The 143346-nt window shown below is 45.7% G+C and overlaps 7 protein-coding genes and 6 non-coding genes across 13 annotated transcripts in view; 10 read left to right on the top strand and 3 right to left on the bottom strand.

Annotated features, from left to right (window-relative positions):
- LOC132394643 (nuclear factor 7, brain-like) overlaps positions 1 to 1549 on the top strand; it is an 8143-nt gene extending 6594 nt beyond the window's left edge. Inside the window, exon 6 of the mRNA XM_059970999.1 lies at positions 934 to 1549. Coding sequence (XP_059826982.1) covers positions 934 to 1466 — 533 coding nt within the window. The 3' untranslated portion in view covers positions 1467 to 1549. The remainder of the gene's footprint in view (positions 1 to 933) is intronic.
- A 13242-nt stretch (positions 1550 to 14791) lies between these two features.
- On the top strand, positions 14792 to 14955 carry LOC132394870 (U1 spliceosomal RNA). Its single transcript, XR_009512416.1, has one exon. It is a non-coding gene; the product is annotated as a U1 spliceosomal RNA (small nuclear RNA).
- A 3360-nt stretch (positions 14956 to 18315) lies between these two features.
- LOC132394639 (heat shock cognate 71 kDa protein-like) lies at positions 18316 to 20583 on the bottom strand. Its single transcript, XM_059970993.1, has one exon. It carries the CDS (start codon positions 20519 to 20521, stop codon positions 18599 to 18601), a length of 1923 nt encoding a protein of 640 aa, XP_059826976.1. The 5' UTR covers positions 20522 to 20583; the 3' UTR covers positions 18316 to 18598.
- Positions 20584 to 24613: 4030 nt separating this feature from the next.
- LOC132394900 (U1 spliceosomal RNA) lies at positions 24614 to 24774 on the top strand. Its single transcript, XR_009512446.1, has one exon. It is a non-coding gene; the product is annotated as a U1 spliceosomal RNA (small nuclear RNA).
- A 1634-nt stretch (positions 24775 to 26408) lies between these two features.
- On the top strand, positions 26409 to 26572 carry LOC132394888 (U1 spliceosomal RNA). Its single transcript, XR_009512434.1, has one exon. It is a non-coding gene; the product is annotated as a U1 spliceosomal RNA (small nuclear RNA).
- A 1634-nt stretch (positions 26573 to 28206) lies between these two features.
- Positions 28207 to 28370, top strand: LOC132394871 (U1 spliceosomal RNA). Its single transcript, XR_009512417.1, has one exon. It is a non-coding gene; the product is annotated as a U1 spliceosomal RNA (small nuclear RNA).
- Positions 28371 to 34548: 6178 nt separating this feature from the next.
- LOC132394647 (heat shock cognate 71 kDa protein-like) lies at positions 34549 to 36801 on the bottom strand. The gene has a single exon (XM_059971002.1). The coding sequence runs from the start codon at positions 36775 to 36777 to the stop codon at positions 34855 to 34857; it is 1923 nt and encodes a 640-aa protein (XP_059826985.1). The 5' UTR covers positions 36778 to 36801; the 3' UTR covers positions 34549 to 34854.
- A 5669-nt stretch (positions 36802 to 42470) lies between these two features.
- LOC132394899 (U1 spliceosomal RNA) lies at positions 42471 to 42631 on the top strand. Its single transcript, XR_009512445.1, has one exon. It is a non-coding gene; the product is annotated as a U1 spliceosomal RNA (small nuclear RNA).
- A 7849-nt stretch (positions 42632 to 50480) lies between these two features.
- On the top strand, positions 50481 to 50644 carry LOC132394872 (U1 spliceosomal RNA). The gene has a single exon (XR_009512418.1). It is a non-coding gene; the product is annotated as a U1 spliceosomal RNA (small nuclear RNA).
- An 8294-nt stretch (positions 50645 to 58938) lies between these two features.
- Positions 58939 to 76110, bottom strand: LOC132394644 (nuclear factor 7, ovary-like). The gene is made up of 6 exons (XM_059971000.1): positions 75680 to 76110; positions 75501 to 75596; positions 75186 to 75419; positions 69061 to 69083; positions 61107 to 61219; positions 58939 to 59519 (listed from the first exon to the last, which is right to left on the bottom strand). The coding sequence occupies exons 1-6, from the start codon at positions 76088 to 76090 to the stop codon at positions 58990 to 58992; spliced, it is 1407 nt and encodes a 468-aa protein (XP_059826983.1). The 5' UTR covers positions 76091 to 76110; the 3' UTR covers positions 58939 to 58989.
- Positions 76111 to 79398: 3288 nt separating this feature from the next.
- LOC132394649 (E3 ubiquitin-protein ligase TRIM39-like) lies at positions 79399 to 82843 on the top strand (the record flags this gene model as incomplete). Its single annotated transcript, XM_059971005.1, has 2 exons — positions 79399 to 79423; positions 82242 to 82843. Coding segments are annotated over 2 exons (558 nt in total), but the record flags the coding sequence as incomplete, so codon positions are not given.
- Positions 82844 to 94997: 12154 nt separating this feature from the next.
- On the top strand, positions 94998 to 132821 carry LOC132394833 (uncharacterized). The gene is made up of 12 exons (XM_059971237.1): positions 94998 to 95408; positions 95491 to 95586; positions 96203 to 96436; positions 98529 to 98551; positions 98766 to 98878; positions 108463 to 109028; positions 114843 to 115259; positions 115351 to 115446; positions 115536 to 115769; positions 129711 to 129733; positions 129799 to 129938; positions 132101 to 132821. The coding sequence occupies exons 1-12, from the start codon at positions 94998 to 95000 to the stop codon at positions 132631 to 132633; spliced, it is 2886 nt and encodes a 961-aa protein (XP_059827220.1). The 3' UTR covers positions 132634 to 132821.
- A 5402-nt stretch (positions 132822 to 138223) lies between these two features.
- The window catches only part of LOC132394638 (zinc-binding protein A33-like), a 20530-nt gene continuing 15407 nt past the window's right edge, over positions 138224 to 143346 (top strand). Inside the window, exon 1 of the mRNA XM_059970992.1 lies at positions 138224 to 139254. Coding sequence (XP_059826975.1) covers positions 139163 to 139254 — 92 coding nt within the window. The 5' untranslated portion in view covers positions 138224 to 139162. The remainder of the gene's footprint in view (positions 139255 to 143346) is intronic.

A 143346-nucleotide genomic window follows, 5' to 3' on the forward strand; every position in this document is an offset into this window, starting at 1 on the left:
TGGTAAGAATACTGAGTACAGGATCTGGGACGTCACGTTATGAGTGTACAAGACATTGGGAAGGCCACATCTGGAGCAGAGTAACACACACAGACTGCTGGAGGAACTCAGCAGGTCAGGCAGCATCAATGGATATCAATAAACAGTTGATGATTTGGGCCGAGGTTTTGTGTGTGTTGCAGATTTTCTTGTTTTTATGATTTGGATCACACTGTCCAGTGCTGGTAATCTTTCTACAGGAAGGATGTCATTAAACTGAGAGGGTATAAAACAGATTTACAAGGATGTTTCTGGGACTGGAGGGTTTGGTTTATAAGGAGAGGCTGGATATTCTGGGACTTTTTCCTGGAGCTCAGGAGGCTGCCAAAGGAAACCATAGAGGTGAATACAGTTACAATGATTGAAAAGACATCTGGACAGGTACGTGGGTGGGAAAGGGTTAAAGGGATAATGGGCAAATACAGGAAAATGGAACTAGTTCATTAAAGTGAGTTGGTTGGCGCGAATGAATTCTGCCTCTTTAAATGCCTCCAGTGTTTACTCACCCCATCCTCATCTGGATCCAGTTGTTGCTCCACCTCTCCTTTATACCCGTTTCCACACCTATTTCCCATCTTTCTTTCCATTCTGAGGTAAGGTCTCGGCTCGAAACATCGACTGTACATCTCTCTTAACACATACTGCTTGACCTGCTGAGATCCTCCAGAGTTTTGTGCACATTGATCAGGAAAAATCCGCTCTTCATGTCGAGTAAATTCTCGGGAAGATGCTAGTTGTCCATCCATAGTAATTGGGTAAAACCCTGGGAAAGGGCCCTTTTGGTCACCTGACTGTGCCTGAGGCCCAGCGGCCTCTCCCCCAGTCCTGGGGCCGCGCTGCCGGAGTCTCCCCCCGATCCCCGGGGACTCTCTAATTCTCTGCTTCTCCCCCCAGTCTCTGTCACCCTGGATGTGGAAACGGCGAGTCCGTGGCTCAATGTGACTGAGGATCGGAAGAGTGTGAGAAGGACCAGGAGGCCAAAGAAGCTCCCTGACACCTGGAAGAGGTTCAGAAACTGGGAATGTGTGCTTGGGTCGGAGGGATTCACATCGGGGAGACATTACTGGGAGGTGGAGGTGACGGGGAATCGGTACTGGAATCTGGGAGTCGTCGCAGAGTCTGTGGAGAGGAAGGAACGGGTTGGAGAGAGTCCAGAGACCGGATCCTGGGTCATGGGGCGGAGTGATGACGAGGTGTTGGTTCACGACTCCCCTAAATCCCGTCTCCTTGCTGGTCCCATCCCCGGGAGGGTGGGAGTTTATCTCAGTTACGAGTCCGGGACAGTTTCATTTTACAACGCGGAGACCAAGTCCCATCTCCACACCTTCACTGGGAGTAATTTCATGGAGATACTTTATCCTTTCTTCCACACTGGATATAAAAACGAGTGGCTGACAGTCTGCTCCAGTTCCGCTCCAGGTCTGTAAACGGGCCGGGTCCGGGACCGGAGTCAGGAGTAATTCAGTGTAAATATAAATGTGCGGAGAGTGAAATAAACACGATATGAGAATTACCGATCCATTAATTTTAACTCGTTCACCGCATCCGTCAACGGAACAGAAACACTGCGGATTCAGCAGCAGCCGCGGGCGGCGGGTCCTGAGCTCCCCGGCTCCCCCGGGTGCTAAATCCACCGGGACTGACAGGGTAACTGGGGCAAGTGGTGGTGGTGCTGACTGGAAGGGGGAGGTCAGGGTGAATCTTGGTAACACGGGACGTAGTGGTGGTAACACATAAAGCGCCGGAGACACCCAGCGTGTCCGGTAACATCTGCGGAGGGAAATGGACAGGTGATGTTTTGGCTCGAGGCCCTCATCTGGACTGAAAGTCAGAGTGAAGATGAGCTGTTCAGGATGGTGGAGAGAGGGATGGAGACAGAGCTGGCAGGTGATGGGTGGATCCAGATAGACGAGGGAGGGGTGGAGTGTGGAAATGAGTCAGAAACTGGGAGGTGAGAGGTGGGAGAGACAAAGAACTGAAGATTTTGGAATCTGACAGGAGGGGAAAGTGGAGCCTGGAATAAAGGGAGGGAGGTGGGGAGGAGTGTGTGGGTGATGGGCAGATGGAGAGGGTGGGGAGGAGTGTGTGGGTGATGGGCAGATGGAGAGGGTGGGGAGGAGTGTGTGGGTGATGGGCAGATGGAAAGGGTGGAGAGGAGTGTGTGGGTGATGGGCAGATGGAGAGGGTGGGGAGGAGTGTGTGGGTGATGGCCAGAGGGAGCGGGTGGGGAGGAGTGTGTGGGTGATGGGCAGATGGAGAGGGTGGGGAGGATTGTGTGGGTGATGGGCAGGTGGAGAGGGTGGGGAGGAGTGTGTGAGTAATGGGCAGATGGAGAGGGTGGGGGAGCAATGTGTGGGTGATGGGCAGATGGAGAGGGTGGGGAGGAGTGTGTGGGTGATGGTCAGATGGAGATGGTGGGGAGGAGTGTGTGGGTGATGGGCAGATGGAGAGGGTGGGGTGGAGTGTGTGGGTGATGGGCAGATGGAGAGGGTGGGGAGGAGTGTGTGAGTGGGGCAGATGGAGAGGGTGGGGAGGAGTGTGTGGGTGATGGGCAGTTGGAGAGGGTGGGGAGGAGTATGTGGGAGATGGGCAGATGGAGAGGGTGGGGAGGAGTGTGTGGGTGATGGGCAGTTGGAGAGGGTGGGGAGGAGTATGTGGGTGATGGGCAGATGGAGAGGGTGGGGAGGAGTGTGTGGGTGATGGGCAGATGGAGAGGGTGGGGAGGAGTGTGTGAGTGGGGCAGATGGAGAGGGTGGGGAGGAGTGTGTGGTGATGGGCAGTTGGAGAGGGTGGGGAGGAGTGTGTGGGAGATGGGCAGATGGAGAGGGTGGGGAGGAGTGTGTGGGTGATGGGCAGTTGGAGAGGGTGGGGAGGAGTATGTGGGTGATGGGCAGATGGAGAGGGTGGGGAGGAGTGTGTGAGTGATGGGCAGATGGAGAGGGTGGGGAGGAGTGTGTGGGTGATGGGCAGATGGAGAGGGTGGGGAGGAGTGTGTGAGTGGGGCAGATGGAGAGGGTGGGGAGGAGTGTGTGAGTGATGGGCAGATGGAGAGGGTGGGGAGGAGTGTGTGGGTGATGGGCAGATGGTGGGGAGGAGTGTGTGGGGGATGGGCAGATGGAGAGGGTGGGGAGGAGTGTGGGTGATGGGCAGATGGAGAGGTGGGGAGGTGTGGGTGATGGGCAGTTGGAGAGGGTGGGGAGGAGTGTGTGAGTGGGGCAGATGGAGAGGGTGGGGAGGAGTGTGTGAGTGGGGCAGATGGAGAGGGTGGGGAGGAGTGTGTGGGTGATGGGCAGATGGAGAGGGTGGGGAGGAGTGTGTGAGTGGGGCAGATGGAGAGGGTGGGGAGGAGTGTGTGGGTGATGGGCAGTTGGAGAGGGTGGGGAGGAGTATGTGGGAGATGGGCAGATGGAGAGGGTGGGGAGGAGTGTGTGGGTGATGGGCAGTTGGAGAGGGTGGGGAGGAGTGTGTGGGTGATGGGCAGATGGAGAGGGTGGGGAGGAGTGTGTGGGGATGGACAGATGGAGAGGGTGGGGGAGGAGTGTGTGGGTGATGGTCAGATGGAGAGGGTGGGGAGGAGTGTGTGGGTGATGGACAGATGGAGAGGGTGGGGAGGAGTGTGTGGGTGATGGGCAGATGGAGAGGGTGGGGAGGAGTGTGTGGGTGATGGGCAGATGGAGAGGGTGGGGAGGAGTGTGTGGGTGATGGGCAGATGGAGAGGGTGGGGAGGAGTGTGTGGGGATGGACAGATGGAGAGGGTGGGGAGGAGTGTGTGGGTGATGGGCAGATGGAGACGGTGGGGAGGAGTGTGTGGGTGATGGGCAGATGGAGAGGTTGGGGAGGAGTGTGTGGGGATGGACAGATGGAGAGGGTGGGGAGGAGTGTGTGGGTGATGGGCAGATGGAGACGGTGGGGAGGAGTGTGTGGGTGATGGACAGATGGAGAGAGTGGGGGAGGTGTGTGGGTGATGGGCTGATGGAGAGGGTGGGGAGGAGTGTGTGGGTGATGGGCAGATGGAGAGGGTGGGGAGGAGTGTGTGGGTGATGGGCAGATGGAGAGGGTGGGGAGGAGTGTGTGGGTGATGGGCAGATGGAGAGGGTGGGGAGGAGTGTGTGGGTGATGGGCAGATGGAGAGGGTGGGGAGGAGTGTGTGGGAGTTGGGCAGATGGAGAGCGTGGGGAGGAGTGTGTGGGTGATGGTCAGATGGAGAGGGTGGTTCAGGAGTGTGTGGGGGATGGGCAGAATGAGAGGGTGGGGGAGGAGCTGAAAGAGGTAGGGTGATGGGGCTGGTGGATCAGGACGAGAGAGACGATTAAACAGGAAAAGTGACAGAGGGAGCGACTACCAGAAGTTTGAGAAATCGATGTTGATGCCGTCAGGTTGCCGGCCACCCTGGTGGAACATGAGGAGCCGATCCTCTAAGTTACGAGATAAATGGAGCCGGGATCTCTACATTGAATCAGATATTCAGTTCAAGACCAAGTTATAGAAGCAGAAGTAGGCCATTCGCCCCATCGAGTTTGCTCAGACATTCGACCATGGGCTGATCGGGTTCTTCCAGTCATCCCCATCCCCTGCCTTCTCCCGATACCCTTTGATGCCCGGATCAATCAAGAACCTATCTCTCTCTGCCTTAAATACACCCAGTGACTTGGCATCCACAGCCACTCGTGGCAACAAATTCCACAGATTTACAACCCTCCAACTAAAGTCATTTCTACACATCTCAGTTCTAAATGGACGTCCTTCAATCCTGAAGTCATGCCCTTTTGTCCTAGACTCCCCTACCATGGGAAACAACTTTGCCATATCTAAACTGTTCAGGCCTTTTAACATTTGGAATGTTTCTATGAGATCCCCCCCCTCATTCTCCTGAACTCCAGGGAATACAGCCCAAGAGCTGCCAGACGTTCCTCATATGGTAACCCTTTCATTCCTGGAATCATTCTCATGAATCTTTTATGAATTCTCCAATGTCAGTATATCCTTTCTAAAATACGGAGCCCAAAACTGCACACGATATGCCAATACGAGCGCCTTATAGAACCTCAACATCACATCCCTGCTCTTATATTCTATAGAAGTGAATGCCAACATTGCATTTACCTTCTTCATCACCGACTCAACCTGGAGGTTAACCTTTAGGATATCCTGCACAAGCCCCTTTGCATCTCTGCATTTTGAATTCTCTCCCCATCTAAATAATACTCTACACGAGGAAATTTACAGATGCTGGAAATTCAAGCAACACACACAAAATGCTGGTGGAACACAGCAGGCCAGGCAGCTTTGATTGGAAGAAGCTCTGTGGATGTTTCGGGCTCCCTCCAACGGGATCACACTACCAAGCTCATCTTTCCCTCCCCCTCTTTCTGCTTTCCACAGGGATCGCTCCCTATGCGACTCCCTTGTCCATTCGTTCCCCCTCCCCTTCCCACCGAACTCCCTCCTGGCACTTATCCCTGTAAGTGGAACAATTGCTACACCTGCCCTTACACTTCCTCCCTCACCACCATTCAGGGCCCCAGACAGTCCTTCCAGGTGAGGCGACACTTCACCTGAGAGTCAGCTGGTGTGGTATACTGTGTCCGGTGCTCCCTGTGTGGCCTTTTATATATTGGTGAGACCCAACGCAGACTGGGAGACCATTTCGCTGAACACCTACGCTCAGTCTGCCAGAGAAAGCAGGATCTCCCAGTGGCCATACATTTTAATTCCACGTCCCATTCCCATTCCGATATGTCTATTCATGGCTTCCTCTACTGTCAAGATGAAGCCACACTCAGGATGGAGGAACAACACCTTATATACCGGCTGGGTAGCCTCCAACCTGATGGCATGAACATTGACTTCTCTAACTTCCGTTAATGCCCCTCCTCCCCTTCTTACCCCATCCCTGACATATTTAGTTTTTTTTTCTCCCTCTGCCCATCACTCTGCCTGTTCTCCATCTCCCTCTGGTGCTCCCCCCACTTTCTTTCTCCCTCGGCCTCCCGTCCCATGATCTTTTCCCTTCTCTATCTCTGTATCACTTTTGCCAATCACCTTTCCAGCTCTCAGCTTCACCCCACCCCCTCCGGTCTTCTCCTATCATTTTGCATTTTCCCTTCCCCCTCGTAATTTCAAATCTCTTACTATCTTTCCTTTCAGTTAGTCCTGGCGAAGGGTCTCGGCCCGAAACGTTGACAGTACTTCTTCCTATAGATGCTGCCTGGGCTGCTGCGTACCACCAGTATTTTGTGTGTGTTGCTTGAATAACAGTCTGCCTGGTTATTTCTTCCACCGAAGTGCATGACCATGCACTTTCCAACATTGCATTTCATTTGCCACTTCTTTGCCCATTCCCCTAAACTATAAGCCTCTCTGCAGGCTCTCTGTTTCCTCAACACTACTCATCCACCACCTATCTTTGTATCATTGGCAAATTTAGCCACATATCCATTAATCCCATAGTCCAAATCATTGACATGCATCATAAAAAGCAGTGGTCCCAACATCGACCCCTGTGGAACTCCACTTGTAACAGGCAAGCAGCCAAAATAGGATCCCTTTATTCCCTCTCTCTGTTTTCTGACTGATAACTCGGACCCGGAGGGAGAGTGCCGTAGGAAACTCCTTTATTTCTCACATGATACCAAAGGGAGTCCAAGCACTTAAAAGCGAGGTCCTGGAACTCCACTTAATAATAAAATTATTTATACCCCAAGCGTACGTGACAAGAAGCACCTAGCCATTTGGAGGAACTTAGACTATAGTTCTACAGAATAATGAAGTTACACAGTATGTCCTTGAACAGTTATAGTTACACATTTGCTTAAGTGTCAGTTCCAGACAAGTATATCAGGCTTGCTCAATTGCAGACATGTGATAATCACATAACAAAGAAGCACAGACATAACTATTCCCACATCCCATCTACAGGCACATTTCAATCACGCAGTGTACCTAAACCACAGATAGTTGACTGCAGCTTTGAATTCACGCTCTTATTTTGTTAAAAAAGATCATTAACCCCTTAACATCCATCACGTTCTTAGTATTTTTCTTCCACAGTTCCTTCCTTGTTAATCTTCTAGATTAACTTTTCTCACTGGGCGACTTCTTCCTCCTCCTCCTCATAAGGGGGTTCATGACCATAGGGGAAAGGTTTTTCCTTCCCTGGGTGCACCTCTTTGCCCCACCAGTGTTCCCTGCTAACCTTATCCCTCACCATCTGGGATACCATCGGGATGCCCTTGGGACTGGACAAGGTCCGCTTTATCAACTGATAACAGCACAGCCTCAGTGCTCCACATACACAACACCTTAAAACACATATCATGGCAACTATTATAATTCTATGTGTGATCCAGCTTTCCCATCTGGAAAACCATCCCTTCCCACCAAGATCCTCCACTGTTAAAATTTTCCAGTTGTTCTCCCACCTTCCTAATCTCCTTAACCTTCTCCATAATGTGCTGGCCTAAGTCCGTTATGTTTCCTATGGCATTGGGAATATAAGTACAACATTCCTCTTCATCGTAACTCTTCTGTGATGTGAGATTGTGCTTAGTGTAATGCTACTGTCTCCCCTGACTTTGACTTTGTGCGGGTACAGACCCAGGGAACGCATAGTTGTATGACACAATGAACTACCACCGCTGAGCAGACCAGGGTAATGAGGCCGGAAAAGAGGGGCTGCAACCCAGAAAATATTCCCTCTCCTAACACAGATTTAACCCACCTAAAGAAATCCCAGCCTTCTGGAGGGGCCTGAGAGTTCAGTCTATGCATTCCATCTCGCAACTGGGTCATGTATTCTAACACATGGGTCATGTTTTCTGAAGCATCGGGTATGTAGGTGCAACATTCTTTCCCCACTAACGCACAGACCCCTCCTTCCCAGGCCAATACATCTTCTCCACTTTCCTGTTTCATTGTAATTGGCCTCAAAGGCTGTTAGGTAATCAATCAGTCCCAACCCCAATATGATTATTACCACTACTTCCTTCCTTTTAGTCCTCTATTCAGTGTATATTTTGTTAATAATCAGTCACTTTGTATATAACACGGGGTGCAGGTTAGAACAGATTTCATTTCCAGTCTCTCAGTAACACTTGGTGTTTAGTTCTCAGCACAGTTCCTCTCTCTCGGGGAAGATGTCGCTTGTTCAGCCTTTATTTTGTCCTTGCCGTGGTGCAACTTGCACCTGGTGGCATGTATTCAGTCAGGTTTCTCCTTCACCTTAACGGCTGTATGGGTCCTCGGCAGCCTGGGAGAGAAAGAATCTTTGTTCATTGATCTCACATATATTCTATCAGCCGGCTTAACGGATGCACGTTACCTTCGGTTAAAGGTGCCTGGGCTTGCCGGAACCTCTCATACAATTTCCCTGCCTCCTGACACAATACTTGTGCATATTTCAGTGTCTTCTCAACACATCATGTTAGAGTTACCTTTCCTGGGGTCATGGGTGCCTTAGTTCCTGTTGTCATAGGCCGTCCCATCAAAATTTCATGAGGTGTAACTGTTGTATTTCCATTCTTCTGATTTTGCAGAGTGTACATTACTAAGGGCATTGCCTCTGGCTGTCCAAGACCGTTTTGCTGACAAACTTTTGTCAAAGCCACTTTTATTTCCCCATTTACTTTTCCCACCATACCTGAGGACTGAGGCGAGGTGCTGGTAAAGAGATAAGGCAAGGAAAAGAGATAAGGTGAGAGAGGAAAATGGGAATGGGGAATGATGAAGGGGGAGGGTCACTATTGGAATTTCGAGAAATTAATGTTCATGCCATGAGGATGGAGGCTACCCAGATGGAATAAAATGTGTTGTTCCTCCAACTTATGAGTGGCCTCATCACAACAGCAGAGGAGGCCATGGCTAGACGTGTCGGAATGGGAATGTGAAATGGAATTAAAATGGGTGGGTGGCCACTGGGAGATCCCACTGTTTATGGTGGCTGGGGCATTGTTGCTCGATGAAGCGGACTCCCAATCTATGTCGGGTCTCACCGATACACAGAAAGCCACACCAGGAGCACCGGACACAGTAGGTGTCCCCAACAGGCTCACAGGTGAAATGACGCCTCACCGGGAAGGACTGTTTGGGGTCCTGAATGGTAGTGAGGGAGGAGGTGTAGGGGCAGGTGTGGCACTTGTTCAGCTTGCAAGAATAACTGTTCGGAAGGAGAGCAGTGGGGAGGGAGGAATGGGCAAGAAGTTGGTAGGGAGTGATCCCTGCAGAAAGCAGAAAGTGAGGGGAGGGGTGGCAAAGATGAGCTTAGAAGTGAGATCCTGTTGCAGATGGCGGATGTTACGGAGAATTATGTACACGGGCTGGTGGGGTGATAGGAGACCCTCTGGCATTCTCTCTCCCTACCTGCAATGGCTCTGCTCTACACGTTCTCTGACTTTCAATCGTCGGTTCTTTGCCTTTTTCGTGCCCTGTAAAGATTGGAAGGAAGATCACCCGGCTTCAGACTACAGAAACATGCCGTCTCCGATGCCGGCAGGCCCTGATGTCTCCAGACTGCGATCCCTGCTGCCAACCTCAACGGTTCTGACGATCCCGAGTAGATACAGAACCCGGGCTCCACCGTGGTCAGTGTGGGTTCCAAGGACCTTGGACACCTTCAAAGTGCCGATTGAACAACCCCCAACCCCAACTCCAGCCTGGACACTGATCGACAGCACCTCCAGGCCGGGACTTTACCCACTGTCCCAGTCTCCCCTTCGCCCACCACCGCACTGCAGTCCTGTGTCCCTCAGATCCTACCGCCATCCTGAGAGACCCCATCTTCATCTCACCACACCTTCCCTCTCCTCAGACACTGTCAATCCCCTTGCCCCCGCTGATCCCAGCCCTCATCCGTGCCGGGTCTCCACAATTCCCTCTGACTTTCCCCTCTCTCAGGAAGAACCTTCTGAGGTCAGTAAGGGCCTCTCCTTTGTAACCCTGAGCGCACACCTCAGTGAGTTCCTCGCCCACCCTGACGCAGAACCCTTCTTCCACCGCATCCGTCTCCGTGCCTGCTTCTTTGGCAAGGACTCCCCACCCCGCACCGATGACCCCATCTCCCGTCTTCAACCCTCATCCTCTTCCTGGACGTCCCAGTCTAGTCTCCTGCCAGCTCTGGATCTTTTCATTGCTGACAGCTGACGAGACATCAACCGTCTCGACTCCTCTCTCCAATCTTAATCTCACTCCTGCCCAACGCACAGCTCTCCACTCTCACTGTACTAATCCTAACCTCGCCATCTAACCCGCAGATGAGGGTGGGGGTGCTGTAGTAGTCTGGCGGACTGACCTCTACCTTGTTAAGGAAAGGCGACAATTCTCAGACACCTCCTCTTACATACCCCTCGAACAGGACCCTGCTAAGGAGCACCAGGCTACTGTCTTTCACAACATCAGTAATCTTATTAACTCTAGGGATTGCCCATCCACTGCCACCAACCTCATAGTTCCTTCACCCCACATCTCCCCTTTCAACCTCCTACCCAAGGAACAAAAACCTGCTTCTTCCTGCCTCACCAAACTTATATTTTCATACCATGCCTCAGGTTTATCCCACCTGCTTCAGTCCCTTCCTATCTACATCCTGGTCTATTTCTGACACTTTCCTCCCCTTTCTTGATCTTTCTGTCTCCATCTCTGGACTCAGCTCAGCTACTGAAATCTTCTAGTCATAACCAACCTCTCAAAGCTTTTCATCACTGTCAATGTGAGTGCTACCAGGTCATAGCCATCTCTCACCTTCTTAACCTAACCTCATCATTTTTCTCCTGTCCTGATGAAGGATCCCGGCCCGAAATGTTGACTGTTTACTCTTTTCCTGGGCCAGATCCAAACAGAAGCTGACATATGTAAGTTAGTCAGATAATCCTGACCTGAGGCAACGAAACTGATGCATCAGATTCCATCTGTTAAGAATGGAGGGTCTCAGATGTGGAAACAGCAAGAACCTCGGAGTTGAAGCATTGCAGAGGTGAGGGAATGTGGCGATTACATCGGGAACGAGAAGGCCTGTTTAGGGAGGGTCAGAGGTTTGTTCTGGATGATTTGCACATTTGCTTCAATTGAACCAATAAAGGTATTTGTTTACTGATACAAATTCTCTTTGTGCCAATTCTTATTGTCTCGGGTGAAAACTGACAAGAGACGCTTCTTCAGTCATCAACACGAGAAATTCTGCATGTGTTGGAAATCCGAAGCAACACACACAGACACAAAATGCTGTAGGACCTCGGCAGGTCAGGCAGCATATATGCAAACGGTCAGGCCGAGGGCCAAGACCCTTCTTCAGACCTGAGAAAGAAAGAGGAAAAGGCCAGAATAAAGAAAAGTGGGGAGAAGGAAAGGAGGATAGCCAGCAGGTGAAGCCAGGTATTTAACATGGGTAAAGGGCTGGAGAGGAAGGAATCTGACAGGTGAGGGGATTGCACTGTAGCAGAAAAGGAAGGAGGAGATAACCTGGGGAAGTTACAGGCAGCTGGGAAGTGTAAAGGGCCAGGGTAGGGAAAGGAAGAACAGGGGAGGGGTGGGGGGGGGGGTGTTAGTTGGATACCCTGACGGAATATAAGGTTTTTCTGTTCCACTCTGTTTGGTTTCCTCTCAGGTAATTAGATAAAGCAGTAGATAAAAACAAGACAGTAATAGAAAAACAGAATTAAATAGATAAGTAGCAGAAAATAAGTTACAGCAGCACCAGAATGTCACAGTAATGCACAAAGTGCCGTTAGTGCAAGTATTTGAATCCTTGTGTGTGCTCACGGTTTCAGTCATTGTTCTGTGGGAGTGGTGTGATGGAGGCCACATCTCTGGGGTAGAAGCTGTTCCTCCGTCTATTTGTTCTGGTTTTTAGAGTCCTGAGCCTTTTGCTGGACGGCAGCAGGTCAAACAGGAAGTGGCCGGGGTGAGTGGCTCCCGTCATGTTTTGTCACCCTGCAACCTTAACCTTCAATCTCTTTGAATTATGGAGGACAGCACGTGTATGAATGTCTCTCCCCAGCAGACTTCATCACGATCATCATGTCTCCAGTATTTCTATTATTTTTAATGTTTCCTCATTGTACATATGATTTTTCTATGTTCTATTACTGAGCAGCAGTGAACCATCTAATTGGCCTATCAGAGTTCACTTTAGGAACTAGTTGACATGATCAGCATTTCTGATCTGGCTATTGTTCACGATCACATTTAATAAAAAAATAGCTGATTGATGCACCATCAATAACTCTCTCTGAGATGTGAAGGCGATAACGGCTTTTATTGACTGGAAGAAGGAACAAGCAGTGAGTGACCATCATACTACATCCTGGAGACTGAGAGACCGGGCTCAGGCCTCAATCACCTTTATATCGGGGTCTGTGGGAGGAGCCACAGGAGCAGTCAGCAGGGGGCTTGTCCAGACAGGCACATAGTTCACCACACTGATCAGACCCTTTCTAATGTTAGCATGTTTCAGGACATTATTTTTCCCTTCCGTGAATTCCCCAGCTTCCATCACCTTCTCCGCAGTAAATACAGATCAGGCAGGATATATGAGCATTTGGAGAGACATAATCTGATTCGGGATAGTCATGGCTTTGTCAAGGGCAGGTCTTGCTTTACAAGTCTGACTGAGTTCTTTGAAGATGTAACAAAACACATTGATGATGGTAGAGCAGTGGATGTAGTGTGTATGGATTTCAGTAAAGGATGATGGAGCTGGCTGAGTTTACAACTATCTGCAGCTTTGTGTGCCTGGACCTGTGAACAGCCTCAACCAAACAACCTTCACGTTCTTGTCTGATCCCATCAGCATTCACCTCGATCCAATTCAGGATGAGTTCACAGGTATTTCCATAACTATTTAATATCTAACAGAATGATGGTCACCGGTCCTAACGTGCCCTCCACCCCCCCCCCCCACACCACTGACACGTCAGACACTTGCCCAGACTCATTTCCTGAGAGGAGATCAATGTGACCCCTTCTCTAGTTGGGCATCTACAAGTTCCTTGTGAAACCATTCCAGAACACACTCTCAAATTCTATCCTGTCAAATCCCTCGGCACTATGTCTGTCCCAGTCAATGTTAGGGAACCTGAAGTCTCTGACTATTACAACCCTGATATTCCAACAGTTCTTACTCGCTAACCCTTGCACCTAAATGAATGAATGAATGATCTTTATTGTCCTTATACAGAGATACAATGAAACTCTGTTCGGTTTCTGCTCAGGTAATTAAATAAAGCAGTAGATAAAAACAAGACAGTAATAGAAAAACAGAATTAAATAGATAAGTAGCAGAAAAAAAGTTACAGCAGCACCAGAATGTCACAGTAATGCACAAAGTGCCATTAGTGCAAGTATTTGAATCCATGTGTGTGCTCACTGTTTCAGTCATTGTTCTGTGGGAGTGGTGTGATGGAAGCCACCTCTCTGGGGTAGAAGCTGTTCCTCCGTCTATTTGTTCACCTCTCTGGGGTAGAAGCTGTTCCTCTGTCTATTTGTTCACATCTCTGGGGTAGAAGCTGTTCCCCAGTCTATTTGTTCACATCTCTGGGGTAGAAGCTGTTCCTCTGTCTATTTGTTCACATCTCTGGGGTAGAAGCTGTTCCTCTGTCTATTTGTTCACATCTCTGGGGTAGAAGCTGTTCCTCCGTCTATTTGTTCACATCTCTGGGGTAGAAGCTGTTCCTCCGTCTATTTGTTCACATCTCTGGGGTAGAAGCTGTTCCTCTGTCTATTTGTTCTGGTTTTTAGAGTCCTGAACCTTTTGCTGGACGGCAGCAGGTCAAACAGGGAGTGGCCGGGGTGAGTGGTGTCTCCTGATTACTTTCCTCCTGAGTCTGCTGGAATAGATGGTGTCCAGTCCTCAGGCCCCCTGGTTTGAGCTCGCCCGGCCATGGGGTAAAAGTTCTTGTTTTCAGCCCACCCGGGGCCTCTCTCTCCCATTTACGCTCACCCTTCTCCTCCACTAAGAAAACTTATCTAACCCTCTGGATTTCCCTCGAGTGTCAAGAATAGAGGCAAAACTTGAAAACTGTTGAGAAACACTTATAGAAGAGGTTTTTGGAATCTTTTCCGCAGAAGAGAAAATTCAAATACATCCATTTTTATGATGGGGGTTAGCTTAAAGGAGATTTTTTTTACACACACATTGATGTTTGCTGCCGGAACAGGTTTGCAGGTATGGTGGTGGAAGCGGATACGGTGCAGCTTAAGAGGGTTTTAAACTAGAACATGCGGGATATGAAGGGATACAGACCATGCGCAGACAGAAGGAGTTTCATTTAATTTAGCTGAACAGGCATTTTGGGCCGAAAGATCTGCTCGTGTGCTGTTCTGTGCTCAGACTCCCTTCATAAGTGAAAAGCTGACACCCCTGCAACATGCTGACTAATCACCCCTTCACCCTTTCCAGCGCAATCACGGACTGCGGGGCAGGGGTCGCCTGTTCATTTACCCTGTGAGCCTCAGGCAGCTCCCTGTATTTCCTCAATGAAAACACTGCCACCGTGCGGTCGGGTTCGGTAACGGGCAGTCGCTGCAAAACCAATCGTGGCGCAGATTTCCTTTTTTGGAAAAGATGCAGATTAAGGGTCTGGAAATTGTCACCAGTGAACTACAGCAGCTAATCAACTAATCTAGATTTGTAGTCTTTGTGGTAACGGTACTCTAGGGGGATGGTGTGTAAAAGTAGGAAGTAGGTATTTAAAATATTTGTTTGCCTTAACTCTGAGGGGTATGGCATAAGCCTGGATGTGGCTGGCGGAGAGAGAAAAGCATACTTACCTGGCAGGGGAGAGACCGTGATCATGAAGGCGGTTCTCCCAGGACGAGGCTATCCCATTGCACTTCGGGTGTGCTGACGCCTGCGATGTCCCCAAATGCGGGATACTCGACTGCAAAATTTGTGGTAGTGGGGGACTGCGTTCGCGCTCTCCCCTGATTTTCAATGTAAAGACAGAATTAGAAATTTACTTGCTCAGTGCTTCGTTTTGGGAGTCAAATGTTTTGTTATAGACTTCCTTAGTTTGTGTAGGAACGGAGTTAACAAAAGTTGAGAGCGTTCGTATTAGGACACAGCTATCTCAAATGTCATTAGAACAACCGGAGAACGAGATGAAGTCGCGCTCATGCAGTGGTGGAGTCTGATGTTGAGCGGCTTCAAACCTTCTCCGCCCTCTCCGACGACAGTGGGGAATTGCGTGGCTGCAGAGCAGAGCGATGAAAAGGAAGGTGGATTAGACCTCCGCTGAGACTCGCTGGGCAGGAATCAACAACGCTACGTACACAACTTTGGAAGAACCCAGCAGGTCAGGCACCGTCCGTGAGAAAAGCGTAGCCAACGTTTTGGGCCGAGAACCTTCATCAGGAATGGGGGGGGGGGGGGGGGAGAGGGCCGAAGCCCAGTAATAGAGATAGGGGAAGGGGTAGGGCCGAGAGGCGCCAGCTGGAAAACCAATCAGAGGAAAGATAAAAGGGGAACAACAACACACACAAAATGCTGGTAGAACACAGCAGGCTAGGCAGCATCTATAGGGAGAAGCGATGTCGACGTTTCGGGCCGAGACTCTTCGTCAGGGTCAAAATAAAGGGGGAGGGGATAAGCATGAAAGAACTGTAGAGATAAAGGAGCAGAAAGTTGAAAGGGCAGAGAGGGACCTGGGATAGGGGGAGGGGGAGGGAATTACCGGAAATTGGAGAATTCTATGCTGGAGGCTACCCAGACGGTCGATGAGGTGTTGCTCCTCCAACCTGAGTTTAGCCTCATCATGGCAGTAGAGGAGGCCATGTACGGACATATCTAGATGGGAATGAGAGACTGAGTTGAAGTGGGTGGCAACCGGGATATGCTGTCTATTGTGACGGACGGAGCGGAGGTGTTCGACGAAGCTGTCCCCCAATCTGTGTCGGGTCTCGCCGATGTAGAGGAGACCGCATCGGGAGCACCGGATGCAATAGACAACTCCAGCAGACTCACACTGAAGTGTTGCCTCACCTGGAAGGACTGTCTGGGGCCCAGAATGGTGGTAAGGGGGGAGGTGTGGGGACAGGTGTAGCATTTGTGAATGATCCCTGCGAAAAGCTGAGAGGGGTAGGGAGGGAAAGATGTGCTGGGTGGTGGGGTCCTGTTGAAGGTGGCGGAAGTTGCGGAGCATAAAGTGTTGGATCCGGAGGCCGGTGGGGTGGTAGGTGAGGACAAGGGGAACACGGTCCCTGTTGTGGTGACGGGAGGATGGGTTAAGGGCTGAAGTGCGGGAAGTGGAGGAGATGCGGGTGAGGGCGTCTTTGATGACGCCAGAAGGGAAACCATGATCCTGAAAGAAAGAGGATATATGAGAAGTCCTGGAACGGAAAGCCTCATCCTGGGAGCAGATGCGGCGGAGACGGAGGAACTGGGAATAGGGAATGGCATTTTTGCATCGGGCAGGGTGGGAAGAGGTATAGTCAAGATAGTTACAGAAGAAGCTTATTTTGTGGAGAAACGACTCGGGGCTGTTTCTGACCGACAAAGATACTTTATTGATCCCGAAGGAAATTGGGTTTCGTTACAGTCGCACCAACTAAGAATACAGAAGAAATATCGCAAAATAAAACCACAAATAATTAAATTATGCCGTGGAAATTAGCCAGCACCAGCCTATTGGCTCAGGGTGTCTGACACTCCGAGGGAGGAGTTGGAAAGTTTGATGGCCGCAGGCAGGAATGACTTATGACGCTCAGTGTTGCATCTCGGTGCAATGAGTCTGGCTGAATGTACTCCTGTGCCTAACCAGTACATTATTGAGTGGATGACTCCAAGATGGCATGCAACTTGGACAGCATCCTCTTTTCAGACACCACCATCAGAGAGTCCAGTTCCACCCCCACAAAATCACTGGCCTTTTTTTGCTGATTCTGTTGGTGTCTGCTACCCTCAGCCTGCTGCCCCAGCACACAACAGCAAACATGATAGCACTGGCCACCACACTCGTAGAACATCCTCAGCATCATTCGGCGGATGTTAAAGGACCTCAGTCTCCTCAGGAAATAGGGACAGCTCTCACCCTTCTTGTAGGCCGTTTTCAATGCTTCCTTTCAAAAAAAAAATCCCTCAGCTTCAGGAATTTGCTCAAGTCTGTGTGTTGATCCAGTATTGCTGATGATATCATTCCAATGACTTGACGGCCCACTATAGGTTGTCCTCGTCTGGGGACAGAGTGGTGGGGTGGCTCTGTCGTGTGAGGATCCGAATTTAACAGGTTTCAATTGTACTTTTCTCCTTCTTAGTAATGCCACCAACATCACGGATATTACCCCAGTATCTCTTCAGTAACAAACAGGAGAAAATTCCTATCCTCAGGAATACTTCCATTCCATTAAACCTCCTGTAAGCAACTGCCCTGGGTGTCAGTGTCCTCGAGAGAAATGGCGTCTTGTATACACGTACTGTGAACACAAATTAGGAGGAACTTCCTTAGTCAAAGTGTGAATCTGCCGAGGCCCCAAGTCATTGGATATATTTAGGAGATTGGTACTTCCTTCATTAGTGAGGGTATCAAAGAGGGAGAGAAAGAGAGAGAGAGAGGGAGAGAGCAGGAGAATGGGATTGAGGAGGGAAATAAATAAGCAATAATCCTATACTGAATCAGTATCGATCAGCTCAATGGACTCATTCTGTTCCTCTGTTAATGGGCTTATCGACGGGGTGAGATTTCAGTCAAGGAGTCTATGTACAGCCTACAGAAATGCCTGCAAGGCTTGAAATGATTAGTACGTAAAAATTCTTTGTAAACTCAACTCAGAAAATGCACACACATTCACTCATAATCATACGTTCCCTCCCCCCCCATCTACCTGTCCAGACCCACACTCTTCACCACAGAGCCGACTGCAACAACCAGTCCTCATTCCCAGCATGTGGGTGTGGAATCCTCCCCCAAGGCAGCTAATTATACTTTGTCGGGGGGCAATGTTGGAGCTGCTGGCCAAGGCCAACATCACTGGATCTGTCCACGTTGAGGGTTAGTCACCTTCCTGAAGGACCACAGGCCTTCTGGTAAAGTAATGCCACACGGAACCTGTGAGAGTGGGGAAGTGTTAACAACCAGATCCAGAAACAAGGAACAGTGTGATGGGATCTGGGAGGAAGATATCCCTGGGAAAGGGAGCCTGGGGAAGGGTCACCCGATTATATGCAGCAGTATTTTAACACCCATAAATTGGGGACATTCGATTTTTTAAATCAAAAGGAAAACCTTCCTTCCCAGCTACACTGGTATTTAAATAAAATTACAGACAATTGAAAAATTAAACAATTTATTCAAAGCATATATAACAAGATATTCAATACTGTACAAAATTTACATTCCAAAAGAGGTGACATTAAAAAAAAATACCCCCGATACAGAGAACCTGATCAAAGGAATTGAATAGTCCAGTTACCAGTGTTTACAATTAGAACATCACAGCCAGACTCAGGACATTGACATGACCCAGTGGTGTTACAGTGGAGACTATTCCCAAGAGCCAACATCAGCATCAGACCCACTGAAGTGTCCAGAGAGCTCAAACCGAGCAAGCCCCATACTGTCACATTTACAGTCCTTTAATCCACCTCCTCAATAGTTGGTCCAGAGGAACTGGCATTCCCAGCCTGTGCCCTGCATGATTCCCCTGCGCCTGCTCCTTGGTACAGTTTGGCAATGATGGGGTTGCAGACTTTTTCCAGCTCTTTCTGCTTGTGCTCAAACTCTTCCTTCTCTGCCATCTGATTCTTCTCCAGCCATGATATTGCCTCGTTGCACAGGTCAATAACTTTCCTCTTGTCTTCTGCACTGATCTTTCCAGCCATCTTCTCATCCTCCACAGAGCCCTTCATGTTGAAGGCATAGGACTCCAGGGAGTTCTTGGCTGCAATCTTCTGCCGCTGCATTTCATCCTCATTCTTGTACATCTCGGCCTCCTGCACCATCCTGTCAATTTCCTCCTTACTCAGCCTGCCCTTGTCGTTGGTGATGGTGATCTTGTTTGTTTTCCCAGTGCTCTTGTCGACAGCAGAGACATTGAGGATGCCATTGGCGTCAATATCGAAGGTCACCTCAATATGGGGTACGCCACGAGGAGCGGGAGGGATGCCACTCAACTCAAACTTGCCCAGAAGGTTGTTGTCCTTGGTCATGGCTCTCTCGCCTTCATACACCTGAATAAGGACACCAGGCTGGTTATCGGAGTAGGTGCTGAAGATCTGGGTCTGCTTGGTGGGGATGGTGGTGTTCCGCTTGATAAGGGTGGTCATGACTCCACCTGCCGTCTCCAGCCCTAACGACAGAGCAGCAACATCCAGGAGTAGCAGATCCTGAACATTCTCCGACTTGTCCCCCATCAGAATGGCCGCCTGGACAGCTGCCCCATAGGCCACGGCCTCATCGGGGTTGATGCTCTTGTTCAGCTCCCTACCGTTGAAGAAGTCTTGCAGCAGCTTCTGGATCTTGGGGATGCGGGTGGAGCCTCCGACCAGGACAATCTCATGGATCTGGGATTTGTCCAGCTTGGCATCCCTCAGGGCTTTCTCCACTGGCTCCAGAGTGCCCCTGAACAGGTCAGAGTTCAGCTCCTCAAACCGAGCCCTGGTGATTGAGGTGTAGAAATCAACGCCCTCAAACAGAGAGTCAATCTCAATACTGGCTTGGGTGCTGGAAGACAGGGTTCTCTTTGCTCTCTCGCAGGCCGTCCGCAGCCTCCTCACCGCTCTCTTGTTCTGGCTGATGTCCTTCTTGTATTTCCGCTTGAACTCCTCAATGAAGTGATTGACCATGCGGTTGTCAAAGTCCTCTCCTCCCAGGTGGGTATCACCGGCTGTCGATTTCACTTCAAAGATCCCGTCATCAATGGAGAGAATGGAGACGTCGAAGGTGCCACCACCCAGGTCAAAGATGAGAACATTACGCTCCCCTTTGCCTTTCTTGTCCAGGCCATAGGCAATGGCAGCTGCTGTCGGTTCATTGATGACACGCAGGACATTGAGACCCGCTATCACACCAGCATCTTTGGTTGCCTGGCGCTGGGAGTCATTGAAGTAGGCAGGAACGGTAACGACAGCATTGGTGACATTGTAGCCGAGGTAAGCCTCAGCAATCTCCTTCATCTTGGTCAGCACCATGGAGGAGATTTCCTCTGGGTAAAAGGTCTTGTTCTCCCCCTTGTACTCCACCTTCACCTTGGGCTTCCCTCCGTCACTCACCACCTGGAAGGGCCAGTGCTTCATGTCAGACTGCACCGTCGGGTCATCAAACCTCCTCCCGATGAGCCGCTTGGCATCAAAGATGGTGTTGGCGGGGTTCATTGCCACTTGGTTCTTGGCCGCATCGCCGATGAGCCTCTCGATGTCGTTGAAGGCTACATAGCTGGGGGTGGTGCGGTTGCCCTGGTCGTTGGCGATGATCTCCACCTTGCCATGCTGGAAGACCCCCACACAGGAGTAGGTGGTGCCCAGATCGATCCCGATGGCTGTCCCCTTGGATGCAGGCATCTGTGTTTCTGATGAAAGCTCCGACGTTCCTTATTGAAATACCAGAAGGACTTCCTTGTTTCTCCAAGCCGATCGTTACTGCATGGCTTGTGGCTCCGTCCCTTAATATAGTCCCAGCGCGGCTATGTGGGCGGTGCTTCGTTCTTGAGGGACGTCTAGGTAAACCAATGAAAACGTGGGCGAGTGACTCACCGCCGAAGGTTGGAGAAGGTTCCGAGGCGGCGGCCAATGACAGCGCTGCTAGTCCGAGACTTTCCGGGGCTTCGCGAAAATTCTGGAAATAGCGAGGAAGATCTGGGGCAGTCAGGGAGGTTCCGGCAGAAACCGAGTCATTCAGGAACCCTTTGAAACACTTGTTAAACTGTACGAAACAAGCAATATTGCACCTCTTCCAAAAGTTCCCTCTGCGCAAGAAAAAGTCTCAAGCACCTTCTGGGGAGGGAATTCTCCGGCCTTAAGGGACAAAGCGAGTAAACAAGGAACGACAGCTCTGGGTAATACCTGCAGGACCAAATTAGCAACAGAACAAACACTTAAAAGAGAAAGTCAGAGTTTGTGACATTTAATTTTGACGAAAGGAATTTGCCGGTGATGGCCCTGTTCTGGGCGGGACATGGAGTTTAAAAAAGAATTTTTAGGCTGACAGAAGTGATGAAATTTGCGCGAGTTCTTTCGTTTCGGTATAAATATACAGGTACACTCACAGACGTACACTCAATGGGCACTTTACTAGGTACAGGACAGTTGTGTGTCTGCTGGTTAATGTAAAAGAACTGATCAGCCAATCATGTGGCAGCAGCTCAATGCATAAAAGCATTCAGACATTGTTGGGTTGTTGTCCAGACCAAACATTGGAATGGGGAAGAAATGTGACTTTTTAGGTGACTTTTACTGTGGAATGACTGTTGGTGCCAGACAGGGTGGTTTGAGTATCTCAAAATCTACTGATCTCTCGGATTTTTGTTCACAACATTCACTAAAGCTTACAGAGAATGGTGTGTAAAACAAAACCATGCAGAGAGTGAAAATGCCTTGTTATTGAGAAGGTCAGAGAAGAATGGCCTGTCTGGTTCTGGATGACAGGAAGGTGACAGTAACTGAAGAATCCACGTGGTACCACACTGGTGTGCAGAAGAGCCTCTCTGAATGAACAACACATAGAACATTGAAATGGACGTGTTAGAGCACAGACGCACACTAAGACAGAATTTATTATGTGTGGGATGTACCGAATAACGTGGTCACTGAGTGTAAATCTCCCCCAGTGTGTGGGCGATTGATTGGTGTAAGTGTGTGTTTGTAGGTCAGTGCAGAATGATGGGGATTGGTTCATACAGAATGATGCCATGACTTTACTGTCCTTCCATACCCACAAACAGGTCAAAATTGGGCTCGCTTGGAGCTCTCTGGACACTTCAGTGGGTCTGATGCTGATGTTGGCTCTTGGGAATAGTCTCCACTGTAACACCACTGGGTCATGTCAATGTCCTGAGTCTGGCTGTGATGTTCTAATTGTAAACACTGGTAACTGGACTATTCAATTCCTTTGATCGGGTTCTCTGTATTGGGGGTATTTTTTTTAATGTCACCTCTTTTGGAATGTAAATTTTGTACAGTTTTAAATATCTTGTTATATATGCTTTGAATAAATTGTTTAATTTTTCAATTGTTTGTAATTTTATTTAAATACCAGCCTAGCTGGGAAGGAAGGATTTTTCTTTTGATTTAAAAAAATCAAAGATCCGTACCGGTCTGTAGGGAGAAAAGGCCACAGACTCCACAGCCTCCCGCAGCTTCCTGTCGACTGTCACGCAGGTCTTAGACGACGGCAAGCGTGGGAGTCTGGAGCAGCCACTGACACTGGACGGGCTGACTGGCTCCGTCCGTTCCTTTGAGTCGGGTAGGACTCCCGGAAGCGACGGCTTACCGGTCGCGTTGTATTCGGCTCTGTGGAACCGGATGGGCCCCGACCTGCTGGAAGTGTACAATGCTACGCTCCTGGCGGGCAGCATGTCCGAATCCATGAGGAAGGGCACCTTCACCCTCATCTAGAAGCAGAAGGGGGAGAGGGAAGACATTAGGAATTGGAGGCCCATCTCACTCCTGAATGTGGACTACAAGATCCTGTCCAAGACTATCGCCAACAGGGTCAAGTCTGCACTGGAGCAGGTGATCCGCCCGGACCAAACCTGTGCTGTACCGGGCAGGAAGATCTCAGACAGCCTCGGGCTGCTGAGGGACACCATCGCCTCCGTGCAGGACAGGGGGGTGGACGCCTGCCTGGTCAGCTTGGACCAGGAGAAAGCCTTCGACAGGATATCGCACACGTACATGGCGGATGTACTCTCCAAAAGGGAATTTGGGGAGGGAATCCGGAGCTGGATCAAACTGCTCTACACGGACATCTGTAGCACAGTCCAGGTCAACGGGTGGGAAACAGACAGCTTCCCCGTCAGGTCTGGAGTCAGGCAGGGCTGCCCTCTCTCCCCGTCTTGTTCGTGTGCTGCATAGAACCCTTTGCCAAGGCCATCAGGAGGGATGAGGGCATAAGAAGGGTGACGCTGCCAGGCACTGGAGGGACCCAAATCAAAACCTCCCTATACATGGACGACGTCACCGTCTTCTGCTCCGATCCGAGGTCAGTTCGCAGGCTGATCGGCATCTGCGAACAGTTTGAGCAGGCGTCAGGGGCCAGGGTCAACCGCACGAAGAGCGAAGCCTTGCTGGCCCGACCGATCCAGCGTCCCCTTCCCCCTCAGGGCTGATCCCCTGGAGGTGTTGGGGATCTGGTTCGGGGGGGCCGAGCCGTGCAACAGGAACTGGCAGGAGCGGACTGCCAAGATGAAACAGAAACTGGGGCTGTGGGGAGGGCGCTCCCTATTGATAGCGGGCAAGAACCTGGTCATCAGGTGTGAGGTGCTCTCAGGGCTGCTGTACTTGGCGCAGGTGTGGCCAGTCCCCCGCTCCTTCAGCTCGGAAATCACCCGAGCCGTCTTCAGATTCGTCTGGGGATCCAAGATGGAGCGGGTCAGACGGACCACCATGCACAAGTCCCTGGACAACGGGAGAAAAAACGTCCCCAATGTCACCCTCACCCTGATGGCCAGCTTCGTGTGTGGCTGCATCAGGTTGTGTGTGGATCCCAGGTACGAGGGCAACAAGTACCACTACGTGCCCAGGTTCTACCTGTCGCCCTGGCTACGAAGGATGGGTCTGGCCCCTTTCCCACGCAACACCCCTGTCAGCTGGTCGTTGCCGCCATACCTGTCCTTTGTAGAGAAGTTCTTTCAGGTCAACACCTTTGACCACAGGGCCATCAGGCAGTGGTCAGCACGTAAGGTCCTGCAGGCACTGCAGGAGAAGGACGAGATGGACACAGTGGGGTGGTTCCCTGAGCAGACCGTCCAGTTCATCTGGCAAAATGCCTCATCGCCAGACCTCACCAACAGGCACCAAGACCTCGCCTGGCTGGCGGTGAGAGGGGCCCTCCCAGTCTGATCCCTCCTGTACGCCCGGAACGTCGTCTCCACACCCCTCTGCCCATGGGAGGACTGCAGAGAGGATGAGTAGGTGCACACTGCACACTGTGGGTTCGCGGAGAAGGTGTGGGGGAGGATGGAAGGGACGGTGTCGAGGTTCATCCCCAGCAGCTGCGTATCATTGGACTCCCTGATCTACGGGCTGTTCCCGGGGACGACACCGAGACCAACATCCGGTGCTGCTGGCAGATCATCAACTCGGTGAAAGACGCTCTTTGGTCGGCCCGAAACTTGATGGTCTACCAGTACATGGAGATGTCCGTGGGGGAATGCTGCCGACTGGCACATTCTCGGCTGCAAGAGTCCGTGCTGAGGGACACACTCAAACTCGGTGCAGCCACCACAAGGGCCCGGTGGGGAAGGACCACAGTCTAGGGTTCTTCTCTCATGGGAGTTGAGGGGTAGGGGGGCGGGGTGTATACCCCTGAACAAGTGTATGTAAATATGAAGTAACAGAGTGCCACCTGGGTGGCAAAAGTGTGGGAATGTAAAGACTGTAATGCAAACATTTGTAAAGGACTGAGAGTCATGGAATGGTTTATTGACCATAATTTTATTTTTGAATAAAGTATATTTTGATTAAAAAAAAGGTTCTCCCAGGACGAGGCTATCCCATTGCACTCCGGGTGTGCTGACGCCTGCGATGTCCCCAAATGCGGGATACTCGACTGCAAAATTTGTGGTAGTGGGGGACTGCGTTCGCGCTCTACCCTGATTTTCAACTTTAAAAACAGAACCAAAAATTCACGTACACAATGCTTTATTTTGTTGTAAATGCTTCTTTAATCCTTTTCTAAATTTTGAGAGTCAATGTTTTATTGTAGACTACTTTAATTTGAGTAGGAACAGCGTTAACAAAAGTTAAGAGCGTTCGTATTAGGACACAGCTATCTCAAATGTCATTAGAACAGCCGGAGGAGGCGATGAAGTCGCGCTCATGCAGTGGTGGAGTTTGATGTTGAGCGGCTTCAAACCTTCTCCGCCCTCTTCGACGACAGTGGGGAATTGCGTGGCTGTAGAGCAGAGCGATGAAAAGGAAGGTGGATTAGACCTCCGCTGAGACTCGCTGGGCAGGAATCAACAACGCTACGTACACAACTTTGGAAGAACTCAGCAGGTCAGGCACCGTCCGTGAGAAAAGAGTAGCCAACGTTTTGTGCTGAGACCCTTGATCAGGAATGGGCGGGGGGGGGGGGGGAGAGAGGGCCGAAGCCCAGTAATAGCGATAGGGGAAGGGGTAGGGCCGAGAGGCGCCAGCTGGAAAACCAATCAGGGGAAACAACAACACACACAAAATGCTGGTAGAACACAGCAGGCTAGGCAGCATCTATAGGGAGAAGCGATGTCGACGTTTTGGGCCGAGACCCTTCGTCAGGGTCAAAATAAAGGGGGTGGGGATAAGCATGAAAGAACTGTAGAGATAAAGGAGCAGAAAGCTGAAAGGGGAGAGAGGCAGAGAGGGAATTGGGATAGGGGGATGGGGAGGGAATTACCGGAAATTGGAGAATTCAACGTTCATACCTCCAGGCTGGAGGCTACCCAGTCGGTAGATGAGGTGTTGCTCCTCCAACCTGAGTTTGCCCTCACCATGGCAGTAGAGGAGGCCATGTATGGACATAACTAAATGGGAATGTGAAGCAGAGTTGAAGTGGGTGGCAACCGGGAGATCCTGTCTATTGGTGTTCGACGAAGCTGTCCCCCAATCTGTGTCGGGTCTTGCCGATGTAGAGGCGGCTGCACCGGGAGCACCGGATGCAATAGACAACTCCAGCAGACTCACACTGAAGTGTTGCCTCACCTGGAAGGACTGTCTGGGGCCCTGAGTGGTGGTAAGGGGGGAGGTGTGGGGACAGGTGTAGCATTTGCGCTTGCAGGGATAAATGCCAGGTGGGAGTTCCGTGGGGAGAGACGTGTGGACCAGGTAGTCGAGGAGAGAAAGATCCCCGCGAAAAGCTGAGAGGGGTAGGGAGGGAAAGATGTGCTGTAAGTGCCTGGTGGGAGATCTGTGGGGAGCGATGTTCATTCAGCCTGTGAGCCTCAGGCAGCAACCTGCATTTCCTCAATGAAAACACTGCCACCGTGCGGTCGGGTTCGGTAACGGGCAGTCGCTGCAAAACCAATCGTGGCGCAGATTTCCTTTTTTGGAAAAGATGCAGATTAAGGGTCTGGAACTCGTCACCAGTGAACTACAGCAGCTAATCAACTAATCTAGATTTGTAGTCTTTGTGGTAACGGTACTCTAGGGGGATGGTGTGTAAAAGTAGGAAGTAGGTATTTAAAATATTTGTTTGCCTTAATTCTGAGGGGTATGGCATAAGCCTGGATGTGGCTGGCGGAGAGAGGAAAGCATACTTACCTGGCAGGGGAGAGACCGTGATCATGAAGGCGGTTCTCCCAGGACGAGGCTATCCCATTGCACTCCGGGTGTGCTGACGCCTGCGATGTCCCCAAATGCGGGATACTCGACTGCAAAATTTGTGGTAGTGGGGGACTGCGTTCGCGCTCTACCCTGATTTTCAACTTTAAAAACAGAACCAAAAATTCACGTACACAATGCTTTATTTTGTTGTAAATGCTTCTTTAATCCTTTTCTAAATTTTGAGAGTCAATGTTTTATTGTAGACTACTTTAATTTGAGTAGGAACAGCGTTAACAAAAGTTAAGAGCGTTCGTATTAGGACACAGCTATCTCAAATGTCATTAGAACAGCCGGAGGAGGCGATGAAGTCGCGCTCATGCAGTGGTGGAGTTTGATGTTGAGCGGCTTCAAACCTTCTCCGCCCTCTTCGACGACAGTGGGGAATTGCGTGGCTGTAGAGCAGAGCGATGAAAAGGAAGGTGGATTAGACCTCCGCTGAGACTCGCTGGGCAGGAATCAACAACGCTACGTACACAACTTTGGAAGAACTCAGCAGGTCAGGCACCGTCCGTGAGAAAAGAGTAGCCAACGTTTTGTGCTGAGACCCTTGATCAGGAATGGGCGGGGGGGGGGGGGGAGAGAGGGCCGAAGCCCAGTAATAGCGATAGGGGAAGGGGTAGGGCCGAGAGGCGCCAGCTGGAAAACCAATCAGGGGAAACAACAACACACACAAAATGCTGGTAGAACACAGCAGGCTAGGCAGCATCTATAGGGAGAAGCGATGTCGACGTTTTGGGCCGAGACCCTTCGTCAGGGTCAAAATAAAGGGGGTGGGGATAAGCATGAAAGAACTGTAGAGATAAAGGAGCAGAAAGCTGAAAGGGGAGAGAGGCAGAGAGGGAATTGGGATAGGGGGATGGGGAGGGAATTACCGGAAATTGGAGAATTCAACGTTCATACCTCCAGGCTGGAGGCTACCCAGTCGGTAGATGAGGTGTTGCTCCTCCAACCTGAGTTTGCCCTCACCATGGCAGTAGAGGAGGCCATGTATGGACATAACTAAATGGGAATGTGAAGCAGAGTTGAAGTGGGTGGCAACCGGGAGATCCTGTCTATTGGTGTTCGACGAAGCTGTCCCCCAATCTGTGTCGGGTCTTGCCGATGTAGAGGCGGCTGCACCGGGAGCACCGGATGCAATAGACAACTCCAGCAGACTCACACTGAAGTGTTGCCTCACCTGGAAGGACTGTCTGGGGCCCTGAGTGGTGGTAAGGGGGGAGGTGTGGGGACAGGTGTAGCATTTGCGCTTGCAGGGATAAATGCCAGGTGGGAGTTCCGTGGGGAGAGACGTGTGGACCAGGTAGTCGAGGAGAGAAAGATCCCCGCGAAAAGCTGAGAGGGGTAGGGAGGGAAAGATGTGCTGTAAGTGCCTGGTGGGAGATCTGTGGGGAGCGATGTTCATTCAGCCTGTGAGCCTCAGGCAGCAACCTGCATTTCCTCAATGAAAACACTGCCACCGTGCGGTCGGGTTCGGTAACGGGCAGTCGCTGCAAAACCAATCGTGGCGCAGATTTCCTTTTTTGGAAAAGATGCAGATTAAGGGTCTGGAACTCGTCACCAGTGAACTACAGCAGCTAATCAACTAATCTAGATTTGTAGTCTTTGTGGTAACGGTACTCTAGGGGGATGGTGTGTAAAAGTAGGAAGTAGGTATTTAAAATATTTGTTTGCCTTAATTCTGAGGGGTATGGCATAAGCCTGGATGTGGCTGGCGGAGAGAGGAAAGCATACTTACCTGGCAGGGGAGAGACCGTGATCATGAAGGCGGTTCTCCCAGGACGAGGCTATCCCATTGCACTTCGGGTGTGCTGACGCCTGCGATGTCCCCAAATGCGGGATACTCGACTGCAAAATTTGTGGTAGTGGGGGACTGCGTTCGCGCTCTCCCCTGATTTTCAATGTAAAAACAGAACTACTAGATAATGGTTTTCTGCAACCGTTGTTTGGCTTCGTGGTTGGTCTGTCTTCTTTCGGCTTCGAAGCATGTTGGTTTGGTTTAAACCCTGCAAGAATACATCAACGCAGTTTTAAGAGCTTGTGGCGGCTCATTTCCTAGCGTATCCGAACCGACTCACAATTAGATAGCCTACGGGGGTTTGCGAGCACAGAGCTTTGGAGCCTCTTCGCCATGGGGGGCCGGTTGACAGAGGCTTAAAAGTGAGGCTGAAGTTTTCGAATAAAGTTTTTTCCTTCGACTGCAGTTACCGACTCCGTGTCGTAATTTTAGCGCTGTTTATAGCACACCGCTACAATTGGTGACCCCGACGGTCCAAACGATTTTTGGACCAGAAATGACCGACGCCGCCTCTGTTCATGCGGTTTCGTTGACACTGCCGGGTTTCTGGACACAGCGCCCGGACCTATGGTTCCAGCAAGCCGAAGCCCAATTCCACGTTCGCCGGATCACCTCAGAAGACACCCGCTACTACTACGTGGTGGGCTCCCTCGACCAGGACACAGCTGCCCAGGTCGCGGAGTTCGTACAGTCGCCCCCGGCAGACGGCAAGTACACGGAATTCAAAGCCCTGCTCCTCAGGATTTTCGGACTCTCACGGCGCGAGCGGGCTGCCCGTTTACTGCACCTGGATGGCTTGGGCGACAGACCTCCATCGGCTTTAATGAACGAGATGTTGTCTCTGGCCGAGGGACACACAGGCCTCATGTTTGAGCAGGCATTCCTGGAGCAGCTGCCCGAGGACATACGCCTGCTGCTGTCCGACGCGGATTTCAGTGACCCCCGGAAGGTGGCAGCCCGGGCGGACTTGCTGTGGAACGCCAAAAAGGTGAGCGGGGCGTCCATCGCACAGATCACCCAGCCACGCTCCCGGCAGCAAACCAGTCCAGGCCCGGCCGCAGAGCCCACTAACCCCCGGCCCAATGACCACTGGTGCTTCTACCACCAGCGGTGGGGCGCAGAAGCCCGCCGTTGCCGCCCTGCAAGTTCCCGGGAAACGCCAGGGCCAGCCGCCGCTGATGGCTACGGCGGCTGGCCATCGGGATAGCCTCCTGTATGTGTGGGATAGCAGGTCGGGACGCCGCTTTTTGGTCGATACTGGGGCTGAGGTCAGCGTTTTACCTCCGACAAGTTACGACACTCGCAGCAGGGCACCGGGTCCCCCCCTGAGGGCCGTGAATGGCAGCACAGTAAGGACCTATGGCACCCGTCAGGTGCAGCTACAGTTCGGCCCCAGCCAGTTCACGTGGGACTTCACACTGGCCGCCGTAGCCCAACCGCTTCTGGGTGCGGATTTTTTGCGAGCTCACAGCCTGCTGGTTGACCTGCCCAGGAAGAGACTGGTACACGCCGAGACCTTTCAGACGTTCTCCCTGGGCGCGGCCCAGTTGCCAGCCCCTCACCTCGGCTCCATCACGCTGTCCGACAACGACTTCACCAGGGTCCTGGCGGAGTTCCCATCGGTTCTGGCACCGCAGTTCACAGCAGCCATGCCCAGGCACGGCGTACAGCACCACATCCCGACACAGGGACCACCCCTCCATGCCCGTGCTCGGCGGCTTCCCCCGGACAAGCTCCGACTGGCGAAGGAGGAGTTCCAGAGAATGGAGGAATTGGGGATCATCCGGCGGTCCGACAGCCCCTGGGCTTCCCCCCTGCACATGGTGCCCAAAGCGACGGGGGGCTGGAGACCGTGCGGCGACTACCGCAGGCTGAACGAGGCTACCACACCGGACCGCTACCCTGTGCCGCACATTCAGGACTTTGCGGCAAACCTGCACGGCGCCCGGATCTTCTCCAAGGTCGACCTTGTCCGAGGGTACCATCAAATCCCGATGCATCCTGACGACGTCCCCAAGACGGCTCTCATCACCCCGTTTGGCCTCTTCGAGTTCCTCCGCATGCCGTTCGGCCTGAAGAATGCCGCACAGACGTTCCAGCGGTTAATGGACGCGGTGGGACGGGACCTGGACTTCGCGTTCATCTATTTGGATGACATCCTCATAGCCAGCGGCAGTCGTCAGGAGCATCTGTCCCACCTCCGTCAACTCTGCGCCCGACTGAGTGAGTACGGTCTTACAATCAACCCTGCCAAATGCCAGTTCGGACTTGATACCATTGACTTCCTGGGCCACAGGATTACTAAAGACGGGGCAACCCCTCTGCCCGCTAAGGTAGATGCGGTCCGCCACTTCCCCCGACCCACCACGGTCAAAGGCCTTCAGGAATTCGTAGGTATGGTCAATTTCTACCGCCGCTTCCTCCCTTCAGCTGCCCGGATCATGCGCCCCCTGTTCGCCCTGATGTCGGGTCCGAGCAAGGACATTACCTGGGACGAGGAGTCCGCCGCCGCTTTCGTTCAAACGAAGGAAGCTTTGGCTGACGCCGCAATGCTAGTACATCCCAGAATGGACACCCCTACCGCCCTCACAGTGGACGCATCAAACACGGCAGTCGGTGGGGTGCTGGAGCAGCTCATCGCAGGTCGCTGGCAACCCCTGGCGTTTTTCAGCAAACACCTGCGGCCACCCGAGCTCAAGTACAGTGCTTTTGACCGGGAACTGTTGGCGCTCTACCTGGCAATCCGGCATTTCAGGTACTTCCTAGAAGGTCGGCCCTTCACTGCGTTCACGGACCACAAACCACTTACCTTTGCGTTTACGAAAGCGTCCGACCCCTGGTCGTCCCGCCAGCAACGCCACCTGTCCTACATCTCTGAATACACAACGGATGTCCGGCACGTCTCGGGTAAGGACAATGTCGTGGCGGATGCGCTCTCTCGCCCTACCGTTCATGCCCTTTCCCAAGGGGTAGACTTTGAGGCACTGGCAGAGGCACAGCAGGTAGATGAGGAGATTCCGAGTTACAGGACTGCAGTCTCTGGTTTGCAGCTCCAGGACCTCCCCATAGGCCCAGGTGAGAGGACCCTACTCTGTGACGTCGCCACCAACCAGCCCCGTCCGGTCGTCCCCGCAGCCTGGCGGCGACGTGTTTTCGACTCCATTCATAACTTGGCGCATCCCTCCATCCGGACAACTGTCCGGATGGTTTCCAGCAGGTTCGTTTGGCACGGACTCCGCAAACAGGTCAGTGAATGGGCCAGGACGTGCATGCACTGCCAGACGGCCAAGGTTCAGCGGCACACCAAAGCCCCACCGCAGCAGTTCCATCCCGCCCACCGGCGTTTCGACCACATTCATGTGGATATCGTGGGCCCCCTGCCAGTGTCGCGCGGAGCGCGTTACCTCCTGACTATCGTGGACCGGTTCACAAGATGGCCAGAGGCGGTCCCGCTCACCGACACCACCTCCGAATCTTGCGCCCGAGCCCTGATCGCCACCTGGATATCCCGCTTTGGTGTACCAGCCCACATTACCTCCGACAGAGGCGCCCAGTTCACCTCCAGCCTGTGGTCAGCTATGGCCAGCCTTTTGGGGACTCAGCTGCACCACACCACTGCCTACCACCCACAGTCGAACGGGCTAGTGGAGCGTTTCCACCGTCACCTGAAGTCGGCCCTCATGGCCCGCCTGCGAGGAGCCAACTGGGCGGACGAGCTTCCCTGGGTCCTTCTCGGCATCCGCACAGCGCCCAAGGACGACCTGCACGCCTCGTCGGCCGAGTTGGTATACGGCGCGCCCCTGGCCGTCCCCGGGGAGTTCCTACCAGCCCCGAGGGGGCAAGAGGAAGAACCCGCTGCAGTCCTGGGCAGACTTCGCGAGAAGCTCGGTAACCTGGCCCCCATACCCACTTCACAGCATGGGCGGCACCCGACCTGCGTACCCAAAGACCTACGGAACTGTAAGTTTGTGTTTGTACGAAGGGGCGGGCATCGGCCACCGCTGCAGCGGCCATACGAGGGGCCGTTTACGGTGCTCCGGAACAACGGGTCCACGTTCGTGCTGGACGTTGGGGGGAAGGAGGAGGTTTTCACGGTGGACCGCCTCAAGCCGGCCCATGTGGACCTGGCGCAACCGGCCGAGTTTCCGGCGCCTCGGCGCAGAGGCCGACCTCCCAAGCAGGTTCTGGCCCAGGCTGTGGACATTGGGGGGTGTATCGCCGGTTCTGGGGGGGGGTTATGTGGCGGCTCATTTCCTAGCGTATGCGAACCGACTCACAATTAGATAGCCTACGGGGGTTTGCGAGCACAGAGCTTTGGAGCCTCTTCGCCATGGGGGGCCGGTTGACAGAGGCTTAAAAGTGAGGCTGAAGTTTTCGAATAAAGTTTTTCCTTCGACTGCAGTTACCGACTCCGTGTCGTAATTTTAGCGCTGTTTGTAGCACACCGCTACAAGCTTATTTTGTGGAGAAACGACTCGGGGCTGTTTCTGACCGACAAAGATAATTTATTGATCCCGAAGGAAATTGGGTTTCGTTACAGTCGCACCAACTAAGAATACAGAAGAAATATCGCAAAATAAAACCACAAATAATTAAATTATGCCAAGTGGAAATTAGCCAGCACCAGCCTAATTGGCTCAGGGTGTCTGACACTCCGAGGGAGGAGTTGGAAAGTTTGATGGCCGCAGGCAGGAATGACTTATGACGCTCAGTGTTGCATCTCGGTGCAATGAGTCTGGCTGAATGTACTCCTGTGCCTAACCAGTACATTATTGAGTGGATGACTCCAAGATGGCATGCAACTTGGACAGCATCCTCTTTTCAGACACCACCATCAGAGAGTCCAGTTCCACCCCCACAACATCACTGGCCTTTTTTTGCTGATTCTGTTGGTGTCTGCTACCCTCAGCCTGCTGCCCCAGCACACAACAGCAAACATGATAGCACTGGCCACCACACTCGTAGAACATCCTCAGCATCGTTCGGCGGATGTTAAAGGACCTCAGCCTCCTCAGGAAATAGGGACAGCTCTAACCCTTCTTGTAGGCCGTTTTCAAAGCTTCCTTTCAAAAAAAAAATCCCTCAGCTTCAGGAATTTACTCAAGTCTGTGTGTTGATCCAGTATTGCTGGTGATATCATTCCAATGACTTGACGGCCCACTATAGGTTGTCCTCGTCTGGGGACAGAGTGGTGGGGTGGCTCTGTCGTGTGAGGATCCGAATTTAACAGGTTTCAATTGTACTTTTCTCCTTCTTAGTAATGCCACCAACATCGCGGATATTACCCCAGTATCTCTTCAGTAACAAACAGGAGAGAATTCCTATCCTCAGGAATACTTCCATTCCATTAAACCTCCTGTAAGCAACTGCCCTGGGTGTCAGTGTCCTCGAGAGAAATGGCGTCTTGTATACACGTACTGTGAACACAAATTAGGAGGAACTTCCTTAGTCAAAGTGTGAATCTGCCGAGGCCCCAAGTCATTGGATATATTTAGGAGATTGGTACTTCCTTCATTAGTGAGGGTATCAAAGAGGGAGAGAAAGAGAGAGAGAGAGGGGGAGAAAGCAGGAGAATGGGATTGAGGAGGGAAATAAATAAGCAATAATCCTATACTGAATCAGTATCGATCAGCTTAATGGACTCATTCTGTTCCTCTGTTAATGGGCTTATCGACGGGGTGAGATTTCAGTCAAGGAGTCTATGTACAGCCTACAGAAATGCCTGCAAGGCTTGAAATGATTAGTACGTAAAAATTCTTTGTAAACTCAACTCAGAAAATGCACACACATTCACTCATAATCATACGTTCCCCCCCCCCCCTCATCTACCTGTCCAGACCCACACTCCTCACCACAGAGCCGACTGCAACAACCAGTCCTCATTCCCAGCATGTGGGTGTGGAATCCTCCCCCAAGGCAGCTAATTATACTTTGTCGGGGGGCAATGTTGGAGCTGCTGGCCAAGGCCAACATCACTGGATCTGTCCACGTTGAGGGTTAGTCACCTTCCTGAAGGACCACAGGCCTTCTGGTAAAGTAATGCCACACGGAACTTGTGAGAGTGGGGAAGTGTTAACAACCAGATCCAGAAACAAGGAACAGTGTGATGGGATCTGGGAGGAAGATATCCCTGGGAAAGGGAGCCTGGGGAAGGGTCACCCGATTATATGCAGCAGTATTTTAACACCCATAAATTGGGGACATTCGATTTTTTAAATCAAAAGAAAAACCTTCCTTCCCAGCTACACTGGTATTTAAATAAAATTACAGACAATTGAAAAATTAAACAATTTATTCAAAGCATATATAACAAGATATTCAATACTGTACAAAATTTACATTCCAAAAGAAGTGACATTAAAAAAAAATACCCCCGATACAGAGAACCCGATCAAAGGAATTGAATAGTCCAGTTACCAGTGTTTACAATTAGAACATCACAGCCAGACTCAGGACATTGACATGACCCAGTGGTGTTACAGTGGAGACTATTCCCAAGAGCCAACATCAGCATCAGACCCACTGAAGTGTCCAGAGAGCTCAAACCGAGCAAGCCCCATACTGTCACATTTACAGTCCTTTAATCCACCTCCTCAATAGTTGGTCCAGAGGAACTGGCATTCCCAGCCTGTGCCCTGCATGATTCCCCTGCGCCTGCTCCTTGGTACAGTTTGGCAATGATGGGGTTGCAGACTTTTTCCAGCTCTTTCTGCTTGTGCTCAAACTCTTCCTTCTCTGCCATCTGATTCTTCTCCAGCCATGATATTGCCTCGTTGCACAGGTCAATAACTTTCCTCTTGTCTTCTGCACTGATCTTCCCAGCCATCTTCTCATCCTCCACAGAGCCCTTCATGTTGAAGGCATAGGACTCCAGGGAGTTCTTGGCTGCAATCTTCTGCCGCTGCATTTCATCCTCATTCTTGTACTTCTCGGCCTCCTGCACCATCCTGTCAATTTCCTCCTTACTCAGCCTGCCCTTGTCGTTGGTGATGGTGATCTTGTTTGTTTTCCCAGTGCTCTTGTCGACAGCAGAGACATTGAGGATGCCATTGGCGTCAATATCGAAGGTCACCTCAATCTGGGGTACGCCACGAGGAGCGGGAGGGATGCCACTCAACTCAAACTTGCCCAGAAGGTTGTTGTCCTTGGTCATGGCTCTCTCGCCTTCATACACCTGAATAAGGACACCAGGCTGGTTATCGGAGTAGGTGCTGAAGATCTGGGTCTGCTTGGTGGGGATGGTGGTGTTCCGCTTGATAAGGGTGGTCATGACTCCACCTGCCGTCTCCAGCCCCAACGACAGAGCAGCAACATCCAGGAGTAGCAGATCCTGAACATTCTCCGACTTGTCCCCCATCAGAATGGCCGCCTGGACAGCTGCCCCATAGGCCACGGCCTCATCGGGGTTGATGCTCTTGTTCAGCTCCCTACCGTTGAAGAAATCTTGCAGCAGCTTCTGGATCTTGGGGATGCGGGTGGAGCCTCCGACCAGGACAATCTCATGGATCTGGGATTTGTCCAGCTTGGCATCCCTCAGGGCTTTCTCCACTGGCTCCAGAGTGCCCCTGAACAGGTCAGAGTTCAGCTCCTCAAACCGAGCCCTGGTGATTGAGGTGTAGAAATCAACACCCTCAAACAGAGAGTCAATCTCAATACTGGCTTGGGTGCTGGAAGACAGGGTTCTCTTTGCTCTCTCGCAGGCCGTCCGCAGCCTCCTCACCGCTCTCTTGTTCTGGCTGATGTCCTTCTTGTATTTCCGCTTGAACTCCTCAATGAAGTGATTGACCATGCGGTTGTCAAAGTCCTCTCCTCCCAGGTGGGTATCACCGGCTGTCGATTTCACTTCAAAGATCCCGTCATCAATGGAGAGAATGGAGACGTCGAAGGTGCCACCACCCAGGTCAAAGATGAGGACATTACGCTCCCCTTTCCCTTTCTTGTCCAGGCCATAGGCAATGGCAGCTGCTGTCGGTTCATTGATGACACGCAGGACATTGAGACCCGCTATCACACCAGCATCTTTGGTTGCCTGGCGCTGGGAGTCATTGAAATAGGCAGGAACGGTAACGACAGCGTTGGTGACATTGTGGCCGAGGTAAGCCTCAGCAATCTCCTTCATCTTGGTCAGCACCATGGAGGAGATTTCCTCTGGGGAAAAGGTCTTGTTCTCCCCCTTGTACTCCACCTTCACCTTGGGTTTCCCTCCGTCACTCACCACCTGGAAGGGCCAGTGCTTCATGTCAGACTGCACCGTCGGGTCATCAAACCTCCTCCCGATGAGCCGCTTGGCATCAAAGATGGTGTTGGCGGGGTTCATTGCCACTTGGTTCTTGGCCGCATCGCCGATGAGCCTCTCGGTGTCGTTGAAGGCCACATAGCTGGGGGTGGTGCGGTTGCCCTGGTCATTGGCGATGATCTCCACCTTGCCATGCTGGAAGACCCCCACACAGGAGTAGGTGGTGCCCAGATCGATCCCGATGGCTGTCCCCTTGGATGCAAGCATCTGTGTTTCTGATGAAAGCTCCGACGTTCCTTATTGAAATACCAGAAGGACTTCCTTGCTTCTCCAAGCCGATCGTTACTGCATGGCTTGCTGCTCCGTCCCTTAATATAGTCCCAGCGCGGCTATGTGGGCGGTGCTTCGTTCTTGAGGGACGTCTAGGTAAACCAATGAAAACGTGGGCGAGTGACTCACCGCCGAAGGTTGGAGAAGGTTCCGAGGCGGCGGCCAATGACAGCGCTGCTAGTCCGAGACTTTCCGGGGCTTCGCGAAAATTCTGGAAATAGCGAGGAAGATCTGGGGCAGTCAGGGAGGTTCCGGCAGAAACCGAGTCATTCAGGAACCCTTTGAAACACTTGTTAAACTGTACGAAACAAGCAATATTGCACCTCTTCCAAAAGTTCCCTCTGCGCAAGAAAAAGTCTCAAGCACCTTCTGGGGAGAGAATTCTCCGGCCTTAAGGGACGAAGCGAGTAAACAAGGAACGACAGCTCTGGGTAATACCTGCAGGACCAAATTAGCAACAGAACAAACACTTAAAAGAGAAAGTCAGAGTTTGTGACATTTAATTTTGACAAAAGGAATTTTGTGGTGTTGGCGACCAGAACAGGGCGGGACACGGAGTTTAAAAAAGAATTTTTAGGCTGACAGAAGTGATGAAGTTTGCGCGGGTTCTTTTGTTTCGGTATAAATATACAGGTTCAAATGTCAGAAATACTCCTTTTGCAGCCCAGTACAGTACACTGCAAGGAGAGTTGACTTAAACAGGTTTAAATAAATTATCCGTAACGGAGCGATGTTAGTGTTATGATAATAACGTTAGTGGATGAACAGCTCTGATGGGCAGAAGGGTAAAGAGTTGCCCATATTCCCCCCCCCCCCCGGGAGAATCACAAACTGTTACTGTTACCATGCTGCTAATGAGAGAGAAAGAGAGACAAAGGGAAAACATACTGGGACTGGAATATCTGCTTCAGACAAGGGAGAGAGAACACCGGGAGAGAGATTTATTGACCCACCATATTATGACTCCTGTAAGACTTATGGCTCCGGAGATGGCTGTTTACTTGGTACCATTCTGTTCATTAAAATTCCTCAGTGGACAGCCGGAGTGGGCTGGTTTGATGGACTAAGCCATTCAAAACTTATTGAGACCTGAGACCCCGTGAGTAGGGATAAAAATGAGGTCTGGGGAGACACCCCTCAGACACACCAGGAGACACACCAGTGAGCACTGCTTGAGTGTTGGAACCCACGGGAAGGTGTGGGGTATCAGGGACCGAACAAAGGATCGGTCAGTTTAACTCAGTGTTTATAGCAGGGCCGGTGGGGGCTTGTGTGTGTGTGTCCACCCTTGCCTGGGTGACGAGTCCACCACAGAAGAATGGTCTAGCTGAAGGACAGAGGGGTCATAGCTGAATGGCCACAACACATCGACGGATCAAGAACGTAAAGGAAGGTTTGGCTAACTTTAGCTGTCACGGTTCGCTCTCTCTCTCTCTTTCTCTCTCTCTCTCTCTCTCTCTCTCTCTCTTTCTCTCCAATGATTAAAACACAAGAACCAACAACTACCTCAGCACGTATGAACTGAACTGAACTTTGTATTCACATATGACAATTCATTAACCCCTAGACATCAATGGAGCTTGTTTATTATTGATTATTATTATACCCACACTTTTAGGGTTAGTATTGCTAACGTGTATTATCTATACATTTGCATTGTTGATATTAATGTGTATATTTTACTAATAAACACTGTTTGAAAATAGTCCCACCAGACTCCTAATGGATTCTTTCATCTTTGCTGGTAAGACACCCAGTTACGGGGTATGTAACAACAATAACAGTTATCAGATCCTCCCAGAGTCTTCACGAGATCTATCTCGCCACCTCCAGAGTTTTCGCGAAGCCCCGTCGGCTCCCAGCGCTACTACCCATGTAGTGTCGGTTATGAAACCAACATCGAGTGTCTGCATGGTGTGGGGATAATATTGTTGTTCAGATTTATATAATGACAAATTAATGACAAGTCTCCCCCTCCTACTTTCAAATCCCTTACTATCTTTTCTTTCAGTTAGTCCTGACGAAGGGTCTCGGCCCGAAACGCCGACTGTACTTCTTCCAAAAGTTGCTGCCTGGCCTGCTGCTTTCCACCAGCATTTTGTGTGTGTTGTATATAATTTGTTTATGGGATTGTAAGTTCCCCGATGACTTTTTAGTGATATTGCCCTAATGCGTTGACTCGCTGCTGGAGGTTCCCTTGGCCCAGAGGTCTAAGGTGCTCGGTTCAGCTCCGGATGAGAATCGCGTCTGTCACAGACGTACACTCAATGGGCACTTTACTAGGTACAGGACAGTTGTGTGTCTGCTGGTTAATGTAAAAGAACTGATCAGCCAATCATGTGGCAGCAGCTCAATGCATAAAAGCATTCAGACATTGTTGAGTTGTTGTCCAGACCAAACATTGGAATGGGGAAGAAATGTGACTTTTTAGGTGACTTTTACTGTGGAATGACTGTTGGTGCCAGACAGGGTGGTTTGAGTATCTCAAAATCTACTGATCTCTCGGATTTTTGTTCACAACATTCACTAAAGCTTACAGAGAATGGTGTGTAAAGCAAAAACATGCAGAGAGTGAAAATGCCTTGTTATTGAGAAGGTCAGAGAAGAATGGCCTGTCTGGTTCTGGATGACAGGAAGGTGACAGTAACTGAAGAATCCACGTGGTACCACACTGGTGTGCAGAAGAGCCTCTCTGAATGAACAACACATAGAACATTGAAATGGACGTGTTAGAGCACAGACGCACACTAAGACAGAATTTATTATGTGTGGGATGTACCGAATAACGTGGCCACTGAGTGTAAATCTCCCCCAGTGTGTGGGTGATTGATTGGTGTAAGTGTGTGTTTGTAGGTCAGTGCAGAATGATGGGGATTGGTTCATACAGAATGATGCCATGACTTTACTGTCCTTCCATACCCACAAACAGGTCAAAATTGGGCTCGGTTTGAGCTCTCTAGACACTTCAGTGGGTCTGATGCTGATGTTGGCTCTTGGGAATAGTCTCCACTGTAACACCACTGGGTCATGTCAATGTCCTGAGTCTGGCTGTGATGTTCTAATTGTAAACACTGGTAACTGGACTATTCAATTCCTTTGATCGGGTTCTCTGTATTGGGGGTATTTTTTTTAATGTCACCTCTTTTGGAATGTAAATTTTGTACAGTTTTAAATATCTTGTTATATATGCTTTGAATAAATTGTTTAATTTTTCAATTGTTTGTAATTTTATTTAAATACCAGCCTAGCTGGGAAGGAAGGATTTTTCTTTTGATTTAAAAAAATCAAAGATCCGTACCGGTCTGTAGGGAGAAAAGGCCACAGACTCCACAGCCTCCCGCAGCTTCCTGTCGACTGTCACGCAGGTCTTAGACGACGGCAAGCGTGGGAGTCTGGAGCAGCCACTGACACTGGACGGGCTGACTGGCTCCGTCCGTTCCTTTGAGTCGGGTAGGACTCCCGGAAGCGACGGCTTACCGGTCGGGTTGTATCCGGCTCTGTGGAACCGGATGGGCCCCGACCTGCTGGAAGTGTACAATGCTACGCTCCTGGCAGGCAGCATGTCCGAATCCATGAGGAAGGGCACCTTCACCCTCATCTAGAAGCAGAAGGGGGAGAGGGAAGACATTAGGAATTGGAGGCCCATCTCACTCCTGAATGTGGACTACAAGATCCTTTCCAAGACTATCGCCAACAGGGTCAAGTCTGCACTGGAGCGGGTGATCCACCCGGACCAAACCTGTGCTGTACCGGGCAGGAAGATCTCAGACAGCCTCGGGCTGCTGAGGGACACCATCTCCTCCGTGCAGGACAGGGGGGTGGACACCTGCCTGGTCAGCTTGGACCAGGAGAAAGCCTTCGACAGGATATTGCACACGTACATGGCGGATGTACTCTCCGAAACGGAATTTGGGGAGGGAATCCGGAGCTGGATCAAACTGCTCTACACGGACATCTGTAGCACAGTCCAGGTCAACGGGTGGGAAACAGACAGCTTCCCCATCAGGTCTGGAGTCAGGCAGGGCTGCCCTCTCTCCCCTGTCTTGTTCAGGTGCTGCATAGAACCCTTTGCCAAGGCCATCAGGAGGGATGAGGGCATAAGAAGGGTGACGCTGCCAGGCACTGGAGGGACCCAAATCAAAACCTCCCTATACGTGGACGACGTCACCGTCTTCTGCTCCGATCCGAGGTCAGTTCGCAGGCTGATCGGCATCTGCGAACAGTTCGAGCAGGCGTCGGGAGCCAGGGTCAACCGCACGAAGAGCGAAGCCATGCTCTTCGGCAACTGGCCCGACCGATCCAGCGTCCCCTTCCCCCTCAGGGCTGATCACCTGGAGGTGTTGGGGATCTGGTTCGGGGGGGCCGAGGCGTGCAACAGGAACTGTCAGGAGCGGACTGCCAAGATGAAACAGAAACTGGGACTGTGGGGAGGGCGCTCCCTATCGATAGCGGGCAAGAACCTGGTCATCAGGTGTGCGGTGCTCTCAGGGCTGCTGTACTTGGCGCAGGTGTGGCCAGTCCCCCGCTCCTTCAGCTCGGAAATCACCCGAGCCGTCTTCAGATACGTCAGGGGATCTAAGATGGAGCGGGTCAGACGGACCACCATGCATAAGTCCCCGGACAACGGGAGAAAAAACGTCCCCAATGTCACCCTCACCCTGATGGCCAGCTTCGTGTGTGGCTGCATCAGGTACGTGGACACCAAGTACCACTACGTGCCCAGGTTCTACCTGTCGCCCTGGCTACGAAGGATGGGTCTGGCCCCTTTCCCACGCAACACCCCTGTCAGCTGGTCGTTGCCGCCATACCTGTCCTTCGTAGAGAAGTTCTTTCAGGTCAACACCTTTGACCACAGGGCCATCAGGCAGTGGTCAGCACGTAAGGTCCTGCAGGCACTGCAGGAGAAGGACGAGATGGACACAGTGGGGTGGTTACCTGAGCAGACTGTCCAGTTCATCTGGCAAAATGCCTCATCGCCAGACCTCACCAAGACCTCGCCTGGCTGGCGGTGAGAGGGGCCCTCCCAGTCCGATCCCTCCTGTACGCCCGGAACGTCATCTCCACACCCCTCTGCCCATGGGAGGACTGCAGAGAGGATGAGTAGGTGACCCACCTCTTTTCACACTGTGGGTTCGCGGAGAAGGTGTGGGGGAGGATGGAAGGGACGGTGTCGAGGTTCATCCCCAGCAGCTGCGTAACATTGGACTCCCTGATCTACGGGCTGTTCCTGGGGACGACACCGAGACCAACATCCGGTGCTGCTGGCAGATCATCATCAACTCAGTGAAAGACGCTCTTTGGTCGGCCCGAAACTTGATGGTCTACCAGCACACGGAGATGTCCGTGGGGGAATGCTACCGACTGGCACATTCTCAGCTGCAGGAGTACGTGCTGAGGGACGCACTCAAACTCGGTGCAGCCACCGCAAGGGCCCGGTGGGGAAGGACCACAGTCTAGGGTTCTTCTCCTGTGGGAGTTGAGGGGTGGGGGGGTGTATAACCCTAAACAAGAGTATGTAAATATGAAGTAACAGAGTGCCACCTGGGTGGTAAAAGTGTGGGAATGGAAAGACTGTAATGGAAACATTTGTAAAGGACTGAGAGTCATGGCATGGTTTATTGTACCTAATTTTATTTTTGAATAAAGTATATTTTGATTAAAAAAAAGGTTCTCCCAGGACGAGGCTATCCCATTGCACTTCGGGTGTGCTGACGCCTGCGATGTCCCCAAATGCGGGATACTCGACTGCAAAATTTGTGGTAGTGGGGGACTGCGTTCGCGCTCTCCCCTGATTTTCAATGTAAAAACAGAACGGAAAATTTGTCGCGGACTGGTTTCTAACTCTCGGGAAGTGTATGTGCTTGGTTGTTTCTTTCAAACGATGTGTGGAGTTCCGCTGCGTTCAGGATCTCTTAAGGTACAGCAGAAGTTTATTGTGTAGAGAAAAGACTCGGGCCTGATTTTCAATGTTTCCTTTCAAAGAAGAATCCCTCATCTTCAGGGTTTTGCTCGAGTGTGTGTGCTGATCCAGTATTGCTGCCGATATCATTCCAATGTCTTGACGGCCCACTAGAGCTTCTGGCCTGTGTGGGCCGAGTGGTGGGGTGGCTATGTTGTGTGAGGATCCGAATGTAACATGTGTCGATTGTACCTTTCTCCTTCTTAGTAATGCCACCAACATCGCGGATATTACCCCAGTATCTCTTCAGTAACAAACAGGAGAGAATCCCTATCCTCAGGAATACTTCCATTCTATTGAACCTCCTGTAAGTAACTGCCCTGGGTGTCAGTGTCCTCGAGAGAAATGGCATCTTGTTACATGTACTGTGAATGTTCTCCTTGGTGGCTTCCCACCAGTGAACCGGGGAATCGAAGAAGGCTTTCAAGGTTCTCCAACCTCTGTACTCCTTCTCCAGTTCCTCGATGTTCTCTGGGGTCAGCAGCTTAACATTAACGCTAATATGATTTTTAAAAATCAAAATATACTTTATTCAAAAATAAAATTATGGACAATAAACCATTCAATGACTCTCAGTCCTTTACAAATGTTTGCATTACAGTCTTTACATTCCCACACTTTTGCCACCTGCGTGGCACTCTGTTACTTCATGTTTACATACACTTGTTTAGGGTTATACACCCCCCCCCCACCCCGAAGAACCCTAGACTGTGGTCCTTCCCCACCAGGCCCTTGTGGTGGCTGCACCGAGTTTGAGTGCGTCCCTCTGCACGGACTCCTGCAGCCGAGAATGTGCCAGTCGGCAGCATTCCCCCACGGACATCTCCGTGGGCTGGTAGACCACCAAGTTTCGGGCCAACCAAAGAGCGTCTTTCACCGAGTTGATGATCTGCCAGCAGCACCGGATGTTGGTCTCGGTGTCGTCCCCGGGAACAGCCCGTAGATCAGAGAGTCCTCTGTAACGCAGCTGCTGGGGATGAACCTCGACACCGTCCCTTCCATCCTCCTCCACACCTTCTCCGCGAACCCACAGTGTGAAAAGAGGTGGGTCACCTACTCATCCTCACTGCAGTCCTCCCATGGGCAGAGGGGTGTGGAGACGACGTTCCGGGCGTAGAGGAGGGATCGGACTGGGAGGGCCCCTCTCACCACCAGCCAGGCGAGGTCTTGGTGCCTGTTGGTGAGGTCTGATTTCATTTTTCAATCTTTTTATTGATTTCCAGTAAAAAATATACAAATCAGAGGAGAAGTTTCGCAAACAAATAATGCACAGGACATATAAGCAACAATAAAGAAAAGTATATATTGTCACAATCAAATAAGTGTAACTTGGTCAAAGACGCTCTTTGGTTGGCCCGAAACTTGATGGTCTACCAGCACACGGAGATGTCCGTGGGGGAATGCTGCCGACTTGCACATTCTCGGCTGCAGGAGTCCGTGCTGAGGGACACACTCAAACTCGGTGCAGCCACCGCAGGGGCCCGGTGGGGAAGGACCACAGTCTAGGGTCCTTCTCCCATGGGAGTTGATGGGTAGGGAGGCGGGGTGTATACCCTGAACAAGTGTATGTAAATATGGAATAACAGAGTGTCACGTGGGTGGCGAAAAGTGTGGAAATGTAAAGATTGTAATGGAAATAGTTGTAAAGGATTGAGAGTCATTGAGTGGTTTATTGTATATAATTTTATTTTTGAATAAAGTGTATTTTGTTTAAATTAAAAAATCATTTAGGATTACTTTTCCTGGGGTCATGGGTGTCTTAGTTCCTGTTGTCATAGGCCGCCCCATCAAAATTTCATGGGGGTAACTCCTTTATTTGTATTCTTCTGATTTCGCAGAGTGTACATTACTAAGGGCATTGCCTCTGGCCATCCGAGACCGTTTTGCTGACAAACTTTTGTCAAAGCCGATTTTATTTCTCCGTTTGCTCTTCCCACCGTGCCTGAGGACTAAGGCTGGTAGGGGATATGTAATTTCTACTGGAATCCCAAGGCTTCCTTCAGTCCCTGCACTAATTTATTTGTAAAATGGGTTCCCCTGTCACTATTTATCCCTCGGGGAATTCCAAACCGAGGTATAATTCCTCTCATCAATATGTTCACCACAGTTTCTGAACCCTTCCTCCTAGTTGGATAGGCCTCCGCCCATCTGGAAAACATGTCTACTATTACCAATTTATACTGAAACTCCTTTCAGCAGGCATATGTACAAAGTCAATTTGCAGATGCGTGCCATTGTTGAGTGATGGCATGCTGCATCCCTCCTTTGCCCATGTGAGCCTGGCCATGTGCCAGGCGAGCAAAAATGAACTATGCAGGCACATTTCCCTTGCTGTGAGGCAAGATTTTGGGCTTTCAGCAACTGCTGAACATCAATACACCCAGGGAGCTCCTTCTGCTGCCTCGAGGGGAGTTACTGTAGCAAACTCTGCCAGTAACAGATCATCTCTTGTGCCGTGCAAAGAGCCGTCTGTGAAAAGAATTAAATCAGGTTTATCAATAGGGTCGCTTCTCCGATCTGGTCGGGGAGTAGTCGTGGCTTCCACTGCGAGGGGAGAGTCATGGTCATTCCCATCCTGCTGTGCAGATGGTAACGGAACAGAAGTAGCTGGATTAATAGCCGGAGATCTTTTGTACGTACAGTTGAATCGAGAGAGAAGAATCACCTCATAACCTGTCCTTCTAGCCGTGGTAAAATGCCGAGTAGCAGCTGAATTCAACAGTAGCATTACAACATTGGGTACTATCACAGTACACGGGTGATCCAATAGGAACAGATTTTTCTCCCATTACATCTAGGTCATGGTAGGCTTTCTCCCTTTCGGGTGTTATTCCACGAAGAGGGGCTCCATTTTCAATGTAGCAGAAGGCATTACTACATCTCTCTCCCAGTATTCAGGAATCCACTGTCAGCAGTGCCCTACCATGCCCAGGAAAGAAAGAAAGTCTTTTTTTTTGTTTTTGGGACTGGGATCCTCTTTATTGTTTTTATTTGATCCCTTCCCAAACTTCGCCAGCCTTTACTAAGAAAAATGCTGAACACAGATCGACCACAGTGTCACTGGTACGAACGTGTACCAAGACTTCTGGCTAGTCACCCTCTCCCTTCAGAATCCTCTGCACCCGATCCGAGACATCCCGTACCCCGGCACCTGGGAGGCAACACACCATGTGGGTATCTCTGTCAGGCTGACAGAGCCTCCTGTCTGTTCCCCTCACTATGGAATCCCCCTGACTACCGCATTCCTCATCTTCTTCTCTCCCTTCTGCACCACGGAACCAGGCTCAGTGCCAGAGACCCGATCACTGTGGTCATCCTCTGTCAGGGTCACCCCAGTAAAACGGACCCAGTATATAACCAGGAAATGCGGGAAAAACACAGCATGTTGGTCAGGATCTGTGGAGAGAGGAACAGGCTTCACGTTCCATGTCGGTCACCTCTCCTGGAATTGATTCAAACACTGCCTGCTCTGTTGCGAGTTTCAAGTAATTTCTGTTTTGTTTTAGTTCTTCCAGCATCTGATTGAAAAATGGGAGTGCAGTGTAATTTCCTCCGGAAGGGGGATAAAGAAGGAGGAATGTGATAGGAGAGGGGAGTGGACCATTAGAGAAACCGATGCTCAGGTTGTAACGACCCAGAGAGGTACGGTGAAGGTGAGAGAGACGTGGACATGATATTTTGGAGCTGGAAGTGTGGCAACACAAGCAGGCTGATCGCAGCACAATCCTCGGGCAGACTGTGTTGGTCATTGACGCAATGGAGAAATATAAATGCTGTATATTTGTGTATGGCGGAGACAGAGAGAGAGTCTGAGATTTACTCCAGGCTCCCCAGGTAGATGCAGGGATGATGTTTCTGGTAACGGGAGTGTCAGGATGAGGAGACACAGCGAGAGGACGACCATTCAGAGGGGAATAAATGTATTTACACAGCTCACAATCTAACAGGGCTCTGCACATTTACACATCAACTATGTTGAGGAGAGACGTGGATAGAGTTTTGGATACAAAGTGAATCAGTAGAAACAGCATGAGCATAGGGAAGTGGTATGGATCATGTCTAATGGGAGAGCAGGTGTGAGGGGCTGAATGGCCTCCCTGCTTCTGTTTCTGATGTTCTTCAGAGCAGTGTACAGACTGACCAGAGGGAGGATAGAAGGGTCTGAGGAATAAATACAGGTGTAAAGCAGGAGGGTGGAAAGGTGATTAAATATCAATTATTTAAATTGTCAGAAAAATATCTTTGACACTGAAATGGGGGATCTTGATGCAACTGAAGATTGTGAGGTGTTGGATACACTGGGATTCCTCAAACACGGATGCAGGAAAACTTACTGAATTCACCCCTGTACAGCCCTGCTCTGATGTGAGGTTCCACTCTTCCGAATGAGACTAATGGAGGTGACAGCACACACACCGGCCCTTCGATGTAACATGTCCCTGACAACCAAGGTGGCTTCCTCAGCACGTCCCATTTGACGGCATTTGGCCAGCATTCCCCTAAACGTTTTCAATCAAGTACTCATCTAAAAGTCTTAAAATTGTTTCCATTCTATCTGCCTCTACCATTTCCTCCGGCAGCTCATCCCATTTACCGACCACCGACTGTGTGTAAAATTTGCCACTCAGGTCCCCTGCTAATCTTTACCCTCTGAGCGTAAATCTATATCCTCCAGTTTAGACTCTCCTCCCCGGGGAAAGACTGTGACCATCGACCTCATCACTGCCCTGCAGGATTTCATCAATCACAGTAATGACCACCCTCAGTCTCCTTTGCTTCAGGGAAACAGTCCAGGTCGATCCAGATTCTCCTGAAGCCCTTGAGCCCCGGTAACATTCCTGTGAATCTTGTCTGCACACATTCCAGCTGAATGTCATCCTTTCTACAGCTCGGTGACCAGAACTGCACCCAGTACTCTGAGTGTGGTATCCCCAACGTCTTGTACAGCTGTAACACGACAAACCATCTCATGTACTTAATCCCCGATCGATGAAGACCAGCATACCAGACCCCTTCTTCACTACACTGTCTACCTGTGTCTCTACTCTCAGGAACTATGTACTTGTTCCCCTGGGTATTTTGTATTCTACCACACTCCATACCCTCCATTCCCTACCTGTTCATTTCCCTGTTTAAATGCCTGTTTGAACTGAAGAATTTCAGAGTTGTAAACTTTGATAATAAAATGAACCTTTGAACCTCTTAAACATCACGATTACGTCTGTTTCCATCACTCCCTATCCCGGCCGTCATTCTAGGAATAAACCACTCATTGTGTCAGGAAACATTCCTTCAACATCCCGATTCCACTTTGAAACTTTACCCTTCACATGGTGTCCTCAGAGAGATGACACTGACTGGGCCGGTCTCAGAATTAGAAGAACAGTACAGGTTGGGCAGAATGGCCTGTTCCTGTGCTGTACTATTCTATGTAGTGTTCGAAATATCACAGACAGGGACACAGCAATTTCCTCCCTGGATTCCCACCATGTCAGACGATACACTGGGTCAGATCCCCAGATTTGTTCAGCTTTCTGTGTTTAAGCTGAATAAACAGAACAAGTGCCGCTTTCTCCCGTTAGGGGTTAGTTTTTAGTTCCAAGTGCTCCCATCATGTTTTGTCACCCTGCAACCTTAACCTTCAATCTTTTTGAATTATGGAGGACAGCACGTGTATGAATGTCTCTCCCCAGCAGACTTCATCACGATCATCATGTCTCCAGTATTTCTATTATTTTTAATGTTTCCTCATTGTACATATGATTTTTCTATGTTCTATTGCTGAGCAGCAGTGAACCATCTGATTGGCCTATCAGAGTTCACTTTAGGAATTAGTTGACATGATCAGCATTTCTGATCTGGCTATTGTTCACGATCACATTTAATAAAAAAATAGCTGATTGATGCACCATCAATAACTCTCTCAATGTAACAGTAATGCACAAAGTGCCGTTAGTACGAGTATTTGAATCCTTGTGTGCGCTCACAGTTTCAGTCATTGTTCTGTGGGAGTGGTGTGATAGCTTCTGGGGTAGAAGCTGTTCCTCTGTCTATTTGTTCACATCTCTGGGGTAGAAGCTGTTCCCCAGTCTATTTGTTCACATCTCTGGGGTAGAAGCTGTTCCTCTGTCTATTTGTTCACATTTCTGGGGTAGAAGCTGTTCCTCTGTCTATTTGTTCACATCTCTGGGGTAGAAGCTGTTCCTCAGTCTATTTGTTCACATCTCTGGGGTAGAAGCTGTTCCCCAGTCTATTTGTTCACATCTCTGGGGTAGAAGCTGTTCCCCAGTCTATTTGTTCACATCTCTGGGGTAGAAGCTGTTCCTCTGTCTATTTGTTCACATCTCTGGGGTAGAAGCTGTTCCTCTGTCTATTTGTTCACATCTCTGGGGTAGAAGCTGTTCCTCCGTCTATTTGTTCTGGTTTCTAGAGTCCTGAACCTTTTGCTGGACGGCAGCAGGTCAAACAGGGAGTGGCCGGGGTGAGTGGTGTCTCCTGATTACTTTCCTCCTGAGTCTGCTGGAATAGATGGTGTCCAGTCCTCAGGCCCCCTGGTTTGAGCTCGCCCGGCCATGGGGTAAAAGTTCTTGTTTTCAGCCCACCCGTGGGCTCTCTCTCCCATTTCTGCTCAACTTTCTCTTCCACCGAGAAAACTTATCTAACCCTCTGGATTTCTCTCGAGTGTCAAGAATAGAGGCAAAACTTGAAAACTGCTGAGAAACACTTATAGAAGAGGTTTTTGGAATCTTTTCCGCAGAAGAGAAAATTCAAATACATCCACTTTTATGATGGGGGTTAGCTTAAAGGAGATTTTTTTTTACACACACGTTGATGTTTGCTGCCGGAACAGGTTTGCAGGTATGGTGGTGGAAGTGGATACGGTGCAGCTTAATTGGGTTTTAAACTAGAACATGTGGGATATGAAGGGATACGGACCGTGCGCAGACAGAAGGAGTTTCATTTAATTTAGCATAACAGGCATTTTGGGCCAAAAGATCTGCTCTTGTGCTGTTCTGTGCTCAGTCTCTGATGCACCATCAATAACTCACACTGAGACGTAAGGCGAGATATCGGCTTTTATTGACTGGAAGAAGGAACCAGGAGTGAGTGTCCATCATACTATGTCCTGGAGACTGAGGCCGAGAGTCAGGCCTCAGATCGCCTTTATACAGGGGCCTGTGGGAGGAGCCACAGGAGCAGTCAGCAGGGGGCGTGTCCAGACAGGCACACGTAGTTCACCACAGTCTCCCTTCATAAGTGAAAAGCTGACACCCCTGCAACATGCTGACTAATCACCCCTTCACCCTTTCCACTGCAATCACGGTCTGCGGGGCAGGGGAAGGGGTCGCCTGTTCATTTACCCTGTGAGCCTCAGGCAGCTCCCTGTATTTCCTGAATGAAAACACTGCCATCATGCGGTCGGGTTCGGTAACGGGCAGTCGCTGCAAAACCAATCGTGGCGCAGATTTCCTTTTTTGGAAAAGATGCAGATTAAGGTCTGGAAATTGTCACCAGTGAACTACAGCAGCTAATCAACTAATCTAGATTTGTAGCATTTGCAGTAACGGTACTCTAGGGGGATGGTGTGTAAAAGTAGGAAGTAGGTATTTAAAATATTTGTTTGCCTTAACTCTGAGGGGTATGGCATAAGCCTGGATGTGGCTGGCGGAGAGAGGAAAGCATACTTACCTGGCAGGGGAGAGACCGTGATCATGAAGGCGGTTCTCCCAGGACGAGGCTATCCCATTGCACTTCGGGTGTGCTGACGCCTGCGATGTCCCCAAATGCGGGATACTCGACTGCAAAATTTGTGGTAGTGGGGGACTGCGTTCGCGCTCTCCCCTGGTTTTCAATGTAAAAACAGAACGGAAAGTTTGTCGCGGACTGGTTACTAACTCTCGGGAAGTATGATCAATGGTTATTTATTTCAAACGATGTGGACCGTGAAAATCATCTTCAGGGTTTTTGCTCGAGTGTGTGTGCTGATCCAGTATTGCTGCCGATATCATTCCAATGTCTTGACGACCCACTGGCCTGTGTGGGCCGAGTGGTGGGGTGGCTATGTTGTGTGAGGATCCGAATGTAACACGTGTCGATTGTACCTTTCTCCTTCTTAGTAATGCCACCAACATCGCGGAAATTACCACAGTATCTCTTCAGTAACAAACAGGAGAGAATCCCTATCCTCAGGAATACTTCCATTCTATTGAACCTCCTGTAAGTAACTGCCCTGGGTGTCAGTGTCCTCGAGAGAAATGGCGTCTTGTTACATGTACTGTGAATGTTCTCCTTGGTGGCTTCCCACCAGTGAACCGGGGAATCAAAGAAGGTTTTCATGGTTCTCCAACCTCTGTACTCCTCCAGTTCCTCGATGTTTTCTGGGGTCAGCAGCTTAACATTAACGCTAATATGATTTTTTAAAAATCAAAATATACTTTATTCAAAAATAAAATTATGGACAATAAACCATTCAATGAATCTCAGTCCTTTACAAATGTTTGCATTACAGTCTTTACATTCCCACACTTTTGCCACCCGCGTGGCACTCTTACTTCATGTTTACAGACACTTGTTCAGGGGTATACACCCCCCCACCCCTCAACTCCCGTGGGTGAAGGACCCTGGACTGTGGTCCTTCCCCACCGGGCCCTTGCGGTGGCTGCACCGAGTTTGAGTGCGTCCCTCAGCACGGACTCCTGCAGCCAAGTGCAAGTCGGCAGCATTCCCCCACGGACATCTCCGTGTGCTGGTAGACCATCAAGTTTCGGGCCGACCAAAGAGCGTCTTTGTCCGAGTTGATGATCTGCCAGCAGCACCGGATGTTTGTCTCAGTGCGCGTTCCCAGGAACAGCCCGTAGATCAGAGAGTCCTCTGTAACGCAGCTGCTGGGAAGAACCTCAACACTGTCCCTTCCATCCTCCTCCACACCTTCTCCGCGAACCCACAGTGTGCAAAGAGGTGGGTCACTGACTCCTCCTCACTCCTCATGGGCAGAGGGGTGTGGAGACGATGTTCCGGGCGTACAGGAGGGATCGGACTGGGAGGGGTCGGACTGGGAGGGCCCCTCTCACCGCCAGCCAGGCGAGGTCTGATTTCATTTTTCAATCTTTTTATTGATTTCCAGTAAAAAAATGTATAAATCAGAGGAGAAGTTTAGCAAACAAATAATGCACAGGACATATAAAGAAAAGTATATATTGTCACAATCAAATAAGTGTAATGTTACACTGTTATATACACAGTATAATCAAAAAGCCACAACTCTTCTTAACAGACCGTTAAATAAAAAGATTGGAAAATTTTATTTATATAAAAGAAAAAGCTCTGCTAAATTCTGTCAGAACAAAAAAAAAGAGAAAAAAGGAAAGATTGTCAGTCCATTTGAGGAAAAAATTTAAAAAAGGAAGAAGAAAAAACATCCTTCCAATCACCTCTGAACCTTCACGGAAAAGGATTTTCCCCAAAGAGAATAAAGAAAAATAAATAAATTAAATCTTATGAAAATATTGAATAAAGGATCGCCAGACTTGCTCAAAATTAAAAGATGTGTCAAACATCTAGCTTCTAATTTTCTCCAAGCTTAAACATGACATAATGGAGGAGAGCCAATAAAACACAGCAGGTGGGTTAGATTCTTTCCAGGATAACAAGATAGCTCTCCTGGCCAGTAAAATTGAAAAGGCTGTCACATGTTGAGTGGAAGCAGATACTCTACCTACTTCCTCTGGAATAATCCCAAAAATTGCCGTAAGTGAATTGGGTTGAACATCCAGATCTACAACTTACACAGGACCAAAACATACGAGTTAGAGTAGCCACCTCTGCGTTACATCTGTCACAAATAGGGCTTGTATTAGGAAATATTTGCGCCAATTTATCTTTAGACATATGGGCCCAATGTACTATCTTAAACTGAATTAAGGAATGGCGTGCACAGATAGATGAATAATTAACTAGATAATAAATGTTACTCCATTGATCGTCTGAAAGTGAATGTTGCAAGTTCTTTGGTCGGCCTGAAACTTGATGGTCTACCAGCACACGGAGATGTCCGTGGGGGAATGCTGCCGACTGGCACATTCTCGGCTGCAGGGTACGTGCTGAGGGACGCACTCAAACTCGGTGCAGCCACCGCAAGGGCCCGGTGGGGAAGGACCACAGTCTAGGGTTCTTCTCTCATGGGAGTTGAGGGGTAGGGAGGCGGGGTGTATACCCTGAACAAGTGTATGTAAATATGGAATAACAGAGTGTCACGTGGGTGGCGAAAAGTGTGGAAATGTAAAGACTGTAATGGAAATAGTTGTAAAGGATTGAGAGTCATTGAGTGGTTTATTGTATATAATTTTATTTTTGAATAAAGTGTATTTTGTTTAAATTTAAAAAATCATTTAGGGTTACCTTTCCTGGGGTCATGGGTGTCTTAGTTCCTGTTGTCATAGGCCGCCCCATCAAAATTTCATGGGGGTAACTCCTTTATTTGTATTCTTCTGATTTCGCAGAGTGTACATTACTAAGGGCATTGCCTCTGGCCATCCGAGACCATTTTGCTGACAAACTTCTGTCAAAGCCGATTTTATTTCTCCGTTTGCTCTTCCCACCGTGCCTGAGGACTAAGGCTGGTAGGGGATATGTAATTTCTACTGGAATCCCAAGGCTTCCTTCAGTCCCTGCACTAATTTATTTGTAAAATGGGTTCCCCTGTCACTACTTATCCCTCGGGGAATTCCAAACCGAGGTATAATTCCTTTCATCAATATGTTCACCACAGTTTCTGAACCCTTCCTCCTAGTTGGATAGGCCTCCGCCCATCTGGAAAACATGTCTACTATTACCAATTTATACTGAAACTCCTTTCAGCAGGCATATGTACAAAGTCAATTTGCAGATGCGTGCCATTGTTGAGTGATGGCATGCTGCATCCCTCCTTTGCCCATGTGAGCCTGGCCATGTGCCAGGCGAGCAAAAATGAACTATGCAGGCACATTTCCCTTGCTGTGAGGCAAGATTTTGGGCTTCTGGCAACTGCTGAACATCAATGCACCCATGGAGCTCCTTCTGCTGCCTCGTGGGGAGTTACTGTAGCAAACTCTGCCAGTAACAGATCATCTCTTGTGCCGTGCAAAGAGCCGTCTGTGAAAAGAATTAAATCAGGTTTATCAATAGGGTCGCTTCTCCGATCTGGTCGGGGAGTAGTCGTGGCTTCCACTGCGAGGGGAGAGTCATGGTCATTCCCATCCTGCTGTGCAGATGGTAACGGAACAGAAGTAGCTGGATTAATAGCCGGAGATCTTTTGTACGTACAGTTGAATCGAGAGAGAAGAATTACCTCATAACCTGTCCTTCTAGCCGTGGTAAAATGCCGAGTAGCAGCTGAATTCAACAATAGCATTACAACATGGGGTACTATCACAGTACACGGGTGATCCGATACATCTGAAGTCTCTGACTATTACAACCGTGATATTCCAACAGTTATCCGCATTCTCCCTACGCATGGGCTCTTCTAATTCTCACTGACATTTGGGATCCTATTTAGAATCCCAGCATAGTGACCATCTCCATATTTCTAACTCCTACTAATATACTCTCACTGGCTGTTCCCGATAAGGATCTCTCGAAGTGCTTCGTAATCAACATCACAACTCCCCCTCCTCTCTGACCCCCACTTCTGTCATGTCCTTTGCATCTGTAGTTCAGTGAGGTGGTTTTGATCATATTCAATGGGAGAGCAGGTGTGACGGGCTGAACAGCCTCCTCTTGCTGCTATTTCTGATGTTCAGAGCAGTGAACAGACTGAGGGAGGAGAGAAGGGGTCGAGGAGGGCGGTCCCAAGTAAATAGACATCTGGCAAGTGAGTGGCTTCAAATCTGAGTTTGGATGGGTTCAGGTTCAGCCTGTCCTGGTTAGAGTGAATGGCACGATTGACTGGATAAGGGAACCCTGGCTGATGAGGGTTATTGAGGCTCTGATCAAAATGGGGTCGTGTGTCAGGGGAAAGCAGCTGGGATCAGGTATATCCCTCGAGGAGTAGAAAGGGTGTAGGAGAAGGGTGAAGAGGGAAAATCAGAAGGATATAAAGGGGACATGAGATAGCTTTAGCAGTTAAGATATGGTGATTCCAAAAACATTCTGTGAGTCATGTGGTAAACAAAAGGGTAACTGGTGAGGGAATATGTCCCTTGAAGGATCAGTGTGGTCATCTATGTGTGGAGACACAGCAGATGGGTGAGGTCTGAAATAAATACTTCTCATCTGTATTTACTGTGGAGAAGGTGATGGAAGCTGGGGAATTCCGGGAGAAGAATACGGATGTCCTGAAATATGCCGACATTACAAAGGAGGCTGGCCAGAAACACAGAAATCCCGGGGTCTTTGTCCAAGTGTATTGTCTGAAATGGTGGGAATCCAGGGAGGAAACTGCTGGGTCCCTGTCTGTGATATTTCAAACACTGAACATAGAACAGTACCGCACAGGAACAGGCCATTCTGCCCATGCTGTCTATGCTGACCATGATGTAATCACGTTTGCCTGCAAATGATCCATATCTTCCATTCCCTGTCTGTTCATCTCCCTGTTTAAATGCATGTTATTCATCACAATAATATCTGCTTCCATCACTCCCCATCCCAGCCGCACATTCCAGGAAGATACCACTCATTGTGTCCAAAAAGGATGCCTTGAACATCCCAGTTCAACTTTGACCCTCTTACTTTAAAGATTTACCCTTCACATGGTGTCCTCAGGGAGATTACTATTTCATAATGAGAAGAATAAGAGGTGTTCTCACTGGTACAGACACAGTCTCTCTGGGTATTGACAGAGTAGAGGCAGGAATGAGGTTTCACCTGGCTGGGGTGTGGAACCAGGGAGTCACAGACTCAAAGTCAGAGGTCGCCTCAGCAGGACCAAGATTAGGAAAAATTCCTCTCCCAGTGTGTGGTGAATCTTTGGAATTCTCTACAAATGATTTCTGGATTGAAGAGGAAAAGCAATGATGGGATGGTGCAGGAAATTGGCACTGAGGTCAATGATCAGCCATGTTCTGAGTGAAGGGCAGAGCAGGAGCAAGGGGCCGAATGGCCACAACTGCTCCTGTTTCTCATTTTCTTGAAACACAAATCGATCTTTGTGTCCATTAATTATTTGATCTTCAGTCTGTTGGGTTACACAGGGGAGCGGTAACCAATGCACTCTGTGTAGAGCATCCTCTGTACTCCGTGTTGACTGTATTCACTCCACTGTCTCCAATGCATGTAACAGTATGCAGAGTTTGTTGTGTTCATTGTTTTTGTATCCAGTGAGAAACACGGCTGTGTAAGCACCCGGGACACTTTACTGCATTTACACAGCGACTGTACCTAAAGACCAGTTGATGTTGTTGACTGCTGAACACAGAACATTGAACAATACAGCGCAGGAACAGGCCAATCAGCCCACAACTCTGTGCTGAACATTGTGCTAATTCAATCTCATTCCATCTGCCTGTACGTGGTCCACAACCCTCCAGTCCCTGACTGTTCATGAGTCTGTCTGAATGTCACTGAAATGTTGTTGTTGTGTCTGTTTCCACCTCCTCCAGCCAACATAGGCACCTACCATTCTCCGTTTAAAACAAACCTGCCTTCTCTAACTCCTTTAAACCTTCTGCCCTCACCTTCTATTTGCTCCCTGTAGGATTTGACATTCCCACACTGAGATTAAAGAGACTCCGATTGTCTGTCATATCTGTGTCAGTTGTTGACTGTTTCCTCGACAGCTGCTGAATCACTGTGTTCCCAGACTTCTGCACCTTGTGATCCCCTCACTCTGTGATGCTCCCTCTGTGGTAAGAAGACGGGTGGGGTGTACCAGAGTAATTCCCCACAACCCCTGCTGGACAGTGGGAAGCGACAAGTGTGCACTTGGCATCTGTTGACACACTCCGTCCTGACTGGGTGAAAGCAGAGTGAGAGAGCGAATAACTGGAGCAATACCCCCACCTGCTGGCCACACAGAGAAATGCACCTTCTCCAGCATTCTCACAGAGTTGCCTGCAAAGAGTAAAGGTCAGTCATAAAGTAGTTCAGAACTATATTCAGATCAAAAGTATAACTGAGGAGATAAAAGGTCCCCTAAATTATCAGTGTCTGTGTGGAACCATGGGAGATTGGTGAAGCCTGATGACTTGCCAATGATTAAAATGATGGGTTGGAAGTTAGGGAATTTGTTGAATTTTCCAACATCTACATTTCCGTCCGATCTGACGGTCTGCTGTTCCGTAAAACCTTAGTTAATGGTTGATAATTTGTAAGGAGCCTGGAATGCATGGGTTTCCTCCTACAGTCCAAAGAAAGTCTGGTCAGTAGCTTAATTGATCATTGTAAATTGTCCTCTTATTAAGGGTTAAATTGGGGGTTGCTGGAAGAGATCAAACTGTATCTCTGAATGAAAATAAATTTCTACTCAATAGCCTTTCTTCTGAACTGTGAAATGTTAGAACTGAGTCAGGGTTTATTTCGTGGAGAAATGGAGCTGGGGAGAGCCTGTGACTGGATGAATGGCACAATGGCAGAATGATTATTCTGATTTGATAAGCTTCAAGCTTCTGTGTCTATCCTCATGTAGGCGGGATTAGTTCCCTTTTCGCCTTTTCGTCATTCGAGATCCATTATTTACGTCCCTATTCTCAAAGGCATGTGAGTGAATGAATGGTAGAAACTTTACAAAATGGGAGACCACTCGGCCCATCATCAAAGTCGGTACAATTCCGTAATGAGTCCACTTCACGGGTCAAGTGCACATCAAGTACATTTCAAATGCTATGAGCCTCAAGTCAAGTTGAGTTTGTTGTCATGTGCTCGAGTACGATGAGGTACAGGTATGTTGAGAAACTAGTCTGCAGCAGAATTAGAAGCACATAGGCACAGACAGAGAGACCATAAAAGACAGTGAAGAAGGAGAGAAATTAAGACCGCAAAAACAAGACCTTGGTGAAAAAGAGACAAAGCTACACACACAAAATGCCGGAAAATTCAGCAGGCCGAGCAGCATCTATGGAACTGAATAAACAGTTGGTGCTTTGGGCCAAGACCCTTCTTCAGGACTGGAGAGGAAGGGGAGAAGTCAGAGTATGCCCAGACACACTGATTCCAGTCTGGAAGGTCTGATAAAAGCAAGACATATACCATTACCATTTCTTTATGCTAATTAGTTAGTTCTTGTACCTCACATTCCAGGATATTTGGTTTTCATTCTGACTTGCATGACGATTTCTAATTCAATTCCTCCTTCCCGTTTGCACCTCCGCCAAGTTCACCTTCCTCGTGCTCTTTCAACACCGATACGCACTATGTGTCATTCACACTTCCCCAGGATTTGTCCTACCATAGACTATCCTCTTTGTCCCCTCCATCCCTTCCCTATTTCTCTGCAGCAAAACAGAAAATGGGTTCTCCTGGGATTCATCCTATCACAGAGCTTCCCCTCTTTCCCTCCACCTTTTCCCTATTACCCTCCAATAAAATAGAAGATGGGGTTCATTTCCAATTATTTCCAGTTCACTGAACTGAAATGTTAATTTCATCTCTCTCTCTTTCTCTAAGGTCCGATCTACTGGATATTTCCATCGTGATTTTAATGGAAGAAATCAGGTGCTTTACAATGTGGACAAAATATAAACTGTTGGGAAAACTCATTGGATCAAGCAGTATTTGTAGAGGCAAAGGGATGGTGGACGTTTTGAATCAAGAACCAACCAGGTGCAATATCTCAACCCAAAATGCTGAGAGTCCAGTGGATGCGGCCACTTTTTATTAAAACTCCAGAAAAAAAGTTTTCTAAAACTTCATTTAAACTTCATCATCTGCATCTTGAGTCTTCAGGAATTTAGGACTACCTGAGTCAGTGGATTTTAGGACCCAGTTTAGGGGGAAGATGACCCAGAGGCTCAGATCCCACTAACTTGGCTGCAGCTGAATACATGGACCCCGCAATTGTTTCAATCTTTATACGTTCAAGGAGTATTCCTCTTCTGTACAGAATGCAAGTTACAGATTAAAGTTAATAATAGTCACGATTTATTTTGATTCCTTACATTTCCACTGGTTTTAAATCCTGCCTCTTTGGGAATGCAGAATCTAGGAACAAAATGGAACCAGTTTGTCAAAGTAGTTTTTGCTTGCCAACTCCTGAACCCTGCAACCCTACACTATTATGGGTCCAGAATAGAACTGGAGCAGACTCTCAGCCAGTCTCCATCCCCAGTGCCAAAGAAAGGATAAAGTGTCTCCGTGAATTTATTCCCAGTGAAGGTGTGGAGATGGGACTTGGTCTCCACATTGTAAAATGAAACTGTGCCGGATTCGTAACTGAGATAAACTCCCACCCTCCCGGGGATGGGACCGGGAAGGAGATGGGAATCAGAGAAGGTGGGAACATAAAACTTGAAACCTTCCCGCCCAATACTCCACACTCCAGTCTCTGGGATCACGTCTTCCTCTCCCTCCCTCTCCATAGACTCTGTGGCGACTCCCAGACTCCAGCGCTGATTCCCAGCCACCTCCACCTCCCAGTAATGTCTTCCCGATGTGAATCCCTCCGATCCCAGCACACAATGCGCAAATGTGAACCTCTTCCTGGTGTCAGAGAGAGTCTTCAGCCTCTCGGTCCATCTCACACTCTTCCGATCTTGAGACACCTCAAGCCCTGGGCCTGCTGTTTCCACATCCAAGGTCACAGAATCTGGTGGGGGGCAGAAGCAGAGAATTAGGGAGTCCCCGGCCATCAGAGAGGGGTGAGACTCGTTCAGCGCAGCTTTGGGTCCGGGAGAGAAATTATTCATGCAGCTATCTTCATAGGAAGGTTGAAACCAGGGAAGGGAATGTTCGGGCCGAGTGATCAACTGAGAAGGAGAGTGGGTCAAGTGCGTTGGTTTTCGCAAAACAACAATAAACTAATGACTTCTAAGTATTAGATTCATAGGCTCATATGGCAGGGAAACAGGCTATTCGCCCCAACCATGCCATGCTGACCAGGTTGACTGCCTGATCTAGTCCCAGTGGCCCTTTTCCAACTAAACCTTTCTTATCCAAATTTATTTCTCAGCATTGTACTTCTACCCAACTCTAACACTTCCCCCAGCAACTTGTTCCACAAACACACCTCACATCCCCTTTGAATCTTTCCTGTCTCACCGCAGGAAAGAAGACATTCACGTTACTTACAACTCTCCTGATTTTATACACCTCCATCACATCACCCCTCAGCCTCCTACCCTCCAGGGCAGAAAGCAATTTAGTGAAAGTCAGCAGCTCCTGTAACTGTCCTAAGCATTGAGGGGTTGCCATTAAAAAAAATCTAGAGACATCTCACAGCTGACTGACTTCACTGTGGGTAGCTCAGGGCACCGGAGATTCACATTGGAATTTGTCATACTGTGATGAAAAACTTCCTTACAGCAACAGCAGCACAGACACACAACATTATATAAGCAGCAATCACAAGGAAAACAAATTAAACACAAGCTTAACCAAAAAAAAAAAGAACCTTGGGGCCTGTCTGTTCTTTAAATAATGCAGAGATTTTTATTCCAGCAACCTGGACAGCGTTTCCTGTTTATGAACTCAACTTTCTTAGTAAAACTCAGGGCCAAACCCGGACGAAGAAATACAGATAAAGAGGAGACAGGGAGAAAATCTTTGGATCTGGAACAGACCTTCTGGGAGTTTTCGAGAGATGTTCTCACCCCAAAGCCAAGTGCTGGGGCTTCCAATGGATCAGTCAAAACATAAGTCATAGGGAACATAATATTAAGTGGACAGACAGATCACTGCAACACATGCAGAATGCTGGAGGACTCAGTGTCTTGGGTTGAGATTGAACAGTGACTTTGATGTCACTGCAATTTGGACTAGGTGGCGTGAGAAGACTGGGAAAGAAAGGTCATTTGGGTGTTTATTTTTTATCCGCTGGATATAAGACCATTAGGAGCATAACTAGGCCATTTGGTCCATCGAGTCTGCTCCATTGATTTATTATCCCTCAAAATCCCATTCTCCAGCCTTTCTCTCTGCATCCTTTGGCACCCTTGCTAATCAAGAACCCAGAAATCTCCACGTTATATATACCCAATGAACTTGGAGAAATATTTGCAGAAATGGGAACTTCCACTTTGTAAACTGAGGGGGAGGAAAATAGTTACAGGAGTAAAATATTCATGCCAGTTAGAGTTGACTTATTTTCTTTAACAACTTAATGCATGAACATTCAATATGATAATTTAAATTAAAATGAAATGTATACTGCTATATACAAATATACAATATTTACCAGGCTGAATGTCATCAAGTATTTCCCACAAAGCAGTGAATGATGAAGAACCACTGGATTTTTCCATTGACAGGGCCCCACCCGTGGCTGAATCTGAAAGGTCATCTCTGATCCTGCAAGTATTAAACAGATGGTTATAGAACATGGAACATAAAAGAACACAGCACAGTACAGGCACTTCAACCATCGAGGTTGTGCCGACCCTTTAACCTACTCCAAAATCAATCCAACCCCTCTCTCCTTCACAGGCTTTCACTTCTCTTTCATCCATATGCCTGCCCAAGCATCCTCGCTCTGCAACTAGATTCTTCCTTTTCAATCTTTTTATTAGTTTTTTTAAAAAAAACATAACATAATATTATATTACAAATGTTATGAATACAATAGATTTGAAATTAAGTTGATAACAAGATAACAATATCTTATTAAACTATCAGCGAAAAAGGATCATACAATATCAATCTAATCTATATTGATTATACATGAAAAGATTAAAAATAATCATCAAAAGAAAAAGAAAAACATGTAAAATATAAAAAAAATGTATATTTAAAGAAATAATAAAAAAAATAAACCTAAACTAACATGGGCAATAATAATAGTTTATATGTATATGATAGTGTCAAAAACTCCGGAACTCCATACCAGAACAAGAATAATAAGAGTAAAGGTCTGGAAGAAGTCAAATTAATTCATGTGAAAGTGTCGAATAAACGGTCTCCAAGTTTCTTCAAATTTAATTGATGAATCAAAAATAGTACTTCTAATTTTTTCTAAACTTAAGCAAGAAATAGTTTGAGAAAACCATTGAAATGTGGTAGGAGGATTTACTTCTTTCCAATTTTGTAATATAGATCTCCTGGCCATTAATGTTACAAAGGCAATCATTCGTCTAATTGAAGGAGAGAATCGACTATCATCTTCATTTGGAATACCAAAAATCGCAGTGATAAAATGAGGTTTTAAATCAATATTCCAAATTGAGGAAATGGTAGCAAATATGTCCTTCCAATAATTATGTAAAGTGACCAAAACATGTGGGTCAATGAAGCCACATCTAAATGACATCTGTCACATTGAGGATTAACATGAGAATAAAACCGAGCAAGCTTATCTTTAGACATATGAGCTCTATGTACAACCTTAAATTGTATTAAAGCATGGTTAGCACATAAAGAAGAAGAATTAACCATTTGTAAAATTTTTTCCCATTTTTCCGTTGAAATATTGTATTGAAGTTCTTTTTCCCATTCCTGTTTAATTCTACTTGATATCTCTGGTTGTATCTTCATAATCATATTATAAATAAGAGCCACTAATCTCTTCTGACAGGGATTTAAAGTAAAAATCATATCTAAAAAATCTATCAAAGTTGAATTAGGGAAGGATGGTAAAACTTTATACAAAAAGTTTCTAATTTGTAAGTATCTAAAAAAATTAGATTTAGGTAATTTAAATTTGTTAGAAAGTTGATCAAAAGACATCAAACTACCTTCAGAAAAAAGATCGCGAAAACATATACCTTTCCTTTTCCATATACTAAAAGCTTGATCTGTTAAAGAGGGTTTAAAGAAAAAATTAAGTAAGATAGGGCTATCAAGAACGAAGTTTTTTAGAGTAAAAAATTTACGAAATTGAAACCAAATTCATAATGTATGTTTGACAATAGGGTTTGATATCTGTTTATTAAGTTTAGCTAAGTCAACAGGGAGAGAAGAGCCAAAAACAGAAAATAAAGAATATCCTTGTGTAGCGTTACATTCTAAATTTATCCACTGTGGGCACAATGGTAAATCTAAATCTAATTTCCAGTATAATAAATTCCGAATATTATTCGTCCAAAAGTAAAATCTAAAATTGGGTAAAGCTAAACCACCATCTTTTTTAGATTTCTGTAACTGTCTTTTACTTAATCTGGGGTTTTTATTTTGCCACCCAAATGAGGAAATTTTTGAATTAATGCTATCAAAAAAAGACTTAGGAATAAAAATTGGTAAGGCTTGAAATAAATATAAAAATTTCGGTAAAATCATCATTTTAACAGCATTGATCCGACCAACCAATGATAAGGATAAAGGAGACCATCTAGTAGTAAGTTGTTGAATTTGATGAAGCATAGGTAAAAAATTCAATCTGAATAAATCTTTATATTTCTTAGTAATTTTTATACCTAAATAAATAAAATTATCAGTAACAGTTTTAAATGGTATCCTGTCATTCAATAAAGTTTGTGCATTTAAAGGGAAAAGTTCACTCTTATCCAAATTTAATTTGTAACCAGAAAAACTACCAAATTGAGCCAACAAGGATAGAATAGCGGGAATAGAATTATCAGGATCAGAAATATATAACAACAAGTCATCAGCATAGAGCGATAACTTGTATAATTTCTCATTACAGGTAATACCAGAAATATTAGGGGATTCATGAATAGCAATGGCTAAAGGTTCTAATGCAATATTAAATAATAAAGGACTTAAGGGACAACCTTGTCTCGTACCACGAGATAATTGAAAAAAAGAGGATCTATAATTATTCGTAAGAACAGAAGCAACAGGTTTATAATATATTAATTTAATCCATGATATAAAATTAGAACTAAAATTAAAATTCTTCAGGGCATTAAATAAGTATGTCCATTCAACTCTATCAAAAGCTTTTTCAGCATCTAATGAAATAACACACTCTGGGGTTGTGGGTGAGGAAGTGTAAATTATATTAATTAATTTTCTCACATTAAAAAAGGAGTATCGGTTCCTAATGAAACCAGTTTGATCTCCTGAAATAATCTGTGATAGTACCTTTTCTAACCTAATCGCTAAAATTTTTGTAAGCATCTTAGAGTCTACATTTAATAATGATATAGGGCGATAAGATGCACATAAAGTAGGTTCTTTATCTTTTTTAAGAATTAAAGAGATAGTAGCTTCATAAAAGGACTGGGGTAGTCTCTTCTTAATAAATGCATCATTAAAGATTTCACATAACCAAGGGGAAAGCAAAGAAGAAAAAGTTTTTAAAAATTCTATAATATAACCATCAGGGCCAGGAGCTTTCCCTGAATTCATCGATGAAATAGCCTCTCCTGCCTCAGCCATAGAAATAGGAGCATCAAATAAACTTCGATCTTCATCTGTCAATTTGGGAATATTCAAATTGTTAAAAAAATTATCCATCATAGACAGATCACTATCAAATTCTGATTGATATAAAGATTTATAAAAATCTTGGAACGTATTATTAATTTCTTTATGATCCATAGTCAGATTACCATCTTGTTTACAAATTTTAATAATTTGTCGCTTAGTCGAAATAGCTTTTAATTGATTAGCTAACAATTTACCAGTTCGATCACTATGGATATAAAATTGAACCCTGGTCCTAATTAATTGATTCTCAATTGAAGAAGATAACAGTAAGCTATGTTCCATTTGCAGTTCAACTCTCTTCTTATAAAGTTCCTTGGTAGGAGTAACGGAATAAATCTTATCAATTTCTTTAATTTTATCCACCAATAAAGCTATATCTAAATATCTTTGTGTTATTTTACCAGCAGAATATGAGATAATTTGTCCACGAATAAAAGCCTTAAAAGAGTCCCAAAGTATTCCTCTGTTAATCTCTTCAGTATAGTTTGTTGAAAAAAATAAGTCAATTTGCTGTTTTATGAAGGTAATAAATTCTGGATCTTGAAACAAAGTAGCGTTGAGTCTCCAAGATCTAGTATTAATGAAAGAGTCCGAAATCTTGATAGATAACTTCAAAGGTGCATGATCCGAAATAGCAATAGAATCATATTTACAGTCAATAACACCTGCTAATAAACGATGATCAATAAGAAAATAATCAATTCTAGAATAACTATGATATACATGTGAAAAAAACGAAAATTCTTTATCTTTAGGGTTCAAAAACCGCCATATTTCAGTAATTCCCAAATCGACCATAAAAGAGTTAATAAGTAAGGCTGATCTATTCAGAAGAGTTCGAATAGGTTTAGATCTATCCATCAAAGGATTCAAACAACAATTGAAATCTCCACCCATTATCAACATATATTCATTTAGATTAGGAAGGGTAGTAAATAAACGTTTAAAAAATTCAGGGCAGTCAAAATTTGGAGCGTAAATATTAACTAAAGCCACTTTTCGGTTAAAAAGTGAACCAGTAATCAACAAAAATCTGCCCTGTGGATCAGATATAATTTCATGATGTATAAACGAGATTGAGGGGTCTATAAAAATAGACACACCCCTAATTTTAGCAGTACAATTCGAATGAAATTGTTGACCCTTCCAGAACCTAAAAAAGCGTTGATTATCCTCCCTCCTAATATGGGTCTCCTGTACAAAGATAATATTAGCATTTAGTCTATGGAATACTTTAAATATATTTTTACGTTTAATCGGATGATTTAAACCATTAGTATTCCAAGAAATAAAATTAATAGACTTATCCATCATGCTAATATTAATTGTATATACCATGAAAGGTTGAAAAAAACACATAACCCATAATTCGGGAAGAAGGAAAAATGGTACAGGAGCAACCGGAGAACATGACACTTCAACAATATTAATAATTTAAAGTCGGCCCATAAACTAAAAGCAAAAAAAATAAAAAGCAAAAGCGTGAAAAAAGATCCCTCCCCCCTCCCCCCACCCCTCGAAAAAAAGCCAAGCGGCAGGCTCATAAACTAACACTAATATTAACCCCATTTCAAGATGGCAGCTCCATGAAAAGATTAAAAAAAAACTATATAACACCCAGATTTAAATATAGGGTTGCAAAGAGAAAATGTATATCAATCAGAATAAAAAAAATAATATAATAAAACAAACGACCATTAATTAAAAAAAGTATAAACATTAAAATTTGAAAGTGTAATATACCTTTAAAAAAAATTCCATGTTCAAATACAAGAAAAATGACGTTTCAAAAGCAAAGACTTCTGGGAAGAAGAAACGACATTTTGAAAAAGCCATATTACAAAATATAAACGTAAGTTCAACGATCTATTAAAAAATTTAATAAAAAAAGTTATCAAAATAGGATTAAAAAAAAAGATTTAATAGACACTACAATATATAATAAAAAAAAGACCAAAAATTCCAAAACATTCGTCCCATTTCCAAGTGCAGGCAAACAGATAAATGTTTACAGAAAGTAAAGTCTTATGGGAAGAAGAAACGACATCTTAAAAAAAAGTAAATCCTTATTACAAAATATAAACGTGTATATCCAAAACAGAAAAAAGAATAATAAAAAAAAAGAGATATTATAAAAAGTTAAAAGAGCATCTATAAACGATGGTAATAGTAAAAAAAAAGAAACCAGACCCGTAGATCAGGATAAGAAGTTATAGCCCAGCTTCATAGGTTAAAACTTAAAATGAAATGGCATCTTCTCTCCAAAAAATTTTCAGCATAACACATAGTTCAACTTGCACTAGAAGATCGATATTCTTCAACGAATTTCTTCGCTTCTTCCGGAGTTTTAAAAAATTGCTGACTGTTGTCGTTCAACGTAATTCTAAGATTCGCTGGAAATCTTAAAGCTTGTTTAAGTCCAATCGAATGAATCTCTGCCATCACTGGCTTAAAAGCGATTCTCGCTCTCATTACTTCGAATGAATAATCCTCAACAATTCGAAATGTGTTGCTGTTGTGAGAAATCATTCCTTTTTTACGAGCTAATTGAATTAAAAGTTCTTTCTCCCGAGGATAATGAAGGCGAACAATCACCGCTCGTGGTTTACCAGTCACAGCCGAAAACCTCGCAACTCTGTGAGCGCGGTCGATAACAGGTTTAGTATGCAAGCATTCAGCACCGAAAATTTCCCACAATAATTTAGAGAAAAATTCAGTTAAATCACTGGACTCAACTTTTTCGGGGAACCCGATAATTCGCAAATTCTGTCTGCGAGATCGATTTTCAAGATCAGTGATTTTAAACTTATACTGATCTAATGTTTTAACAGTCGCGTGTACCTTCTTCTCCAGCGCTTCAATTGTACGTACTTTTTCGCAAATTAATTTTTCAAGAGTCATGATCTTATCTTCATGCCGCTGAATATCTGATGCCTGCGATTGAAGCTTAGTATCAAGCGATCTAACAACTCCTTCAAGTTCAGATATTTTCGTGGTAAGCTTATTTTCCAAACTTGCCAGCTTACTTTCCAATTTACTTTCTAGCCTGCTTTCCAGAGTTGCAAGTTTAGCGTCCAGAAGATGAGAAATAGCGTCGATGGATAGAGGATCCTTAGATAATTTCTTGCTTGTAGCCATTTTAAGTTTAACAAAATTAAATCAAATATTGTTTTAGAAAAAAAAAGTTAATCAAAAGTATCAACTCATATGATTAGGTTCGAAAAGATTTGATTAAAGGGTGATTATAGTTGAAAAAGTGAAGAGCGCCTAAAAGGCAGATGCTTACGTCGCCATCTTGAAACTCCACCCCTCTCTGCAACTAGATTCTTGACTTCCTAACCAGAAGACCGCAATCTCTGTGGATTAGAAATAACACCTCCTCTTCGCTGACTATCAATGCTGGCATACCTCAGGGACGTGTGCTTACCCACTGCTCTACTCTCTCTACACCCATGGCTCTATAGCTAGGGACTGCTCAAACGCCATCTATAAATTTGACAAAATCTACAGCCATTGTTGACAGAATTTCAGATGGTGGTGAGAGAGCATACAGTAGCGAGATTTATCAGCTAGTTGAGTGGTGTCGCAGCAACAACCTTGCACGCAATGTCAGTGAGACCAAAGAACTTATTGTGGACTTCAGAAGGGGTAAGACGAGAGAACACACACCAGTCCTCATCGACAGATCAGAAGTGGAAAAAGCAAGCAGTTTCAAGTTGCTGGGTGTTAACATTTCTGAGGCTCTAACTTGGTCCCAACATATCGATGCAGATACAAAGAAGGCATGACTGTGCTACACTTCATTGGGACTTGAAGAGATTTGATATGTCAACAAATACCCTCACAAATTCTACAGGTGTACCATGGAGACCATTCTAACTAGCTGTATAACTGCCCGCTATGGGATGGGATGGGCGGGGGGGGGGGGGGGGGTGCTGCTGCACAAGATCAATGTAAGCTGCAGAAATTTGTAAATTTAGTCAGCTCCTTCATGGGCACTAACCTTCATAGTATCAAGGACATCTTCAAGGAGCAAGGAGCAATTCCTCAAAAAGGTGGCATCCATCGTTAAGGCCCCCCCATCACCCAGGTTATGTCCTCTTCTGATTGCTACCATTACAGTTTTTTTCCTATTATTATGTACAGCATTCTACTGCTGCTGCAAGGTTAACAAACTTCACGACAGATGCCGGTGATTTTAAACTTGATTCTGATTTTAAATAATAGTAAAAAATAATAATTTATAAATATAAATGTAATAACATTATAAATTAAATATTATTTTCTCTGTTGCTTTTTACAAAATTCTACATTTGCAAAGGATACATGCCATTAAAGCAGCATCCATCACCAAGGACCCCCACCATAGAGGCCACGGTTTCTTCTCACTGCTGCCGTTGTGAAGGAGGTACAGGTTCCTTAGGTCCTATACTACCTGGTTCAGGAACAATTATTCCCCTTCACCACCAGTCTCCTGAACTGGTGTGGATAACATCACTCACCTCAACTCCTGTTCACTTTTTAGACTCTGCAACTTGTGTTCTCAATCTTATTTACATATTAGTTTATTTTTTATCATTTACATTTTTTTATTCACAGTTTGTCTTTGTTGCACATTGGTTATGCATTAATTTTTGTTTGTGTGTAGTTTTTCATTGATTCTGTTCTATTTCTTTGTTCTACAAGAATGTCCACAAGAAAATGAATCTCAGGGCAGTACATGGTGTATATATGCGCTGCCTACTTTGATAATAAATTTACTTTGAACTTTCAAGTTGCACAAAGTATAAAAAAACCTGTCTTACCTACTCTTCTGATTAGCTTCTCCCTGGAAGAAATAAAACACAAGCTGGAATAAGTGTGTATCGACTGCTCACATCCAGGCAGTAGGATTTGCATTACACTTTCTGTAAATTGCTGATAATCCCAAATTCTCCCCACCAGCAATAGATGGAATGGGAATAGTGCAGAAGGAGTACAGAAGTACAGGCGAAAGTGTAAAGAAGATTTACAAGAATGATGTTGCAGGTTAGAGAATAAAACTAACAGGAAATACTGTGCAAATTTAAGGGAGGAAAGACTTGTCTTATCAAAGGATTGATTGAAGACTTCAAAGTTATGAATGGATTTGATAGCATAGACTTTCAGAAGCAGGGCCCCGGTGAGTGTTGCAGAACAGAGGGACCTTGGAGCTCATTGCATGGGTTCCCTGAAAGTGGCATGGCTGGTAGACAAGGTGACAAAGGTTTAGCAACCTTCAACAGTCAAGGGACTGAGTATAGGAGTTGAAGGTCATGACACAGTTACAAGATGCTGCTGAAACTACACTTGGAGTATTGTTTTCGGTCTTGGTCACTGTACTATAGGAAAGACGTTATGAAACTGGAAAAAGTGCAGAAAAGGTTTATAAGGATGTTGGTAGAATTTGAAGGACAACTGAGTTAAAGGGAGCAATTGACCAGGCCAGGACTTTATTCCTTGGAGTGCAGGTGACTTTAAAGAGGCGTATAAAGTCATGAGGGACAGAGATAGGGTGAAAGCAATCAATCTTTTCCCCACTGTTGGGAAAACCAGAAACTGGGGGTATAGGTTTCAGTTGAGAGAGGAAAGATTTAATTGCTTGAAGGGGTACTTTTTTAACCCCAAAAAAGGGTGGTATGTATGTGGAATAAGTTGCCTGATGAAGTGGTTGAGGCACATACAATACCAAGTTATAAAAGGCTCTCAGACACAAGGATTGAGAATGTTATGAGCCAAATTCTGGGAAATGGGACTAGCTTAGATGGGCATCTTGGTTGCATGGACTAGTTGGGCCAGAGGGCCTGTTTCTGTGCTGTGATTTTTGACTCCATGACTCCATGTGGACATTTGCATGCCTCAGAGGGTATAAATTGCAGGCAGAGTAAAGATTTCTAAAGGTTACCTCTATTTGTTACTTATACTTTGAAACATACAGTCCAATGCATCAGCAACCAAAACATGGCAGCCCGCAAGTGTAGCCACACTTATGGCATGAACATAGCATGCCCACAACTTACTAGCCCTAACCCACACATCTTTCAAAAGTGGGAAACAGGAGCCCCCAGAGGAAACACACATGGTCACAGGGAGAATGCACAATGTCCCAGCAGTGAAGAACATTGTCTGGAATTGAACTGCGAATGCTGTTGGTTGATGCTGTAATCATGTTACACTGACCACTACGCCACTATGCCTCCCCCACCACTGAATGGTAACCTAGCAACCTGAAGTAATGGTTTGGTGATGTATGCTCAAGTCCCACCACAAGAGCTGAGGAATGTGAAGTCTGTGCATTGAATAAATGTGCAATTTGTTAGGTATAATATATCTGCAAGAAGAATGATGAAACTGGACCCACAATAATAAGGCTGGAAGACTGTGCTGACATTATGCAGTGAAACTGGCTTGTGATCACAGTCTAGAAACTAAGAAAAATAATTACTCTGCATCATGCCTTGAGAGAAGCCAACTTTTAGAAGGCTCTGAGCAGGGATGTGGCCTGCTGGAAATGGAGCAGCAATGTGGCACTTGGTTAGCCAGCTGGGGAGTTTGCCTATCAAAGTGTTAGGCTTTGTAGTTAAGTTTATAAAATACATACTCTAAGTTTGAATTTTGTCCAGGACAGACTTGCACAAAGTTTTGTCTCCAGATGATATGAGTTCAGCTTGTTTCAACAATAGGTTCAGAGAAGTTTAAGAGCTTTTCTTTCCTCACTTACAATGTGCCCCCATTGTGCACATTAAAATTTTGTCAATCAGCTGACAGTCCTGATAAAGGGTCCTGGCCCAAAATGTTGACTCTATTCCTTTCCAGAAATGTTTCGTGGCCTGCTGAGTTTCTCCAGCATTTTGTGTGTGTTACTCTGGATTTCCAGCAGCTGCAGAATCTCTTATGTTTAAAAACAATGGCTCAGAACGGTTTGTTCAGGTCAACAAGAAAAGGGGAATCTCACAGACTAAAGGAATCAACAGGAACTACGTTGTTTTTACTGGCTGTGAGGGTGGGAATTTACCTTTAAAATAACCCCAGGGTCAAACCTCCAGTGGATAGATGAGATAAAAGGGGGAAGTATTTCAGACTTCAGATTATTTTGGATTTTGGAAGATAGCTTAGGATTGCCATCATTTCCACGACTGAGTTTATGTGCTGCTGGTAATCAGTCTTTGTCTTACACTTGTTCATCACATATATGTACTGATGCAGCTATTCATTGAGTTCGATTTCATCAGCGATGATCTTGGCAAATTCATCAATGAACTTCTCTGCTGCTTCATGATCAGCAGATGCTTTATCACCACAAATCTTTAAAAATTTAATGCTATGCCTTTTCTTAAATTTCTGCAACCATCCAACTGAATGTTCAGAATTAACCTCAATTTTCAGTTTGTCATGATAGGTATTTGCATGTTTCACAATGAGCAGACTAACTGGATCTTTCCAAGCACCATGTTGGAATGCTTTGATGCCGGGGTGTGTGGGGGGGGGTGGTTAGTGCATGCGATGGGCGATGGAGCTGGCTGAGTTTGCAGCCCTCTGTAGCCACCCATCATTTTCACCCAGACTCGACCACATGGTTGCATCAGAGGCAATTTACAGCAGCCAATTAACCTACCATTCTGCATGTCTTTGGGACGAGGGAGGAAACTGGAGTACATGGCAGAAGCCCACGTGATAATAGGTAGAGTTTGAAAACTCCACCCACACAGACTGGAGGTAAGAACTGAATTGGAGGATTTGCTGGAGTGGTGAGAGCTCATTTTATGTCAGTCATGGCTCTGTGCCACTTAGGGATGGTGAGTCACCAGCTGATGTCAAGGTTCAACAATTCATAGCTCAAACTAAATTTATTATCAAATGATGTACCTGTCAGAATATACTATCCTGAGATTAATTTTCTTCCAGGCATTCAGAGTGGAACAATGAAATACAGTAGAATGAATGAAAAAGTACACACAAGGACTGACAAACAATGTGTAAAAGAAGAGAAGCTGCACAAATAAGAAATAGATAGACTGGTTAAATAGATAAGTAAATAAACAGATGCATGGCTGAGAGATAGATAGGCAAATAAATAAATAGTGTTGAGTACAATTTGTGAAGTCCGTGAAAGTGAGTCAGTTGTGGAATCAGTTCTGAGTGGAGTTACCTACGCTGGTTCAGGTGCCTGATGGTTGAAGGGCAATTACTGTTCCTAAACCTGTTGGTGTGGGACCTAAGGTGCTTGTACCTCCTTCCCAGTGGCAGCAGTGAGAAGAGAGTGTGGCCTGGGTGGTGGGGATGATGGATACTGTTTCCTTCTGGCAGTGCTCTTTGTGGAGGTGCTCGATAGTGGGGAGGGCTCCTTGTGTGATGGACTGGGCTGTATCCACTGCAGCACAGCAGCTAGACCAGTGAGACAGTGCCTATAGTTAGGGAGTTGAACTGCTCATTCATCCTGTCAATGGAGGCTTTATTGGCCCTGGTTAGCCACTAGTATAAATAGTTGAAAGTGACAGATAGAGAACTGAGAATAAGTGAGACAGAAATGAAGATTACAGTAATCTCTTAAAATCATATAGAATAAGGAATTCTGGATTCTATAGGCAATGAAGCTACAAATAAAAGATGTTCTCCTGCCACACAGCCAACCTTCCCTGAATGGGACATGTGGCACATAGCGATGAGCACGTGAATGGCTGGAAGAGATAATCATTCAGAATGTTGCAATACATGAAAATTTAAAATAAAAAGGTACTGGAAACCTAAAATAAAGATTTTCCAACTGAAACTTTTCTTTTCCACTTAAAAAGAATCCCTGATAAGGATTTTTGAGACAGCTGGCACACATTATACTACTGACCCATTCTAAACAGAAAGTGGTGGGAGAATCCAGCCCTATGCCAATGTCCTCTAAACTGCTAGACTGTTGTCAAATTGCTCAGGGAAAGAAACCTGCTCTTCCAAAGCAGCATTGAGAAGGTAAAGCTCCTGGTGCAGTTTCATGAAAATTGTTATACATCCCAGTCATATTTACTGTAAAAAAAAATATAGAGCAGCATGTTTTCTTTTGAAAAAATAATCAGTCCTCATGTTCTTTGATCACTGGTTGACTGATCATCAAAACCACTCTTTGAAATTGCCAAACCAGTCACTCAACACAAGTGCAATAAAGGGCCTTGTTACAACTTCCCCGCCAGAAAAATGAGTAAAATACATCAGTGCCCACTTTACTAGCTACCTAATAAAGGGGCCACTGAGTGTTTGGTTGTGGTCATCTGCTGCTGTAGCCCATCCACTTCAAGGTTCAACACGTTATGCATTCAGAGGTACTCTTTTGCAGACAACTGTTGAAATGCCTGGTTATATGAGTTACCAATGACTTCCTGTCAACTTCAACCACTCTGGACATTCTCCTCTGACCTGACTAATTCAAAAGGTGTTTTTGCTCATGGAGCTGCCCTGGATGTTTTTGTTTCTTCTCACAACCATTCTCTGCAAATTCTAGAGACAGTTGAGCATGAAGAAGGTCAGCAGTTTCTGAGACACTGCTTGGCGCCAACAAGTCTTTCCTGGGCAGAATCACTTGGGTCACATTTTGTTCCCATTCTGATGTTTGGTTTGACCAACAACTGGGTCCACACAGTAGGTTTATTCAGAAAGTCAGAAGGCATGGGATCCAGGGAAGTTAGGCCAGGTGGATTCAGAATTGGCTTGCCTGCAGAAGGCAGAGGGTCGTGGTGGAGGGAGTACATTCAGATTGGAGGGTTGTGACTAGTGGTGTCCCACAAGGATCAGTTCTGGGACCTCTACTTTTTGTGATTTTTATTAATGACCTGTATGTGGGAATAGAAAGGTGGGTTGGCAAGTTTGCAGATGAGAGGAAGGTTGGTGGTGTTGTGGATAGTGTAGAGGATTGTTGAAGATTGCAGAGAGACATTGATAGAATGCAGAAGTGGGCTGAGAAGTGGCAGATGGAGTTCAACCGAGAGAAGTATGAGGTGGTATGATTTGGAAGGACAAACTCCAAGGCAGAGTACAAAGTAACTGGCAGTATACTTGGAAGTGTGGAGGAGCAGAGGGATCTGGGGGTACATGTCCACAGATCCCTGAAAGTTGCCTCACAGGTAGATAGGGTAGTTAAGAAATCTTATGGGGTGTTAGCTTTCTTAAGTCGAGGGATAGAGTTTAAGAGACGCGATGTAATGATGCAGCTCTATAAAACTCTGGTTAGGCCACACTTGGAGTACTGTGTCCAGTTCTGATCACCTCACTATGGAAAGGATGTGGAAGCATTGGAAAGGTTACAAGAGGAGATTTACCAGGATGCTGCCTGGTTTAGAAAGTATGCATTATGATCAGAGATTAAGGGAGCTAGGGCTTTACTCTTTGGAGAGAAGGAGGATGAGAGGAGACATGATAGAGGTATATAAGATATTAAGAGGAATAGATAGAGTGGACAGCCAGTGCCTCTTCCCCAGGGCACCACTGCTCAATACAACAGGACATGTCTTTAAAGTAACGGGTGGGAAATTCAAGGGGGATATTAGAGGATGTTTTTTTACTTAGAGAGTGGTTGGTGCATGGAATGCACTGGCTGAGTCAGTGGTGGAGGCAGATACACGAGTGAAATTTAAGAGAGTACTAGACAGGTATATGGAGGAATTTAAGGTGGGGGGGTTATATGGGAGGCATGGTTTAAGGGTCAGCACAACATTGTGGGCCAAAGGGCCTCTACTGTGCTGTACTGTTCTATGAACATCTTGACCAAGTCTGCATGCTTTTATGCATTGAAATACTGCCTCATGATTGGCTGATTAGATATTTGTATTAATGAGCAGGTGCACAGGTGGACCTCATAACATGACCTATTTCTGTGCTCTCGCCCATAATAGTGCAGCTTTGTCCACTAAACTGAAATGCAACCCCTCACCTTCAGAGATCCAAATCCATCTGTTTGCTCCATTTGCTCCTGCAACAACGAGAGTTCCCCCTGAATAGAATTCAACTTTTCCTGAATTTCCAGAAGATTTTTCTCCATTTTATCTATGATCTTTTCCTCTTGTGTCCTGAGGTCTCTGATCAAAAGCTGTTCTTTCTCAGCGAGTTTCTTGCGTATTACAGCAAAGACTGCTGCGACGTGGGATTGTAAACAGCGCGACTGGCCCTATTAAATAAAATGCAAACATGTTTATGCAGAGCCGTGAATGAAACACCCAACCGAACTCTCAGAGAAGCAGAAGTTTACCTTAATCTCAGAAATCTTAATTCTCTGTTGCTTCTCCATTTTTAGAATTCCCAGTATTTGCTGTGTAAGTGCTTTCAGGGAAGATTCCGCCGGGTCCTGGAGAGTGAAAGAAAATTATCGAAAGAAAGATTTCAAGAATAAGTTTGACCGCGTTTGCAGGTGATGAAACTCCATTTTACCTTGTAAGTTTCGAAAGCTTCTTTAATCGGTAGGAAGCGGTGCTCTCTGTGTTCCCGCGCATCTCTGCAGATCAGGCAGAGCAGTTTCTTGTCAGTTTCACAAAACAGCTTCAGTTCTTCCTCGTGTTCCTCGCAGTGAAGTTTATTTCCCTTCTCTTTCGGGTTCAGGTTTAAATTCCGAGCTTTCTCTGCCAGTCTCACTAAGGCCCGATTCACTCTGAGGATTGTTTCCTGAAACTGCTCTCTACATTCCGGGCAGGAGTTGTTTTCCTCACCTTCCCAACACTGTGTGATACAGGAGCGGCAGAAGTTGTGTCCGCACTCCAGTGACACCGGATCGGTGAAGAAATCCAGGCAGATCGGACAAATTAATTCCTCGATCCAACTCTCGACCTGTCCTTTCGAAGCCATGTTAATTTCCGGCACGTCGGGAACTGCTGAACCCCTGCAGTACCGCGATTTTCCACTAAACATGCTGTAATACTGAGATAATGAGCACCAAATACATCAATTTGCAAAACTGCATGTTTCCATGTACATGTAATGAATAAACCCTTCATTCCTTCTTTCTTTCCTTCCTCCCTCCCACCCTTCCTTCCTTTCTCCCTTCCTCTTTTCCTTACTTCCTTCCCTGTGTTCTGCTTGGTTGCAAAACCAGGACACCAATGGGATGTCCGGTTCATCTGATGAGATATTGGACCTGTTCGACACTGGAATCCTGTCATCTGGTTCTGTGTTTGGAAACTGGGATGAGAAGGTTTGACTGGTCCAAAGTTTTCCCTAGTCTTTTCTTCGGTCCCTGAATTCCTCCCCCCCCCCCACCTCCACGCCGCATTTTGCATACCTTCACTTGCATTTATTGCTGTAGAGTTTCTTCAAAGTTAAAGTAAAGTTATTATCTTAAGTACATGCAAAACTAAGATTCATTTTCTTGCGGGCATACTCAATAAATCCATAACGACCATGACAAAATCAATAAAGACCGCACTAACGTGTCGTTCTCCCAGTGTGCAAAAGACAACTATGTAAATACAAAAACAAAGAAAGAATAATAACAAATAAATGAACAGTAAATCAAAGGTCCAATTTAATGTCAGAGAAATGCATACAATATACACCGTGACACGAGGAAATCTGCAGATGCTGGAAATTCAAGCAACACACACAAAATGCTGGTGGAACACAGCAGGCCAGGCAGCAACTATAGGAAGAAGTACAGTCGACGTTGCGGGCCGAGACCCTTTGTTAGGACTAACTGAAAGAAAAGATAGTAAGAGATATGAAAGTGGGAGGGAGAGGGGAAATCCGAAATGATAGGAGAAGACAGCAGGGGAAGGGGTGAAGCTAAGAGGTGGAAAGCTGATTGGCAAAAGGGATACAGAGCTGGAGAAGGGAAAGGATCCTGGGACAGGAGGCCTCGGGAGAAAGAAAGGGGGAGGGGTGAAAGGGAAAGGGGGAGATGGATAGTAGGCAAGGAGTGATTGTGAGAAAGGCAGAGAGAGAAAAAAGACGGAAAAAAGGGGAAATAATAAATAAATAAGTAAATAGATAAATAAATAAGGGATGGGGTAAGAAGGGGAGGAGGGGCATTAACAGAAGTTAGAGAAGTCAATGTTCATGCCATCAGGTTGGAGGCTACCCAGCCAGTATATAAGGTGTTGTTCCTCCAACCTGAGTGTGGCTTCATCTTGACAGTAGAGGCCATGGATAGACATATCAGAATGGGAATGGGACGTGGAATTAAAATGTGTAGCCACCGGGAGATCCTGCTTTTTCTGGCGGACCGAGCGTAGGTGTTCAGTGAAACGGTCTCCCAGTCTGTGTCGGGTCTCACCAATATATAAAAGGCCACACCGGGAGCACCGGATGCAGTATATCACACCAGCCGACTCACAGGTGAAGTGTCGCCTCTCCTGGAAGGACTGTCTGGGGCCCTAAATGGTGGCGAGGGAGGAAGTGTAAGGGCAGGTGTAGCACTTGTTCCGTTTACAAGGATAAGTGCCAGGAGGGAGATCAGTGGGAAGGGATGGGGGGGGGGGGGGAATGAGTGGACAAGGGAGTCGTGATCCCTGCAAAAAGCAGAAAAGGGTGGGGAAAGTTGTGTTTGGTAGTGGGATCCCATTGGAGGTGGCAGTAGTTACGGAGAATTATATGTTAGACCCGGAGGCTGGTGGGGTGGTAGGTAAGGACAAGGGGAACCCTAGAACGAGTCAGGTGGTGGGTGGATGGGGTGAGAGCAGATGTGAGGGAAATGGGAGAGATGTGTTTGAGAGCAGAATTGATGGTGGAGGAAGGGAAGCCCCTTTCTTTAAAAAAGGAAGACATCTCCTTCGTCCTGGAATGAAAAGCCTCATCCTGAGAGCAGATGCAGCGGAAATGGAAGAATTGCGAGAAGGGGCTGGCATTTTTGCAAGAGACAGGGTGGGAAGAGGAATAGTCCAGGTAGCTGTGAGAGTCCATAGATTTATAGTAGATATCAGTAGATAAGCCGTCTTCAGAGATGGAGACAAAAAGATCAAGAGAGGGGAGGGAGGTGTTGGAAATGGGCCAGGTAAATTTGAGGGCAGAGTGAAAATTGGAGGCAAAGTTACTGAAGTCAACGAGCTCAGCATGTGTGCAGGAGGCAGCGACAATGCATGTGGAACAATGGATGTTGGCTTTGTGGTACAGTCCATGTTCCAAGCCTATATGGGTACCCGTCCCCCACTTTTCCTTTGCTTCATCAACGACTGCAGTACTTTGAGTTATGAAGGCCAATATGCCATAAGTTTTCTTTATGATCCATCTACCTGAGATGCGACTTTTGAGGAAATATGAATATATATATTCATATAGTCTGAAGGCACACACTCAGCTATTCAGGAACAACTTCTTTCCCTCTGCCATTCATTTTTGCACTTTTAAAAAATCTATTCAATATACATAGTTGATATACTTGTTTATTTATTATTATTATTATTATTATTATTATTATCATTTTATTTATTTATTTTCTCTGCTAGGTTATGTATTGCATTGAACTGCTGCTGCTAAGTTAACAAATTTCACGTCTGTCACATGCCGGTGATAATAAACCTGACTCTGATATTCCCAAATCCCTGTCTCCTACTGCTCTCCTTGCTGTACTTCCACGCACCGTGTAAGTCTGCTCTGGTTTGTCCTCCCAAACTGCAACACCCCACACTTGTCTGCAGGAAGTTCCACCTGCCATTTTCAGCCCATTTTTCTAGCTGGTTTAGATACTACTGAAAGCTTTGACAGACTTCTGCACTGTTCACTGCACCCTAATCTTGGTGTCGTCCACAAATTTACTGATTCAGTTTATCACATTATCATCCAGATCATTGATATAAATGACAAACAACAACAGACCCAGCACTAGTCCATGAGGCATTTCATTATTTACAGGCCCCTGGGCAGAGATGCAACCATCTACTACCACTCTCTGGCTTCTTCCATGAAGCCAATGCCTAATCCAATTTATTACCCCATCTCCAATGCATTGCAACTGAACTTTCTTGACCTACTGTACCTCACATACTAAAAAGTCAATGAAATGACTTTTTTAGTCATTTCGACTGGTACAGTACATAGTAAAAATGAGACAACGTTTTTTAGGACCATGGTGTTACATGACACAGTACAAAAGAACTAGACTGAACTACGTAATTAAAAAAAACAGAGAAAGCTACACTAGACTACAGACCTACACTGGACTGCATAGAGTGCACAAAAACAGTGCAGGCATTACAATAAATAATAAACAGGACAGTAGGGCAAGGTGTCAGTCCAGGCTTTGGGTATTGAGGAGTCTGATAGCTTGGGGGAAGAAACTGTTACATAGTCTGGTTGTGAGAGCCTGAATGCTTCGGAGTCTTCTCCCAGACGGCAGGAGGGAGAAGAGATTGTATGAGGGGTACATGGGGTCCTTCTTAATGCTGCTTCCTTTGTGGATGCAGTGTGTAGTGTAAGTGTCCGTGATGGCAGGAAGGGAGACCTCGATGATCTTCTCAGCTGACCTCACTATCCACTGCCGGGTCTTGCAATCCGAGATGGTGCAATTTCCGAACCAGGCAGTGATGCAGCTGCTCAGGATGCTCTCAATACAACCCCTGTTGAATGTGATGAGGATGGGGGGTGGGAGATGGACTTTCCTCAGCCTTCCCAAAAAGTAGAGACGCTGCTGGGCTTTCTTTGCTATGGAGCTGGTGTTGAGGGACCAGGTGAGATTCTCCATCAGGTGAACACCAAGAAATTTGTATATAGACAACAATCGCTGCCTTGCCTTCATCAGCTTTCCTGGTACTTCCTTAAAAAATACACAATAAAATCAATTAAACATGCCTAGTGTGCACAAAGCCATGTTGACTATCCCCTATTGGTCACCATATGTCTAAATACAGTGGATTCTGTAATTGGGATCAGTACATTTGGCCTAAATAAGCAGCTGCTCCAATTAGCCAAAGCTTCATGGAAATAGGTAAAAGGTATAAACAAAAACAAACTACTTTTTAAATGAGCAACAAATTATATATTTAAATGAAATACAGAGCAAATTAGAACATTACCAATACTACTTACATTACTACAAAACTGGGTATTAGTTTCAAATAGTTATAGTTGGAGGAATTCATCCAATGTACACTGTCATGATCTTTCTGATTGACTGTAAATGCACAAAATCAGTGCAGACAGCTAGTGCAGATAATGGACTGCCTTCATACAGTAGTTTCAAAAATGCATCCTCTAAATCTTTATTTTTATTGTAACATTGAAGATGATTATCAATGTCTTCAAGTTCTTCATAGCTCCTAACTGGTTGAAGTAGTGAAAAGTTTTCATTTTCACTCCCAGCTGTTTCTGGCATCTCTAAGCCCGGAGGCTTGAATTGAACTGAATTGACTTTATTACTTACATCCTTCATAGACATGAGGAGTAAAAATCTTTACGTTATGTCTCCATCTAAATGTGCAATTTATAGTAATTTATAATATATAGTATGTACAACAGGACAGTCAATATAACAGAAAAATACAGTTGTGTCAGCATGAATTAATCAGACTGAAGGCCTGGTGGAAGGAACTATCCCAGAGCCTGTTGGTCCTGGCTTTTATGCTGCGGAACCGTTTCCCGGATGATAGGCAGTTTGTGGTTGGGGTGACTCGGGTCCTCAGTGAACCTTTGGGCCCTTTTTACGCACCTGTCTTTGCAATCGTAGTGAGCAAAACAATTCTGAATTGTCCTACTGCTTATTTATCGCTAACTATCAGTGACAGGCTGACCAGTGATAGGCATTCAGGAGCATGATAGATCAGCTGGTTGAGTGGTGTCTCAACAACATTGCACTCAACATCAGTGTGAACAAGGAACTGATCGTGGACTTCAGGAAGAGGAATCAAGGGATCAGCAGTGGAAAGGGTGAGCAGTTTTACATACATGGTCTTCAACATCTCTGAAGCTCTATCCTAGAACCAACATACTGCTGCAGTTACAAAGAAGGCATGACAGCAGCTTGATTTATTGGCAGTTTGAGGAGAATTAGTATGTCGCCAAAGACATGCTCAAACTTCTACGTAGGTTCTGTGGAAAGCATTCTAACTGGCTGCATTACCATCTGGGATAGAATGGCCACTGCACAGGACTTAAGGTTTGGTTCAGCTTATTCGGGACTAACAGAGTAACAAGTGCTGATATGAAACGTACTCCAGTAAGACATAATTAGGTGTAACTTCCATTTCCTAACTCATCTATGACAGATGAGGATCGACCTGTCTAGTTGTCTCATGGTAACTCCAGGATTTCTCTCCCTTCTTGGGAGCTCCACTGTTTTAGTTCTGGTGGGATGTCCCCAAGTTTCCCCAAAAGTTCTTTCTTTTTTCAAGATCCACAGAGTGTCTCCCTCAAATCCACAGTGATTTTTTTTCTGAATGCTTCTGGACCTTTTCTGTCCTCAATCCCTGTATCTCGATTTATCTTCAAGAGTGACCTGTATTAGAGAGAGTTGTAGCATTGTGTCAGTTCATACTCATGACTAGTTGCACAGTCCACGTATATTTAAAAAAGCTCAGGCATATTTTAAATCTGCAGGGACACACACACACATTTACACTCAGAGTTCATTTGGGGTAAATACATCCTTCCCAAATGCATTCCACTCACTTCCTCCCTTACAGATTGACCTACCATCATGCCACCCTCAAACCACACCCACCCCTGCTCACATTTGCATCCAATCTTCCTCAGTCATTTTTCACTCTCTCGCTCGCATTGACTGGTCCCTTTGCTGTCTTCAGTACCTCTCCCTCTCCAGGACCCTCCACCTTTCCCTGTTTCCTTCTTTCCCTGCCCCATGTACTCCACCGTAGCCACTACCTCTCCACTTCTCTCAAAAGAAATCATTCACAGTTTTCAAAATAAAAGAGAAAGTTCTCGAATGCATTTTGAAATCTGAGGAAGACCAGCAGCTGATGGAATGATGTGCTTGTCTGTGTGATGATGTTGAAAACCCAAGAACAGTTTCGGTCGGCCACCTGACTGTGCCTGTCTCTGCTTCTCCCCCTAGTCTCTGTCACCCTGGATGTGAAAACGGCGGGTCCGATGCTCGAGGTGTCTGATGATCAGAAGAGTGTGAGATGGACCTGGCTCCCGAGGGATCTCCCGGACTCCAGGAAGAGGTTTACAAACTGGCCTTGTGTGCTGGGATCGGAGGGATTCACTTGGGGGAGACATTACTGGGAGGTGGAGGTGGCAGGGAATCGGAGCTGGTGTCTGGGAGTTGCTGCAGAATTCGTTGAGAGGAAGGAGTGGGTTGATCTGATACCGGAGACTGGATTCTGGAGCATCAGGCGGACTAGTGATGAATTTAATGCATCAACGTCCACTCGATCCCGTCTCCCTGCCAGTCCCATCCCCGGGAGGGTGGGAGTTTTTCACGGTTACGAGTTCAGGACAGTTTCATTTTACAACACGGAGACCAAGTCCCATCTCCACACCTTCACTGGGAATAAATTCATGGGGAAACTTTATCCTTTCTTCTGGACTGTGGATGAAAACCAGTGGCTGAGAATCTGCTCCGGTTCTGCTCCGGGTCTGTAATTGGGTCAGATTCTGGGACTGCCATCATGAGCGGGTCTCAGAGGCTGTGGGGTAGAAACCCCATCGAGAACAGGGTGGTTCCGACATTTGATACATCCTTTAAATTTGAGCAAATCTGGTGACCTTTTATTCAATATTTTCATTTGATTTGATTTATTACTCTTTCAATTTCTTTTTCAAAGTTTTAGATTTGATCAGTAAGTCTTTCTTTTCTTTTATTTTTGGTCGTATCATCAGAATGGACTGCCCAGTCCCTTTTCTTTTCTTTTTTTTTGTATAGTGCAGTGGTAGTTTTTTTTCTCTTTTTCAATTAATAATTTAAAGTTTTTTTTTCTCTCTTCATGAACTGATAAGAGGAAAATTAGTTGTCTTCTTTTTATTATATATTATATAGTAGCTTAACACTATGTATGAGTTTGATAATGTCTATTTCACTTTCTGTTTGTATTGTTATTGATATATATTTCAGATAATTCTCCTCCTGTCTGTATTTATGCTCCTTTTAAATCAATAAAAAGATTGATAAAGACAAAGAGAACAGGTTGGCCCTGTGAAGAGCCTCAAATTCTACATTGTAAAACCCCAGTGAGCCCACTAAATCCAAACTGCCTCACTGTCCCCACCCCTGCCCTCTCCCCATCGCCTTGAAAATTCTCTGTGTGTAAGTACTTACCCAAATCTTAGCAGGCAGTGCATTCCAGACCCAACAACCTGCTGCCAGAAAGGCACTTCCCCTCCTGTCAAATTTTTGTTCATTTTCAAATCTCCTTCATTCTACAACCCTTTGATTTTTCAACCCATCCACTCCTTATTGCATTGAGAAGCTGGTGGTGAGCCGTTTTCTGGCACCATGGCAGCATTTACTGACTACAATCCTGCAGGCCATTTGGTCCCTTGGGTCTATGCCATCACTGGCAGAACAGGCAGAAGATTTTACACTGTTCATGAAGTATCATTTCACAAGGTATCCAAAGAGGTGATTGTGTATCACTTTTCAAAGCAAATCTCTTAAGTGGCCTCCCGCAGTGAAACTGATTTGCCACTAACATCTCCTAAAAAACACAGAATCCCAAAGCTACCGGAGCATGTTTCCTCTGACCTGCCTCCTGTAAGGATGTCATCCCTTTTAGTCAACATCTCTGGTGTTGAGGAGAATCTTTTAACATGGATTGAAGACTGGTCATCACACGGAAAACAAAGAACTGAAATCAGTGACACAAGAGATTCTGAGATGCTGGATACCTTGAGCACCACATACAGAATGCTGGAGTAACTCAGCAAATCAGGTCGCGGCTATGAAGAGAAATAGTTGATATTTCAGGCCAAGAGCCTTAATCAGGAATGTCATCATTGAAATAAGTAGGTCTTTTCTAAAATGGAAGAAGTTTCCCAAGGATCATTTGTTGGCCTGAAATTATTTACTGTTCATATTAATGACTTAGATGAGAGTGAAGAGTAAAGTTATGCAAGTTTGTTGATGACATGAAAAATAGGTATTAGGATCATTCAAATCAACTTTGAATATACCATTGGCTTATGTCATAAATGTTGTTGTTTTGTGGTAGTAGTACATTGCAAGACATAATAATAAAACACTATAAACTACAATAAGAAATATATTCTAAAAAATTAACTTAAATGAGTAGTGCAAGAAGAGAGAAAGAAACCTTTTGAGATAGTGTACAGTACAACGTCCATTCAGAAACCTGATGACAGAGGAGAAGAAGCTGTTCCTAAAAAGCTGAATGTGTGTTTTCAGGCTCCTGTACTTCCTTCTTGATTGTAGCAATGAAGAGGGTTTTCTGGATTAAGGTATTTGATTAGTACTAAGTGTATGATGGTATTTATAAAGGAATTTGAACTCTACAGCATGGAACATATAAGTTAAGTTGAAAACTTAATGACCAAAACTTGTGTAGGATCATGCACTTTGTCAGAAGGAATCAAAAGGTAGACTAATATCTGTGTAGAGAGAGAACTGAATGAATCACAAAGAAGAGAATCATAAAGAAGGTACCACACGGTAGGCTTATTCAGAAAGTCAGAAGGCATAGAATCCAGGGAAGTTAGGCCAGGTGGATTCAAAATTGGCTTTCCTGCAGAAAGCAGATGGTCGTGGTGGAGGGAGTACATTCAGATTGGAGGGTTGTTACTAGTGGTGTCCCACAAGGTTTGGTTCTGAGGGATAGGAGTGGATGTGGATCTGGTCAGACAGGCCAGTTTCAGTGGGATGGGAGTGGATGTGGACCTGGTGAGACTGGCCAGTTTCAGTGGGATGGGAGTGGATGTGGACCTGGTGAGACAGGCCAGTTTCAGTGGGATGGGAGTGGATGTGGATCTGGTGAGACTGGCCAGTTTCAGTGGGATGGGAGTGGATGTGGACCTGGTGAGACTGTGATTTTTTGTGATTTTTATTAACGACCTGGATGTGGGTGTAGAAGGGTGGGTTGGCAAGATTGCAGATGACACAAAGGTTGGTGGTGTTGTGGATAGTGTTGAGGATTGTCGAAGATTGTGGAGAGACATTGATAGAATGCAGAAGTGGGCTGAGAAGTGGCAGATGGAGTTCAACCCAGAGAAGTGTGAGGTGGTACACTTTGGAAGGAAAAACTCCAAGGAAAAGTACAAAGTAAATGGCAGGATACTTTGGAGTGTCCACATGTCCACAGATCCCTGAAAGTTGCCTCACAGGTAGACAGGGTAGTTAAGAAAGCTTATGGGGTGTTCGCTTTCTTAAGTCAAGGGATAGAGTTTAACAGTCGCAAGGTAATGATGCAGCTCTATAAAACTCTGCTTAGGCCACACTTGGGAGTACTGTGTCCATTTCTTGTTGCCTCAGTATAGGAAGGATGTGGAAGCACTGGAAAGGGTACAGAGGATGCTGCCTGGTTTAGAGAGTATGCATTATGATCAGAGATTAATGGAGCTAGGGCTGTACTCTTTGGAGAGAAGAAGGATGAGAGGAGACATGATAGAGGTGTACAAGATATTAAGAGGAATAGATAGAGTGTACAGCCAGTGCCTCTTCCCCAGGGCACCACTGCTCAATACAAGAGGACATGACTTTAAGGTAAGGGGTGGAAAGTTCAAGGGGGATATTAGAGGAAGGTTTTTTACTCAGAGTGGTTGGTGCGTGGAATGCACTGCCTGAGTCAGTGGTGGAGGCAGATACACAGTATCTCTTAAATAGATAAGTTTAAGAGACTACTAGACAGGTATATAGAGGAATTTAAGTGGGGGGGGGGTATATGGGAGGCAGGGTTTAAGGGTCGGCACAATATTGTGGGCCGAAAGGCCTGTACTGTGCTGTACTGCTCTATGTTCTGTTAAAAGAAGGGAATATACAACAAATAGCTAGGACTAAGATATAATGGCTTTTATTGCTGGTGAATTGGAGTTTACTGTCAATATAGTGATGTATTTGTACAATTATGCAGGCCGGTGGTGATGCCGCGCCTGGAGTACATGTTAAAGTTTTGCTTATGTTATTTAAAAAATTATATACTAGCATTGGATGGCGTCTGGAAGAAATCACAAAGCTAATTCTTAAGTTGAGAAGCCTGTCTTATGAAAAATGGCTAAAAAAGTTAGATCTGTACTTTTCAAAGTTTAGGAAGATTATAAGAGAGGACATGATAGAGCTGATGTTGAGATGTTTCAGCTAGTGGGAGGGTCTTGAATGAGGGAGCATAGTTACAAGACAAGAGGGCAGCATTTAAGACTAAGATATGTAGAAACTTCTCACATAAGGTGATGAACTTCTAGAATTATTATCCAAGAAGGATGCATATTAGAGCTATTAAGAAGGAGATGGATGCATTTTTGAATGACCGAGGAACTGATGCCTATGGGGTATTGCCACAGGTGAAATGTTGAGGCTTGGGTAGACATATTAAATACTGGGGTTTCTGCTGCATCCTTGTGCTCTTGTAAAGTGTTGGTTGGTGAGTTACAAGATGAGAACAAAAGAACCCTAGTCTTGTTCTTGCTGGGAGGAAAAAGCATGAGAGCAGGAAAATGCAATGGGAGCCCTATTAAACATGAATGGGACAAACCATAATTAAGGAATAAAAGGACATCCAGAAACACTGGTTTAAACTGTAACATCATCAGGACCAATGTAACAGAGCTGGAGAAAGTGAAGAAATGGTATAGACTCCTTCCAGGAAACAGGGGTGGGAAGGATTGTAGTCTAGATGGAGCACATGGAATCCAGGGAAGATAGGTATATTGGATCCAAAATTGGATGGGGTCTAATCTAAATTTTATAGAGCTGCAACTTTACTTGTGGATCTTGAACTTAATCCCCCTACTAGGGCTAATGCAGCATATATCGTCTTACCGTAAGGTTGTCATCGCTGGGGTGGTAGTGGGGATAAGCTCCCACTGCCTATAAAGTGCTCCAAATAGCATATCACTCTAACAGCCTCTGACAACCGTCCAACTTTTGGCCTTCACGTGTGGCTTAGCTACTAGGCCCGGCGAAACTGTTTCTACTGACAAGAGAAGGGGCAAATGCAGACCACTGGTGCCTCAAAATCAGTTGCTCATCAGCCTTGGACGGCAGCCCACCTAGGACAAGGAAAACTCTGATTTTAAACCTCCGCTGCCTTGCGGCCACACCCACCCACAGGAAAGGCTTCGGGAGTGAACCCCGAGGAAGAAATCCAGAGCCGGGATCTCTAAGGCAGTTTGATGTTGTTTACAACTTCACTCTGGCAATCTCTGCGACGACACTGGTGCCAAGCTGTATCAGTCCTTGCCCTTCCCTTGGACAACATCAGTGACGTGGAGAGGGAGAACCCACTTCATGGGCAACAGCCAGTTCTTCAAATCTTCACAGCTATGTTTGCACCCTGGAGAGGACACGGTCCACCAGAGGCACAAACCATGATCCCCTGGGATCAACAGCTGCCTACTACTACCTTCTTAACAATCCTAGGTCAATTTACACAACAACTATGACAGATCTATGGACGTGAACCCCAAGATCCCTCTGTTCCTTCACACCATTAAATATCTTGTCGTTAGCCCTGATATGGTAAGGGTATAATTAAATTTAAAAGTAGTGCAAACAAGATTCATAAATATGTTGTCAGAACTTGAGGGACTGAATTATAGCGAGAGGTTAGACTGGCTGCATCTTTACACCTTGGAGAGTGTCCAGTTATCTCATAGTATAAGCGTTGATTTATTATTACCACATATGTAGCACAGTACAGTGAAAAGCCTTGTCTTTTATAGTTCATACAGATCAAAGGATTACCCAGTGAGACAGAACAAGGTAAAACAATAGCAAAGTGCAAAGTTATGGAGAAAGTAAGATATAAGGAGGTAAATTATGAGGTCAAGTGTCCATCAAGAGATCTGTTTAAAAGTTTGGTCACAGAAGGGTAGAAGCTGTCCAACTGTGGAAACACACTGAAGCAAGTTGACTTTAATGAGAACTGTTGCAGAATCTAAAGGAAAAGGAAAACAATAAACATTAGGTCAACAGGGCTGTTAACTAAACTCTCAAACTGAAAGTTTAATGCCAACACTGCTAGAAGCAATAAGTAAATTGTAACTGAACACATCTCCTTGACAGCACCAGTCAAAACGGTAGTCCTTAAGGATAAACAGGTAGTGTAAACATTGCTGTGCTCCAGGTCAAGCCTCAGCTAGGTGAGAACAAAAATAAGGGAGTTAAATACCAATGTAATGAAACAATAATAAGCTGGAATGTGCATATTCATGAGCACAATTGTATCCATTGGGTGGGAGTGCATATAGACTCTGCAGCAGAGTCCATGGTTGTGACGGTCTGGTCTTCTGCATGAGGGAAGAGGGGAGAAGAGAGAATGTCTGGGAAAGGTGGGTCTTTGATTATGCTGGCTGCTTTATTAAGGCAACGAGAAATATAGAGAGAGTCCACAGAGGAGAGATGGTTTCCATGATAAGTTGAGTTATGTCCACAACTCTCTAAAGTTTATTTTTATCTCACACAGAGCAGTTGCTGTAGAAGTTTTTAAAATCACGAGCAGCATTGATAAGACGAATGGCCTTTTGGCCAGGGTTGGCGAACCAAAAACTAGAGGACATAATTTTAGGGTTAGAGGTGAAAGATTTAATAAAAAACAGAGGGGAAACTTATTTCAGGGGAAACTTAATTCCACTGATTCTCTATCCTCTGGCTGAAGAAATTCCTTCTCATATCTGTTCTAAATGGATGTCTCCTATTACGATTCAGCAACAATGAATATAGAATTGAGAGGTTTTTTTATAAACAAATAAAACCTTTAAAAAATCAGAGATTGATAGGTATCTGAGTAATCAGGGCATCAAAGATTATGGTGAGAAGTCGGGGCAATGGGACTAAAGGGGAGATTGGATCAGCTCATGATGAAATGGCAGAGCAGACTCGATGGGCCGAATGGCCGACTTCTGCTCCTTTGTCTTATGGTCTTATATGATATACCTTTAAGAAATATGTACATGTTTAGAGGAATATGGGCCAAATGCTAGGAATTGGGTTTAGCTTGAATATATATTTTGTTTGGCATAGGTAAATATGGGCCTTTTCCCGTACTGTCCAACTCTGTGACTGTATGGCTGTACTGTGCATTCTTTATGCTAGTGGAATGCAGCAGGCCAGGCGCCATCTATAGGAAGAAGTACAGTTGACATTTCAGGCCAACACCCTTCGTCAGGACTAACTGAATCAAGAAAAGATAGTAAGAGATATGAAAGTGGGAGGGGGAGGGGGAAATCTGAAATGATAGGAGGAGACAGGAGGGGGAGGGATACTAAGCACATCTTTCCCTTCCTCCCCTTCTGCTTTTCACAGGGATCACTCCCTACATGACCCCCTTGTCCACTCATCCCCCACATCCCTTCCCAGCGATCTCCCTCCTGCCACTTATCCTTGTAAGTAGAACAAGTGCTACACCTGCCCTTACACTTCCTCCCTCACCACCATTCAGGGCCCCAGACAGTCCTTCCAGGTGAGGTGACACTTCACCTGTGAGTCGGCTGGTGTGGTATACTGCGTCCGGTGCTCGCGGTGCAGCCTTCTATATATTGGTGAGACCCGACACAGACTGGGAGACCGTTTCACTGAACACCTATGCTCTGTCCGCCAGAGAAAGCAGGATCTCCCAGTGGCCACACATTTTAATTCTGCGTCTAATTGCCATTCTGATATGTCTATCCATGGCCTCCTCTACTGTCAAGATGAAGCCACACTCAGGTTGGAGGAAAATTGATTTCTCTAACTTCTGTTAATGCCCCTCCTCCCCTGTTACCCTGCCCCTTATTTTTCTATCTATTTATCTATCTATTTATTTATTCCCCCCTTTTTTCCTCTTTACTTTTTTCTCTCTCTGCCCCTCTCACAATCACTCCTTGCCTGTTCTCCATCTCCCTCTCGTGCACCCCTCCCCCTTTCTTTCTCCCAAGGCCTCCCGTCCCATGATCCTTTCCCTTCTCCATCTGTGTATCCCTTTTGCCAATCAACTTTTCAGCTCTTAGCTTCATCCCTCCCCCTCCTGTCTTCTCCTATCATTTCAGATTTCCCCTCCCCCTCCCACTTTCATATCTCTTACTATCTTTTCTTTCAGTTAGTCCTGACAAAGGGTCTCGGCCCAAAACATCTTCCTATAGATGCTGCCCGGCCTGTTGCGTTCCACCAGAATTTTGTGTGTGTTGCTTGAATTTCCAGCATCTGCAGATTTCCTCATCGTTGTGCATTCTTTGGGCTCTTAGCCACAATATTTATGTAGATCATAATTACCAGATCAAGGGCTGGTAAAGTGACGCTGAATGACTTTGACCTCATTGGTTTAGATGGTGGAAGGGTGGGTGTGAGAGGCTAGGGGAAGCATGGTGAACAGTGTGGGAAATCAGGCCATAAGAGTATCACTTCAGTAACATGGTATTTAAGATATGCAGGATGCCAGCAATGCTGGTTCTGTACTGCTCAAAGAAAACAGAACATCTCCAACTGCCCTTAGCTCTGTGTCAATGTAGATCAGTCATGGAGATCAGTCCAGACAGCAGAAAATTAGCAAACAACTCTTTTTTTAAAATATTAAAATATTAATATTAAACATTAAAAATACTGATTCTTAATTATAAAATAATAAAAATTGCCCTGAAGGCTCCAGGCGAGTAACTGAATTACCATAATCTATAGTCATCTAAGATCAATTGCTTCCTTAAGTCCTTTCACCAAGACATAGTTTCTTCAAAAGCAACTGCTGCAATTTCTCGAAATTTTAAATAAAAACAGAAAATGCTGGATGCACCACACATATCAGAAAATATCATCAGTGAATAAGACCAAGTTAATATTTCAGGTCAATGAATGCTATTATAATGAGCCATCAAACTGAAATCTCGATGGATACTGTCTTATCTGCTGAGTACTTCTGGAATTTTCAGTTTTTCTTATTTATTAGAAACATAAAAAAACATAGAAAACCTACAGCACAATACAGGCCCTTTGGCCCACAAAGCTGTGCCGAACATGTCCTTACCTTAGAAATTAACTAGGGTTACCCATAGCCCTGTATTTCTCCATGTATCCATCCAGGAGTCTCTTAAAAGACCCTATCATATCCACTTCCACCACCATCACTGGCAGTCTATTCCACATACTCACCACTCTCTGCGTAAAACAAGTTACCCCTGACACCTCCTCTGTACTTACTTCCAAGCAGCTTAAAGCTGTGTCCTCTTGTGCTAACCAGTTCATCCCTGTGAAATAGCCTCTGACTATCCACACGATCAATGCCTCTGATCATCTTATACAGCCCTATCGGGTCACCTTTTATCCTCCACCGCTCCAACTCACTCAACCTATTCTCATAAGGCATGCTCTCCAATCCAGGCAATATCCTTGTAAATCTTCTCTGCTCCCTTTCTATAGTTTCCACATCCTTCCTGTAGTGAGGTGACCAGAACTGAGCACAGTACTCCAAGTGGGGTCTGACCAGGGTCTTGTATAGCTGCAACACTACCTCTCAGCTCTTAAACTCATTCCCATGGTTGATGAAGGCCAATGTACTGTATGCCTTCTTAACCACAGAGTCAACCTGCGCAGCAGCTTTGAGTGTCCTATGGACACCAAGATTCCTCTGATCCTCCACACTGCCAAGAGTCTTATCATTAATACTATATTCTGCCATCATATTTGACATACTAACATGAACCACCTCACACTTCTCTGGATTGAACTCCATCTGCCACTTCTCAGTCCAGTTCTGTATCCTTACCTTTGACAGCCCTCCACACTATCCAGAACACCCCCAACCTTTGTGACATCAGCAAATTTACTAACCCATCCCTCCACTTCCTCATCCAGGTCATTTATAAAAATCATGAAGAGAAAGGGTGCCAGAACAGATCCCTCAGGCACACCACTAGGCACCGACCTCCATGCAAAATATGACCTATCTACAACCACTCTTTGCCTTCTGTGGGCAAGCCAATGCTGGATCCACAAAGCAAGGTCCCCTTCGATCCCATGCTTCTTTACTTTCTCAATAAGCCTTGCATGGGGTACCTTATCAAATGCCTTGCTAAAATCCATCTACTGCTCTACCTTCATCAACTTGTTAGTCACATCCTCAAAAAATTCAATCAGGTTCGTAAGGCAAGACCTGACTTTGACAGAGCCATGCTGACTATTCTTAATCAGATTATGCCTCTCCAAATGTTCATAAATCCTGCCTCTTAGGATCTTTTCCTTCAACTTACCAACCACTGAAATAAGACTTACTGGTCTATAATTCCCTGGGCTATCTCAACTCCCTTTCTTGAATAAGGGAACAACATCTGCAACCTTCCAATCCTCCGGAACCTCTCCCATAGCCATTGATCATTGCCAGAGGCTCAACAATCTTCTCAACTGAACTTTTTGAGAGGAGCAGAGAACTGGGGAAGAGCTTTGGTTTGGCTACCTCTCACTGTCATGTACAATGGGGAATTGCTGACCGATCCAGAGTCTGCAGAGGTTTGCGTACGCAGCCAGCTCTATCATGTGCACTAGTCTCCCCAGCATCGTGGAGATCTTCAAAAGGCCCCAAAAAGACCATTCTTAAGGGCACTCGTCACCCAGGATATGCACTTTTCTTTTAACAACTATCAGAGAAGGGGTACAGGAGTCTGAAGACACACTCTCAATATTTTAGGAACAGATGGTTCCCCTCCACCATCAGAGTTCTGAATAGAGGATGAACATTCAGTGTTAACGAGACTAGCAATTGGAAGATATGTTGGCTGACTATTCGACTGGGGAGCTGGACTGGGAGGGGACCATTGTTTTGGGACCAGTACAAACTTGATGTTTTATACTTGAGCAGCACTAACACAAAAACAAGGATAAAGATTAGCTTCGTTTGTCAAGTGAACATTGAAACATACAGCGAAATGTGTCATTTACGTCAAATCAAATCGGCAAGGATTGTTCTGGGCTGAACCACGAGTGTCGCCGCTCTGTGAGCGTCAGGTTAGCTTGTCCATAAATGGCTAACTCTAATCGTATGTCTTGGGAATGTGGGAGGAAACTGAAGCAACGGGGGGGGGGGGTCTGCCGCTGTAAAGCGTTGGTTGAACTGCTCCCTATGCTACCGTGCCACCGAGCAATGTCCTTGAGGACAGGCTGTTTACTAGAAATGCTTGGTAAGGCTTAAATAGGAATGGCAGGGAGAAGACTGGGAAGAGAGAGGAGGGGGAACCCTGGAGAGCAATGAAAGATAGAAAAAAATAACATAATTATAAGGCAGAGAGAACATGGGCGAGAGGCAACAGATAAGTGGGCCTAAATTTAGGTAGCTTAAATTTTAAACTGAGCGACACTATCCCGTACAAATGTAATCTCACTCTAGTCCTTCCAGACACGAGGGAGCGCACAAGCTAGAATCTGGAGCAATACACAAGGCGCGCTGCTCACTCAACACACACAAAATGCTGGTGGGACGCAGCAGGCCAGGTAGCATCTATAGGAAGAAGCGCTGTCGACGTTTCGGACCGAGGCCCTTCGTCAGGACGTCAGTTCCACCAGCATTTTGTGTGTGTTGCTTGAATTTCCAGCATCTGCAGATTTCCTCGTGTTCGCGCTGCTCACTCATCTGCCTTTCATGCGAAGCAGGATGCGCCCATCACCGTCTCCCCTTTTTCTTTCCACTGCAAATGAAGGGTTTCGATCCTAAACGCCAGCTCTCCATTGCCCCCCCCCCCCCACAGAGGCTGCCTAACCTACTGAGTTCCACCGGCGCTTGGTGTATTGCTGCCATCTCTGCTTTCAGGATTCTCGATGCCCGAGTCTCCAATGGCTTCGTAAAGTGAGAATTCCAAATATTCCCCGGCTGCCGGTGGAGATACTTGTTTGTATCACACTGCTTAATAGCTAACCTCTTACCGTGACATTGTGATGCATGGTTTCAAATCCCTTGACAAAGGGAAACAACATTCCCGCACCCTCCCTCTGTGTTCCAATGAAGACTTGGAGTCAGAGACCACACAGCCCAACTCGTCCACACCGACCAGTGGCCATGCTGAGTACTTGGTCGCCATCCTCCAACTGCGCATCCACCCACTTCTTAAATGTTATCAGACGCTCAGTGTCTGGCGCCATGACAGACAGAGCATTCCAGGAGCGTACCGCTCTCCTCGCATATCCTTTTAAATTCTGCCTCTTACGCTAACTGTACGTCCTCTCAGCTGTATCTGTCTGTAATACGCGGAAAAATTTCCAGGAGTCTTGCTCATCTGTACCCTCTGAAGCTTCTGTGTGCCTCGGTCATGTTTCAGCCTTCCCCTTCCTAGAAGAACAAACCAGACCTCTCCATTCTCTCCTCATTACTGAACAGCTCCCCCCCCCGCCCCCCACCCCCCACCTTTCCCATCAACAATACCCTCTTATTGATTCTGTACTGTGGATAACGTGGCTCCGGCTTGTTTAATTTCGTCTCACGGGACTCTCCACACATTCGTACTCAGTGTTTACTCAATTTATATTCAGGTTTGGTTAATCTCATCTCCGATCTGCTTCGTTGCCAGTCACCCGAGAACCCTCACCCTGCGCCGTTCCAGCGATCGGATTGATTGAGGTCACCGTTCCTTCCTCGGGAACTTCCGCGCGCTCAGTGCTCAGTCGCGGAACTGCAGGAGTTCAGCTGCTCACCGAACGCGGAAGTGTCTGAATTAGGAAGTGTCGACTAGGAAGTGTCTGAATTAGGGCATGGCTTCCAAACGCCAGGTCGGGAGTTGGACCGAGGAGGCAATTTGTCCCGTCTGCCTGGATTTCTTCACCGATCCGGTATCACTGGAGTGCGGACACAGTTTTTGCCGCGACTGCATCGAACGGTGTTGGGGAAAGGAGGCGAAGACAGCCTGCCCGGAATGTCGAGAGAGGTTCAAAGAAATCATCCTTAAAGCGAACCGGGCCTTAATGAGACTGGCTGATAAAGCTCGAGAACTGAACTTAAGTCCGTCAGCGCAGGAAAGTGAACTTCACTGTGAGGAACACGCGGAAGAACTGAAGCTGTTTTGTGAAACGGACAAGAAATTGCTCTGCCTGATCTGTAGAGATGCGCGGGAACACAAGTTTCATAACTTTATGCCGATTAAAGAAGCTGTTGAATTCTACAAGGTAGGAAGGAAACGAATTTGATGACTTGATTAACTTGATACATGTTTATTCTTTAATATTTTTGTTTTATGATCGGCTGCAGGACCAGGTGAAATCGTCCCTCATGCCACTCACCGCGAGGAAATCGGAAATTCTCCGAAAGGAGCAGCAACAGAAAGAGCAAATTTCTGAGATTCGGGTAAAGCCTCCCTTTTTGCGAATTTCTGCTCTCTAACTTCTGGTAATCACCACCTCTTTTGCTATTCCCCATTCTAGCTCCCCTCTAACCCCTTCTCATCTCCTCACTTGTCCATCACCTCCCTCTGGTACCCCTCTTCCTCTCCTTTCTCAAGGTCCATTCTCCTCTCCTGTCAGATTCCTTCTTCAGCCCTTCACTTCTTCCACCTATGGTCTCCCAGCTTCTTCCTGCACAGTTGCCCCATCCACACCGACCTGCTTTCACATATACCCTGGCAGATTATATTCCTTTTCATCCCTCCACTTTCATATTCTCTCTTCTTCCCCCTTCCTTTTCAATCCTGATGAAGGATTTCAATCCAAAATATTGACTGTTTATTCCTCTCCATAGATATTGCCTGACCTGCTGAATTCCTCCAGCATTTGAATTGAATGATTTGACTTTATTTCTTACATCCTTCACATTATTGAGGAGTAAAAATGTTTATGTTATGTCTCCATCTAAAAACTCATTGTGTGCGTGTTGCTCTGGTTTTCCGGCATCTGCAGAATCTCTCATGTTCTGTGATCTCTCGATTTCTTTAGTTATTGTATTCTGTAAACGTTTCTTTTGATAGGGCCAGTCACGTAGTTTGGAGTTATATATCTCATCCGAGTTCACTAAGATGCACCAAAAGCTCACCGAGAAAGAGCAACGCTTAATCAGAGATCTCAAGAAACAGGAGGAAAGGGCTGTAGACCGAATGGAGAGACATCTTCGAGAGATTCAGAAGAGTTTAACTTCCATTGAGGAGGAAATCTCAATCCTGCAGAAACAGATGGAGCAGAAAGATGAAGTGACATTTCTGAAGGTGAGGACATGTAGTTTACTTCAGTTCCATTCACTACAATTGCACACAGACAATGATGACAGGGAACACATGACAGTATTTCCTACGTTAATGCCATGTCTGCTGTCAACAATGCCAGATTTATTGCCCTTGATATGTATGTCTGTCTTGGCTACTTCACAGGTAATTATATCTCATTGACTTTGCTAAGGATTTCAAGTCACCAGAAGGTCAAAACAAATTAGACTATAAGACATAGGCAATGTTCCCTCAAAGGTGTACATGTGTGTATACGCACACATCTTTTGCTACTAGCACACAAAAGGTTGTCACCCTCTGCCTCGTTGGCATGTTAAGTATATTTCATGATCGTGCACAATCACATTTCTTTTTCTGGTTTCTGACATGGACGGTGTTGACAAACTGGAGTTTGCGATGATTTGTCTGCAGATTTTAGAAGGCAGAATTAGGCCATTTAGTCAATTCAGTCTGCTCTGCCATTCTATCATTGATTTATTATCCTTCTCAACCCCATTCTCCTGCCTTCTCCCTATAACCTTTGACTTCCTTATTAATCAAAAACCTATCAAACTCCACTTTAAATATACCCAATGAGTCGACTTTCCCAGTCATCTGTGGCAATAAATTCCATAGATAATGGTAAAGAAATTCCAATTTTCTTTGTTCTAATAGGACATTCCTCTATTCTAAGGCTGTGTCCTTTTGACATTGACCTCTACAATATAGGAAACACCCTTTCCATGTCTACTCTATCCAGGTTTTAAATTGTTTGATAGGATTCAGTGAGGTTTCCCCTTCATTCTTCTAAATTCCAGAGAGTACAGGGCCAGAGACATCACATGATCCTCATCTATTAACACTTCCATTCCTGGAATCATTCTCATGAATCTCCTCTGGAACATTTTCCGATGCCAGTACATCCATGAGAACTCCAAAATAATCACAATACCTAAATTTGGATAACTGTTCTCCATCATAAAGGGAAAAAAGATTTTACAACAATCCAACTTTTGTTTTCCAGCAGCTTTTCTACTATCTATCATCAGATTGTTCAATTCCGGTCGCTAATTAGCTGATTCATTCCACGTGTGTATAAATTCTTGCTGGACAGATAGAGCAAGTGCATACATTTGGGAATTCAGAACTAGAGGGGTTTCGATTAAGAGCAGGAGAAATGTATTAGAAACCGAGAGGCAACTTTCTCAACAAGAGGGTGGACAGTATATGGAATGGTTGGTCAGAGAAAGTACTTGACACAATACTTTAATATTTAAAAGGTAGTAGAAAGGTACAAGGTTGAAAATGTTTAGAGGGACATAGGCCAAATGTGAGTAAATAGGGCTGGTTTAGCTGGGAATCCTGGCTTGCATAGATCTGTTGGGATCGAGCACCTGTATGACACTATATACCATGACTGAATAAAATTCCCACAGTTACTCTCCTCCAGTCATCTGACATCTCACCTATCATCACTGCAGAATCTTTTCAGTCCACAAGCAATCTCCTCTCTTGACTTTAACAGCTGTCTGTGATATTCCCAGGGGATTGAATGAATTTCCAACCTGTGAAAACATTCAATCTCTGCTTGTTTTAGCGACAGCATATTGTAAAATGCTCAGTGAACAGGGATGAGTAAATTTATAACCTTGTCTTGATCTGCATGTGAAAGTCCCCCGGCTTTGATAATCAACTCAAGAAAATGTTCATAAATTAATATAACCTTACATCTATGGTAGCAAGTGTAGTGGTTAGCATGATGCTATTGCAGTTTAGGGCGTCGGAGTTTGGAGTTCAATTCCGGCCATGCCTGGAATACGTTTGTATGTTCTCCTGTGACCGCTTGGGTTTCCTCTGGGTCCTCCAGTTTCCTCCTACAGTGCAAAGACATACTGGTTAATAGGTTTATTTGTCATTGTAAATTGTCCTGTGATTAGGCTAAGGTTAAACAGCTGGGGTGCTAGCCAGTGCAGCTTGGCGGACAAGAAAACCCTGTCCTCCACTGTATCGCTAATTAATTAATTACTTAAACAAACAGACAACTTAATGAATGTGATCAGTATCTCCAGTGTGATTTTTGATTTGTCTGTTTCAGGAGGAATCCTGTCGGAAGAGAAGGTAGGATACGCTCTTCACTGAAACACTTCTGAACTTCGTAACCTTAACCAGGAATTTGTCTAAGTTCTATTAAACTTTTTGCTGTATGTTTTCTATGTTTCTATATCCCAGGTAATTTCTAAGGTAAATACATATTCGGCACAACATTGTTGGCTGAAGGGCCTGTATTGTGCTGTAGGTTTTCTATATTTTTAAACTGATTTAATATTTGCAGGGATGGAGATGACAGGGCACTTGGAATCACGGAAGGGGCTCTGACGTTAGAAAAATTAATTGGTCCATTACCTTTGCCAGTGTGGAGGGAAATGTTCGATGACATTCATCCTGGTAAATAACATATTTATTTGTTCTGATTCAGAACTTGGCGCCTTGCAGGAATATCAAAGTATTAATGTATTAAGTGCTGATACGAAATGTGCAGGAAATTGACCTAATTAGTATGAACATTTGCTCGTTTACTTAACACCCAATCAGGCATGCATTAGAGTTCATTTCCCCAATGCCAAATGCAGGAGGAGAGTGCTCAGCCAAAGGATTAACCTCAGATTCTGATTCATTCATTTATCATGTGTACATTGAAACAGAGGATGAACTGCATTGTTTGTGATAACAACAAGCACAACCTAAAGATGTGCTGGAGACAGCCTGCCAGTGCTGTAACACATTCCAGTGGCAACATAACATGCCCATCATCATCATAATAATAACAAACCAACATCTGGTGCTGCTGGTAGATCATCAACTCGGTCAAAAACGCTCTTTGGTCGGCCCGAAACTTGATGGTCTACCAGCACACGGAGATGTCCGTGGGGGAATGCTGCCGACTTGCACATTCTCGGCTGCAGGTGTACGTGCTGAGGGACGCACTCAAACTCGGTGCAGCCACCGCAAGGGCCCGGTGGGGAAGGACCACAGTCTAGGGTTCTCCCGCGGGAGTTGAGGGGTGGGTGGTGGGGTGTATACCCCTAAACCACTGTCTGTAAATATGAAGTAACAGAGTGCCACCTGGGTGGCAAAAGTGTGGGAATGTAAAGACTGTAATGCAAACATTTGTAAAGGACTGAGAGACATGGCATGGTTTATTGTACATAATTTTATTTTTGAATAAAGTATATTTTGTTTAATAAAAAATAATTTAAGATATAGGAGCAGAATTAGGCCATTTGGCCCATCGAGTCTGCTGTGTCATTTCATCATGGCTGATTCATTAATTTCCTCAGCACCAACCTCCTGCCTTCTCCCCATATCCCTTCATGCCAGGATTAATCAGAAATCGATCACCCTCTGTCTTAAATATATGTGAAGACCTGGCCTCCGCAGCTGTCTGTGGCAATAAATTCCACAGATTCGCCACTCTCTGGCTAAAGAAATTTGTCCAGGAGGATTTAAACTAATGTGGCGGGGCGATGGGAACATGTGCAGAGAGACAGAGGGGTGTAAAATGAGGGTAAAAGCAAAAAGTAGTAAGGTGAAAAGTAAAAGTGGCAGGCAGGCAAATCCAGGGCAAAAATCAAAAAGGGCCACTTTTCAGCATAATTGTATAAGGGCTAAGAGTGTTGTAAAAACAAGCCTGAAGGCTTTGTGTGTCAATGCGAGGAGCATTCGTAACAAGGTGGATGAATTGAATGTGCAGATAGTTATTAATGAATATGATATAGTTGGGATCTCAGAGACATGGATCCAAGGTGAGCAAGGATGGGAGCTCAACATCCAGGGATATTCAGGAGGGATAGACAGGAAAGAAAACGAGGTGGGGTAGTTTTGCTGGTTAAAGAGGAAATTAACGCAATAGAAAGGAAGGACATTAGCCTGGAGGATGTGGAATCGATATGGGTAGAGCTGCATAACACTAAGGGGCAGAAAACGCTGGTGGGAGTTGTGTACAGGCCACCTAACAGTAGTAGTGAGGTTGGGGATGGAATTAAACAGGAAATTTGAAATGCGTGCAATAAAGGAACAGCTGTTATAATGGGTGACTTCAATCTACATATAGATTGGGTGAACCAAATTGGTAAGGGTGCTGAGGGAGAGGATTTCTTGGAATGTATGTGGGATGGTTTTCTAAACCAACATGTTGAGGAACCAACTGGAGAGCAGGCCATTCTAGACTGGGTATTGAGCAATGAGGAAGGGTTACTTAGCAATCTTGTCGTGTGAGGCCCCTTGGGTAAGAGTGACCATAATATGGTGGAATTCTTCATTAAGATGGAGAATGACTTAGTTAATTCAGAAACAAAGGTTCTGAACTTAAAGAAGGGTAACTTTGAAGGTATGAGACATGAATTAGCTAAGATAGACTGGCAAATGATACTTAAAGAGTTGACGGTGGATATGTAATGACAAGCATTTAAAGATCGCATGGATGAACTACAACAATTGTTCATCCCAATATGGCAAAAGAATAAACCAGGGAAGGTAGTGCACCCATGGCTGACAAGGGAAATTAGGGATAGTATCAATTCCGAAGAAGAAACATACAAATTAGCCAGAAAAAGTGGCACACCTGAGGACTGGGAGATATTCAGAGTCCAGCAGAGGAGGACAAAGGGCTTAATTAGGAAAGGGAAAAGAGATTATGAGAGAAAGCTGGCAGGGAACATAAAAACTGACTGTAAATGCTTTTATAGATATGTGAAAAGAAAAAGATTGGTTAAGACAAATGTGGGTCCCTTACAGTCAGAAACAGGTGAATTGATCATGGGGAACAAGGACATGGCAGAACAATTGAATAACTACTTTGGTTCTGTCTTCACTAAGGAGGACATAAATAATCTTACGGAAATTGTAGGGGACTGAGGGTCCAGTGAGATGGAGGAACTGAGGGAAATACATGTTAGTAGGGAAGTGGTGTTAGGTAAATTGAAGGGATTAAAGGTAGATAAATCCCCAGGGCCAGATGGTCTGCAGCCCAGAGTGCTTAAGGAAGTAGCCCAAGAAATAGTGGATACATTAGTGATAATTTTTCAAAACTCTTTAGATTCTGGATTAGTTCCTGAGGATTGGAGGGTGGCTAATGTAACCCCACTTTTTAAAAGAAGGAGGGAGACAGAAGCAGGGGAATTTTAGTCCGGTTAGCCTGACATCGGTGGTGGGGAAAGTGCTGGAGTCAGTTATCAAAGATGTGATAACAGCACATTTGGAAAGCGGTGAAATCATCGGACAAAGTCAGCATGGATCTGTGAAAGGAAAATCATGTCTGATGAATCTTATAGAATTTTTTGAGGATGTAACTGGTAGAGTGGAGAGGGGAGAACCAGTAGATGTGGTATATTTGGATTTTCAAAAGGCTTTTGACAAGGTCCCACACAGGAGATTAGTATGCAAACTTAAAGCACATGGTATTGGGGGTATGGTATTGATGTGGATAGAGAATTGGTTGGCAGACAGGAAGCAAAGAGTGGGAATAAACGGGACCTTTTCAGAATGGCAGGCAGTGACTAGTGGGGTACTGCAAGGCTCAGTGCTGGAATATATATTAATGATTTAGACGAGGGAATTAAATGCAGCATCTCCAAGTTTGCGGATGACACGAAATTGGGCGGCAGTGTTAGCTGTGAGGAGGATGTTAAGAGGATGCAGGGTGACTTGGATAGGTTAGGTGAGTGGGCAAATTCATGGCAGATGCAATTTAATGTGGATAAATGTGAGGTTATCCACTTTGGTGGCAAGAGCAGGAAAACAGATTATTATCTGAATGGTGACCGATTAGGAAAAGGGGAGATGCAACGAGACCTGGGTGTCATTGTACACCAGTCATTGAAGGTGGGCATGCAGGTATAGCAGGCGGTGAAAAAGGCGAATGGTATGTTGGCATTTATAGCCAGAGGATTCGAGTAAAGGTGCAGCGAGGTTCTACTGCAGTTGTACAAGGCCTTCCTGAGACCACACCTGGAGTATTGTGTACAGTTTTGGTCCCCTAATCTGAGGAAAGACATTCTTTCCACAGAGGGAGTACAGAGAAGGTTCACCAGATTGATTCCTGGGATGGCAGGACTTTCATATGAAGAAAGACCGGATCGACTAGGCTTATACTTGCTAGAATTTAGAAGACTGAGGGGGGGATCTTATTGAAACGTATAAAATTCTAAAGGGATAGGACAGGCTAGATACAGGAAGATTGTTTCTGATGTTGGGGAAGTCCAGAACGAGGGGTCACAGTTTAAGGATAAAGTGGAAGCCTTTTAGGACAGAGATAAGGAAAAACTTCTTCACACAGAGAGTGGTGAATCTGTGGAATTCTCTGCCACAGGAAACATTTGAGGCCGGTTCATTGGCTAGACTTGAGAGTTAGCTATGGCCCTTGTGGCTAAAGGGATCAGGGGGTATGGAGAGAAAGCAGGTACAGGGTTCTGAGTTCGATGATCAGCCACGATCATACTGAATGGCGGTGCAGGCTTGAAGGGCTGAATGGCATACTTCTGCACGTATTTTCTATGTTTCTATGTCCTTTTCTCCATTCTAAAAGGATGCCCTCCTAGTCTGAGGGTGAGTCCTCCGGTACTCCCACCATAGGAAACACCTTCTCCACATCCACTACATCAATACTTTCAATATTTGATAGGTTTCAATTAGCCTTCCTCACCACAGTTTCAACCTGTAAACTAACCTCTGGGAATCCTGCACAAGGACTCCCAAATCCCTTTTCACCTCAGATTTTAAAATTTTCTCTTCATTTAGAAAATAGTCTACCCTTTAATTCTTCTGAAATCTAGTGAATACAGGCCAAGAGCCATCAAACACTCTTCATATGACAAGCCATTCAATCTTGGAATCAATTCTGTGAACCTCTCTTGAACCATCTCCAGTGGCAGTACATCCTTTCTAAGATAAGGGACCCAAACCTGCTCACAATCCTCCAAGTGAGGTCTCACCAGTGCTTCCTAAAGCTTCAACATTACATCCTTGGTTTAATATTCTAGTCCTCTTGAAGTGAATGCTAACATTGCATTTGCCTTCCTCACCACAGATGCAACCTATAAATTAGCCTTAGGGATCCTGCACAAGGATCCCAAATCCCTTTGCACCTCAGATTTTTAAATTTTTTTTCCCATTTAGAAAACAGTGTCCCCTTTTATTTCTTCTACCGAAGTGCATGACCATACACTTCCTGACACTATATACAAAGTGGCACCACTTTGCCCATTCTTCTTATCTGTCAGTCCTTCTGTAGTCTTTCTACTTCCTCAGAACTACCTGCCCCTCCACCTATCTTCATATCATCCACAAGCTTTGCAACAAAGCCATCAATTCCGTCATCCAAGTTAGTGAAATATAATATTAGAAAACAGTCCCAACACAGTGCCCTGCGAAACACCCCTAGTCACTGGCAGCCAAACAGAAAAGTTACTGCTTTATCCATGCTAGATTCTTTCCTGTAATACCATGGGCTCTTAACTTGTTAAAACACAAAAATACAACTGCAGATGCTGTGGATCAAAGAATATGTACACAATGCTGGAAGAACTCAGCAGGTCAGGCAGCATCCGTGAGAAAAGAGTAGCCAACATTTTGGGCTACTTTTCCCCCATTCCTGATGAAGGGTCTCGGCCCGAAACGTTGGCTACTCTTTTCTCACGGATGCTGCCTGACCTGCTGAGTTCTTCCAGCGGTGTGTACTCTTAACTTGTTAAGCAGCCTCATGTGTGGCACCTTGTCAAAAATCTGAAAATTCAAGTAGAGAACATCAACCAATTCTGCTTGTGATTTCTTCAAAGAATTCAAATTGATTTGTCAGGTAAGATTTTCCCTTGAGGAAACCATGCTGACTACGGTCTATTTTATCATTTGCCTCCAAGTACCCCGAAACCTCATCCTTGACAATCAACTCCAACACCTTCCCAGCCACTGAGGTCAGACAAACTAGCTTATAATTTCCTTTCTTCTGCCTCTCTCCCTTCTTGAAGAGTAGAGAGACATTTGCAATTTTCTAGTCTTCTTGAACCATTCCGGATTCTAGTGATTCTTGGAAGATCATTAATAATGCCTCCACAGTCTCTTCAGACACTTCTTTCAGAACCCTGGGGTGTACATCCCATCTGGTTAAGATGACTTACCTACCTTTAGACCTTTTAGCTTCCCAAGAACCTGATCCCTAGTAATGGCAACTTCAGACACTTCTGACCCTTGACACTATGGAACTTCCACAGTACTGCCAGTGTCTTCCACCATGAAGAGTGGTGCAAAATACTTATTCAGTTCATTCACCGTTTCCTTGAATCGCAATACTACCTCTCCATCACTGTTTTCCAATGGTCTGATATCCACTCTCACCTCTCTTTTATATTTCATGTATCTGAAGAAACCTCTGGTTTTCTCTTTAATATTATTCCATCTTTTCCTCCTTAGTTGCTTTCTGTTGGTTTTTAAAAGCTTTCCAATCCTCTAACTTCCCACTAATTTTTGCTCTATTATATGCTCTCTCTTTGGGATGTATAAATTCTGTGCCTTCTGAATCTCTCTCAGAAACTCCAGCCATTGCTGCTCTGCTGTCATCCCTGCCAGTGTTCCTTTCCAATCAATTTTGGCCAGCTCCTTTCTCATGCCTCTAATTCCCTTTACTCCACTGTAATACTGATACATCTGACTTTAACTTCTCCTTCTCAAATTTCAGGGTGAATTCAATAATATTATGATCACTTTCCCCCAAGGGTTCTTTCACCTTAAGGTCTCTAATTAATTTTGGTTCATTGCACAACACCCAACCAGAATAGCTGATCTTCTAGAGGGCTCAACCAGGAGTTGCTCTAAAAAGCCGTCTCCAAGCATTCTAGAAATCTCCCTCCTTGAATCCAGCACCAACCTGATTTTCCCAATCTACCCATGTATTGAAATCCCTCATTGCCCTTTTGGCATGTGTTTTCAATCTCCAGTTGTAATTTGTAGATCACCTCCTTACTACTGTTTGGGGGTATGTGTATTTCTCCCATCAGGGTATTTCTACCCTTGCAGTTCCTTAGCTCTACCCACAATGATTCAACACCTTCTGACCCTATATCACCTCTTCCTAATGATTTGATTTCATTTTTTTATCAACAGAACCACACCATTCCCTTTGCCTTCCTGCCTGTCCCTTTTATACAAGGTGTATTCTTGGATGTTATCCTCCCTACAATAATCTTCTTTCAGCCATGATTCAATGCCTACAGCATCATACCTGCCAATTTATAACTGTGCTGCAAGTTTATCTACCTTATTCAGTATACTGCATGCATTGAATTACAACACCTTCAGTCCTGTATTCACTCATTTTGATTTTTTCCATCTTTTACATTGCAATTCATCCTGTTGACTGCAATTTTCCCTGATCATCAGCCTCTCCTTGCCAGGAGTCTCACTACACACTGCCTCTGTTTGTAAATCAACTACCTCATCCTCAGCACTATCACTCTGGTTCCCAACTCCTGTCAAATTAGTTTAAACCTTCCCAAGCAACTCTGGCAAACCTGCCCACAAGGATATTTGACACTCTCCGATTCAGGTGTAACTATCCCTTTTGTACAGGTTGTATTTTGCCCAGAAGAGATCCCGATGATCCATAAATCTGAACCTCTGCCTCCTGCACCAGTTCTTCAGCCATACATTCACCTGCCAGATCATCGTATTCTCACCCTCAGTATCAATGGCAGAGGCAGCAATCCAGTAGGTCCTGTTTTTCAGCTTTCTATCTAGCCCCCTAAAACCTCTCTTCAGGATCTCCTCACCTTCTCTACTTATGTGATTGGTGCCAATATGCACCAAGACGTCTGCCTGCCCACCGTTACTCTTGAAAATGCCATGGATCTGACCTGAAACATTCCTGATCCTTACACCGGGAGTCAACATACCATTTGGGTTTCTCTCCTCGTGCCCATAGGATCTTGTTTCTGTTCACCTGACTATGGAATCTCCTGTGAAATCTGCAGTCCTCTTCACCTCTCTGCTCTTCTAAGACGCAGCACCAGACTCAATGCCAGAGACCCAGTCACTGTGGCTCCCCACCCCCTCCCCCAATCACTGGTAGACCATCCCCCTCAGTAATGTCTAATGTTATATACTTATTATTGAGGGGAACAACCACAGGTGTATTCTGCAATAGCTGTACATTTTCTGTATTTCTCCTGATAGTCACTCAGTTACCCATCACCTGTAACCTAGGGATGACTAGCACCCTGTAGCTCCTGTCTATCACCTCCTCATTCTCCCATGTGAGTCAAAGGTCATCGAGCTGCAGCTCCAGTTCCTTAATATGTTCTCTCACGAACTGCAGCTCAGTGCTCCTGCTGCAAATGTGTTTATCTGGGAGACTGCAGGTCACTCAGACTTTGCACATCCCACACACAGTACGATACAAGACTGCTGGAGCCATTCTCACTATACTGCCCTAACAGATGATGAACGAACAAAAAGAGAGAATCTTACCGGATACTTTACCTCACACAAGCCTGATCTCACCAGAGCCTGATGAGCCAAAGTCACTCGAGATACTGGCATACTCAAAAGAATAGCTGCTCCAATAATGGCTGCTCTGCTCGTTGTTGCGTTATTTTTATTCGTCCTTTCTAATGAATCCCTCTTGTGGATTGGTTGCAGCCCAACTCAGAGAATCTGCCATGAAGCTCTGCCTTTTAACTATTGATTGCAGATCTGTTTGTACTCACTCCCTCTCTCTCATCGATTGAAGACCAACTTAGAGAAACTGCCGTGAAGCTTTTAAACCTTGATGTACCTGCCCCAGTGATTATACAGCAACTCTCACTTATCTCCCTTCCTGGAAGACCTACTGCTTCCTAATGGTCTGAGAGCACCTCTCTCTACCCAAATAATTAATCACCAACAGTTTCTTTAGAATCCCCATGTTTTCTCCCTCAAATCCTCAGTGAAATTTTCTGAATTCTCTAAAGCACCCTTTATCCGGGATCACCATTGTGTCAGTTAGAATTGTTTCTGGATTCTAGGGAGTGTTGTGACCATTTACATTCATAAGTTGGTGTGCACAATCCAGATAAAATGCAAAGAAAAGCCTGAGCTACTTTTAAAACCACAGTAGAGTATTACCTCTCCACAGTAAGCGAAAAGAATTACACTCATGCGTGCCCATGACTTCTCTCTCTCCATCTCTCCCTCTCTCTCTTCTTCTCTTATCTCTCCACCCCCTCTTTTTTCTATCTTGTCTCTCCCTACATCTCTGTCCTTTCTTTTTTTTCTCTCCTACCCCTCCCTCTCTCACTTTCTCCCTCCCTCGTTCTGTTTTCTTTCTAACTCTTCTCCCCCTCTTTCTCATCCTCTCTTCTTTTTTCTCTCTCTCCCTCTCTCTTACCTTCTCTCGCGTCTCTCTCCTATAACCACCTCTCTCTTACTGTCGTTCCCTCTCCTCTCTCTCACTCTCTGCATTTCTCATTGGTGCCAGTAATCACTCCCGTGGACACTTGTCTGCTCCTTCCCCTCTTCCTCACAAACTCCTGAATCATCATGCTACCCTCAATATTCTCCACCCTCAAATCTGCCTCAATAATTGCAGATTCAATCTCTACATAACCTCTCTCAAGCCCTCGCACACTCGGGCTCCCAATACCATTCGTCCCTCTTCCTTCACTGTTTGAGTACCTCTCCATGACCTCCCGCTTTTCTCCCTCCCAGACTGCCCCTACCTCTGCTGTCATAATCTTACAAGACACACAAATCAATCTTTGACGATATTTTAAATAAAACAGGAAATACTGAAAGTCTGTGGAAGTTGTAACGGCTAAACGTTAACTTTGTAGAGAGTATTGCTTTTCTATCTAATAAAGTTTGGTGAATACTGCTAAAGTTTCTGTGGGACAGTAAGGCTGACCATCTTCTATTCTCCAAACAGCTCCTGGTGTCGCGCGGCCTGAGAACCCCATCCTCCCCCTACCCCGGGGACTCTCTAATTCTCTGCTTGTTCTCCCCAGTCTCTGTCACCCTGGATGTGGAAACAGCGGGTCCGGGGCTCGAGATGTCTGAAGATCGGAAAAGTGTGAGATGGACCCGGACGCTGAGGGATCTCCCTGATGGAGGGAAGAGATTTACTGCCTGTCCTTGTGTGCTGGGATCGGAGGGATTCACTTCGGGGAGACATTACTGGGAGGTGGAGGTGGCGGGGAATTGGGGCTGGGGTCTGGGAGTCGCTGCTGAGTCTGTGGAGAGGAAGGGATGGGTCGAGCTGAGTCCGGAGACCGGATTCTGGATCATCGGACGTGTTGATGATGGGTTCAATGCATTAACATCCACGCCATCCCGTCTCCCTACCGGTCCTATCCCTGGGAGGGTGGCAGTTTATCTCAGTTATGAGTCGGGGACAGTTTCATTTTACAACGCAGAGACCAAGTCCCATCTCTACACCTTCAGTGGGAATAAATTCACGGGGAATCTGTATCCTTTCTTGGAAACTTGGGATGAAAGTTGGCTGAAAATCTGCTCCTTGTACATAAACGGGTCAGGTCCCGGGACTACCGTCACGAGTGGGGCTCAGGGGCTGTGAGGCAGAATCCCGTTGACAACAGGTTAGCACCGAATAGGTCCTATTTACTCCAGAAATCCTGAATTGAGTCTGGAAATAAATTACGTATAAATGTAAATATGTGAAATATATATATGATGCACAAACTATGGATCTATTAATTTTAAGGTGATAGCTATATCCTTCAATGGAACATAAATGGTTTTGCGAAAATTTAAAGATTGAAACAATTGTCATAAGAATTGCTGCGAAAGGCAGATGGGCAAGACGCAGCCGTGCTCCCCAACTCCCTCGGGTCCTAAAGCACAGTGAATGCCAATTCCTTCCACTTTCTGTAAACTGGCATGAATGAATACTATCATTTGCTCCAGTCAAAAGTTGCAGCATAGTTTTTCTTGTTGAAAATTTCAGGAGTTGAATCTCTGAATGCAAAACCGAAACACTAAGGAGGTCTATCAGCATCTATGGAAAGTCAGATAACTTTAAAGTTGGAGTCTAGTCCCATTCATTCTGTAGCTCCAGAGAGATAACACAATAGAGTATAAAACAACACCAATTAGAAAAAGAGGGAGATACACAGAGAGACAACACAATAGAGTTCGAAGTAAATATATTATCAATGTAGAAACATAGAAAACCTATAGCACAATACAGGCCCTTTGGCCCACATAAGTTTTCTATGTTTCTACCTTAGAAATTACCAGGCTTACCCATAGCCCTCTATTTTTCTAAGCTTCATGTACCTATCCAAAAGTCCCTTAAAAGACGCTATCGTATCTGCCTCTATCACCTTTGCCGGCAGCCCATTCCAAACATTCACCACTCACTGAGTAAAAAAACTTACCCATGACATCTCCTCTGTACCTACACCCCAGCACCTTAAACCTGTGTCCTCTTGTGGCAGCCATTTCAGCCCTGGGAAAAAGCCTCTGACTGTCCACATGATCAATGCCTCTCATCATCTCATACACCTCTCATCCTCCGTTGCTCCAAGGAGAAAAGGCCGAGTTTTCTCAACCTATTCTCAAAGGGCAGGCTCCCCAATCCAGGCAACATCTTCGTAAATCTCCTCTGCACTCTATGGTTTCCACATCCTTCCTGTAGTGAGATGACCAGAACTGAGCACAGTACTCCAAGCACAGTCTGACCAGGGTCCTATATAGCTGCAACATTACCTCTCGGCTCCTAAATTCAATTCCACGATCGATGAAGGCCAATACACCTTACGCCTTCTTAACCACAGAGTCAACCTTTGCAGCTGCTTTGAGCGTCCTGTGGCCTTGGACCACAAGATCTCTCTGATCCTCCACACTGCCAAGAGTCTTACCATGAATACTATATTCTGCCAACATATTTGACCTACCAAAATGAACCACTTTACACTTATCTTGGTTGAACTCCATCTGCCACTCCTCAGCCCAGTTCTGCAACCTATCAGTGTCCATCTGTAACCTCTGACAGCCCTCCACACTAACAACAACACTCCCAACCTTTGTGTCATCAGCAAGCTGACTAACCCATCTCTCCACTTCCTCATCCAGGTCATATATAAAGATCACGAAGAATTAGGGTCCCACAACAGATCCCTGAGGCACTCCACCGGTGACAGATCTCCATGCAGAATATGACCCGTCTACAAACATATATATGTACATATATATCACTATATAAAACTCTGAGGTTCATTTTCTTGTGGGTTTACTCAGTAAATCCAAGATCCATAAAAAGATCAATGAAAGAACGCACCCAACAGGACGGACATACAACCAACGTGCAAAAGGCAACAGAGAGTGCAAGTAAAAGAAAATAATAATAATAGACAAGGGGGTGCTCTGATCAGCATATTTTCTTAATGTTAGGGGCTGCTGAAACTATAATCTGGCTGCAGGCATGAAAAGTAATACCCATTCGCTTTAGAAATGTGTATGGAAGAGAGTGATACCGCCACGCCTGGCGCTAGTGCTAGACATGACAGTAAGCAAAGAGCTAGTGATGCACTGCCGAATAGGTGGACGGGCACTAGGAAACCCAAAAAAGATACTGTTAACATTCAAAGTAGCCCACTGACACCCCAGGCTACAACTGCTACAAGTGCTCCTCAAGGGAGCTGTCCACTTACAACTGAGACCACTCAAGCAGTTAGAGAAGAAAGACACGGGTTGTGCGAACAGTTCAGTGATGGGGTGCGTAAAGTCCCCACTGGCTCAATAGCCTTGATGGTTGAGAGATAGTAACTGTTCCGGAAGCTGGTGGTGTGAGTCCTGATGTTCTTGTACCTTCATCCTGATGGCAGTACCCAGAAGAGAGCATGGCTTGCATGGTGGGTGTCCTTAAAGATGGATGCTGATTTCCTGTGACAGCGCTCAATTGAGGGGTGGAGGCTTTAGCCGTGATGAACTGGGCTACATCCACTACTTTTTGTAGGACTTTCTGTTTCAGGGCCATATCAGGCCATGATAAAACCAATCAATATACTCTCCAGCATACATCTATAGAAGTTTGACAAAGTTTTTGATGTCATACCGAACCTTTGCAAACGTCTAAGGAAGTAGAGACGCTGCTGTGTTTTCTTCGTAATTGCACTTATGTTCTGGGCCCAAGTCAGGTCCTCTGAAATTATAACACCGAGAAATTTTCAAGCTGCTAACCCTCTCCTCCTCTGATCCTCCGGTGAGGACTGGCTCATGGATCTCTGATTTCCTCCTCCTGGTTAATAATCAACTCCTTGGTCTTGCTGACATTTAGAGCGAGGTTGTTATTGTGGTACCACTCACACAGACTTTCAATTTCCATCCTAAATGCTGATTTGTCACTACATTTGATCCGGCCAACAACAGTGCCGTCGTCAGTAAATTTAAATATAGCATTGGAGCTGTGCTGAGCTTCATAGCCTTAAGTCATAAGTATAAAGCTGTGAAAGGCAGAGCAATAAGAAATGCCCAACATTGAAGTCAACATCGAGTTTCCTGTAATATGCAGATGTATACAGAACATAGAACATTTCATATCCTTCAGCCATGAAGTTGTGATGACCAAATAACTTACTCCACGATCGATCTAAGCCTTCCCTCGTACATAGCCTATAACTCTTGAATATGTTTTTCTTAAAAGGGTTTCTTAAATGTCTTTCATGTCCTCTACCACCACTCCCGCACTTTCTGTATAAAACCCCAGATAGTGGACGTGGAGAGGATGTTTCCAATAGTGGGGGAGTCCAGGACCATAGGGCACAGCCTCAGAACAGAAGGATGTCCTTTTAAAATAGCGATGAGGAAGAATTTCTAATCTGAAATTCTTGACTGAGTGTCAATCCCGATGAAGGGTCTCAGACTGAAACGCCATCTGTTTATTCATTTCTGTAGATGCTACCCGACCTTCTGATTTCTCTAGCATTTTGTGAGTGTTACTCTGGATTTCGAGCACCTGCAGAATCTCTAGTATTCATGAGGAAGAATTTATTTAGCCAAAGAGTGGTGGATCTGGGCAATTCATTTCCATAGATGACTGAGGAGGCCAAGTTGTTGGGTATATTCAAAGTGGAGGTGGATAGGTTCTTCATTATTAAGGGTGTCAAAAGTTATGGGGAGGAGCCAGGATAATAGGGTTCGGAGGGAAAATAAACCAATCGTTACCTAATGGCAGAGCAAATGTGATGGACAAATGACCTAATTCTGCTCCTATGTCTCATGATCTTTTGATCCCTGTGTTTAAAGACAAGGGGACTGGCAACATTCAATCTGTAATGCAGAAGGTCCCGATGGAGTACCTGTTAAGGCTCTGAAAACCTGTGCCAACCACCTAACAGGAGTATTCAAGGACATTTTCAACCTCTCACTGCTACGGACAGACATTCCCACTTGCTTCAAAAAGGCAACAATTATACCAGTGCCAAAGAAGAACAATGTGGGCTGCCTTTAATGACTATCGCCCAGTAGCATTTACATCAACAGTGATGAAACGCTTTGAGACGTTGGTTATGACTAGACTGAACTCCTGCCTCAGCAAAGACCTGGCCCCATTGCAATTTGCCTATCGCCATAATAGGTCAATGGCAGATGCAATCTCCATGGCTCTTCACATGGCTTCAGACCACCTAGACAACACAAACATCTACGTCAGGATGCTGTTTATCAAATGTAGCTCAACATTTAATACCATCATTCCCACAATCCTGTTCAATGAGTTACTGAATCTGTACCTCCCTCTGCAATTGGATCCTTGACATCTTAACCAGAAGACCACAGTCTGTGCGGATTGGTGATAACATATCCTCTTCACTGACGATCAACACTGGCACACCTCGGGGTGTGTGCTTAGCCCACCGCTCTACTCTCTGTGTGGCTAGGCATATCTCAGATACCATCTGCAAATTTGCTGACGATACAACCATTGTTGGTAGGATCTCAGGTGGTGAGGAGAGGGCGTACAGGAGTGAGATATGCCAACTAGTGGAATGGTGCCGCAGCAACAACCTGGCACTCAATGTCAGTAAAAGGTGTTACGCACCCTGTAATGGGTCAAAAAAGGACCAGCAGAAATGGACACACCTGGAGTCTGAGTCTTCCGTTATAACTCTATTTTATTAGTAACTACGTGATAAAGTCATATAAAACAAGATAAGGTAAACAGATTAGCAGAGTATATGCATATATAAGTGAGTAAATAAAGTTCCCAAGCTTTCCAGCTCAGGTGGTTAGGTGATACAGTCTTACGATTGTATGGTAAGTAATCAGTTCAGTTCTGGAATTTGATTTGAGGGGAGGGGGAGAGGGAGAGGGAGAGGGAGGGGGGAGAGGGAGAATTGTTTTGTCTTCCCAGCCGATGCCGATGCCGATCCTCCACGCCGTCCTCCTGCTCCCGAAACATACAGTCACCGACTGTGACCACAAAAAGAGGATGCCGTCTTCTGTGGTGGAGTTATCAACCCAGGCCAGGGTTAAACACACCGATAGCTCCCCACCGGTCACCCCTTTGTCCACACCATGAGCAAAAACCCCACCAGTGTCCTTCTTGCCTCTGGCGTGTCGTGTGTCTCTTGTGTGTCTGATTATAAATCCATTCGACCTTGTATATATTTCACAAGTGCAGAACACGAGCTGTCCATCATAGAGCTCCGCCTTTCAGTTTCCAAGGCAACTCAAACTTTCTCTCACTCCCAGCTGCTGAAATAGCACACAAGCCGCTCGCTCCCTCTCTCACTTGTTAAAGGAACAGTCCACTTTAAAATAATCCTTCAGATCTCTTACACTCTGCCATCCGATTCCTGAATGGACTTTGAAGCTTTGGACACCACCTCACTTTTCAAATATACAGTATTTCTGTTTTTGCACTTTTTAAATAATCTATTCAATATACTATACGTAAATGTACGTAAACAATAACTTGTTTATTTATTATTGTTGTATTTTATTTTTTTCCCTGCTAGATTATGTATTGCATTGAACTGCTGCTGCTAAATTAACAAATTTCACGTCACATGCCGGCGATAATAAACCTGATTCTGATTCGAATCTTGACCATTTTAATGAAATTACAGTACCTCTCATCAGCTGTAAACTCTGGATAAGGTGGCTCTGGCCTCAATCTCCTCTCACAGGAAACTCCACATAACCCTGCTGAGTTACTTACCTCCCTTATATCTACTCGGGCTTTTTAAATGTCAACGCGACCCGACCCAACGTGACGGTTACGATAGAACCTTCAGCCTGCTTTGTTGCACTGAACGGAGCTTGCTCACTATTCCCTGAGACAGCAGCGCGTGTAGTGGGCAATCGCGGTACTGCAGGGGTCAGTATCGAAAGTGAAATTATTTTGAACCGGGAAATGCCGTGAGTTAACATGGCTTCAAAACAACAAGATCACAGTTGGATCGAGGAGGCCACTTGCCCCATCTGCTTGGATTTATTCACCGATCCGGTGTTACTGGAGTGTGGCCACAACTTCTGCCGCCTCTGTATCACACACTGTTGGGAAAGGGAGGCGAGAAACATCTGCCCTGAATGTAGAGAGGAGTTTCAGGCAATAATCCTCAAAGTGAATCGGGCCTTAATGAGACTGGCAGAGAAAGCTCGAAAACTGGAATTGAGTCAACCAGAGAAAGAAAGTCAACTTCACTGCGATGAACATGGGGAAAAACTGAAACTGTTTTGTGAGACAGACAAGACACTGATATGCCTGATCTGTAGAGATTCGCGGGAACACAAATTTCATTACTTTATGCCGATCAAAGAAGCTGTTGAAATATACAAGGTAAAAAGGAATAAATATATTTCTCACCCGATTATATTCATGCATTTTTATTCGATAATACTTTTGTTCGGGATCTTCTCCCATATCACAGGCTCAGGTGAAGTCTTTCCACACGTCGCTCATCGGGAGGAAATTGTCAATTTTAAAACTGGAGGAGCAACAGAAACAGGCGATTTCTCAGTTTCTGGTAAAGTCTCCCCAGTTTGCACTTTGGTTCTCATCTAATTTTGCTCCAGTTATTGCGTTATATAAAGATGTCCACATTTCATTCGGTAGGATCAGTCACGCAGTCTGGAGTCCCACATCTCATCCGAGTTCACTCGAATACACCAGAGCCTCACCGAGAAAGAGCAGCGGTTAATCAGTGATCTCCGAGAACAGGAGGGAAGGGTTGTGGATCTAATGGAGAAAAATCTTCGGTCGATTCAAGAGAAATTAACTTCCATTGAGAAGGAAATCTCAATGTTACAGCAACAGATGGAGCAGAAAGATGCAGTGATGTTTCTGAAGGTGAGGAAGTACAGAATATTTCAATTCAGCTGTAAGAGCACACACATTGTTTTTAAAATTCGTACGCTATGTCTGCTGTTAACACTGCCAGGGTTGTGCCCTTCAATCAAAGTCTAAGGCTTGGCCATTTCACAGGCAATTATGTCTCTTCAGCCTTGTTGAGAGTTTTAAGCAACCAAAAGCTCAAATCAAATTTGAATAACTAATTTCTATCTCCAAGGAATGTGATTTTACAGCAGGGGTCCACGTCTAACCTATCAAATTCATTGTGTATTCACCCTTAGAAGCATTAGACAGTTAGAGTGGAGATTTTGAGGCTTTAGATCTTCGAGGCATCAGCAAAGGAGGGCTTCAGTCAGAGAAAGCAAAAATGAAAAGCTGTGGGTAAAGTTTTTTTCCTTTCCCTTCCTTACATTTGCTCATCTTGGACAATAGAGATGCAAGGCAGGACAGTGGAATGCTCCTCTTGCAGAATGTGGGAAGACCGGGAGAGCTCCAGAGTCCCTGATGTCTACAACGATGAGAAGTGCATCCAGCTGCAGCTTCTATCACTTCACATTAAGGAGTTGGAGCTGGAACTGGATGAACTCCAGATCATTCGGGATGCTGAGGGGGTGATATATAGGATACATAGAGAGGTAGTTACACCTAAGGTGCAAGGCACAGGAAACTGGATGACAGTTAAGAAGGGGGAAAGGGTTAAGGAGCCAGTGCAGAATACCACTGTGGCCATTCCCCTCAACAACAGGATATCACTTTAAATACTGAGGGGGTGTGGGAGAGTGACTTAACAGAAGAAAACCACAGCTGTCGGATCTCCAGCATTGTCTGGCTCCATGACTCAGAAGGGAAGGCAAGAGAAAAGGCCACTGTGGTGTTAGGGCATTTGTTAGATACAGGAACAAAAAGGAGGTTCTGAAGGTGAGAACGAGATTCCTGGATGTCATCATGCCTCCCAGGTGCCAGGGTCCAGGGCATATTGGGTGAACAGCCAGAAGTCATAGTCTATGAAATGGGTAGGATGAATGATGAAGTTCTGCATAGGGAGTTTGGTGCTAAGTTAAAGGGCAGGACCTCCAGGGTTGTGATCTCAGGATTGCTACCCATGCCACGTGCTAGTGAGGCCAGAACTAGGAAGATCATTCAATTCAACACATGACAAAGGAGTTGGTGTAAGAGAGAGGGCAAACAATTTTTGGATAATTGGGCTCTCTTTCAGGGAAGGTGGAACCTGTACAGATGGGACAGCTTGCATCTGAACTGGAAGGGGACGAACATTCTAGCAGGAAAGTTTGCTAATGCAGCATGGTGAGGTTTAAACTAGAGATGCAAGGGGTTGGGAAACAGACTGCTATTACAGCTAGTGGAGAAGTTGTGGTGACAGATGTTGGTATTACCTTAGACAAAGTCAGGAATCAAAATGTTGTGGATGGCGACTGAGAGTCCTTAGCTGCATATATTTCAATGCAAGAAATATAGGAAAGGCAGATGAGCTCAGGGCATGGACTGACACCTGGAATTATGACATTGTATCCATTAGTGAAACTTGATTGCAGGAGGAACAGGATGGGCAGCTCAATATTCTGGAGTTCTGTTGTTTTAGATGTGACAAAGTGGGAGGTATTAAAGGAGGACGGGTGACATTACTAGTCAGGGAAAATGTCATGGTAGTGCTGCATCAGGAACTCATCTAGTGACAGATTATATGTGGAACTGAGAAATAAGAAAGGTATGACCATGCATGGGGCTATTTTACAGACCACTGAACAGTCCTAGGGATTTAGAGGAACAAATTTGTAAAAAGTTCATAGACAATAGACAATAGGTGCAGAAGTAGACCATTCGGCCCCTCGAGTCTGCACCGCCATTCTGAGATCATGGCTGATTATTCACTATCAATACCCAGTCCCTGCCTTGTCCCCATATCCCTTGAATCCCCTATCCATCAGATATCTATCTAGCTCCTTCTTGAAAGCATCCAGAGAATTGGCCTCCACCGTCTTCCGAGGCAGTGCATTCCACACCTCCACAACTCTCTGGGAGAAGAAGCTCTTCCTCAACTCTGTTTTAAATAACTGACCTCTTATTCTCAATCCACGCCCTCTGGTACTGGACTCTCCCAACATCTGGAACATATTTCCTGCCTCAATCCTATCAAATCCTTTAATTATCTTAAACGTTTCAATCAGATCCCCTCTCAATCTCCTCAATTCCAGCGTGTACAAGCCCAATCTCTCCAATCTCTCTGCGTAAGACAGCCCTGCCATCCCAGGAATCAACCTAGTGAATCTACGCTGCACTTCCTCAACTGCCAGAATGTCCTTCCTTAAACCTGGAGACCAAAACTGTACACAATATTCCAGGTGTGGTCTCACCAGGGCCCTGTACAAATGCAAAAGGACATCCTTGCTCTTGTACTCAATTCCTCTTGTAATAAAGGCCAACATTCCATTTGCCCTCTTCACTGCCAGTTGCACTTGCTCATTCACCTTCATTGACTGATGAACTAGGACTCCTAGGTCTCTTTGCATTTCTCCCTTACCTAACTCTACACCGTTCAGACAATACTCTGCCCTCTTGTTCCTGCTTCCAAAGTGGATAACTTCACATTTATTCACATTGAATGACATCTGCCAAGTATCTGCCCACTCACCCAGCCTATCCAAGTCTCCCTGTATTCTCCTAACGTCCTCTTCGCATGTCACACTGCCACCCAGTTTAGTATCGTCAGCAAACTTGCTGATATAGTTTTCAATGCCCTCATCTAAATCATTGACATAAATCGTAAAGAGCTGTGGTCCCAATACAGAGCCCTGTGGTACCCCACTAGTCACCTGCATCCAGTCCGAGAAACACCCATTCACTGCTACCCTTTGCTTTCTATCTGCCAACCAGTTTTCTATCCATGTTGAAACCCTGCCCCCAATGCCATGAGCTCTGATTTTACTCACCAATCTCCTATGTGGCACCTTATCGAATGCCTTCTGAAAATCTAGGTACACTACATCCACTGGCTGACCCTCGTCTAACATCCTTGTTACACCCTCAAAAAACTCCAACAGATTAGTCAAGCATGATTTGCCCTTGGTAAATCCATGCTGGCTCGGCCGAATCCTATAACTGCCATCAAGATGTGCCACTATTTCGTCCTTAATAATGGACTCAAGCATCTTCCCCACGACTGACGTTAGGCTAACAGGGCGATAGTTCTCCGTTTTCTCCTTCCCTCCCTTCTTGAAAAGTGGGATAACATTAGCCACTCTGCAATCTTCAGGAACTGATCCTGAATCTAAGGAACATTGGAAAATGATTACCAATGCATCCGCAATTTCCTGAGCCACCTCTTTTAGAACCCTCGGATGCAGACCATCTGGATTTATTAGACCTGGGGATTTATTAGCCTTCAGTCCTACCAGTCTACTCATCACAATTTCTTTCCTAATGTCAATCTGTCTCAATTCCTCTGATATCTTATGACCCTGGCCCATCCATACATCTGGGAGATTGCTTGTGTCCTCCCTGGTGAAGACAGATCTAAAGTACGCATTAAATTCTGTTGCCATTTCCCTGTTTCCCATAACAATTTCTCCCAATTCATTCTTCAAGGGGCTAACATTGTTCTTAATTATCTTCTTTCTCTTCACATAGCCAAAAAAACTTTTGCTATCCCCTTTTATATTCCTGGCTAGACTGAGCTCATACCTGATTTTTTCTCTCCGTATTGCTTTTTTAGTTAAGATCTGCTGTTCCTTAAAACTTTCCCAATCATCTGTATTCCCACTCATCTTAGCCCTGTCATACTTCTTTTTCTTTAATGCTATACAATCTCTGACTTCCTTTGTCAACCACTGTGGCCCCTTCCCCCTCTTTGAATCCTTCCTTCTCATTGGAATGAACTGCTTTTGCATCTTTTGTATTATCCCCAAGAATATCTGCCACTGCTGATCCACTGTCTTTCCTGCCAGGACATCCGCCCATTTAACTTTGGCCAGCTCTTCCCTCATGGCTCCGTAGTCTCCTTTATTTAATTGCAACACTGACACCTCTGATCTGCCCTTATCCCTCTCAAATTGTAGATAAAAACTTATCATGTTATGATCACTACTTCCTAATGGCTCCTTTACTTCAAGATCACTTATCAATTCCTGTTCATTACACATCACCAAGTCCAAAATAGCTTCATTCCTGGTTGGCTGAATCACAAGCTGTTCCAAAAATACATCTCTTAGACACTCCACAAACTCCCTATCCTGGGGTCCAGCACCTACCTGATTCTCCCAGTTCACCTGCATGTTGAAATCTCCCATAACGACTGCATTACCTTTAGCACATGCCAATGTTAACTCCCTCATCAACTTGTACCCAATATCCACGCTACTGTTTGGGGGCCTGTACACAACACCCATTAGGGTCTTTTTACCCTTACTGTTCCTCAGCTCAATCCACACAGACTCTACTTCCCCTGTTCCTAAGTCACCCCTTGCTAAGGACTGAATCTCATTCCTCACCAACAGGGCCACCCCACCCCCTCTTCCCATATTTCTGTCTCTACGATAGCACGTATACCCTGGTACACTCAATTCCCAGGCCTGATCCCCTTGCAGCCATGTCTCCGTTATCCCAACAATATCGTAGTTCCCCATTTTCATCTGAGCTTCAAGCTCATCTGTCTTATTTCTGACACTACGCGCATTCAAGTATAGAATTCTTCGCCCATTCCTCCTCTCTTTGCTTAAAACACTGTCTATTGTACCTAACCCAGCTCCTTGAACTTCCATCGGGCTAATTGCACCTTGAATTTTGATGACCTTCTCAAGATCACCCAAACCTTCTACACATTTAACCCCATGCTCCTTCTGACCAACCCTCTGGATCTGGATCCCTGCCCCCTGCACATCTAGTTGAAACCCCCCCGAGCAGCACTGGCAAACATTCCTGCAAAAATGTTAGTACCCCTCCGGTTCAGATGTAGACCGTCCCTTCGAAACAGATCCCAATGTCCCTGGAACAAAGACCAATTATCCAAAAACCTGAACCCTTCCTTCCTGCACCAAGCTCTCAGCCTCGTATTAATGTGCATAATCATTCTATTCTTCGCCTCACTCGCACGTGGCACAGGTAGCAATCCCGAGATTGTCACCCTGGAGGTCCTGCCTTTCAGCTTCACTCCTAACTCCCTGAACTCTCTAAGCAGGACCCCCTCACTCACCTTACCTACATCGTTGGTCCCTACATGGACCACTACATCTGGGGTCATGCCCTCATTCTCAAGAATAGCCTGCACCCGATCTGAGATGTCCCAGACCCTGGCACCAGGGAGGCAACATACCATCCGAGACTCCCGATCTGCCCCACAAAATCTCCTATCTGCCCCCTTGACTATAGAATCCCCTAAAACTATCGCTCTCTTCTCTTCCCTCCTCCCCTTTCTAGTTGAGGATTCAACCTCTGTGCCAGAGGCAGGACCACTACAACTCATTCCTGGTAGGTCATCCCCATCAACAGTATCCAGTACGGTATACTTATTGTTAATGGGAATGGCCGCAGGGGTGCTCTGCTCTCTCTGCCTGCTCCCCCTGCCTCTTTGGACCGTCACCCATCTGCCTACTTCTTGGTTATTTGGTGTGACTACCTCCTGATAACTCCTGTCTATCTCTGCCTCTGCCTCCCGAATGATCCGTAGTTCATCCAGCTCCCGCTCCAACTCCCTAACTCGGGCTGATAGGAGCTGCAGCTGGACGCACCTTTTGCAGGTGTGGTCATCAGGGACAACTGTGTTGACCCTGACTTCCCACATACTGCATACGGAGCACACCACTGCTCTGACTGTCTCCCCCATACCTGAACTGGATTAACAGAATAAGTCTAAAAAGCACCTAGCGACCTTACCTTCTTCCCCTCAGCGAGCAATCACACAGGCTTACCGAAGTCCCCTTACGCCAAAGCCCACTTAGCCAAAGCCCAGGACTCTGCTTCCACAGACTCCGCTGCCCACTCTGAAAAGAAGTCCTGCCTTTTAAAGTCCGCGCTCGACGCTGACGTCTCTCGCGCCTGCGCAGTGCCCCGTCCTCCACAGGTATTGACCAGGTAGGCTTAAATCCTACCTACAATGGTCAAATTCTCTGAGCTCCCAGCCGAACCACAAGCTGCAACCCGCCCCCGATTCAAACGACCGATTCATAGAATATTGCAAGAAACATAAGGTTATTACAGTAGGTGATTTTAACTTTCCATGTATTGACTGGAAATCCCACGTGGTAAAAAGACTAGATGGGATAGAGTTTGTCAAATCTGTTCAGAAAAGTTTACTTCATCAGTCTGTAGAAGTTCCAATGAGAAAGCATGTGATACTGGATCTGCTATTAGGGAAAGAGACGAGGCAGGAGACAAAAGCTTGTATGTGCCTGTCAGAATAAAAGGTAAAAATAAATGCAGGGAAATTAGGTTTTCATGAGATTTTGAGGCCCTGGTTAAAAGAAAATGTAGGTGTATAGTGGGTATAGGCAAGTAGGAACAAATGGGATGCTAATCAAGTATAAGAATTGCAAGAGAACATTTCAGAAAGAAATCAGGAGGGCTCAAAGAAGGCATGAAGTTGCTCTTTCAGACAAAGTGAAGGAAAGTCCTAAAGGATCCTACAGATATGATAAGAGCAAAAGGATTGCAAGGAACAAAATTGCTCCACTGGAAGACCAGAATGGTAATCCATGTGTGGAGCCAAAACAGATAGGGGAGATCTTAAATATTTTTTTGCATCTGTATTTACTCAGGAGATGGACACAAGAGTCCACAGAAGTGAGGCATAAAGCAGCATCAACTTCATGGACCCTGAACAGATGACTGAGAAGGAGATGTTTGCTATCCTGAGGCAAATAAGGGTAAATAAATCCCCAGGGCCAGAAAAGGTGTTCCCTTGGACCTATGGGAGGCAAATACAGAAATTGCTGGTGCCCTAGCAGAGATATTTTAATAATTCTTAGTGACAGAAGAGGTACCAGAGGATTGGAGGATAGCCAATGTTTTTCCGCTGTTTAAAAAAGGCTTTAAACATAAATGGGTAAATTACAGACCAGGAAGACTGACATCAGTTGTGGAAAAGTTATTGGAAGATATTCTAAAGGACCAGTTATATATGTATTTGGACAGATATAGATTGATTAAGGAGAGTCAGCATGACTTTGTGAGTGGTAGGTCACGTCTAGCCAATCTTACGGAGTTTTTTGAGGAAGTTGCCAGGAAAGTGGATGAAGGCAAGGCAGTGGATGTTGTCTGCATGGACTTTAAGAAGGTATTTGACTAAGTTCCCCATGGGAGGCTGATCAAAAAGGTTCAGTTACTTAGCGTTCAAGATAAGGTAATAAATTGGATTAGACAATGGCTTTGTGGGAGAAGCCAGGGAGTAGATGGTTGCCTCTTTGATTGGAGGCCTGTGACTAGTGCAGTGCAGCTGGGATTGTTGTTCATCATCTATATCAATGATCTGGATGACAATGTCAAGTGGATCAGCAAGTCAGCAGATGACTCCAAGATTGGGTGTGTTGTGGCCAATGAGGAAGGCTACTGTGGCTTACAGAGGGATTGGCATCAGCTGGAAAAATGGACTGGAAAATGGCAGGTGGAGTTTAATACAGACAACTGTAAGGTTTTGCACTTTGGTAAGACCAACCAGGGTAGGTCTTACATAGTGAATGGTAGATATGAATATAGGTTCATACTTCCTTGGCATCACAGGTAGATAAGAGTCATAAAGAAAGTTTTTGGCACATTGGCTTTCATAAATCTCAATGTGTGGAGTAGAGGAGATGGGTTGTAATGTTGAAGTTGTATAAGCCATTGGTAAGGCCTAATTTGAAGTATTGTGTGCAGTTTTGGTCACCCACCTACAGGAAAGATGTAAACAAAATTTAAAGAGTACAGAGAAAATTTACAGGGATGTTGCCGGGTCTGGAGAACCTGAGTTATAAGGAAAGACTGAATAGGTGAAACAAGTTCCTTATCTACTATCCAATGTGTAGGAGAGCGCTTCTTTTGTGATGCATAAAATCTGTCTACCATTACACTAACTACAGTATCCAATCCTCTATTTAGTGTCATCCCACATGTTCCTCTTTCTCAACAACCTCTTTTTGTTTATACATAATTTGTTACTCAGGTTGCCCTTTTTATACCTTTTTACCTATTTCTGTGAAACTTCAGCTTATCGGGGCAGCGACTTAATTGGGCTAAAATGTACTAGTCTGGATGTGTCCCAGTTAACTGGAATCCATTGTGTAAATGTCTTAGGCATATACAGTCGGCCTTCCTTATCTGCGGGGGATTGGTTCCAGGACCCCTCGTGGATACCAAAATTGGCGGATGCTCAAGTCCCTTATTCAACCTGTCTCAATCCGGTGGATCTTAGGACCCAGCAGAACCCCAGATCTTATTTAACCTGTCCCAGAGCGATGGACATTAGGACCCGGCGCCAGAGCTCTGAATGCGCAGCGTTTCTGCTCACAAAAATAATCACGATCACGATTGAAAATAAAGTGGAAATAATAGAGTGATTGGAAAGAGGTGAAACGCCACCCATCATTTGAAAAGCATTAGGCTAGGTCAGTCAATGATCGGAACAATTTTAAAGGATAAATTGAAAAAGGCTCTGCCCCGATGAAAGCTACAATTACTACTAAGCAACACAGTGGTTTAATAATTATGTTTTGGGGTTTTGAGTTTTTGATCCTCCACATCAACCCAGCACAGTGGAGAGCGCACTGGGGAGCGATCTGTCCCGAGTCCTGAGAACTTCCGTTCCCGAGCCCAGCGCTGAAACATACATTCTTAAATGTTTTATATGCATAGAAAGGTAAAATATATACTATATACTAAGACAAACGTTTGACTAACTGATGCTAAATAATACCGGGTGTACCTGTTCCGACTTACTTAGTAAGAGAACTCCTGATTTCTTTTGATTCTGATGCACGATAACCAAGGCACATCCTTCCGTATACTTTAAATCATCTCTAGGTTACTTATAATACATAATACAATGTAAATGCAGGAAGTGCTGGAAGAGCACTTCCGGGTTTTCGCGATTTGCGGTTGGTTGAATTCGCGGATAAGGAGGGCCAACTGTATATACAGCTAGGGTAACCAAAGTCTTTTGCACAGTACTATATTTGTCAATGTGAAGTGGAGAACCAGTTTGTAAATTTGGTGGGAGAAATGATTTTGGGAACGGTGAAGAGTAGAGCACTATGGGAGAGGTGTCATGATATCAGAACCCAAGTGTGGAGGAAAGACAGATTTCGAAATAGAGACAGTAAGGAGAGTTTACTCATAATGATCCCAGAACTTCGGTTCCTCAGCTGAGCAACACCACAAGAAGAAACATTCTCAAAACTAAGACCCTGCGATTAGCGTTAATCAGGTGACCACTTAAATAATACAAGTAATAAGGAATCCCTGAGTCTATTAAAATAAACTTAACAAGCTTAAACAGAAAGCATTAGGAGACCATATTACAAAGAGTGAATCACTTGAGAAAAACACAAGGAATGCTGAATGATTAACAACTCTTATTAAAAAAAAACACAATTAACCATTTCGGGTTCTCTAAAAACCTTAGAGTCCCAAGCTCTTTGGTGCCTTGCAGAGACCCAGAAAGTTTATTAAAAGGAGTGTGGGACAGGTGGCAGAGAAGGAATCCCGAGGGCAGGAGATGGTGCAGGTGCAAACTGTAATGAAATTTGTGTGTGTTTTTTTTGCAGTAGCAGTATAGTGCATGACATAAAGTTACTACAGTACTGGGCAAAGTCAGGTTCCCTAGCTATATATGTGTGCTTAAGATTTTTGCACAGTTCTGTATACTGTACATACGGTTCCTTAGAATAAGTTCCAATAATTTACCCACTACTGATTTCACCGGCATATAATTTCCTGACTTATTTTTAGAGCCTTTTTTAAACAAAAGAACAACAGGAGCTATCCCCCAGTCCCCTGGTACCTCAACCATTGCTAAAGATGCTTTAAATATCTCTGCAATTCAAATACCTGCTATCCCTGCAATTTTTGCACTAGTCTCACACAAAGTCTGAAGGGAACCCTGACAGGGCTGGGGCTTTACTCACCCTATTTTGCTTCAAAACAGAATACACCTCACTTCTGTTTTGCTCCCCCCATAGACTCTTTGTATAGATGACCATTCTAATCTTCATGGGAACCATTTTTGTCCCCTGCACTCCATTTGCTCTTAATATATTTGTAGAAGCTCTTGGGATTCTCGTTCACCTAGCCTACTAGACCAACCTCATGCCTTCTTTTAGTCTTCATGATTTCCTTTTAAATTATTCTCTTGCATTTCTTATACTCCTCAAGTACCTGATTTGTACTTACTTGCTGTACACCTCCTTCTTATTTTTTAACCAGGGCCTGAATATCTCTTTGTACCCAAGGTTCCCAAAACCTGCTACTCTTGCCTTTTATTCTGACAGGCACAAGCTTTGTACTCTCAAAATTTCACTTTTGACGGCCTCCCACTTATAACCTGTCCCAATTCACACTTGCCAGATCCTTTCTAATATCATCCCTTGGCAACAAACTGCTAGCTAATATCATCCTCCGAATCAATTTTCAACACAGGGACCAGATCTCTTCGTCTCCATTAGTATCTTGAAACTAATGGCATTATGATCAATGGATGCAAAGTGTTCTGCTACACAAACTTCTGTCACCTACCCCGTGACGTACCCTGAAAGGAGATCTAGTAATAAACTCCCTCTGGTTGGGACCTTTATGTGTCAGTTAAGGAAACCTTTCTGAACACTTTGACAAAGTCTATCCCATTCAGCCACTTTTACAGCATTGGAAACATAATAAACATGTGTAAAGTTAAAATCACCTACTATAACAACCTTATGTTTCTTGCAATAGTGTGTGATCTCTCTACAAGTTCTCTGAAACCCACAAACTGTTGGGTGGAGTATAATGTAATCGCAGTAACATGGTCATAATTTTCTTGTCTCCCAGTTGCAATCACAAAGCCTCAGTAGTCGAGCCCTCCAGTCTATCCTGTCTGAGCACTGATGTGACATTTTCCCTGAGTAGTAATGCCACCACTCCTCCATTAATTCCTTGCACTCTATCATAACTAAAACAATGGAAGACCAGAATATTGATCCTGCCCTTCCTGCAACTAAGTCTCACTGTTGGCTGCATTGCTGATCCATGTCCTAAGCTCAGCCTCCTTTCCTAAAATACACCTTGCATTGAAATATACACAACTCAGAACATTAGTCTTACCATGCTCAATGTCTTCATTGCTGGTTTTGTATGTATGCTTAAGAACATCTTTCCCCACAACCACTCCACTTTCTGCTCTGGTGCTTTGGTTCCCATCCCCCTGCAACTCTAAACTCCCACACTCGTGAAATGAATGAATTTTCAGCCTCTCGTCACCTCTGATTTTTGCTAATTTTTCAGGATAACTTACTGAGTTTCACAAATCCCAGTGGATATTCCAGCAACAATGGAATACTAAATATAGATGAAAAAATTTTACTTGTCACCTCAGCTATCTTTAATTATGGAAGTTTTGGCTTTGGTTATTACCAGACAGATTACCACTATGCGGAGCATTTGGGCTGAGTCCTGATGTCAGGACCCCAGAGGATGCCCTCCGTTACCTGAAGGGACAAACCTCTCCACTTCAGGCCTGCCAAACCTATATAGAACAGCATACCCTACATCTCGGCTAATTTGACTCCAGATCAGCTGGATATGTCCAGAAGAAACCACTCACTCTACCTTCCAATCCAGTTGAACCCTCTCCAGGTCATCCAGAGCAGCTAAGGAAAAATCACTTTGTTTCCGGTCCTGTTCGATCCATTCTTGGTCTTCCAAGTTTGTTGTAAGGGGTCATTTATCTTGCTGTCCAGTTCACTCTATTCTAGGACCAATAGGCATGGCCACTTACCTCCGATGCATGGTAACAAGTCTAGAATGCAAGTGAGATTAAAACAGCACAGGTTCAACTCTCCCGCCTCTTGGCAACATACTGCTAGCTAATATCCAGGCCACTGAGAAGAAAGTGTATGGACTAACAGTGAGATGGACCTGTTGATGGGTTTGCGAGACTGCTGCATGCTCAGCTTACACCTGCTTTACCTGACTGCGCTATTTGATTTGAGAGCTTCTCAGTTCACCAGAAGGACCATACATTTAATCTTGTGCAAAGCAAGTGGTGGAATGATCTGTCAGTTCAGTATTCTGGACAGTGAACCCATGGAAAGCATCTGGCCTGGATGGATGTCCATGGCCTGGTTACGTTCTTGGATCCTGTGCAGAGCATCTGGTTAGGTATCTTCAGACATGATTAACTTTTCCCTACTCTAATCTGGGGTCACCTCTTGCAATATGTACCACCCCAGTACCTAAGAAAAGTAATGTAACATGGCAAAATGACTACCACCTGGTGGATCTGACATCCATCATCACAAAGTGCTTCCAAAAGCTGTTCATGGCACACACCAAACTCCAGCTTTCCAAACAATCTTAACCCACTGCAATTCACCTTCATTTGAAACAGGTACACAGCAGGTAGAAAACAGGTACAACAGGTACACCTTTGCCCTACACACATCTCTGGAGCATCTAGACAATAAAGACACCTATGCCAGACCATTGTTAATTTACTATAGCTCTGCCTTCAGTACTATAATTCGAAGCAACTCATGTCCAAACAGTTGGACATGGGGCTCAACATCTCCCTTTGCAAATGGTTCCTTGACATCCTCACCAGTATACTCCAGTCAGTAAGGATAGGGAGCAACATCTTGGCTACAATTATTGTCAACACAGGTGCCCCACAAGGCCGTATTCTCAGTCCCTTACTTTTCTCCCTATACACTCATGACTGCACAGCTGGGTTCTGCTCCACTCCATCTACAAGTCTGCAGTTAATACCATCCTAGTGAGTCACATCTCAATTAACAACGAGTTGGAGTACAGGAAGCAGATAGAGAGCTTAGTGACATGGAGTCCTGATAAAAACCTAACCATCAACGCCAGAATAAAGAGTTGGTCATTGACTTCAAATTGGGGTTCGGTGTGCATGCTCCCATTTACATCAACAGTGCTGAGGTTGAGAAGAATGAGAGCTTTAAGTTCCCACAAGTGAACATCACTCACACGGAGTCCATGGCCAAGAAGGCACACCAGAGCCTCTTCTTACTCTGGAGGCTAAGTAAAGTTGACGTTTCCCATTTGACACTCACTAAGTTTTATTGATGCATCATAGAAAGCTGTTTATTTCCTGTCTATATGCATCATAGCTTGGTATGGCAACTGCTGTACCTTAACTGAAAGGAACTGCAGAATGTTATGGGTACAGCTGAGCACATCACAGAAACCAGCCGCCCTTTCATGGACCCGGTCTACACATCTCGCGGCCTCGGTAAAGCAGCCAATGTGATGAAAAACCCGCTACCCCATCATGGACATTCTCTATTCTCTGCCCTCCCATTGGGCACAAGATACATAAGCCTGAAGGCACGTAGCACCAGGCTCAAGGACAGCTTCTGTCCCACTTTTATGACTGTTGAACAATCCACCAGTAATGATGCACCCTTGATCTCACAATGTTTCACATTATGGCTTTGTGCCTTGTTTTCAACCTGCACTGTGCTCCCTTTGTAACTGCAGTACATTATTCTGCATTTTGTTATTGTTTTCCTTTGCACTACCTCAATGTACTGGTGTAAAGAAATGATCTGTAAGTGTTGAAGTAAGAAATCCCTGACTTCCCTGTACCTCGGTGCCTATGACAATAATAAACAGATGTAAGAAAGTTAGTAAATAAGTTCCAATGAAAGAAAATGGTAATGAATTATTATATGCTTACATCAAATTTATCAACTTTATTTAGTATCTCAATTATATTTTCTGTTTTGTTTATTTCAGGAGGAATCCTGTTGGAAGAGGAGGTAGGACACACTCTTAGCTGAAACCCTTTGGAACTTGGTAACATTAATGTAGGAACCTGTCCAAGTTCAGTTAAACTGTGTAATATTTGCAGGGCTGGAGATGAACAGACAGCTACAGTCATGGATGGGGCTCTGACGATTGATGAATTTGCTGGGCCATTGCCATTCCCAGTGTGGAGGGAAATGCTCGATGACATTCATCCTGGTAAATACCTTCCATATTCTGTCTGTGTAGCCTCCAACCCGATGGCATGAAAATTGAGTTCTCCTTCTGGTAAAAAAAAATTCCCTCCCCCTCCCCTCTTTTTTTATTCCCCCCTTTGGCCTTTTACCTCTTCTTACCTGACCGTCACTTCCCCCTGGGACCCCTCCTCCTTCCCTTTCTTCTATGGTCCACTCTCCTCTCCTGTCAGATTCCTTCTTCTCCTACCCTTTACCTTTCCTCTCCTCCCACCTTTTTATTCTGATATCTTTCTCCTTCATTTTCAGTCCTGAGGAAGGATATTGGCCCAAAATGTCAACTGTTCATTCATGTCCATTGATGCTCTTGGTCTTGCTGAGTTCCTCCAGCACTTCACGTGTGTTGATTTAGATTGCTTTGCATAGATTCCAAAAACAGTGTGTGACTTACATTATACAGGAATAGCGGATTATTGTTTCATTCATTAAATACTGATGAGGAACAAGCTCTATTAGAATTCCCATTTAATAATATACCAGATAAATTAATTTTCATTTTCCCAGACATTGAATGCTAGGGAACAGCACTAAACCAAAGGTTCTACCTGCCCTTAATCTCAAACTTGTCTCCCTTCCTAGAAGCCCCACTGCTTTCTGGTGGTCTGAGAGCAGCTACCCAAAATGAACCAGGTGTTTCTTCAGGATTGGCAGAACGTTTCCCTCAACACTCAGTGAGTTTCTCTGACTTCACTCAGATGGTCAGACTCAGATGATCTCCTGAGTCCTCTGTGTGTTGATACCTCTTTAACCATTGTGACACCATTATAGAGTAAGCTGTTGTGTATTCGTCTTCATAACAAGGGGCACCAGGGTCATACTGCAGCTCTAGAAAACCCTGAAGATGAGAAGATCAGCAGACAGTGGGAATGCAAGAAACACAAAATGCTGGAGGAACTCAGCAGGCCAGGGAGCATCTACAGAAAAGAGTAAACAGTTGACATATCAGGTTGAGAATCTTCATCAGGACTGGAAAAAAAGACATGAGAAGTTAGAGCAAGAAGGTGGGGAGCACCATTTAGAACACTCAGTTCTGGTCGCCTCATTACAGGAAGGATGTGAAACCTTTAGCAAGTGCAGAACAGACCTACCCAGATGCTGCCTGGATTAGAGTGCATGTCTTATGAGGATAGGTTGAGCGATCTAGGGCCTTTGGAATGAAGGAATATGAGAGCCAACTTGATAGAGGTGTACAAGATGATAAGAGACACAGATCAAGTGGGTAGCCAGAGATTATTTGCCAGGGCAGAAATGGCTACTTCCAGGGGGTTTCATTTTAAAGAATGAAGGGGGGCAGAAGTAATTTTCTTTACACAGAGTTCTGGGTCCATGGAATACCCAGCCAGGTTGATGGTAGAGGCATATACATTAAGGGTGTTTAAGAAACTCTTCGATAGGCACATGGATGATAGACAAATGGAATGCTATGTAGAAGGGAAAGGTTAGTTGAGCTTAGGTCAGCATAACATCATGGATCGAAGGGCCTATTCTGTGTTGTAGTGTTCTAAAAGTTAAAGTGTATTGTAAAAACTTTAATATGCAATAAAATCTTGCTGAAATTAGGTGCACTGTCAGACACCAAATGCACGTGTCTGCTTCTCTCTCTCTCTCTCTCTCTCTCTCACACAAACACACACACACACACACCATATATGGGTTGAGTTAAGTACTCCCTTGGCCATTGGAACTTTTATCTTTCTCCTTCCTTCACAGACTTCTGCCACCCTCAATCCTCCTCAGCCTCAAATCTGCGTCCAAATTCACTAACATCACATTGACCACGGTGTCTATCCTAACCCTGTTTCAAGTACCTCTCCCTCTCTGTGACCCTCAGCTTTTTCATATTTCCTCTCTCTCTCTGCCCTCTGTCCTCCACCATAGCTCAGCTTTCCACTCCTGCTCTACTAGCTATATAAAGAAATCATTTATATTTGAAGAAAAACAGGAAATTTTGAAAGGTGAAATGCAATTAATGGGAAGACAACAAGGACAGACCTAGTCTGGTTCAAGAGTTCTCTGCAGCTGCCTGACTGTGCCTGGGGCCAAGTGGTCTCTCCCTGGTTCCGTCACCGTGCTGCTGTGACTTGTGCTGATTCCCGGGAACTCTCTAATTCTCACTTCTCCCCACAGTATCCGTCACCCTGGATGTGGAAACGGCGGCTCCAGAGCTTGAGATATCTGTCAATCTGAAGAGTGTGAGAGTGACTGGGACCCGGAGGGATCTCCCTGACAACAGGAAGAGATTTACCAATGGGTTTTATATACTGGGGTCGGAGGGTTTCACAACGGGGAGACATTACTGGGAGGTGAAGGTAGCGGAGAATCAGGGCTGGAGTCTGGGAGTCGCCACAGAATCTGTGGAGAGGAAGAGGAATTTCCAACTGACACCAGAGAATGGAGTCTGGGCCATAGGGAAGTGGGGAGACCAGTTTTATGCACTCACCTCCCCTCGATCCCGTCTCCCTGCTGGTCCCATCCCTGGGAGGCTGGGAGTTTATCTCAGTTATGAGTCCGGGACAGTTTCATTTTACAACACAGAGACCAAGTCCCATCTCCACATCTTCACTGGGAATAAATTCACTGAGAAACTTTATCCTTTCTTTGTGACTTGGGATGAGAACCAGTGGCTGAGAATTTGCTCCAGTTCCAGTCCAGTTGTATGATTCATTCATGTCTGGGGTTCGGCTTTAGAAGCAGGGCTCAGGAGCTGTAGGGCAGAAATACCATTGATAACAGGTTGGCACTGAATGAGTCTTATTTAATTCCCAGGTCCCCACTGAACCTGGAAATAAAACCATTGAATTTTAAATGTGCGAACAGTGAAATTAAAATAAAGGATTTGATACTGGAACTGCTGATCCATTAATCTTAACATGTTAACTTCATGTTAACAATATGAAAGGACACAATCACAAATGTGTTTAGAGCCATAGAGAAGTACAGCACAGAAACACAAGACCTTTGGCCCACCTAGTCCGTGCCAAAGCTATTTAAACTGCCTAATCCCATCGACCTGCACAGGGTCCATAGCCTCCATACTGCCCATGTACCTATCCAAACTTCTCTTGAACATTGGAATCAGGCTCGCATGGACTACTTGTGCTGGCAGCTCATTCCACACTCTCATGACCCCTTGAGTGAAGCAGTTTCCCTCACATTCCCCTTAAACTTCTCAGCTTTCATCTTGAACTCATGATCTCTGGTGGTAGTCCCATCCAATCTCAATGGAAAAAGCCTGCTTGCATTTACCCTATCTATACTCCTCATAATTTTGTAGACCTTGAGTGGACTGGATACAGCATTTCACAAATCAAGGCATGTGTGGAGGCAGACAGTCACTGTTGCAGAGACTTCAGGGAGCAAGTTATAGAGAATTAAGGATCATATAGAAATTATGGAATGCCATTGATTTGCGGAAGAGGAAAAAACTTGAATTGCTGAGAACTTTATTCACTGGAAGAACATCGAAGAATAAAGGGCATTCTTTTAGAGGTTGACAAAGTTATGAAGGGTGTTGGTAGGATGAATGTTTCTAGGCATTTTCTCCTCAGGTTTGGTGAGACTAGGATTAGAGGCCATGTGTTCAGAATGAACGATGAAGTATTTAAGGAAAATCTGATGGGGTTTGTCTTTGCTCAAGAGGGGGAACAGGTCAGCATAGATTAGTTGGGACAAAATTTCTGTGCTGTAGTCCTCTATGTCTCTATGACCCACCTTTTGGACAACAGCCCTACAAATATCCTAGGAGAGGCAGATTAAAGAGGCTAAACTTGGGAGGAAGCATCCTAAAATTCCAATGTATTTTCTCTCAGGATTTCTCATAGAAGTGTGCTTGACTAATCTGTTAGAGTTTTTTGAGGGTGTAACAAGGATGTTAGACGAGGGTAAGCCAGTAGATGTTGTGTACCTAGATTTTCAGAAGGCATTCGATAAGGTGCCACATAGGAGATTGGTGAGTAAAATCAGAGCTCATGGCATTGGGGGCAGGTTTTCAACATGGATAGAAAACTGGTTGGCAGATAGAAAGCAAAGGGTAGCAGTGAATGGGTGTTTCTCGGACTGGATGCAGGTGACTAATGGGGTACCACAGGGCTCTGTATTGGGACCACAGCTCTTTACGATTTATGTCAATGATTTAGATGAGGGCATTGAAAACTGTATCAGCAAGTTTGCTGACGATACTAAACTGGGTGGCAGTGTGACATGCGAAGAGGACGTTAGGAGAATACAGGGAGACTTGGATAGGCTGGGTGAGTGGGCAGATACTTGGCAGATGTCATTCAATGTGAATAAATGTGAAGTTATCCACTTTGGAAGCAGGAACAAGAGGGCAGAGTATTGTCTGAACGGTGTAGACTTAGGTAAGGGAGAAATGCAAAGAGACCTAGGAGTCCTAGTTCACCAGTCAATGAAGGTGAATGAGCAAGTGCAACAGGCAGTGAAGAGGGCAAATGGAATGTTGGCCTTTGTTACAAGGGGAATTGAATACAAGAGCAAGGATGTCCTTTTGCATTTGTACAGGGCCCTGGTGAGACCACACCTGGAATATTGTGTACAGTTTTGGTCTCCAGGTTTAAGGAAGGACATTCTGGCAGTTGAGGAAGTGCAGCGTAGATTCACTAGGTTGATTCCTGGGATGGCAGGGCTGTCTTACGCAGAGAGATTGGAGAGATTGGGCTTGTACACGCTGGAATTGAGGAGTTTGAGAGGGGATCTGATTGAAACGTTTAAGATAATTAAAGGATTTGATAGGATTGAGGCAGGAAATATGTTCCAGATGTTGGGAGAGTCCAGTACCAGAGGGCATGGATTGAGAATAAGAGGTCAGTTATTTAAAACAGAGTTGAGGAAGAGCTTCTTCTCCCAGAGAGTTGTGCAGGTGTGGAATGCACTACCTCGGAAGACAGTGGAGGCCAATTCTCTGGATGCTTTCAAGAAGGAGCTAGATAGATATCTGATGGATAGGGGAATCAAGGGATATGGGGACAAGGCAGGGACTGGGTATTGATAGTGAATGATCAGCCATGATCTCAGAATGGCGGTGCAGACTCGAGGGGCCGAATGGTCTACTTCTGCACCTATTGTCTATTGTCTATTGAGAGGGAGATAAATCCCTGGACAATAGGGGAGAATCCTGGTTTGGCTTCCATAAATATTGGACTCGCATTTCGTGACAGTAGAGGAAGCTGTATATTGGAATGGGAAGTGGATCTAAAATCCGTGGCCTCTGCGAGATCCCCTTCTTCTGGTGGACAGAGCATAGGTATTCAGCAAAACGGTGTCTTAATCTACAACTGGTCTCGTCAATATACAGGAGGTACTGGACACGGTATACGATCCCAACAGGTTAAGTGTTGCCTCACCTGGAAAGACTGTTTGGCGCCATGAAAGGTAGTGAGAGAGGAGGTATGGGCAGGCGTAGCATTTGTCCCACATGCAAGGATAAGTGCCGGGAGGGAGATCAGTGGGGAGGGACGAATGGACAAGGGGGTCATGTAAGAAGCGATCCCCATGGAAAGCAGAGACTGGTGTGTGGGGGCAGTGAAATATGTGCTTGGTGCTGGGATCCTGTTGGAGATGGCGGAAGTTACAGAGAAATTATGTGCTGGATGCTGAGGCTGGTGGGATGGGATGAGGACTGCCCTATCCTTGGTAGAGCGGCAGGACAATGAGGGCAGATGTGCTTCAAATGGAAGAGATAGGCCTTACTTTCCCAAGCCTTAAAATAAATCGTCAATGAAATTTGAAATGAAGCAGGAACTCCCAAGAAGTGAGGCGCAATCTGTGGAAAGACAAACAACTGAGCTTTAAATTTGAAAGGCGCATTGCTTGTCCAGTGGATAAATTTCTGTGAAAATCAGAGAAATTATTTTGTTGGCCAACGCGTCCTGATATCGCACTCCCCAAGCCTGAACCCACCCCACACCCCCTCCACATCTTCGGAGGGTCTGTAATTCTCTGCTTCTCTCACCAGTCTCTGTCTCCCTGAATGTGGAAATGGAGAATCCACAACTTGAGGTGTCTGGGGATTGTAAGAGTGTGAGATGGACCTGGACCTGGAGGGATCTCCCTAACTCCAGGAAGAGGTTAACTGTCTGGGGTTGTGTACTGTGATCAGAGGGATTCACTTTGGGGAGACATTGCTGGGAGGTGGAGGAGACGGGGAATCTCGGCAGGATTCTCGGACTTGCTACAAGGGCTGTGGAGAGGAAGATTTTTTTATAACTGCTGGTTATGCAGCTGGCGTTTAGAGCAGCAATGGAGGTCCTTCATCTCTCAGTATCTTCCTCTCAGGTTTCATCACTGTCAGTCGTGTAAGTCCTAGCTGGAGATTCAGGAATACCACTACTCTCAGATGTAGAAGGATTATAGATATTAGAAATTTGGTTCGGAAAAAGAGGGATGTCTACAATAGATATAGGCAGCATGGAGTAAAGGAATTGCTTGAGGAGTATAAAGAATGTAAAAGGAATCTTAAGAAAGAGATTAGAAAAGCTAAAAGAAGATACGAGGTTGGTTTGGCAAATAAGGTGAAAGTAAATCCTAAAGGTTTCTACAGTTATAGTAAAAGCAAGAGGATAGTGAGGGATAAAATTGGTCCCTTAGAGAATCAGGGTGGTCAGCTATGTGTGGAGCTGAGGGAGATGGGAGAGATTTTGAATGATCTCTTCGGTATTCACTAAGAAGAAGGATATTAAATTGTGTAAGGTGTGGGAAACAAGTAAGGAAGTTATGGAACCTATGACAATTAAAGAGGTGGAAGTACTGGCGCTTTAAAGAAATTTAAAAGTGGATAAATCTCTGGGTCCTGACAGGATATTCCCCAGGACCTTGAGGGAAGTTTGTGTAGAGATAGCAGGAGCTCTGACGGGGATTTTTAAGATGTCATTAGAAACGGGGATTGTGCCGGAGGATTGGCGTATTGCTCATGTGGTTCCATTGTTTAAAAAGGGTTCTAGAAGTAAGCCTAGCAATTATAGACCTGTCAGTTTGACATCAGTGGTGGGTAAATTAATGGAAAGTATTCTTAGAGATAGTATTAATAATTATCTGGATAGACAGGATCTGATTAGGAGTAGACAGCATGGATTTGTGTGTGGAAGGTCATGTTTGACAAACATTGAATTTTTTGAAGAAGTTACGAGGAATGTTGATGAGGGTAAGGCAATTGTTGTAGTCTATATGGACTTCAGCAAGGCCTTTGACAAAGTTCCACATGGAAGGTTAGTTAAGAAGGTTCAGTCATTAGGTATTAATGCTGGAGTAATAAAATGGATTCAACAGTGGCTAGGTGGGAGATGCCAGAGAGTAGTGGTGGATAATTGTTTATCGGGATGGAGGCCAGTGACTAGCGGGGTGCCTCAGGGATCTGTTTTGGGCCCAATGTTGTTTGTAATATACCTAAATGATCTGGATGATGGGGTGGTAAATTGGATTAGTAAGTATGCCGATGATACTAAGGTAGGAGGTGTTGTGGATAATGAGGTGGGTTTTCATAGCTTGCAGGGAGATTTATGCCAGTTAGAAGAATGGGCTGAATGTTGGCAGATGGAGTTTAATGCTGAGAAGTGTGAGGTTCTACACTTTGGCAGGAATAATCCAAATAGAACATACAGGGTAAATGGTAGGGCATTGAGGAATGCAGTGGAACAGAGAGATCTAGGAATAACAGTGCATAGTTCCCTGAAGGTGGAGTCTCATGTAGATAGGGTGGTGAAGAAGGCTTTTGGAACTCTGGCCTTTATAAATCAGAGCATTGAGTATAGGAGTTGGGATGTAATGTTAAAATTGTACAAGGCATTGGTAAGGCCAAATTTGGAATATTGTGTACAGTTCTGGTCACCGAATTATAGGAAAGATATCAATAAATTAGAGAGAGTGCAGAGACGATTTACTAGGATGTTACCTGGGTTTCAGCACTTAAGTTACAGAGAAAGGTTGAACAAGTTAGGTCTCTATTCATTGGAGCGTAGAAGGTTGAGGGGGGATTTGATCGAGGTATTTAAAATTTTGAGAGGGATAGATAGATAGGCTGTTTCCATTGAGAGTAGGGGAGATTCAAATGAGAGGACATAATTTGAGAGTTAGGGGGCAGAAGTTTAAGGGAAACACGAGGGATTATTTCTTTACTCAGAGAGTGATAGCTGTGTGGAATGAGCTTCCTGTAGAAGTAGTAGAGGCCAGTTCAGTTGTGTCATTTAAGGTAAAATTGGATAGGTATATGGACAGGAAAGGAGTGGAGGGTTATGGGCTGAGTGTGGGTAGGTGGGACTAGGTGAGATTAGGAGTTCGGCACGGACTAGGAGGGCCGAGATGGCCTGTTTCCGCGCTGCGATTGTTATATGTTATATGGTTATATGATTCTTCATTGCTGTTTCTGTAACAATTTTGTTTTGTCAGTCAGGGTTGTTAGCCCTGAGCTGAATCCCCAACTGGAGGACCAATAGATCATTCAAGACTGCCCTCTACCCTTTGACCTGTTTGGCATGGGTGATACTACCAAGAACAAAGAATAAAGCCCTAACTCCAGTCAACATAAGTCTCCGGGTCATTGAGGCACGCAAGCCTCCAAACTACGACAAGGTTGTAGTGCTCTTGGAGCAGAGAGAAAGGGGCAGGTCGAAATTGGACCGGAGGAGGGATTCTGGACCATCGTGCGGGGTAACCTTGAGCTCAGTGTTCTCTCTTACTCAAATTCCTATTTCGAGCCAGTCCCGGGAGGGTGGGATTGTTTATCTCATTTACGAGGCAGGGACAGTTTCATTTCACTGCATGGACACCAAATCTCTTCTCCACACTGAGAAACTTTATCCTTCTTGTAGACTTGGAACTGATTGAGAATCAGCTTCTCTCCATGTCTGCTGAAGGAGGGTGTCCTGGGACCAGTGTAAGGAGTGGGAGTCTGAGACCGGGATCGGCGTCAGGAACTGCGCGGAAACCCTGTTAAGAGCAGATTGGCGCTGAACTCCCGAATTACATCGAATGTGGAAAGTGGAAATAAAGCTGGTGTTACACAGGCATACCTCATGATGGCGTACTTAGCCTTCTGTGTGACTCCCTCCATTCATCACTACGCACGGTTCAAAGGCCATCTATAAATTTATTGTTGGTAGAATCTTATATAGAGACCAAGAGGGAGATTCATCGGCTGGCTGAGTGGAGTCACTTCAACAACCACCACTCGACGTCAGAATGACCAAAGAACTGACTGCGAACTTCATGAAGGGAAGTCAGGAGATCTGGAGTGGAGAGCAGAAGAGCCTGTTTCTGTGTTTAGCTACTCTGTGAGTCTCTGACTTTTTAAACTTTTAGCCTAATGGCAGAAGGAGAGAATATATTGGAATCCATAATGAAGTATAAAAAAGAAGAGTTTGAAAAAAATAATAGTTTCAGCCAACTTGGATTTGTGAAATGAAAAAAAAAATCACTTTTAGTTCAAGGCGAATTTATCAAAGTGTGTACTGTATATGTTACCACTCTCCCCACCACCCTCCATTCCTACACCTCGAAATAGCAGGGATAGGGCTCCTCTTCTCCACACTTACCAGTCCGTGAATCTCCGCATACAACACACCATTTCCCCCATTTCCAACAGGATTCAACCAGCAGGCATATCGCTCACTTCCACCTCTGCAGGGATTACTGTACCTGTGAATCACTCGTCCACCTAATTTTCCACATTGATCTCCCTCTTGGCACTTATCCCTGCATGCGGAACGATTGCTAATCCTCGTCCCTCGCCATCATCTAGGACCCCAAGCAATGCTTCCAGGTGCGTCGACACTTCACCTGCGATCCTATCAAGGTGATTTATTGCATCTATGGCTCCAGGTGCGGCCTCCTTCTCACTGATGAGACCCATCACGGACTGGGGGCCACAGACTCCCATTCATCAGACTTGTCAATTCCACTTCCCATTCCCGCATCAAACTATCTGTCCACATCCTTCTGTACTGCCACGATGAAGCTAAACTCAGGTTTGAGGAGCAACTCTTCCTATTCTATCTTGGTAATCTCCAACCTGAGAACATGAACATTAACTTCTCTAATTTCCAGTAACTACTCCCCTCTGTTCCACACTGCCATTACCATTAATACTATATTCTGCCATCTTGTTTGACCTACCAAAATGAACCACTTCACACTTATCTGGGTTGAAGTCCATCTGCCACTTCTGCATCCTATTGATGTCCTGCTGTAACCTCTGACAGCCCTCCACACTATCCACAACACTCCCAACCTTTATGCCATCAGCAAACTTATTAACCCACCCTTCTGCTTCTTCATCCAGGTCAGTTATAAAAATCACAAAGAGGAGTTGTTCCAGAATAGATCCCTGTGGAACACCACTGAACACTGACCTCCATGTAGAATATGAACCATCTACAACCATGCTTTGTCTTCTGTGGACAAGCTAATTCTGGATCGACAAAGCAAGGTCTCCTTTTACGCCATGTCCCCTTACTATCTGAAAGAAGCTTACATGGGGAAACTTATAAAATGCCTTACTGAAATTAATATTTACGACATCCACAGCTCTACCTTCATCAACAGTAGTGAATCTGAAGATGCTGTAAATAAATAAAAACACGAAATACTGGCAGAACTCAGCAGGCCAGACAGCATCTAAGGGAGGAGGTAGTGACGACGTTTCGGGCTGAAACCCTTCATCAGGAGTGATGAAAGGTTTCGGCCTGAAACGTCTTCACTACCTCCTCCCATAGTTGCTGTCTGGTCTGCTGAGTTCTGCCAGCATTTTGTGTTTTTATCTACCTTCATCAATGTGCTTTGTTATATCCTCAAAGAATTCAGTCAAGCTTGTAAGGCACAGCCTCCCCTTGACAAAGCCATGCTGATCCCTAATCAGATCACATCTCTCCAAATGTTCATAAATCCTGCCTCTCAGTATCTTCTCCAACAACTTGCTCACCACTGAAGTAAGAATCACTGGTCTCTAATTTCCTGGGTTATCTCTATTCCCTTTCTTGAACAAGGGAACAATATTTGCAACCATCCAATCCTCCAGTACTTCTCCTGTCCCCATTGATGATGGAAAGGCCATCGCCGGAGGCTCAGCAATGACCTTCCTTGCTTCCCACAGTAGCCTGGTGTATATCTCATCCGGTCCTCGTTATTAATTTAACTTAATGCTTTTCAAAAGCTCCAGCATGTCCTCTTTATTAACGTCTATATGCTCAAGTGTTTCTGTCTGCTGTAAGTCATCCCCACAATTGTCAAGGTCCTTTCCACTGGTCTTATGGTCCTCACATACGTAAACCCCTCATTTCCAGAATTAGCTTGGTGAACCTACACTGTACTGCCTCCAAAACCTTTCCTCAAGTAAGGAGGCCAGTACTGAATGCAGTAATCCAGGTGCAGCCTCACCAATGCCCTGTACAAATGAAGTCCTGATGAAGAATCTCAGCCAGAAGCAACAACTGTTTATTCCTTTCTGTAGATTCTGCCTGCTTTGCTGAGTTCCTCCAGCATTGTTGTGTGTGTGTGTGTGTGTGTGTGTGTGTGTGTGTGTGTGTGTGTGTGTGTGGTTCAAGATTTACAACATCTGCAGAATCTCTTGTTTCTTTCAAGTGCTCATCCAGATAGCTCTTAAATGAGATTGGCCACCCAGTTTCAAGCACTCTCTCTCAGGCAGATGCATTGCTGATACTTGACACTCTCTTCAAGGAGCAATGCCTCAAAAGGCGGCATCCATCATTAAGGACCCCCATCACATAGGACATGCCCTCTTCTCATGGCTCCCATCAGGAAGAATGTACAGAAACCTGAAGGCACACACTTAATGATTCAGGAATAGCTTCTTCTATCCCCTCCTTCCTCTCTGCCATCAGATTTCTGAATGGACATTGAACCCATGAGTACTACCTCACTAATATAAGAAAATCTTCAGATGTTAGAAATCCAAGACAACACATGCAAAATGCTGGTGCAACTCAGCAGGTCAGGCAGCATCTATGGAAATTAAGAAACAGTCAAAGTTTCAGGCTGAGACCCTTCAGAAGGACTAGAGAAAAAAGATGAGGAGCAGAGTTAGAAGGTGTGGGGAGTGTAGAGGGAGAAACATAAGGTGTTAGGTGAAACCAGTGGTGGGGGGAGGAATGAAGTAAAGAGCTGGGAAGTTGATTGGTGAAAGAGATACAACACTGGAGAAGGGGGAATCTAATAGGAGAAGACAGAGGGCCATGGAGGAAAGAAGATGGGGAGGAGCACCAAAGGAGGTGATGGGCAGGGAAGGAGATAAGGTGAGAGAGGGAAAAGGGGATGGGGAACGGCCATTACCAGAAGTTTGAGGTCAATGTTCATGCCATCAGTTTGGAGGCTACCCAGGCAGAATATAAGGTGTTGCTCCTCCAACCTGAGCATGGCCTCATTGCGACAGCAGAGGAGGCCATGTCGGAATGTTGGAATTGGAAATGGAATTAATATGGGCGACCGCTGGGAGATCCCGCTTTTCCTGGTGGACAGGGTGTAGGTGTTCAGCGAAGTGATCTTGCAGTCTAGGGTTGGGTCTCACTGATATACAGGAGGCCACACTGGGAGCAGTAGATACAGTCAATGACCCCAACTGACTCACAGGTGAAATGCTGCCTCACCTGGAAGGACAGTTTGGTCCCTGAATGATAGTGAGGGAGGAGGTGTAGGGGCAGGTGTAACACTTGTTCCACTTGCAATGATGTGCAAAGAGGGAGATCAGTGGGGAGGGATGAATGGACAACGGAGTTGTGTAGGGATTGATCCCTGTGGAAAGCAGAAAGTGGGTGGTTGGGGTAAATATGTGCTTGGTGGTGGGATCCCGTTGGAGATGGCGGAAGTTACGGAGAATTATGTGCTGGATGCAGAGGCTGGTGGGTGGTAGGTGAGGATAAGAGGAACCCGATTCCTGGTGGGACGGCGGGAGGATGGGGTGAGGACAAACCCCGTGCGTGGAAGAAGAGATGAGTTTGAGCGCAGCTTTGATGGTGGAGAAAGGAAAGCCCCTTTCTTTGAAGAAGAAGGACATCTCCTTCGTTCTGGAGTGAAAAGCCTCATCCTGAGAACAAATGTGGCGGAGACGGTGGAATTGAGAGAAGGGGACGGCGTTTTATTTACAAGTAACAGGGTGGGAAGAGGTATTAGCTGAGGTAGTTGAGAGAGTCAGGTAGCTGTGGAAGCAAAGTTGATGAAGTCGACGAGCTCGGCACGGGTGCAGGAAGCAGCGCCAATGCAGTCGTCGATGTAGCGTAGGTAAAGAGGGGGAGCGGCACCAGTGTAGGCATGGAACATTGGCTGCTCCAAGTAGCCGACATAGCTGGGACCCAGTCGAGCACCCATGGCTACACCATTAGCTTGAAGGATATTAAATCTGATTCTGATTCATT

The sequence above is a fragment of the Hypanus sabinus genome, chromosome 5 (assembly GCF_030144855.1).
Source record: "Hypanus sabinus isolate sHypSab1 chromosome 5, sHypSab1.hap1, whole genome shotgun sequence".
NCBI lineage: Eukaryota > Metazoa > Chordata > Chondrichthyes > Myliobatiformes > Dasyatidae > Hypanus > Hypanus sabinus.

Excerpts from the sequence above, each read along its gene's own strand:
- LOC132394639 (XM_059970993.1), bottom strand. The coding sequence starts at position 20,521 with ATGCCTGCATCCAAGGGGACAGCCATCGGGATCGATCTGGGCACCACC.
- LOC132394647 (XM_059971002.1), bottom strand. The coding sequence starts at position 36,777 with ATGCTTGCATCCAAGGGGACAGCCATCGGGATCGATCTGGGCACCACC.
- LOC132394644 (XM_059971000.1), bottom strand. The coding sequence starts at position 76,090 with ATGGCTTCGAAAGGACAGGTCGAGAGTTGGATCGAGGAATTAATTTGT. Across the intron at positions 75,420-75,500 it reads TTAAGATTTCTGAGATTAAG|GGCCAGTCGCGCTGTTTACA; the intron begins GTAAACTTCTGC and ends TTTATTTAATAG. Across the intron at positions 61,220-69,060 it reads GAAGCTAATCAGAAGAGTAG|GATCAGAGATGACCTTTCAG; the intron begins GTAAGACAGGTT and ends TAATACTTGCAG.
- LOC132394833 (XM_059971237.1), top strand. The coding sequence starts at position 94,998 with ATGGCTTCCAAACGCCAGGTCGGGAGTTGGACCGAGGAGGCAATTTGT. Across the intron at positions 98,879-108,462 it reads GTTCGATGACATTCATCCTG|TCTCTGTCACCCTGGATGTG; the intron begins GTAAATAACATA and ends TGTTCTCCCCAG. Across the intron at positions 115,447-115,535 it reads AGGCGATTTCTCAGTTTCTG|GATCAGTCACGCAGTCTGGA; the intron begins GTAAAGTCTCCC and ends TTCATTCGGTAG.